General features: G+C 35.7%; 1 long non-coding RNA gene across 1 annotated transcript; it reads left to right on the forward strand.

Moving 5' to 3' along the window:
- The first annotated feature begins 18,090 nt into the window (after nt 1-18,090).
- LOC105720078 (uncharacterized) lies at nt 18,091-85,038 on the forward strand. The gene is made up of 4 exons (XR_001108078.2): nt 18,091-18,196; nt 68,521-68,617; nt 83,440-83,519; nt 84,757-85,038. It is a non-coding gene; the product is annotated as an uncharacterized LOC105720078 (long non-coding RNA).
- Nucleotides 85,039-144,179: the final 59,141 nt, after the last annotated feature.

Consider the following 144,179-nt stretch of genomic DNA (forward strand, 5'->3'; position numbering starts at 1 on the left):
TAAGTTATTCTTGCTACAAAAATAAGGAGACTGAATTTGGTAGAACTAGTTTTAATTATGTTAAATTGAAGCAAAACTTGATTCTGACAATCTGTAATTATGGCTATATTATATCTGCCATAGAAGAATTCTAGGGAAAGAGAATATTCCTAAATACATAACACAGCCATTTTAGTACATATCTCAAGCTCATTTCAAGTAAATTCACTTCATGATAATGCTCATTTTCGTAATTTGAGATACAAATTTTTTTTTCAGAAGCATATACGAAAGTAAAGGTTATGGCTGTCACTATGAAAGGGTTAGGACATTATGCTGTGACAGTTAGTAGGGGAGAGTAAGGGCCTTTCACAGATGATCTCTAAGCAATGTTTTTTGTATTTTTTTCTTCCAACATGCTGTATCCACCCTGTCTTTGCCTGGAGTGACTCAAGCCTGTGTGTGAGTGGAATATTTCGTTATATCTCATCAGGAGATTCAAAATCAGTGTCTATGATTTATTCTTGACAATACCTCTGAGAAAGAGGAGCAGATGCAGTAATTCATTTGTTGCCATTCTGTTCAACAATCAGCTGATAAGTGGCCTTGTCACTCCAACTTCTCTGATTTAATGCATGAATCATAATCATCTCAAGCTTATCAAAACTAACTCTAATAACTATTTTATCCAGCCTCATGAATTTTCTGATTCAAATGAAAAAAAGAAAGAAAACATGAAAGAAGGAAAGAAATAAGGAAAGAAGGAAGGAAGAGAGGAAGGGAAGGAGGGAAGAAAAGAAAGAAAGAAAGTCTTTTGCAAACAGATACCAGAGCAAAAAAATAAATAAACAAAAGGTTAAAATGGAAGAAAAAGATGCCATAGCTTCTTAACTAGGATTCTTCAGGCTACATATCCAATTAAAATGCCTGAAACAATAAGAAACATATCTTATATAACCTAAATCAGTGGTTCTCAGCCAAGATTAGTTTTGTGAAATGTTTTACTAGCCAGAAAACATTTAGCAATGCCTGGAGACATATTTTGTTTGTCACCAAAGTGAAAGAATACTATTAGCATTTAGTGGGTAGAGCCCAGAGATCCCAATAAGCATGCTATATTCCTACAGTGCACAGATCAGCATTCTACAACAAAATATTATCTGTTCTAACATAGTGACAAGTGTGAAAAACATTTACTTAAAACTAGGGAAGCTCTAGCATTGGTAAATTCAGTGTCTGCATGACATCATCAAAGGCCTGATTTCCTTCCATTTTTCTGCCCTCCTGTCTTTCTTCTCAGGCTGGCTAGTCTCATAATGTCAAGATAGTAACACTTCATGATGCCAGGTGTTATTTCCAGATTGTTGTATCTCAGAGCGAGAATACAGAAGCATTTTTGTTGACTTGTACTATCCAAACTTCCATCACAATATTGGTTTAAGCTCATTATGATTCATCTTTTAGGTTTGAAACAGGTTCAGATTTCTCTGAAAAAAAAAAATGGCCATCTGATAGTTGAATAAAGTCACATGGATTTTTTTCTTTTTTCTTTTTACAAGGGAAAAAAGAGGTCAATCATTGTTGGATGGGTATTCATGGATAGGTAAGTTTGAAAAGTAGGAAGAGAGTTCAGTCATCTTCCCAGGGTGTTCTTCTTTGTCAGTAGAAAGTTTATCCTTTTGGTGGCCATGTTTATGTCTTTGGATACATGTATATTCAACTACTTTGCTCATTTTTAAATTATTTGCTTTTTGCTCTTGCACTGTAGGAATTTCTTATATATTTTGTAGATTAACTATCAGATTAATGGTTTATAAATAATTATTCCCCATTCTGTAGGTTATATTTAACTCTGTTGTTTTCTTTGCTGAGACGAAGCTTTTTGATTTGATGTAGTCCCACTTACCTGTTTTTCCTTTTGTCAACTGTGTTTTTGGTGCCATATCAAGAAATAATCGCCCAGGCCAAGGCCAATAAAATTTTCTCCTATGTCTTTTTAAAAATATATATATATATTTTTATTGTGTTTTAGATTTTGGGGTAGATATGAAGAACATGCAAGATTGTTGCATAGGTACATACATGGCAATGTGGTTTGCTGCCTTCCTCCGCATCACCTATATCTGACATTTCTCCCCATGTTATCTCTCCCCAACTCCCCACGCCCCACTGTCCCTCCCCACTTCACCCCCCAGTTCCCCCCCACAGACCCCAGTGTGTGATGCTCCCCTCTCTGTGTCCATGTGTTCTCATTGTTCAACACCTACCTATGAGTAAGAACATGCAGTGTTTGATTTTCTGTTCTTGTGTCAATTTGCTGAGACAGATAAAAGTTTGCAGTTTTAGGTTTTACATTTGAGGCTTTAATCCACTTTGAGTTGACTTTTGTGTATGATGTAATAGGGGTTTGTTTTTACTTTTGCATATAAATATCTAGTTTTCCCAACAATATTTATTGAAGGGACTATCCTCTACCCATTGTGCATTCTTGCTACTCTTGTAAAACAAAAATTAGTGGACTGTATGTGCAGGCTTACTTCTGGGATCTCTATTCTGTTTCATTCTAAATATCTGTCTTCCTGCCAGTTCCACACTTTGTAAATTACTTTAGTTTTGTAATACATTTTGAAATCCAGAAGTGCGATGCCTCCAGCTTTGTTCTTTCTCAAGATTGCTTGTGATTCCAGATAAAGTTTAAGACTTTTTAAATTTCTGTAAAAATACCATTGGGATTTGATGGGGGGATAGTATTAAATCTGTAGATCACATTGGGTTGTATGGACATTTTAGTAATATTAATTATTATAATCCTTGAACACAGATTATCTTTTCATATATTGACATCTTCTTTAATTTTTTCATCAATGTTTTATAGTTTTCATTGTATAAGTATTTCACTTCCTTGGTTAAGTTTATTCCTAAGAATTTTATTCTTTTTAATGCTATTATAAAATGGCATTTTAAAATGCTATTGTAATGGTATCAGGATAGTGTTGGCCTCATAAAATGAATTTCAAAGTATTTGCTCCTCTTCATTTGTAGGGAACCAGCCAACACATCACTCGTGGGTACCCCGAGTTCTGTGGTGACAAAGGAATGAGAAAAAGACAGGTTAAGAATTCATATGGTGGGACCAGGGAGCCATCACTTGTACTGGAGGCAGTGACGGCCCAGAGCTCTGATTTCCCATGGTATACATTGGTTACAATCACTTTGATCTATAGGGTAGGGGTGGAGTGATGGTGGGGAGAGTGATAACAGTGGCAGTTTGGGAGTTTCACAAAACGAGAACATATGATTATCTTTAGCCTATTAACTATGTGCAGCTGGCAGAACCCGGGCCTTACAAGGAGCCTACAAGTCTGGTTATGTCTTAGTGCTATCAAGGGGTTTTACATCCTTGAGCACAATGTTTATGGTAACAGAGCAGAGGTCACCCTGCACCAGAACACGGGGCATGGGGATGTTTGCCTCCCCAGAGGCCTCCTGTAGTTTGCTGTGGTTTGTTGTTCCCAGTTTATATGTTACTCATAACCATTTATGTAGGCACTCTGTAAGTCCTTTCTCCTTTGCTGCTTCCCCCAACATTCATTTTGGGAAGGACTGGCACTAATTTTTCTTTAAATGTTTGGTAGAATTCACCAGTGAATTATTTACCAGTGAAGTCTTCTAGTCCTGGGCTTTTCTTTGTTGGGACGTTTTTGATTACTAATTCAATCTCCATACTAGTTATAGGTCTGCTTAGGTTTTCTATTTCTTCATTATTCAGTGTCAGTGGATTGTATACGAATCTATTCATTTCTTCTAAACTAGCCAATTTATTGGTGTATAATTGTTTATAATACTTTCATATGATCCTTTGTATTTCTGTGATATCAGTTTTAATGTCTGCACTTTCATTTCCAATTTATTTGAGTCTCCTCTATTTTTCTTAATAACTATATGATATGGTTTGGGCTCTGTGTGCCCATCCAAATTTCATCTCAAATTCTAATCCTTACATGTTGAGATAGGAAACTGGTGGGAGGTGATTTGATAATGGGGGAGGTTTACTCCATGCTATTCTTGTAATAGCAAATGAGTTCTCACAAAATCTAATGGCTTAAAAGTGTAGTAATTCCTCCTCTCTCTTTCTCTCCCACCACCATGTAAAACATGTCTTTCTTCCCCATATTTGCCATGATTGTAAGTTTCCTGAGGCCTCCTCAGCCATGTAGAATTGTGAGTCAATTAAGTCTCTTTTCTTCATAAATTACCTAGTCTCAGGCAGTTCTTTGTAGAGTGTGAAAATGGACTACTATACTATAGATAAAAAATTGTCAGTTTATCTTTAAAAAATGCACACTTTAATTAATCTTTTCTATTGTTTCTCTAGTCTCTGTTTCATTAATTTCTGCTTTAATCTTTATTATTTTATTGCTTCTGCTAACTTTGGGCTTTGTTTGTTCTTTTTTTCCCGTAGGCTCTGGAGGTATAAAGGTACATTTACACTTTGAGATCTTTCTGCTCTTTTTACCCCCTAATTTACCAAACTTGTTACTTTCTGCTTTTTAATGTAGGAATTCATCATCATACATGTGCCTCTTAAAACTGCTTTGCTGCATTCCGTAACTTTTAGCATGTTCTATTTTAATTTCCTCAAGACATTTTTTGACTTTTTTTCATTTCTTTATTGTCTCCTTGGTTGTTCAGGAATGTATTAAATCTCAGTAATCTTCGTTGCCATCAAGATTCTTAACTGTATGTCTGTCATTTTAGCCATTTCATTCCGGTTAAGAACCATTGCTGGAGAGGTAGTGCAGTCATTTGAAGGTAAGAAGACACTCTGGATTTTAGAATTGCCAGAGTTTTGCACTGGCTCTTTCCCCTCTGTGTGCTAATGATCTTGTAACTGTGGTGAAATTTGAGTACAGTCACTTGGTTTCATTTCTGGATGTTTTCAGAGGGCTTTTGCAGGGTCTTTATTTATGGCTGAATTCTTGCCTTGGTTTCACAGGGGATTATATTAACAAAGTACTTTTGGTGTTACAGCTTGAGCGATGATCCAGTAGATGGCACTTAAGCATAACAGCTGGTAGATAGGGTATTATTTTGTGTGGCTCCTCTGTATTTCCTCATTTTTGCAGCCATACCCCTTCTCAGTGCTCTGAGACTGTGGACTCCTCTCTCACTCAAGTGCTGGCCACAGATCTCAGCTTGGCACTCCCAGGCTATGCGCCGCCATAGCCTTGGGGTAAGCTAATGCGTTTCGTTTCCTCTCCGGTTTGGGTGCAGCAGAGGTAAGGACCTTGGCATTGGCAATGGCAGAAGGCCTGTCACTTGTCTCTGGGAGTTTCACCCCAGAGAAACACAGAGCTTCTGCCACTTAGAATGATAAGCTGGTGATGGGGCAGCTGTGCTGTGGGCTCAAACTGCAGGTCTTACCTCATGAATAGCTTGGGGTCAGGGACATATGATATGGTTCAAACATATCCCCATATGTTGGAAACCTAATTGCTTATGTAACAGTATCAAGAAGTAAGGCCTTTAAGAGGTTATTGGGTGATGAGGGTTAAGTCCTCATGAATGGATTAACACCATTATCTTGGAGTCAGTTAGTTCACCTGGGAGTGAATTAGTTCACCTGGAATTTAGTTCTCACGAGAGCAGGTTGTTATAAAAGTAAGCTTGGCTTGTTACATATTGTACACTCTCACTTCTCTTTTAACTTTTCTGCCATATTATGATATAGTACAAAAGCCTTTGCCAGAAGCTGCCATCATGTCCTTTTTCTAGCCTCCAGAACTATAAGCCAAATAAAATTATTTTCTTTATAAATTACCCAGTCTCAGGTATTCTGTTATAGCAACAGAAATGGACAAAGACAACATAAAGCGCATATTTAAAGTTTACAACTTGATAAGTTTTGACATATGTTTACATCTATAGATAAATAAAACCAAATAACATGTACTGTTTTCAACTCGGCATAATTATTTCTTTGTAGAGAATATGTCTACAAATAGAGATGTCTGAAATCCCCCTTTTTTTTGAGATTGAGTTTCACTCTGTCACCTCAGTTGAAGTGCAGTGGTGCAATCTCGGCTCACTGCAACCTCCACCTTCAGGGTTCAAGAGATTCTTCTGCTTCAGCCTCCCAAGTATCTGGGATTACAGGCATGTGCTACCATGGCTGGCTAATTTTTGTATTTTTAGTAGAGACAGGGGTTTCACCATGTTGGCCAGACTGGTCTCAAACTTCTGACTTCAGGTGATCTGCCCACCTCTATGCACCTGGCCTGAAATTCTTGCTTTCCAATATGAATGTTTTAAATTTCTTTTTGTTTTCTTGCTACCTGACTAGAGACTCTACTGCAATGTAAAACAAAAGCTATAAGAGCAGATTTCCTTCCCTAATTCATGATATTAATGGGAAAGCATTCTGTTTTTCACTATTTAAAAAGATATTAATGTAGGTTTTTCAAACACGTTCAGGTGGAGGGAAATTGCTTCTGTTCTTATTTGGTGGAAGTTTTTTTTTTTTTTTTAAATCAGGAATGGATTTTGAATTTCAACAAATACTTTTCTATATCTGTTGATATGAACATTCTTTTTCTTCAGCTGGTTTGATAGTGTGCTAAATCACATTGATTCATGTTTGAATATCAAAACAAGCTTTTATTCCTGGGCTAAATCCAACTTGATCATCATGTGTTGTCCATTTTACACAGTGTTGAATTTAATTTACTAAGAACTGGCTAGTAATTTTTCCAAGTATGTTCATAAGGGATATTGGTCTGTAATCGTATTTTTGTAGTATTTTTATCTGACTTTGACAAAACTCATAAAATGAGTGGTAAGTATTATCTTCTTTTCAATTTTCTATAAGAAATGAAGCATTTTTGTATAACTATTACTTTTCTACTTTTTAAAATGCTTGATAGACCAGTGAAGCCATAAACTCCAGGCTTGAAGTTTTTTTTTTATGGGAAGGTTTATAACTGAAAATTCAATTTCTTCATAAGAATAAGGGCTATTCTGGTTATCTATGTCTTCTTGAGTGAGCTTTGATAATGTGGATCTTTCAAGGAACTTGCCCATGTTATTTAAGTTGTAAAATTTAGTGTTGCAAAAATGTTTATTAAATTTAGTGTAAAAAGTAATTAAAGTTAAATAAAATGTAAAATTCTCAATCACACTAGAAGATATTAAAGATACTCTTCTATAAATACCTATGGCTCTTTGCTCCTATATTGGACAGCACAGATAAAGAATATTATCATTATTGTAGAAAAGTTCTATTGGCAGCTCAGGAGATAACTATTAACAGTTAATATAAGTTGCATGTATGATAAAACCCCTTCTTGTATGTTATTTATTAATTAGGGTTTAAGATTGGGAATAAGTCAGCTCAAGCTAAGAAGTAGATTTGTCCCCCAAATCAATTCAGTTGTAAGAAGGTTTTCATTTTTAATTATACTTTTAATCTAGAAGGTAGAAATTAGATCCATATACTTATTTGCAAAGATTTAATTCCCTTTTAGTGTAGAGTTTATCTAAGCAGACAGTACTTCCTGCATTCAGTAGGGCAAGTTGCTAATGAAGCTGGCCTCTCCTACTTGACTTGGTGAAGCCTGGGAAAGAGGGAAGCATATTTAAAACAAAAACAATAGACATAGAACTTCTAATCACTAAGTTCTACACTTTGAGAAAACATATGACTCTCTGTGAGTATTTCGTATCTCCGTGAAGTCTTTTTCACAGAGAATTTTTGTGACTTATTGCTGAAAAAGATAGTTTGGTATGTATTTATACTGAAATATGGATATGCTTTAGCTGTCCTGAAACCTGCAAATCAGAATTTCCACGGTAAAACCATCACTTGTTATAGGAATTGATATTTTAATGGGTTAGGGAAATTCAGAAGGCTGCTCTGAGAAGAATTTCCTCTTATTTTGCTTGCATTTCTAAATGATTTGTTTCAAGTGGTTGGTCCTGTTGATGAGTATGTGTTCTAATTTTTCACACCAAAGCAGAGATAATCAATTAAATGTAACACCTTGACCTAAAGAGTTGGTGTTTTTTCAGGACTGGTCTGTGGGAATGGAAAAAAAATCTTTACAATTTAGGATTGGTGAGAACCTTTACTTTCCTTACCTGGAAGAGTAATGAGACGCTCTTTTTCTATTCATTTAATTAACATTGCTTGATAGCTTTTCTTTTTCCATCCATATTTTCATACACAGGAGGTTTGCGACTGACTGACTGTTTATATATTTTCCATGGTGTTGGGTAATTCAGAGCTTATTTGGGACAAAATAGATTTGGGTTTGAATGTCCTTTGCTATGTTACTCAGTGGATCTGACCCTCGATTTCTGAACTCCAAAATTGGTGATTAAACCAACCTTATAAGAAGATAGTAAAAGCGAAGTAATTAAGTGCCTGTAACTTACTGTCACACAAATTTGTATCCATAAGTTAGATCTGCCAATTTCTTAGCAAGTTGATCTTGTAAGCATATAAATCTGAAGTGTCCTGATTTGTAAATAAGCACACACATACATACATATGTGTGCACACACACGTTATATATAATCATATTCCTATGTAGACTAAATGTAATAGCATTTGTAAAGTACTTAGTACAGTGCCTGGTTTAAAAAATAAAATCTATCCTTGTTTTTATCAGTAGCTGATTGCTAAGTAGATAACATACTGTAACTAAAATTTAGTAGATGCTTGTCAAATTTTACTTCCCTTCCATTCTCATCTAACCAATTACTTTTAATTCAGGTTTGCTTTATTAAAACCAAATACATTTAACTCTTTATATATTTTTCTTTTAATATTCATCTTTTGCTTCTTTCCTTTCTTTTTCTAGTCAGGTTAGACTAATTACTCACAGAAAAATCTACAGATCTTATTTTAGGGATATCTAAATTTTCAATTTTAGACCTTGTCTATGTGAAAAAATTCCAGCAATTTTTATCTATACAGAACTATATGTTGCAGAAATTGTTTAAAAAAGCAGCGCCTAAGCAAGTCACATATGGAACATAGGAGATTGAAGGAGAAATACTATTGAACTATTACTTATAGAGTATAGTAACAAAAGTGTTGTAGTTTAGTTTGCAATGTTTGACACAAAAGATATTTTCACTTAGGATTTCTGTCCAGTCAACAAGCGACATTTAGGGACGTCAAACTGCCTTCTTTTGATCAAATATTACAGAATATTTATAGAAATGGGGAATACAGATCAGATGGTCAGGTTAAAGAGGGAGTTGCAGGCCAGTGAGGTGGCTCAGGCCTGTAATCTCAGCACTTTGGGAGACCAAGGCAGGCAGATCACGAGGTCAGGAGTTTGAGACCAGCCTGACCAACATGGTGAAACCCCGTCTCTACTAAAAACACAAAAAATTAGCTGGATGGGGTAGTGCATGCCTGTAATCCCAGCTACTCCGGAGGCCGAGGCAGGAGAATTGCTTGAACCCGGGAGGCGGAGCTTGCGGTGAGCCGGGATCATGCCATGCATTCCAGCCTGGGCAACAAGAGAGATACTCCATCTCAAAAAACAAACAAACAAAAAAACGATTTTCTTTATAAATTACCCAGTCTCGGGTGTTTCTTTACAGCAATGAGAGAACATACTAATATACCTGATCTTCTATGATCTAAGAGCAAGGAGAGCTGGTATTAAAGTGTTAAAGCCTGGCCAGGCCTCAGAAACTTTTGCTAGTGTAGCTGACAGACAATATCCTAGATAATTGCATAGCTCTTGCTGCTCTCAATCTGTTTTTGCATCCAAAGGTCTATGATAGTGCACCTGATATTTGAAGCTTTTATCGTTCCAGTTTGCCTTTACAAACTTTCTAAAATGGTAATGTAGATTGGGAAATTCTGGCTTGAACAGCCATCCATTATTACACCAGATGTATTGTGGCTGCTGCCGGTAGTGATTCCTGAGCTGTTCTATTAAGGCAACATATTACTCCGCAAAGTTTATGATAGAAGTCTTGCTGAAACAAGCAAATACCTTCTATTATGCTAATGTTCTATTTATATAACAAATAGCTGGCCTCTGGCTCTGCTTTGTCCTCTTACATGTGTCTGGGCTGTTGGGTTTGCATGCTGGTGAGTATTTTTAGGCTTTTTTAAGCAGCAAGAACACCAGTCAATGCAGGATCATCCTGACAACCCATTTTAGATCTCAACACCTGATACTTTCTCTGAGTGCTTCATAAAAGCAGCGTTTATAATTTCCATCTCTAATACAGTCATAAAAATCTGACGTATCTTTTCAGAAGAGAGCTTTGCTATAAAGAGAGAAAATTGAAGTAAATTAAGTCAGGGAGCTTTTTGAGCTGTCAAGTAAGATGTTGTATACCATCATGACATTTCAACCCACAACTTGGTGCTAAATCTTATCAATTGAGCTGATGAGCTGTGTCTGCATAAAAGTAAGAATACTAAGCTAGTCAAATACCTTTCTAAGAAGCTTGCCTTATCACAGTCTATTCTTCCAAGCACCTAATCAAGGGCATTTATTCCCCATGGTTGCAGTAAAAGTGGAAGTATCAATAAAGACCAATTGTTTATTAGAATTTGCTCGGTGTTGAGTAGAGAAACTTGCAGAAATCTTAAACTTCATCCATTCAGATATTCATAAAAGCTTCAGATGCATTCATAATTGGAAGCTCATTGCAATTAAACACCAATAGGTTCTTTCTTTGCATGATTGCAGAAAGAAGGATTAACAGAAATGGATAAATGAAAAAGATTATAGTGCATAAACTTATTCTTAACGTACTTGCTCTGCTGTGTTAGTGACTAGCAGCTTTGTTTTGTCTCCAAATGCCCTTTCCAACTGTATTCACGAGGGGAAATATTTCCATGCATTTGGATTAAAACGTAGAAATTTCCTCTGCCTTTTCTCCTCACCCTGAGATAATAGACGTATAACTTATTACAGTCTCAAATCTAGCTTTAATTTAGAGATTAGATTAGATGGCCAAGCCTAAGATGTTAATTACACATTTCAATCTTGATTCAAAGGTAAGTGTCATCCCTCCTGCCTATACCCCCAAAGTAAAGAGTGAAGTTGTCTGTAGGAATGGAGATACAGTCAGATTTTTCTCCTTTATTCCATTCACTTCTTTTGTCTTTCATACCAGAGTGGGAAAAGACAGTGTGGGGGCCATAGGCTCCTGGTCCCCTAAAGATTTGCTAAAATTCACTAACATGATTTATAGAATAAAAGGCATACAAACTTATTTGACATAGATGCACTGGAGCCTTTAGAATGAAGATCCAGTTTCCCAATTAGTTGCAAAACTTAATGTACCATTCTGAGGTTATGGAACAAATGAGGGCTTAGATTCTGGCTAGCAAAGGTGGCCTTGTTATGTAGTGAAGCCTGTTTTAGAGAGAATAGATGGTAAATGTTTCTTTTCAGACTTCTAAAGGTGTCAGACTCTCAATCTCTTCTGGATCTGGGGAAAGGTGTAGAAAGGGAGGGGGCATGGCTGTATTAGTAGGAATTATCTACAGATGGAAATTTTGCCCACTTAATACAGCTTTGCAAGGCCACTTCTTTCAGGATGGCTAAAGGCAGCCATTTCAAAAATATGTCAAAGAAATATATTTGGGGGTAAAGTTTTTTAAATTTCCTTCAATAGGAAGAGGAGGTAAGAGGATAAAGCAGTTTAAAATCATATGATGTCTTTGTGTAAAAGATTATATCTGTGATGATGAATCCTAAGTTTGTGTAACTGGCTTGGATTTCTCCCTTAATCTCCAGACTCATATTTCCAACTGCCTACTCAGCATGCTCATGTGGATTTCTAATACTCATCTGAAATTTAAGATGTCCAAAGCTCAACCAATACTTTTTCCCTAAAACTTCTTCCACCTCAAGTCTACCCAATCTCAGGGAATCATCTTCCCGATTGTTGAGTCTTTGGAGTCATCCTTGATTCTCTTTATTTTTGATATATCCAATTTTTCAGGAAGTATTGTGGATGCTACTTTCAATATACATCCAGAATTTACAACTTCTACTGTTACTAGTGGATTCCAAGCCACTACCATCTCTCATCTATATTATTTTCGTCTACCCATTCTCTTTGTCTCTACCCTTGTCCCTTTGTGCTTAATTAGAAGCTAGTGTAATCCTAGCTTAAAGCCCTCAAATGACTCTTTGTTTTACTGATAGCAAAAGCCATAATTGTTAGACTGAACTATAAGGCCCAACACAATCTGGTCCCCGCAATCTCTCTGATTTCATCTATGACCAGATTTCCTTGCTGTATTAGCACAGCCACACTGGCCTTTTCCTTGTTCCTTAAGCGTGCCAGGAATATTTCCATCATTTTGGTGTTTGTACTGGCTGTTTCTTCTACCTGAGTGCTTACCTTCACAGCTTACTTCATTACCTCCTTCTAATCTTTGCTCAAATTGTTAACTTCTTTTATTAATGATGCCTACCCTGTCTACCCTGGCATTCCTCATTCTCCTTAGTCTGATCTTTGTTTTTATATTTGTCTCTAGCATTAGAATAAAAGTTCTACAGAGGCGACAATTTGTGTCTGTACTACATACTAATGCGTCTTCAGCACCTAAAATATTATTTAATGTTGTCTAGAAACTAAATAAAAATTTATGGATTGAATTGGGTGATGTACATTTTTGGATTATTGGAAGCTTCCTGACACTAGAGGCTTTTCTTCTACAGTTCCTTTGACCTGGCCGGATGCATTCACTCTTAACTCCTAACATTCCCAGTAATCTATTACAACTCTAACTTCTGCTGCTGTGAACCCTCAAACCTCTGTACAGTTCTATTCATTAGGATGAAGATGACCTAAATAGGCCCACATCTAGTCCATGAAAAACATTTCAGTCCTTATCCCACCCCAACCTGCAGGTCAAACCAACCCTCTCCTACTTATATGGGCTGATTAACATTCTTAGGTGTGACTCAAGACTGCTTAGTCTGGGTTTTCCAGAGAGACATATAGAAAAGGATGGTGGCTCTTACCTCTGCAGTCCCTCTAGTAATGTGGTATTGCTTTTAGTTTACTATTTTCCTTGCTAGACACAGGTCTAGTGGCTTCCACTTAGCCTTTCCTACCACAATAGCTCTCAAAATACAGATCAGAAACCAATGTGAGGATTCTTCCCTGCTTTCTGAGCATGTTTGTATCAATTCTGTTTATTAAAACTGGGAAAATAACCACAGGATAGTTTTGGGGACTGTATTAATTAGGGTCCTCCAGAGAAACAGAACATGTAGGATATTTGTTTATTTGTTCACACATTTATTTTAAGAATCGACTTGTGATTGTGGAGACTTAGAAAGTATAAAATAAGATAAAGGAGGCTAGCAGTTTGAGGCTCAAAAAAGAGTTTTAGTGTGAGTCCAAAGGCACCATGCTGGTGAACCAGGACAAGCTGATGTAGATAAAGTCCAAAGGAAGTCTACTGGCAGAATTACCTCTTGCTTAGAGAAGTCTACCTTTAGTTCTGTTTAGGCATTCAATAGATTGGATGAGGCTCACTCAAATTATGGAGGGCAATCTGCTTTACTCAATGTCTATCTATTCAAATGGAAATCTCATCCACAAACATCCTCACAGACATGTAGAGAATAATGTTTGACCAAATATCTGAGCACTGTGGCCCAGTCAAGCTGATGCATAAGTACACCATGACAGACCCATTGGGCCTACCAAGATGGACCTGAGCTAAAAACTCCACTGAATACTTGAACTCTATAAGCCTCTACTCCAGCTGATAGATCACAATGTCATTTTGAGCCTCATGGCAATAGTGTCAATGTAGAGAGAGGCCCAATAATCCCTGGAAAGTCTGGTTATTTCCTTTCTCCCAAAGCTTATTTGTTCTAATAAAAAACTGTAGGTCTCTTTGTGGAAGACTGGGAGAAAAATTAATGGTATACATTTTTGGCAGCAGGGTTCTTCCTCCAGGGAACCTGATTTTCCATTCTTTCAAGAGATTCTGTATCTGTCAACGGGCTGAAGTCTGGAAATTATTCAAATTGGTTTTTATAATACAAGTTAGACTTTCTGTTCACTTGACCTGCAACTTTTCCACTTATAGAGATCAAATAAGAATTTAATAGATTGCCCACATATTAACACTATGATCAAATAACCAATGCCACAGGTCCCAGTGAGTCAGATATTCTGATTACTGCTTTGATTCTGCTGTTCTTTATGGTAGCCATGTCCATTTTGCCATTGGTAATTAAATGCTCCCATCTGGCCCCTGACATCTTGAGATCCAATTATCCCTACTGCATTTAGGTTTTCCAATTTGGAAAACTCATTCTTAAGATTTTGTTCCTTTAGAACTACTCTGGGTACCAAAATCTGTATTAGTCAGAGTTCTCCAGAGAAATAGAACCATTGAGAGAGAAAGAGGTTGTTTTTAAGAAATTGGCTCACAAGATTATGGAGGCTAGTAAGTCTTAGCAAGTCTGAAATTTGTAGGACAGGGCAAGCCAGAAGTCTGGAAATTCAGGTAAAAGTTGATTTTGTAGTATTCAGTCTGAAGACTAGAAACTCAGAAAATAACTCTATGTTGCAATCTGGAAATGGAATTCCTTTCCCTGGAAACTTCAGTCTTTGTACTAGGCCTTTAACTGATTGGATGATGCCCACCCATATTATACAAAGTAATCTGATTCACTCAAAGTCTACTGATTTAAATGCTAATCACATGGATATGATTTGGCTGTGTCCCCACTCGAATCTCATCTTGAATTCCCACATATTGTGGGAGAGACCCAGTGAGAGGTAATTGAATCATGGGGGCAGATCTTTCCCATGCTATTCTCCTGATATAAGTCTTACAAGATCTTGTGGTTTTACAAAGGGGAGTTTCCCTGAAAAAACTATCTTCTCTTATCTGCCAGTATGTAAGATGTACCTTTCACCTTCTGCCATAATTGTGAGTCCTCCCCAGTCACGTGAAACTGTAAGTCCATTAAACCTCTTTCTTTTGTAAATTGCCCTGTCCTGGGTATGTGTTTATCAACAAAGTGAAATGGACTAATATTCACATCTAAAAAATACCTTCAGAACAATATCTAGACTGGTGTCTAATCAAACAACTAGGCATCATAAGCTAGCTAAGTTGAACAAATAAAATTAACCTTTACTTGGATCTAACCATCTAGGACTGCAAGGAACATATTTCTCGTTCTTTTCAGGAGGCTTGAGGCAAAGTTTGGGGATTGGGAACTCACAGCATGTAACAGCCTTTTTCAAAAATTTGTCTCCTCAAATCCTTTCTTTGACTTTCTGACATGGTTTTCTTTAGTCAGTTTATTGATGTATAATTTACATATGTTATCAGTTTTGACAAATATAGTTGACTCTTTAACAGCACAAGTTTGAACTGCATGGGTCCGCTTATACAAGGGTTTTCTTCCACTTCTGTTACCCCTGAGATGGAAGAGCAACTCCTCCTCTTCCTCCTGCTCTTTGTGAAGGTGCTAAGGAGGAAGACCTTTCTGAGGATAGTAAGTAGTAAATATATTTTCCCTTTCTTATGATTCTCTTAGTAACATTTTCTTTTCTCTAGCTTACTTTACTGTAAAAATAGAGTATCCAATACATATAAAATTCAAATAATAAAATTCAGTATTAACCAGCTGTTTATTTTATTAGTAAGACTTCCAATCAATAGTAATTTATTAGTAGCTAAGATTTGGGGTAGTCAAAAGTCATCTTTAGATTTTTGACTCCAAGGGGGTCGGTGCCCCTAATACCTGCCTTGTTGAGGGATTAACTGTATGTACAGTAATGAAACCACATCTTTGTGATCATGCATAAATTGTTTAAATTGCGTTTTAAAATATTTTTTTCTCATCTTAAGAGGAGCAAAATAAAATCTAAATTTCTTATAGAGTTTGTTTTAAAAAATCAATTATAGAAATCCCTAGTATAAGATCTGGCACATGTTAGAAGTTCGATTAATGTTGGTTCCCCACCTGTTCTCTTGCTGACAGCAAAGGCTAGGTTTCGTACATTTTTACATGCCTCAGCAACTAATATGGGGCAGGGCACATAGAAGATGCTGACTAAATGTTTTTGGAGTGAACAAATGTCAAGTGCTAGAAATATAGAGAAGAGAAACAATTAATTATAAATTCATTAAGATAATTACATATCCTTTCTTTCACCTCTGTAATTACCAAGCAAGTTTCTCATATTAATTTGGTTCCCAAGAAAACTTCCCTATTAGAAAGAGGACATACTATCCACTTTACCTGAGAATTTTGGTCCATGAGGCAATAATGTTTCTCATTATAAATCAAGAAATTAGCTTTCAAGTTACTAATCAATCTCTAGTGAGTTTTATTAGCATCAATTAGTCCCCTAGAATCAAATCAACCTTGAATAAATTAACAGGAGAGATCTTTTGACATTGAGAAGATGAGGATCAGGTTCTTAGCCCATGGAGGCTTCGCAAGGTACCACATAAGCTACCAACAGCCTTCTTACTTGGAAATTGGTAAGTCTGAGTTTAGCATATTGTGTACAGAAGTATCAGGGCTGGGCCTTCCATTATCCTTTCCCTTTGCTTAAGTACTGCTTATATTTCTGAGGAAAAAATGCTAATAGAATTCAATCTAAGCTCCAAAAGATATAGAGTCAGGGATCTGCCCCAAGCTGGTTCCCTTAATTGTTGACTGTGTTATCTTCCACTAACCCCTCTCCGTTCACATCAATCACAACAGGCTTCTTATTACCCCTTCTCGCCTCTCCTTTTCTCAGCCCTGAAATGACTTCTTTTCATCCTTACATACACAAATAAGTAGTGAAATGATTTCCAAAGCCTGGCTCAGGTATGCTTCATCCCTAGAGTCTACCTTGATGAGGTTGTTTGCTCCTACTCTGTTTTCTTTATTCTATCAAGTCTTTGGACTTTGCATCAGAATACATAAGACACATTACATTATATTTAGGTAACTTATAAATTCAGGCAGGAGACTTTATAATGCAAAGACAGAAACATGATTGTGGTATTCAGCACCCTAGATGGGTTCTGGTGACTGCTGCTTTCTATTTATCCCTTTGCATAGTTCCATTCCACACTGAATAGGGCTGATTCTGTATAATCAAGAGAGTAAGGCAGAAGTAATAGTGTGTAACTTCCGATGTTAGTTGGTCAGGTTTTAGAAAGTACTGCAGCCTTAGCCTTGGGCTCTTGGATAGCACACCCTGGGGGAAGTCAGTCACCACGCCATGAAGACACTCAAGGAATCCTATGGAAAGGCCCATGAGAAAAGAAACTGAGACCCTTTGCCAACAGCCAACACTAACTTCGCAGCCATGAGTGAGCCACCTTTGAAAAGATTCTCCATTTCAGTTGAGCCATTGAATGAATGCAGACTGAACCAAAATCTAAGGGCAACATTATAAGAGACTCAGCCAGAACATCCCATCTGAGCCACATTTGTATTCCTGCTCATTGGAAACTGAGGGATAATAAGAGATTTTTGTTGTTTTCAGCCATTAACTGTTGAAGCCATTCATTAGGAATGGCAAATAGCTAATATACATATTCAAATTGGCTTAAGGAAAAAAGTATCTATTGCTTATGTAGCAGAAAATCCAAAGGCATGGCTTTAGGCATGGATGGATTCAAGTGCAAAAAATTTTTGTCAGAAATCTGTTTCATCTCATATCTTGGCTTTCTTTTCTCCTTCAGTGGTTTCTTTTGCAGACAGATTCTTCTTATGAGGAAACTAGATGAACTGAAGAAGCTCCAGCTGTAAATGTTAACATGTTAGCTATATTACTCAGGGTTCTCCATAGGGATAGAACTAATAGGATATATGTATATATGAAAGAGATTTTATTAAGGGGAATTGGTTCACATGATCACAACGCAAAGCCCCATGATAGGCTGTCTGCAAGCTGAGGAAGCAATAAAGCCAGTATTGGCTCAGTCTGAGTCAAAAGTCTTCAGTCTGGCCAAAGGTTGAGAATCCCTGGCAAACCCCACTGGCATAAGTTCAAGAGTTCAAAGACTGAAAAACCTGGAGTTCTTCAATGAAAGCTGCTGGCAGGAGGAACAGAAAGCATCCAGCATGAGAGGAAAATGAAAGCTGGAAGACTCAGCAAGCCAGCCTTCCCCACTTTCTTCTGCCTGTTTGTTCTCGTGTGCTGACACCCTATCGGATGGTGCCTACCCACATTGAGGGTGGGTCTTCCTCTCCCAGTCCACTGACTCACATGGCAATCTCCTTTGGCACTACCCTCACAGACACACTCAGAAATATACTTTACCAGCTATTTAGGCATGGAAACCTTCAATCCAATCAAGTTGACACCTAATAATAATCATCACTTCAGCAATAAAGAGAAAAAAAATATCTCTTTCCCAATAGTTTAAGCAAACATTGAGGACTGAGTCTTGTTGACCTGCCTTGGGTTGTATGCAAGTATTTGAGGCCAGTGGTTAGACTGGTAGAGATTAGTACTAAGTCATTTAACCATCCTTGGGACAAGAGGTAGGGTAGACTTTTACCACAGAACTGTCTTACAGGAAGAAGATGGTATTCAAAAAAATAATTGAAGGGCTATGTCCCTAGAGTGGGTGCTGAATTGGAAGAATTACAGGCTTCAATTACAGACAATTATAAACTGGAATAATATTCCCAAAGCCCTACTTTGATCATGTTACTCAGAATATGAAGACTGTATTAGTCTGTTTTCACACTGCTGATAAAGACATATCTGAGACTGGGCAAATTACAAAAGGAAGAGGTTCAATGAACTTACAGTTTCAGGTAGCTGGGGATGCCTCACAATCATGGCCTCAGACTCTCAACTAGCTGGGATTACAGGTGTGTGCCACCATGCCCAGCTAATTTTTGCATTTTTAGTAGAGACAAGGTTTCACCACATTTGCTGGGCTGGTCTCGAACTCTTGACTTAAAGTGACCTGCCTGCCTTGGCCTCCCAAAGTGCTGGGATTACAGGCATGCCAGTGTGCTTTTATTTGGATGTTTGCACTGTGTCTACACACTCAGTTTAAATTAAATCTCACAACAGAGATGATGTTTAATATAACTAATTTTTAAAAAAAGTTTGAACTTAATTTTAACTTTAAAGTTTACTTTTAAACTTTAATTTTAATTTTAAAAAGTTAAAGTTTAAAAAACTTTAACATTTCTTTAAATTGATCATCAAAACTTCAAAAGAAATTTACCACCATTAGACATCATTTATAAAAAGACAATAAAGTCATATTTTACAGACCTGCCATGGTTTAGGATACTTTTAGGTTATTCCCTCAGCTACCACAATAGAACCAAATGTTGCCTCTTTTATGTATCCAAACCCCAGTGCACCGAGGAACAAATTTGATTCCTGAATGCACTCTACTTGTAGTCCTTCTCTACTGACATTAAATATAACTATTTGGTCACAAATATATCAAGATTGAATAAAAATTTAGTGCTACTGTTTCCCGGGATTTATTCTGAATTCCTTCTATTCTCTCTTAAATCTCCATACCCAGGAAGAATTGTTGGGCTGATGGGAGGAGGGCTAGAGCAGCAATCAGCAGACATTACCATTTATCTATATAGTATCACAAACAAATAAATACCAGATGTGGCTTTTGCCCGTCTTCTACTTTTTCCCCTCTATTTCGTCATAAATATCAATTATGTAACAGGTTTGGCTGGCAGTAAACACTGAAATAAGAAAAATTTAGAACATACTAAAACCCCTTTTTATTACTTAGATACTTAGAGATGTAAAAATGAACATATGTTTTGTAGGAACACTAAGTTTTTCCAGTGTATAGTGTGTCTTTTATTATACTGACCCTTTAAAAATGAAATTCCAGAATGCTCCTTTTACTTTTTTAATTTTGATAATTCATTTCTGTAATAGTTTAATGGAGAGCTTCTCCAAGGAAATGGTGGGGTGGTACATGTGTAAGTTGTTCACATCAAAATGGAGTCATTAATGTTAAAACAAAACAAAACAAAAAACCTTGACAAATAGAGCCAGAGACGGCTTTGAAGAAAGGGTTCTCATGCTCGTATTTTTGAGAAAAACTACCGCAAAAGATTCTGCAAAAACCACAACTGTACACAAAGGCCATTTCAATTTTACACAAAAAATACTTCTGCAAGGACATCTGCATAGCAACTGTCTGTCCAGACTCAGACTGGCGTGACCCTTGTTATTGATCTTTGTAGCCAATGATAATTGTTTTAAAATAATTGTGTAATCTTGATTTCTTTTTTCTTTAAAAGGATCTTTCTTTACTTCCCTGAATACATACATTGTTTACTATGGCATGTGTATTTCCATTGCAATGCTCTATTCCCTAAATATCTTTTTCTTTTAGAGAGCCTTTCTCTGTTTGTTATTTAGGTTGATGTATATGGTTACAGAAGTAGACATGGAAAAGATCACCATTGAAAGAAACTAGCGATTCTTAGAACTGGTATGCAATAATCACTTGAGCCCTTTGAGCTCTCTGTTACCATGATTCACCTTTTCTGCCCTGGTGAGTCTTCTGAGAGGCTGAACCACTCTCTTTTTGGTAGTAGCTCTTTTCTTTACTTGGAATCTGGACCTGATAAAGCCATTTTAGTAAAGGACCATATGCCCCTCCTGGAGTGATAAAAGTGTTTCCGTCTTTTTTGGCAAGACCTTTCTCATGTAAAGACACGTCTTTCTGGATTGAGTGCTCTTATTTCTACAAAATCTACTTTCCATTCATGAAGCATGTCTTTTCTGGTGAGTCCACTTTTTGGCTGTAGGTTTAGTTCAATTTTTTTTTTCAATCTACCTGCCTGGGTTAAGATTTCTGTGAATACTTGATTTCTTTTGATTTGGTTTGAGCTTTTTTGTTGCTTGTTTCTAAAAATCTTCTGATTGCAGCAAAGGTTAAGAAGAAAAGAGAATAATTTTGTATGAGAAAAAAGCCTGGGTGGGAAATTTTTGTCCTAAAGTAAATGACTGGTTATTTAAGAAAGAAAAAGTGCAGGACAGAGCAGAAAGTCCAAGAATATCATAAATAATGTGAGTTTTGATAAAGTTTGTGAAGGAGGTATTTATAAAAATAATTTTGTGTGTGATAAAATTAGTTAAAAGAAAATTATAATAATTTTAAAGAAGAGCCAATATTAAAAATCATACAAAACTAAAAAGTTTGGTTCCCTATGTAGGAAAAACAAAGTATTGATTTATGCTTAGAATAGTTGCAAGTGGTTTTGAGTTTTGATTTCAAAATATGCTTCTTTAACAGCCATTTTCTGTGTTTGTTTTTGAGAGGGAGTCTCTCTCTGTTGCCCAGCCTGGGGTGCAGTGGCATGATCTCAGCTTACTGCAACCTCCACCTCCTGGGTTGAAGCAATTCCCCTGCTTCAGCCTCCAGAGTAGCTGGGATTACAGGCACATGCCACCATGCCCAGCCAATTTTTGTATTTTTTAGTAGAGACAGGGTTTTGCCATGTAGGCCAGGCTGGTCTCCAATGCTTGACCGCAGGTAATCCACCCACCCCTGCCTCCCAAAGTGCTAGGATTACAGGCATGAGCAACCACACCCAGCCAACAGCCATCTTCTAAACTACGGTCAGTTTCTAATTCTGCCACATTTCTTGCTGAGACATATTTTTTTCTACTTTCAGATTTGAAATGCTGTTTTTTAAAATTTAGAATGGTAATTTCATTTCTCCATGTAAAATTTTTTTTTTGAAACTTCACATATTTATATCAGAATTCAACCTTGCCTATACTTCTGCATGAGATCTGGAGGTCATGCATGCATCATCTTTGCCTTAGGCTCTCCTTTCTTCCCTTATAAAGATATATCCGTTTGCTAGGCTAGGCTGACCACTCTTTCTTTTAACATTTTTGTCATGTCCTTTAATTTTTTTCTCGTTTTAACTCTGATTTTGTTGCCTGACCCTGACATATTTTTCTCAAAGACTTAGAAAAGCAAAGTTTTTCTCAGTATATCTGGATTCTGCCCTCTTGGCTTTTCCTGATGTGCCTAAATTGTTCCATATAACCAGGAAACTTCCCATATTGTTAGTAAAAACCACGTATTCCCCTGCTTAACATACCAGTTTTCTTGTTTACATTCCTCTGTAATATAGTGTACTCATAATCCTGAACAAATTCTTTCTATGTCTGATTAAATTTAATTACTCTTCCATCAGGATTGATTTCCAGGTTATCTAAATCAGCTTCCCATAAGGAGAAACAATCGTGCTGCCGAACATTTTTCTTTACCTTTTTGGCAACTAACCTAAAAAACGAAGATTTTATATTCTGTTAAGATAATTTCCTGTGTTGTCTTTTTTTTTTTCCTCCTTAGAGATAGGGTCACATTCTGGTTCCCAGCTGGAGTGCAGTGGTGCAACCATATTCACTGCAGCCTCAAAATCTTCAACTCAAGAGATTCTCCCACCTCAACTTCCTGAGTAGCTGGGACTACAGACGTGTGCCACTATACTTGGCTAAATTTTAACAAAAAACGTTTTTAGAGACAGGGTCTTACTATGTTACCCAGGCTGGTCTCAAACTCTTGGCCTTAAGCAATCCTCCTGTCTTGGTCTCCCAGAGTGCTGTGATTATAGGCATGAGCCACCCACTGCACCTAGCCCTGTGTTGTCTTTATTAGGGTTTTTTTCATTACTTAGGAAAATAGAGTTTTTAAAAGAGGCTAAGGATTTTATATTTATTTGATTTTCTGTATTGCTTTTGAAGATCTCTGATTATCATTCTGGTTAAATGAATAACTATTATGTTACAGGGACCTTTAATTCTGTTTTCATCAAGTGTTTTGAACTTTTTGACATCTTTGGTAGGCTTCCCCAAGATCAAAATTCCAAGTTAAGGCTTTTTTGACACCTAAAATTAACTTTGAAATTTTCCAGTTGGGCCTCTATAGAGCCTCAAAGAATGTATCTCTCATCTTGTAGATATTTTAGATGAAAAGGCTTATTTGGCAAATTGTATGAGAAGCATTGTCAAATGATGTGATACTAGATCTTCTTTCAGTTATATTTATTGGTATATTCTTTGCATAACTATTTAAAAACTATATAAATTTATAAAAAATTTGATGTTATGTCATAGCTTTGGTTTTCTGAAATACTTTCTAAAGTTTTATTTGAATGAATATGTTATGAATCTAAGTATTCTAAAGCATATATAAAATTTATAAAAGTGTGATGGTATGAATTTGATGCTGTCAGTCATGATTCTGGTTGATATTTTAAAATGCTGCATATAATAAAAATAACTACATTTTCTTGTCAACTTTCAATTTTCTTTTTTTTTTAATTATACTTCAAGTTCTGGGGTACATGTGATCGTGCAGGATTGTTACATAGGTATACACACGCCACGGTGGTTTGCTGCACCCATTCCCCCCATCATCTACATTAGGTATTTCTCCTAATGTTATCCCTCCCCCATCCCCCTACCCCCTGCTATCCCTCCCTAGCTCCCGCACCCCCAACAGGCCCTGGTATGTGATGTTCCCCTTCCTGTGTCAATGTGTTCTCATTGTTTCATCAGATTTTTAACCATGGCTATTTTGTTTTTGTCATACATAGTTATTGTTTTAAGTTATTCTCTAATAATATATATAATCAGCTGCAGCTCAAAGTTGCTTTTTAAGAAAAAGAGAAGTACTCTGGAACACAGACTTCTGACAACTTTAAGATCAGTAGACTAAACAAAAATTTCCAGAACTCCAAAAATGAAATGTGTGAGTTTATAAAAGTGCTCATCAAGATCAAGCAAAACAAAAATTTAGTTATGTAATTGATAAAGCTAATTAAATTAAGTAATTGATAAAGCTAAGGTTTTTATAATTTTTATGTAAACCAATGATTGGTTATTCACTTAGATGCTTTCCAGATTAAAAAAATGTTCTCTCTTAAGTTTGACAACACTTAAGCTTTACAACATACTTTACAACACTTTGGTAAAGTATATTTTTGTGAAAAAATGTAGAAGTATTTGCTTTTTCTCTGTATTAGTCAGAGTTCTCTTGAGAGAAAGGACTAAGAGAATGGGTGTATATATGAGAGGGAGATTATTTATTTATTTATTTATTCATTCATTTATTTTTGAGACAGATTCTTGCTCTGTAACTCAGGCTGCAGTGTAGTGGTGTGACCTTGGTTCACTGCAATGTCTGTTCCTGGGTTCAAGTGATTCTCCTGGCTCAGCCTCCCAAGTAGCTGGGACTACAGGCTCATGCCACCACAGCTGGCTAATTTTTGTGGGTTTGGTAGAGATGGTGTTTCTCCATATTGGACAGGCTGGTCTCAAACTTCTGACCTTGTGATCCACTTGCCTTAGCCTCCCAAAGTGCTGGAATTACAGACTTGAGCCACCACGCCCAGTCGAGAGTGATTTTTAAGGAGTACTGACTCACATGATCACAAGGTGAAGTCCCACAATAGACTGTCTGCAAGCTGAGGAGCAAGGAAGCCAGTCTGAGTCCCCAAACCTCGATTCTCCCTGCTTGATTCCTCCAAAAATTGAAAAATATTCATAATATTTTTAGTGATAATTAGGTTATTTGCATAAGTTCAACAAAAATCTGTTCTGTCTTTATAGCAGGATAGAATTGAAAACAGTGGTTACATTACCAAGTCTTTGACTGAAGTATTGTATTTGAGAATAAAACAACTGGCTCAAACAGTTCCTAGCATCACAGTGAATGATCAGAAATTGTCACTTCCTGGCAGGCCTGGAAAATTAAATAATATAAGTAAAATCTAAAATCCACCTAGGTTTGGCTTCTTTCCCTCAAGAGGTATTAAAATCTGAGACTCCTATGTGATGAATGTAGAGTGAAAATACTATTTTGAAGAAAACAAATGAACCATTACATGCTTGTTATTAGATTGTAGCCTTATTCACAGTTTTCAAGTTCTTCTTATTTACCTGTAGACTAGACTAGATCCTGAATTCTCCTGATTTCATCCAATATTTTGCTACAACTCTCCAGCTAGTAACAAAAAACTGCTCTGATCCTAAAGCTCTATAAGTCAAAACTAGATAAATTTTAAATAACATTCCTTGTGCCTGATGTGTGATCACCACAAGATCATCAAACTGCATATCATGACTAGAGATATTCAAACTGCAAACCAGGAGAGGTTGATGTCTTCATGCTGTAGACAGCTATTCCCAAGATATAGGAACAAATCTTCATATCATAATGAGACTATTACCTACCTTAATGCTACTCTAACCTCCATTATTTACATGGTAAGATAATGGCATAATTAAAGTTCCACAATCAGTAGCTTATGCTGGTAACTAAACAGAACCTAAATATATTTTGTATCCACTGGTTAAATAAGAAAATGTCTGCTCTTGCTAATATTACAAGCTATACTTGGATATATTCCTCTGAAAAACTGAGAATCATATACACTAAATAAGAGGACAGATCATATGCTTACTCTAGGTCTTATCTAATTCCCTGTGGTCATTTGATTTATTCAATTGGTTATTTTTAAGTTTATGGCTCAAAGTCATTATGCAAACTTGAATTATCATATTACTATTTATTTTTCTTCCTAAACTTTGTATCTGTTACTTATTAAATTTTTATGGAAATACTAACTTGTTGGAGTTTGACCTGCAGACCCTGACCCAGTGACAGATGAACAAATTCACTCAAACACAAATCTCCAGTGAAAGAGTGGGCTGGGGGTCTGCGGTCACTCACAGACACTCCTGAGAGAGATAGCAGTCATGGCCTGACCAGTTGGCTCTCTAGGCATTTATTCAGTATAGATTTAATAATAGAGGCTCTAAGTCAACACACTTATGGATAATGATTAAAGGCCAGGTTCTGAGGCCTAAAAGCAAACACCATTTGCATGTGATAAATCTGGTCACCCTCCTCCCGAGAGAGTCATCTGACTTGTGAAAGATTAAAGCTTAGCTTTAGGACCACATTAGTAAACAAGTTACTCATATAAAGTCCCCCACATTCCCTAGTTATTTGCTTTTCTTTATCAACTAAAGGTAAAGGGGATTAGGCTGCCTCCAGCCAAAACATCTATGGAAACTACGCAAACTTCTCGGCCTTTCAAGATTTGTAACTATATTCTATAATTTTACAATCTTTCCAACCATCCTGACTGAACCCCCACACTAACTTCTAACAAAATAATGTTGGCCCAGCACTTTAAGACAACAAAAGACTAAAGAGCAGACAAAATTGAACATAGTGATGAACTCCATGTAGACATAGCTTGAGAGCCACTCCTTTCAAACCTCCTTCATTGCTCAAATGTGGCTAAAGGGTTGACACTGGATCCTAGTCTCCAATCAATCCCTTTCAATATGAGATGAGACCAGCCCCTGGGACAAGTCCATCCTGTTACTAACGAACATCAAAAACTGGCCTATGGTAGATGATTCTTTGTTAAGGTGAAGAGGAAATACCCTAGGCACAAACTGATGAAATGCAGGAGGTGTGGAGGCCACAGCAGATGTGGAGTAAGTGCTGACTGCCTGCAACACACTTCACTGTTTAACACAAATCTTAAGCTTAGTGATTCATAAATTTAAATGCAAATATTGAATAAATGGTTTTAAAAGTTTTTTTTTGGTTATTATACCCTAAAACTTATTTTAAACATTTTGATAGTGAGTATGGTTCTTTGTCTACCCACTCACTCTAGTGCTTAAGAAATGTAATCTTTGCTTTCTATAATTCAATATAATTTTGTTTCAAGACCTCATTCTCTTAAAGACAGTGACAAAAAAAACCCCAATTAAAACAAATTTAGTTTAAAGATCTCATTTGGCTTTATTCACAATTCTAGAATTGGGCAACACTTCATTCTAAAAAATAGAATGTTCAGAGAAGTTGAGCAGAAGGGATGGCTTTGTAGACAGAGAAGGGCTGAAGAAGGCAGAGGCAGAAAATGAAAAGCTCATTAGTCATTTCCAAGCTGTTTTTCTTTAAAATCTGGTCTGTTGGGGCCTAGTGTTTAATCCAAAACAATAGCCTCCTATAATTCTTACTTAACAAGAGGAACACTCATTTCAATCTATTTAAGGTTCTGCCTCTTTTCCCCAGGATGGTGGCTAAATTCCTTAACCTATGTTGCAGGCCACAGTGATGTCTGGTTCCTGATTGTCATCAGACTATGCAGGCATCTTCTGTGACATCAGTTACCTGTGCCAGTCCTGGGTCATTAAATCCTGCAGTTTGCTGCTGCACTATCTCCTTTGCTCCAGGTCTGGCTCTCTCTGCCACCTCAAAACTTCTGCTGGGCGCATAGAAAATCATTGGCTGCACTCCCTGCCTACTCTGAAGCTATGAAAAACTGGGGGCTGGGTGGATCAAGGAGTTTTATCAAGCATGTTTCGAATAGTCACTTCTACTCTGTTTCTGAGGGCCTCTTCTTAGGAATCTCACCCACTTCCCAGCTCTCTTCAGTTCTCTCTGATGTTCTTCTACCTAGTCATTTACAGCTCAGAAGCTACAAACTGAATTAAGCATTCTTCTGGGTCACCTCATCACTGCAGCAGTAAAGACAAGATGCACAGTTGCTCTAATAGGAGAAGTTGTTAGGGAAGGAAAAATATCTTGAAAAAACATTGATTAATAATTCAAAATATTACTCTGCCTCACTTGTACAGGAAGGCAATTTTTGTATGGCCATCACTTATATAAGAATGCAATTAATGAAATAGCCTTTTATAAAACTTAATCAAAGCTGGCCATAGGTGTTGAAATGGAAAGATAATCATTCCTAAAGGAATGAGAGGGTCAGTACTTTATCCTATGTCTCTGATGTGTCTCCTGAGAGTTTGTCCTCAATGTTTTTTTAAAGACAATTAAACTTTTGTGAGTGACTCAGACACAATTTAAATATGGCCAATGTCTCATGTTCTCAGATAGTTTTGTTTAAATAACGTTCTGTATCTAAAACAAGCACCAAAAGCAAATTGATTTGTATTTGTTTTGCACTAGTGTAATATGGTCCTAGAGATTATGATCATGAAATATTTTACTATATACTGTACTAGGTACCGTTTTAACCCCAAACCACAGTAGTCAAATTTAAACTCCTGAAACTAAAAGAAGAACATATTGGCTTACATATCTGGAAATTTAGGTTCAGCTTGATTCTACATAGCAAGATTCAGTGACACAAATTATAATATTAAAGCTTTATTTGTGGTCTGTTTGTTTCTTTTGTCTTTATCTTTTAGCATTTCTACCTTCTGCACGTGGGTCCCATTCTCAATAAGACTTTCTATGACAGGAAAAAACATCCAAGCTTATATACCTGTAGCTTGTGATTCAGAAAAAGGACTCTTTTTTTGTTCTTTTTTACTCTCCAAATATCAAATATCAGGAAAGGCCTGGACTTCTTTGGGACATGTATACATTCTTGGCTCAATCACTCCAACAAGGAGATAGAATACACTGATTGGCTTTCCTGAATCACATGATCACAAGCTATGATGGAAAGAGGGGTCACTATAACTGACAGCTCCATCAGGACAAGAAGAACATACATTCCTGATAGGAAAAGTAGTGTGCTGCTATCCGAAGGATGAAGAAAGGCTATAAAAATAAAACAAATATGCAGTATAAATGGGAGAGTAGAGGGTAGACTGAAGCACTCTGTGTATGTTTCTTTCCAAATCTGGATTTGGGGCTGTGGCCACATTTATGATGCTCTAAGCACTAAGACTGTGTTCCTATAATGCCCAAAGCATCTTGTGGGAAAAGACAATGACTGCTTCTATAGCTCCTAAGTAGATTTATAACTACTAATAATAACTACTAATTTTTAACTACTAAGTAGATTTTTAACTATTACCAAGATTCACCTTATTTTTAAAGAAATTATGCATTTTTGCATTAAGACATATTTTATTTTCTTCCCTCCCATCTCTTACACCTTCTTATGTTACCATAAAAAAGAGCTTTTGTGACTAAATTCACACAGTTGTTTCAACAGCCTACTTAGCCAGATAAAGTGGTGAGAAATATCAGCTTGGGTAGAATTCGATTCTTTGTGTAAAAATTTATTTCTAAGTTTCTTTAGAAGTAATGCCATTCTAGGTATAAAAAAAACAAATAACAAACCCCCTACCCTTCCCCAAATAAACAAAAAAAAACAGTTCGGTTCTGGAGCTGAACTGCAGAACCCTTCATAATACATCACATTTGAGTCTCAGAATCAGGTTCTTTTCCTCACTTTGTTTCTCTGGCATGACAGATGCTTCTGCCAAAGTCAGAATTATTGGTGATATGAAGAATGAGCTAAGTCACATTTACTGTAGCTGTGGATAAAGCATCTTCAAATCGGGCAGAAAATGTCAATATCATTGACCTCAAGGAAGATATGTGGTTTTTGCACAGTGTAGAATTTGGGGGCTCCCCAGCAAAACAACACAACAGCAACAGAGAAGATTTTTCTCATGACCAGAATGTAAAGTGTTGTCACGGATCCAGATTTAGAGAGGAATGTAACAGTTCTGAGCCTGTGCAGGAAAAAAGAACTAGACATGAGGCCAAAACTCTGAAATCGTAGCCCTTTTTCTTTCACTGCATTCCTGAGTGTTCTTGCCTACCCACTGTACTTCTTTCTGCATCACTTCCTATTTATTTGATATAAAAATGATGATAGTAGTTCTCATAGAATATATGAGAATATACATTGTTGCTCTTTTTATTTATGGCTGTAAGATTCTCATTAATACTATCATCATCTAACATTTCTTATGTGATATGTGTACATTTCCAAAGACTTTCACTTCAGTTATGTCACTTGATCTTTACAACATCCCAGCCAGGAGCCAGGAGAGTATTTGTATTCCAACTTTTAGAAGAAACTGAGATCTACAGAAGTGAGGTGACTTCTTTGTAAATCCTTGAGTAACATGAAACAATCCAGGACTTAAAATACCTGCCTCTGTACTCTTGACACGGCTTGTTCCTTTCTTTCCCTAAAGTTCATAGTTACTCTTTCTCTATCTTCTTTTGCTAGTAAATCCTTTTTTTAAAAAATCATATAGTACAGATTTTATTTCTTCTGTGGCTTTTGTTTTTCTTTGTATAAAAGGGATATAATATTTAATGAACATTTAATATATGATGAAATTGGTGCAAAGTACATTATTTCCATTACCTCATTTATTCTGGCTACAACCTTATATTTCAGGAATTATTCTTATTCCCATCTTACAGATGAGGTAATTGAACCCTTAAGAGTTTAAGAAGAGTATATGCTTAAAGACATATACTGAGAGTCTGAGCTTTTAAACACTTTGAGATACAGTCTCCATGATCTATAATGGCTTTTTAAAGAGAAAAAATGGATGTGGCAGAAATGCTCCAGGAGAGTATTAGTTTCTTCCCTATGCCAGTTTTTTTCTGTATTTTCAAAATGAACAGGAACAAGATATATATGCTGGTTTAAAAACTAGATAACTGAGCAAAATTTATCAAGTAACAATTTTCAAACTTTGGACAATAAGTAGCACAGGACTTTGGCCCCTGACAGAAGAAAAGCAAACAGGATTAAATTTTAAATTGCACCCTTATTCTGCCTAGAGGTAGTTTTCAAGTCATAGATACAGAAACAAGAGAACCCAATGAGTACCTGGTAGTCTCAATAAAGTGAGAAGACTGAGATAATATTTGGGGAGACTAAACTGGTCAGTATTTATTTTCAAGTTTTAAGTCAAGAGAAGAGACAATTGCCTATAAAGATGAAGAACTACAAAGATCTACAAAGAAATTCCCTTGTGTATTTGGTAGTAATTTTCACCTGCATATTTAGCACCATGCAAGGCTGGAGAAGGAACCTCTGGGAATAAGTAGGCTGAGTAATTTCAAGAAGTCATGGCTAGGAATATTTTGTGTAGCCACCAATAAGAGTAGGAAGATCCCATGAATAAGGCCATCAATTAGAGTACTCAGAAGTATATTGCCTTTATATCAGGAATAAATAAATTTCATATACTACTCTGGACCTACCCAATGAAACTTAAAAACAAATCTCAAAAACAAAAATCCAACTAATTCCAAGCAACTTAGCAATGTGCTAGAACAAACTTCAACACTATTCAAAAACATACAAGAAAATCCAGCACATACAACATTCACAATGTCTGGCATTCAATCAAAATTACCAGGCTTTGGCTGGGTACAGTGGCTCATACCTGTAATCCCAGCACATTGAGACACTGAAGTAGGAAGATTACTTGAGACCAAGAGTTCAAGACCAGCCTAGGCAACAAAGCAAAACCATGTCTCTACAGAAAATTTAAAATTTAGCCAGATGTGGTATTGTGTGCTTATAGTCCTAGCTACTCAGGAGGCAAAGGTGGCAGGATCATTTGAGCCCAGAAGTTTGAGGCTGCAGTGAGCTATAATTGCACTCCAGCCTGGGTAAGACAGAGTAAGACCTTGTCTCAAAAAATAAATTATCAGGCCTCCAAAAAAACATGCAATAGAACCCACAATGGGGAGAAAAATTAATCAATAGAAATAGACCCAGAAATGACAAGGAGAATGAAATTAGCAAACCAGGACATTAAAACAGCTATGACAAATGTTTCCAATGTTTAAGAAGGTAGAAGAAAATATGACTATGATGTCATGAATGAAGATTATTAAAAAGACTTAAATTGAACTTCTAGAGATTAGAATTATAACAGCTGAAATAAAAAATATATTGGCTGGAAGGGATTGCAGGTTATACATCGTGAAGAAAAGATCAGAGAATCTGGGGACACAGCAGTAGAAACACGGAAAGAAAAAAAACCCTGAAAAATAAATATCACTGACTTGTAAGCTAGTATAAAATTATTTAACATACATATAATTGGAATATATTTTAAAATATGTGAAGAGAGAAGAAAATTTGAATATTTTATTTTAGCTAGGAAATTTCCAAGTGTGATGATGAAAAATATAAACCCACCTATCGACGAGGATGAGTGATTCCTAAGTTGATTATGTAAATAAAACTACACCAAGTCACCCGTAATCATAACTTGCTAAAAACCAATGATAAGAAGAAAATCTTAAAAGCAGGTAGAGAAAAATAACACATTATATACAAAGGAACAAATATAGGAGTCACAAGCAGAAGACATTGTAGGGCAACATCTTTAGTGTGCTGAAAGAAAAGAACTGCCAACTTAGAATTCTGTACCTGGTAAAATAATCATTTTTAAAAAACAGTGAAATAAAGCCCTTATCAGACAAATAGAAGCTGAGGAAATTTCTTACCAGCATACTTGCACTTTTAAAAGTTTGAAGGAAGTTCTTTGGACAAAGGAAAACAGTGCTAGATGCATATTTGGATCGACGGAAAGAAAATGCACAGGAAATGGTCAGTAGGTGGAAAAGAATAAAACAGTTTTTCTTATTTGGTCTCCTTAAAAATTGTTGGCTATTTTAAACAAAACTTATAACATATGAGGTTTATAACTGAAAAATGAAATCTATGATAATACCACTAAGGAGGTGAGGAAGAAAATGGAGGTATATCATTGTAAGGTTCTTATTCTGTGTTCAAAGTGCTCTAATATTATTTGAAGATAGAAGTAATAAGTCTAAGACGTGTATTGTACACTTTTCAATTATTCAGAGCAATGACTGAAAACACAGGCATGATAAAAGCCAATAAAAGAGATAAAATGAAATCATTAAAAATACTAGTCTTTTAAAAAGACATGAAAAGAGTGAAAAGATTATTCTAATAATCTAGGAGAGAGATGATCATCTATTGGGTTGTGGTGATTGTATCAGATATTGTGAGATGCAATAGAGTTTGAGATATATTCCAAAGTAGAGTCAATGAAACTTGTTAATGGAGTTGATGTAGGGTGTGAGACTAAAAGGAGTGAGTCAAGACCGTCTCTCAAGCCTTTTGGACAAAGCCATGGGTAAAAAGAGTTGCCATTTACTAATATGAGGAAAAGCGGAAGGACAGGTTTATATGGTAAAATTGTGAACTGAAATTTGAAAATTTTAGCTTGAGATGTCTATTGAAGTAGAAACGTAGAATAGGCAGCTGGACACTCAAATCTGTCATTTAGGGGAGAGGATGGTGCTGGGGATGCACATTTGGAAATCATTCATTTATAGATATTAAGCTGAAATGTTTTGTTTGGCAGAAGCTTGTATTTTCCCTTCATATACTAAAGCCACTGAACAGTTTTAAGCTGGGAAATGATATAGTCATATTTGGATTTTGAAAAAAAACTGCTATGGTAGTCTTCAGAATGATATTTTTGGGACAGAAAATGTAGAAATGCCACTTAAGAAACTTATGCCAGTAGATAAATGGGATGAGGGATTACAAAAAGGTAGTGACAATATAGTTAATGAGGATGGGGTAAATTTGAGATATAATTAGGAGGTATAATTGGCCATGTTTGATGATACATTAGATTTGTGTCACGTTGGGGGGAGGAAAACCTAGGATTTCTGTCTTAAGCAACTGGGTGGCTGGTCACTGAGTTGGGAGATACACAGGGCAATCATATAATTTATATTCAAGTTGGGACACTTTTAAGACTAAAAGAGCAACCTAGGACGTATGAATGGTTTAGGGATATTGAAGAAGAAACAGCATCAGTTTTGCTGGTGGGTTGGGAGTGAACATGGTATCTTCAGTTATCAATACACAAAGTTTGAAGGACTTTGTAATCTGTCCTATGTGAGACCGTCAAGTATGTATGGCTAATATACCATTGAATAAACAGTTCTGGACTCAGAAGAGTGGTTTGGACTTCAGTTATTGGAGAGAAAGCAGTTGAAGCCATAGAGGTAGATATATTAGACAACAAAACATTTATATAAGGAGTCAAGCAATGGACTGAGAATTACTTCTTAAATGATCTTGTTATTTTTCATTTGTTTTGGTTTTCTGGGGACAGGAATATGTGGTGGATGGTTTGTGCATATAGATAATAGCCCAAATGAGGAAAATTTAATACAATATTTTACAAGAGGCTGGGGGCAATATAACTGAACTAGCTTGGGACAAAGGACATTTTTTATGGAGTTTGAACATAATTTAGCGGAAGCTTGCCCGAGATAGAGTGACCTTTCCGTGTGATAGTGAGAGGTAATACTTACGTGGTGTTTACTATGTAATAGGCACTGTTCTAGGTGCTTTATGTACATTAACTGATTTGATTATTACAACTGCCTTATAGTTATTGTGTTTTTCATCCTTATCTTCTAGATGAGAAAAATGAGTCAGTCAGTTTATTAATTTGACTATAGTTACAAAACTAGTAAGTGAGGTGCTGGAATTGAAATTAGATGATCTGACTTCTGAGTTCAAGCCCTTAACATGACTGTCTACTCTAATACTGCAGGTTCTTTAACGTATTGATCCAGAGTCCAGTTTTCTCTCATTTGTTTTTCTTTTCTTTCTAACTCTGGTTTTATACAGCCCAGTCTGTCTTGTCAGTAGAGGAATGATTTATTCCCTGACCATTTTGTATCTCACCTGACTTTCCTGTTCACTCAGAATGAAAGCAGGGGAAAAGAACACAAGTATGCAATGATTCATCTTTATTCCTTACCTCTCAGCTCTAACAACCAGACTGCATTTGCTGACTTAACTCCAGGAGAAGCAATTCTTATCCTTAGTGCAGATTTCATTCCTGGCTTGGTCAGCAGCTTCGTGGAGCCAGCTGGACTCCTGCTGCCCAAGACTTATCCATGGCAGTCACAGATCTTTGTTTCTACGAAGAGAATGTCCAAGGCTTAAGTCATAATTAGGAAGGACATTGTCCCTGAACCTGAGGTTTCTAAGCAACAGATAAAAAACCAATTAAATGTATTGGCTGCATGTCCTGTTGTCCAGCTACATGCATGGTGCTTGTTACAGAGGCTCTTGGCTACTTCTCTGCATGTCCATCTGCTAAAATGGCAAAATGCCCTCTTGGTCTATATTTGAATTTTCGTCCATAGCCATGGTTGCCAGGCCACAACAGATGCCTGAAGATCAACAACGGTCTGAGATCTTTTCTAGATACGTCTCTTCTGGCAGCCACAGACCTTGTAGGACATGATGCACACCTGTTGAATATCATCTGCCAAACAACATGACTGTTTGGGAATGGGATCAGTGGTGGAAAGCAGCTGCCATGATGACAGGCTATGCCACATGTTAAACTTGGTGTCAAAATCCCGAAAACATTTTATAAAAGAATAGGTCTGTGCTAGAAGACATGAGGAAAGTTTAGGATTGCAAAGAGTGCCAAGGGATTTTGAAACCTCAGACAAACAAGATCATGGAATAGTGGGTATCTCTGTGAAGCGTTCTCAACATGAGCAACTTGCTGGAAGCAAAATATAATAAAGTGGAGAGAAGTATGTGTAATGAACTCACTGACTTTTATAATAGAAAAGGAAAGTAGACGATCCAAAATTTCAGCTTTGTGTCTCAAACCTATAAGAAATGTTTTCCCACAGGCTTAGATCTGGGCATTTGAAGCTCAGACAAGTGGACTCATGTACATTGTTTGTAAACTTCCTTTTTATATGATAAGCTATAGAGGGAATTTAAATGACGTGCAGAGAATATAGCATATTGGGATACTTTTATTCTCATAGACCAAGAATAGGATAAGGAAGAAAAAAAGGGATGAGAGTTTAAAACTAAAAATTTGATAATTTGGTAATAATTTTGATAACAGCAAGACAAATATTTATCAAGAACACTTTAGTTAGACACATTTAAAGGGTGTAATTTGGGGAGATATTGTAGCATTGCATTGATTTGGGACATTTAATATTTTTGTCTTTCCTAAAAAGAAGAGAAAAATATATCAACAGTTTTTTTAATCAAGATTTTTGAGCATCAACCACGTGCTGGATATTATATATACACATCCACATTTACTCCTCACACCAACTCTGTGAGATATCTTTACCTCCATTAATAATACATTATTATTAATGTAGTACAGCTGTTATTAATTCTAATGACCTAATGCCATTTTGTGATGTCGTTTAACATTTTTGACCCTTAGGAACTTATAATCTAAGTCTAGAAATCAAGAGACTTATTTGGTATATGTGGAGTGTCAGGCAGATTTAGAGCATATTTACTTTACAGTTCTGTTCTAGAAAAGATAAACATTTTGTAGGTTTCTGAGTAAAAGAGTTTTAAATTTTATATAATTAAATGCAGGTTGAACTGTAGACTTAATATTGACAGGTATTGCTTCTACCTTGCTTTCTGCTATAGCCCTAGTGCCTAGCACAGGAACCAGACATGATTTGCTAAATAAATAAATAAACAAATGGTGGCGATCAGAGCAATACTGGCAATCCACCTACACACCTATTTATTTATTTAGAGATGGAGTCTCTAGGCTGGAGTGCAGTGGAGCAATCTGGGCTCTCTGCAACATCCACCTTCCAGTTTCAAATGATTCTCCTGCCTCAGCCTGCCTAGTAGCTGGGATTACAGGCAGGCACCATCATGTCTGGCTAATTTTTGTATTTTTTAGTAGAGAGATGGGGTTTCACCATGTTGGCAAGGCTGGTCTCAAACTCCTGACCTTGTGATCCACCCTCCCCAGCTTCCCAAAGTGCTGAGATTATAGGTGTGAGTCACCATGGCTGGCCTATACACCAATTTATTTGTTGTAAATTCTACACACACACACACACACACACACACACACACACTTTGCCCCTGGAAAAGATGCCAAGGATAAAGAGACTCATTAGGAAGCTGAGATAGAAACAGTCCAGATCAGAGAACAATATGATCTGTGGCAGTAGGGATGGAGAACAAAAACTCATGGGATTACATCTTCTGAAGACTTGAAAATATTTGTTTGCCCAGGAAGTGTGTGCTGTAAGTACAGATGCGAGAGAGAAGGGACAGTATAGGGTGATTCCAAGGCATTCAGTAGATTTTCAGGGAGACAGGATAAAGCCTTGACAATATCATGAAATATCTTGAAATGTTTTGAAAAATGAATACTAAGGTCATAACTACGTCTCAGGTCTGGAAAGCTCAGACAACCATCAAGGGTACGGATGATTGCCAGTACCACTTGGCCTTCTTATTGTCTCAGTTAAAGACGGTGGCTTCCTAAATAGACTAACAGATTATGACTAGGGGCTTTTCAGGTTTTTAAATGCTAAGATTGATGCAAAACCAAATTAAATGATAAATGCCAGAAGAAATCTTGTTTCTGCAGACTGGTGACATTTATTTCCTGCACTCTTTGGTATTGCATTAAAGTTCTTATTAATTTTTGTTTTCATTACTGACTTTTAAATGATAACATTCCAGATGACATTTTACAATAAGAAAGGTTTTTTGCCATATGCAAGTATAACTAATTACCCAGCGTATTTCACGTTATCTAAATAGTACCTTCCTGGTTATATATATTTTCTCAGTATTTAATAAAGCTGTTTGAATGAAATAGCTTTATTTCTTAACAAGACTTTTAATTGAGCTGCGATAGATGTGTCCTTTCAGGTATTTTATTTCATTTATTCATATTGCTTTGTAACCTCCACATTAACAGTCACCAAGAGCCTAAAGACTTGACTCCTTTGCTACAAGTATTAGGGTATAAAAATAGAAAAGAAAATAATTGCAAGTACTCTTTCTCATTAGAAAGAAAACTGTTCCCCTGTGATTAAACTGGCTGGAGATGACAGATTCTAAGATCTTCCTTATCTCTGTGCCTGGACTAATCTAAGTGTCCCACTACTGTGCTAAGTTCATTCTGTCTTCTGTGTCTTTTTCATGGCACTCTCTATATCTGACTTCTTAGAAATTCATGAGCACTGAGTTTCATTCCTAGAGCCATTATGAAACTTTCCATGCTCATTACAAACCATGAGATATTATTTGTTGATTCATCATTTATCAAGCCAGTGAACAATATTTACCATTCAGTATACTAAGGATAGGAATAGAAGTTTGGAAATGTGTTATGGAAATACAGCAGAGGTTCATCTTCTTTCTTCTGGTTACCATTTTTACCATTTTTGTTATATCTTTCTCATCACATCTCTTCAGCTGAACTTAACTTTTATAAAACTCTGTTTTCATGACAGAAAACGTGTAGTACTCTCCATCCCTCACTCTTACTATTCCTGCTATACTTTTTCTGTCATGGTTAATTAATGTTGAAGTAAGGTTAATTATTGGTTAAGAATTGCAGTTACTGAAGGATAGTTAGTAAAGTTTGAATTAAAAAAAATGAATCTGCTACTCTGGCTAGGATTTAGGGACTAAGGCACTGGATGACTTTGGTCACTTTTTTTTTCTTAAGAAAACGTATGAAATTTGATTCTTATTAAAAACAAAAAAAGAAACCACTAAGCATCCATGCGTGCATGCGCGCGTGCGCGTGCACACACACACACACACACACACACACACATATTGAGTAACAAAGATGGTTGGGGCCTTATAAAATGAAGGAACATAAATTCCATACAAATTTCCAGACATCTCTTCCTAGCATATTAGCTAAATTTTGATGCTTCACTTCTCCATTTCCCTTAAATAAAAAGGGGATCAATGCAGCCCATTTTGACATACAACAAGGGCATAAAACACAGGACCAGAATGATCATGCTAGAAACTTTCAGACAATGTTTGTTTTGCATGCTCACTTTCTTCAATAAGATCACCTTCTTTTCCAAAACTAAATTAGCCACTGATAAAATAATGCTAGCATAAATGGGAACATTTGTAGTAATGGTGCCGCTATTCTGCATTTTTTTGAGGTGCAGAATCAAGAACCTTATTCTGAGGCCACATGTGGTTATTTTGCCAAAAGTTTTGTTTAAGGAAGGTGTGAAGATCTGGGTTGCAAAGGGCCATAAGAAAATCATTCTCATTGATGGTCAGAGGTGTACTGATGTGAAAAGTCCTTTTAGGAATGTGGTTTGTAACAAGTCAGCTGTAGTGCACTGATGTCAATCAAACCCTTCTGTATTGAGCCAGCCATGAAATTTAAATGATGCATAAAATTTGCTTTAGAAGCAACAGAGAATACATATTATTACTTTGACATATAGCAGATGGAATGTTAAGTGGAAGGCTTTGCAAGATTTTATATAGGTGAGTACCTCTTGCTGTGAATAAAGCAAAAAGGGTAGCATAAGATGGAAATGGCTCATTTATAGAAACATGAAACATCTCCGTTAAGCGAAGGAAATAGCATCATGAAATGTTCTACCCAGTAATGACGGACTACTAAAAGCAGACCAAGAAAATAGTGGGTGGAATATCCTAAATAAATGTAATCTGTAAGTTAGGGATGAAAATTCTAGAATTTAAAGTGTGCCCAAGAATAGAAAAGATCACTATGTTAATAATCACTATATTAATATTCATGAGGAGTTTTTGGGAGTGAAAACACTAACTTAGGGCAGGAAAATATGAAAATATAAGACTTAAGGTAATGGGTTACATTTCTTTGAGGCATCTTATCATTACCACATCCCATGGCCACCAGCGCTTTTGGCACTGAGTAATTCTGATAGTAAGAAAGCCAGATTAGACAGGGTATGGCAAGTTCATTAATTTATCAAAGAAAAATCCATTGAGTCACTAAATATAAGGACATAAGACTAGTGCCCTTTGGACAATAAACACTAGAGTGGCAAATAAACACTATAGTGCTCTGTTATAAATAATACATTAAGGATTAACTCCAAGACTATGGAATAACACAGGAAGGTGCTTAACAATACTGATGGCACAGTAGATGTCTGGGAAGGCTCCTAGAGGAGAGGAATTTAAAAGGAAACCAAGTATAAGAAATTGTAAGAGAAAAATTAAAGGTTTGAGTTCAGTGTTGAAGTGTCTTACTGAGGAATAAAGTATTTCAGACAGGAGAAGTTCGTTTAGCATCTTTCCAGAATATATAATCATTAAAGATGGTCACCTTGCTGTATAATAGATACCTTGAACTTATTCCTACTATCTAATTTTGTATCTGTTTACCAACATCTCTTCAATCCTCAGTAATGGAATTGCCAGATCATATGGCAGTTCTATTTGTAGTTTTTTGAGTAAATTCCAACTGTTTTCCATAATGGATGTATTAATATTACCATCAACAGTGTGCAAGGGTTCCTTTTTCTTTTGTCTTTTTGATGATAGCTATGCTAACAGGAGTGAGGTGATATCTTTTTATGGTTCTAATTTGCATTTCTCTGATGATTAGCAATTTTAAACATTTTTAAATATACCCTTTAGCCATATGTATGTCCTTTTTTGAGAAATGTTTATTCAGGTTGTTTGTCCATTTTTAAATTGGATATAAATTTCTTACTATTGAGTTGCTTCAGTTCCTTGTATTTTGTGCATATTAACACATTATCAGATGTATAGTTTGCAAATATTTTCTTTCATCCTTTAGGTTTTCTTTTTACTCTGCTGATTGTTGCATTTTCTATGCAGAAGTTTTTAAATTTGATGTGATTCCCTGTTTCTATTTTTGCCTTTGTTGTCTGTACTTTTGAGGTCATATCCAAAAAATCATTGCTCTGATCAATGTTATAAAATATTTCCCTTATGTTTTCTCCTAGTTTCATAATATCAGGTTTTATATTTATGTTTTTAATTTATTTTGAGTTCACTTTTGAATATGGTGTGAGATAAGAGTCTAATTTCATTTTTCTGGATTTAGATATTTAGTTTTCCCAACACAATTAAAGAGACTATCTTGTCTTCATTGTGTTTTCTTGACACCTTTGTCAAAAATTAGTTGGCTATAAAAATAAAGAATCAACAGAATAACTGGACAACTTTTAGAATAGCAGAAAATGTTTGCAAACTATGCATTCAACAAAGGACTAATATTCTTTGTCAAATTTACAAGCAACTCAAAAAGAAAAAAAAAACAATAAAAAGTCAAAAAAGGACATGAAGAGATTATTCTCAAAAGAAGACAAGTGGCCAGGCAAACACATGAGAAAATGTTTAACATCACTAGTCATCAGAGAAATCAAATCAAAACCATAATAAATAACATCTTACACCAGTCAAAATAGCTGTTATTAAAACGTCAAAAATAACAATTGTTCATGCAGATGCAGAGAAAAAGGAATGCTTATACACTGTTGGTGGGAATGTGAATTACTATAACATCTATGGAAAACAGTATGGAAATTTCCCAAAGAACTAAAGATATAGCTACCATTTAACCTAAAAATCTCACTACTGGGTATCTACCAAAAGGAAAAGAAATCATTATATAAAAAAGTCACCTGCCCTCATATGTTTATCATAGCATTAGTCACAGTAGCAAAGCCATGAAATTAAACTAAATGCCCATCAACACATGACTGATAAAGAAAATGTGAGATATATATATATATATATATATATATATATATATATATATATAAAATGAAATACTACACAGCCATAAAAAGAATGAAATACTTTTGCAGCAACATGGATGGGCTGGAGACCATTGTGCAAAATAAACAGGAAGAGAAAATCAAATATTACATATTGTCATTAACAAGTGGAAGCTAAACAATGGATACACATGAATATAAAAATTGAAATGATAGACACCGGAGAATCCAATGGGGGAACGTATGGAGGGTGAGGGTTGAACAATTACCTACTGGGTACAATGTTCATTATTTGGGTAATAGGTACACTAGAAACCTAAACTTCACTAGTATGCAATATATCCAGTAACAAACCTGCACATGTAACCCCTGAATCTGTAATAACAATTTATAAAGAGAATAAGTTGGCTGTAAATGTGTTTTTTTTCTGGGTTCCTTGTAGTGTTCCATTGTTTTTATGCCAGTACCATGTTCTTTGTATTATCATATCTTTGTAATTTATTTTGAAGCCAGGTACTGCTATTCCTTCAGCTTTATTCTTTTTGCTCGATATTGCTCTGGCTATTCTGGGTCCTTTGTGGTTCCACAAAAATTTTTAAATTGCTTTGCAATTCCTGGAAAGAATATATCTGATATTTTAATAGAAATTGCATTAAATCTGTAAATCTCTTTGGATATTCTGGACATTTTAACAATACTAATTTTTCCAATCTGTAAACATAGAATATCTTTCCATTTACTTGTGACTTCTTTAATTTCTTGTATTAGTATTTTATAGTTTTCAATGTAGGGATCTTTCACTTCCTTGGTTAACTTTATTCCTAAGAATATTATCTTTTAAGAAATCTTTTCTAAATGTTATTGTGTTCTTAATTTCTTTCTCAGATAGTTCACTGTTCATTTATATGAACACTCCTAATTTTTTAAATTGATACTGTCTCCTGCAGCTTTATGGAATTTATTAGTTCTAATAGGTTTTTAGTATAGTGTTTTTGGTTTTCTATATATAAGATCATGACATCTGCAAACAGGGACAATTTCATTTCTTTTCATTCCAATGTGAATGCCCTACATTTCATTTTCTTGTCTAATTACTCTGACTAGGACTTTCAGTGCTATGTTGAATAGAGGTGGTAAGAGTGGGCATCCTTGTCTTGTTCTGAATATCAGAAGAACACTATTCAGTTTTCTGACATTTAGTATGATGGTAGCTGTGGGTTTGTCATCCATGGTCTTTATTGTGTTGAGGTACATAACAAAGTTTTGTTAAATTTGTTAGCACTTGTTTGTGGTCTAATATCTGATTTATCCTAGAGAACATTCCATGGACCATTGAGAAAAATGTACATTCTGAAGCTGTTGAACAGAATGTTCTGTATGTATCTGTTATATCCATTTTGTCTAGACTGTAGTTTGAGTCCATTGTTTCCTTATTAATTTTCTGTCTAATGAAAGGTAGGTGTCCACCAATGTCTATTGCTGAAAGTGAGATGTTGAAGTTCCCTACTCTTACTGTATTGAAGCCTGTCTCTTCCTTCAGATCATTATTTGCTTTACATATTTAGGTGTTGGTTGGACATATATTTAGGTTTGTTATATTTTCCTGCTCTATTAACCCCTTAACATTATATACTGACCTTCTTTATTTTTAATTTTTTGACTTAAAGTCCATTTATATGATGTAAGCACAGCTACTCTTTCTCTCTTTTGATTTCCATTTGCACAGAATATCTCGTTTTGTCCCTCCACGTTCAGTTTATGCGTGTTCTTACCTTGAAGTGAGTCTCTCGTAGGCCACTTACAGTTGGTTCTTATTTTATTATTAATTTAGTCAATCTTTGTCTTTTGATTGGAGAAATTAATCCATTTATATTAAAAATAACTTGATAGATAAGGAATTACTACTATCATTTTGTTAATTATTTTCTAGTTGGTTTAGATTCTTTTTTCTTTTCTTTGTGTCTGGCTTTCTTCGTGGTAATGTTATTTTCTTTGGTGTTATATTTTCATTCTTTGTTTTTATGTTTTGTGTATCTACTATAGATTTTCCCTTCGTGGTTATTATGAAGTTTACAGAAAACATCTATATACTATATTTAGTATAAAGATTTAAAGACAAAACTATTAAAAATAACAACAGTTACAGTAACTTATTAAGGGATATTTAATATAAAAAGATGTAGACTGTGACATCAAAAATTCAAAATGTTAATTATTTTCTAGTTGATTTAGATTCTTTTTTCTTTTCTTTGTGTCTATTATTTTCTTTGGTAATGAAACTCTATTATATATTATCTGCTTCTTTTCTCCTGCTGCCTTCAGAATCTTGTCTTTGTCTTTGGTTTTGACAGTTTGATTATAATATGTCATGGGATAGTCTGATTTGAATTAAATCTGATTGGAGACCTCTGACCTTCCTGTACCTAGATATTGGCATCTTTCTACATTTGTAATGTTTTCTGCAATGATTTCTTTATATATACTCTCTATCTCTTTATTTTCCCTCTTGAATTCAAGTGCCTGAAAATTTTGCTTTTTTGATGTTGCTTCATACCTCTTGTAAGCTTTCTTTATTTCATTATGTATTATTCAGGGTTCTCCATAGGGACAGAACTAATAGGATAGATGTATATATAAAGGGGAATTTATTAAGGAGTATTGACTCACACGATCACCAGGTAAAGTCCCATAATAGGTCATCTGTAAGCTGAGGAGCAAGGAAGCCAGTCCCAGTCCCAAATTCTCAAAAGTAGGGAAGTCAACAGTGCAGCCTTCAGTTTGTGGCGAAGTCAACAGTACAGCCTTCAGTTTGTGGCCAAAGGCCCAAGAGCCCCTGGCCGATCATTGGTGTAAGTCCAAGAGTCCAAAAGCTGAGTAACTTGAAGTCTGATGTTTGAGGGCAGGAAGCATCCAACACAGGAGAAAGATGAAGGCCAGGAGACCCAGCAAGTCTCTTCATTCCACTTTCTTCTGCCTGCTTTATTCTAGCCAGGCTGGCAGCTGATTACAGGTTGCCCACCCTAATTGAGGGTGGGTCTGCCTCTCCCAGTTCACTGACTCAAATGTTAATCCCCTTTGACAACACCCTCACAGACACATCTAGGAACAATACTTTGCATCCTTCAATCTAATCAAGTTGACAATATTAACTATCAAACTTTACATTCTATTTTCTTTTTTCTCCTCAGGCTATATTTTAAAAAATAACTTGCCTTCAAGTTCACAGATTATTTTTTCTTCCTCATCAATTCTGCAGTTGATACTGCTTCTTGCACTTTCCCTTTAATTATTACATTTTTTATCTCCAGGATTTCTGTTTGTTTGGTTTTTAAAATCATATCAATATCAGCTTTAAATTTCTCATTTGGTTCACATTATTTTCTTCATTTCATTGAATTGTTTCTCTGTATTTTCTTAACGTTTGCTGAGCTCCCTTAAAACGATTATTTTGAATTTTTAGTTAGGCCACTTATATATCTCCATTTTGTTAGGATCAGTTACTGCCATTTTATTTTGCTTGTTTGTTCATGTCATATTTTTCTGATTATTTTTTATACTTCTGGCCATGTGTAATATACATATTTGAGGAAATAGATACTCATTCTAGTTTTCACAAATGGGTTTGTCTAGGAATATGTTTTTTTAAAACAGCAACCCTATCCAATGATTCAGAGGCTGTATAACGCATTTCTTAAGCCAAGGGCTGCTGCAACTGACATGGTGCTAAGCTGCAATCTTATAGCTCCTGAGGCTGGCATGAAGCTGTGGCATGCCCAAAGTTTTTAAGTCCAAGGTCACTTAGGCCTGCTTGCCACTGAACGTTTTCTGGAGCCCAAGGTCACTGCAGTCAGTTGGCAGTAACGCAGATGCTAACCAAGTTTACCTCAAAGGTCCTATGGGTTCCTGTCTAGTTTTGGGGCACATCTCAAGGCTCAGTCTACAGGTACGAGCTTAGAATCAAGGCTTGTGGAGGTCTGTGCAGTGCTGGGTTTAACTGTGGCAGCCTTGGTGTTAGAGTCTAAAGCAAAATTTGGCATTCAGTTCCATTTCACTCCTTCAGTCAGATAGTATTTCATTTAATTGTGCTTAGCACAATACCTGGCTCTTGATAAACTTTCAGTATATTTAGTTATCACTATCAGAAATAGTAAGAACAAATATAATATTACTTTATTGCATTATTGATATTATTGATTTTTATTTGAGAATAAGTTTAGCCTGACAGGAGTAGGGATTATTTCCCAAGTCAGTTCATTTCATGGGTCTGTGAAAGCTAACTAATTAATGACATATGCAATCATTAAGATGCTAGTTATAACAACAAGATGCCACCTGGTGTAACAATTTGAACATAGTTTTTAAACATATAATCTGATACCATTATTTGAAACCAAAAATTTATGTGAACAAAAGGCAGAATAATGATACTATTATCATTGTGTTATGGTGATTTTTGTATTCTTTCTCAATGTCTAAATTTTTCTGAGATTGTTTGCAATTGAGCTATAATTCTGATTCTGTTGCTTAATAATTCTAATAACTTAGGAAGTTATTTATTATTTTCTAACCCTGAATTTAAATATTTAAAAACTTAAATAATAATAGCAATTTTCTCATAAAATTGTTTTGAGTAGTAGATAATGAAATGCCCATTAAAACTTAATGTAACCATTGATGCATAGTTTATGCTCAAGATATGTTGTTTTAATAATAAAGCTTCAGTAATAGAGGAGAATAGTTTTGAAGTAAAATAACATATTAACATTTTAAATAATATACAATTAAATAAATTTATTTGATTGGTTTAGTTTTAAACTTATAAACTCATTCATTCAATAAGTATTTACTATCCATTATTTTCTAGCATCATTCGAGATATTGGAAATTTTAAAAAGAGGCAAAAATTTTGTCCTCATGAATATTAGATTCCTATTAAATTGATTTTGATGTACAAAAGTATAATAAAATAAAAATAATTAAACATAACTCTTGCAAAACCAAGCATCAGTGAACATGTGCAGCTGTGGGAAGTATATTGGGGTATGAGGATTTTTCCTTGTTCTCCTTGGGAATGTTACGATTTAGGTGTCAGCTTCAGTAAGTCATGAGTGGGTGATATATGGTATACTGTCTGAAAAGTGCTAAAAACGTGTCTGGGATGCTGACATATTTCAACTGGCTAGAAGTCCTTTAACAATACTTAACTTTCATGAATGAAATAGTTTCTCGGTAATTCAAAATCTTCATGACTCTCCTTCTAAAATTTTGTTTAAGCAAGGTATTATTACTATCAGGAGTAGGAGAAAAAAGACATAATCAATAAACAAGAACAAAGAATAATGAATCAAAGGCAGCACAAAAGGGTGAGAGGAGCTCAAATGAAAAGGAGCATGACAGCTGCCGAGCCTAAAAAGGGAAGGGCAAAGATTTACATTTATGAGGTTTTCTAAAAACCCATCAGACAAACTAATTAAAACTACAAATTTTAATTGGAGTTAATTGGATTGGGTAGTTTAATAAAAGGAGTGGGAAAAAAAAAGCCTGTCACTCTTTTTCCTCCTATCAAGCATACTAATGGATGATGAAGCAGAGGCAGTTAATCAAGGCAAAACATTCATTCCCTCATTGAATCCTAGAATGTTGGGGCCAGAGGGTTTTTTAGATCAAACATCTAACATCATCATTTGATGGATGAGGATGTTAAGAACAAGGACTGAAAAGCTTTGTGCCCAAGGTCACCCACAGCGGCAATTGAGGGGAAAGAGTTGTCTTCACTTTCCTTAATAAGCACTTTTCCAAGCACACTCTGTTATAGCTAAAGGCTCATGTCATCCAAGGAATAAATAGAAGAGATTTTCAGGTCATGGATATTTAGAAACCAGGTAATTAGGTATACTGGGAAATAACCGTTTTGATCAAGGAATCCATACAATTAAAATAGCAGTTTGAGTGTTCCTTATAGATCTTGTGAATGAGAAACAGAGAGAAAAGAAATGAAGAAAAGATCAATGAAGCTGCTTTTGATTGCAAAAGCTAATGTGAGGTCCAGCTTGCTTAGAACACTAAGTTAATCTCAAGTTCTTCCTGCTCTCCATGAAGGACATTTTGTGCTGAATTGTATAATGACTGTTTAACAAAGCTCTTTTACCTCTCTCTTTTAGTTTAAACAATAAATAATTATTTTGACAAAGACATTAATGGAGTTCAATGGAGGAAAGAAAAGTCTTTTTATTAAATAACATTGAAACTACTAGATGTCCCTTGGGGAAAAAAATGAACTTTGACATCTACTCACATCATATACAAAAATTTATTTAAGACAGATCATAGATATAAATGGGAGACTGGGAGGAAAACATAGGAGGATGTCTTTGTGACCTTAGCATAGGTGAAGATATTAAGCAAAGTCAAAAGACAAAATTACAACAAATTTAGTTTAAAGATATTATTGGATTTTATTTGTAATTCTAGCACTGAGTAATGACTCATTCTAAAAAGTAGAATACAGAATGAGTGTTTCAATGAGCCGAGCAGGAGAGATTGGTTTTATGGGTAGAAAAGAGCTTAAGCAAGCAGAAACAGAACAAAAAGTAGATTGGTCATTTTAAACTTATTTTCCTTGTAAAGGTTAAAGTAGAGAGATCTTCCTTATTATGATGGCTAACACTGATCTGTTTGGAGATTTGGCTATTATCTCTAACGCTGGATTTCTTGTAAGGTCAGATAAATTAGATTTGGCTTGGTGGTATGGTACTTTAGCATGAGTAACTCCATGTTGGTTTATTTGGTCTGTTGGATCTAGTGCAGGGGCTCAGTCTGAACTAATAACCTGCTATAAATTTTATTTAACAGCATCAAAACAAAAGAAGAAATGATAGCTTGAACATTATCAAATTAAACCTACTGCTCATCAAAAAGTGCCATTAAGTAAGAGAAAAGGAAAACTATAGACTGGGTAAAGATATTTATAATTTAATTCACAATACCTGCATTTGACAAGTGACTCATAGACTGAAAATACATAGAACTCTTACACATCAACAAGGAAGAAATATCACCTCCATACTCCACAGCAGACTTAAACAGATACTTCAAAAAGAGGGTATTCAAATGAATAATAAGGATATGAAAAAACTGCTGAATAATATTACTCAGAAGAGAAGTGTAAATTATAACTGCTCTTCCATCATATGGCTAAAAATTAAAATGAAACACACAAAAAGAAAAACTAATGATATTGAATATAAGTAAAAGTGTAGAGCAACAAACTTGTATTTATTGCTCTTAAAAGTAAAGTAAGTCCAACATTTGAAAAACTGTCACAAAGTTTCTAATAAACTAAATATGTACCTTTCCTATGATCCTGTCATTCTATTCTTAGGTAAAAAAGTTCATATGTTCACTAAAAGATTTGTATAAAATGTTTATAATAGCTTTAATTGTAATAGCCTTAAAATGAAAACAACCTAAATGTTTATAAACAAGAGAATGGATAAACAGTGATATATTCCTACAGTGAAATACTACATAGTAATACAAAAGGAAAAAAGAAAACACAATATGGATAAATAATAAAAACATTATTTAAACAAAATAAGTCAAACACAAAAGAGTATTTAGCTATATATTTTTAAAATTTTAGTTTAAAGAATAGGAAAAATTATTTATGGAGAAATTAGAACAGTGACTCCCTCTGACTGGCTCAAAAGGGGGTCTTATTGACTTTGATGGGCAAAAAGGAAGTTTCTGAGAGATAGACTAGGTAATGATCATATGGTGCATACATAGACACAAATTCATAGAACAGTATACAGAGCAGCACAGGGAGCAAATTTTGTAATAGACTATACATAAATTACACCTACATTTAAAAATAATTAAAAAAAAGAACAAATCGGGTTGAAAATTTGAAACGTTGTAGTCTTTTGCCCTCTCTCCTCACTCCAGCAGCAGGCTGGAGACTGCCTGAGATAACTGAGTACCTTGAGGGAGGAGTGGTTTCCATCTCTGCAGCTCTGGTTGAGCATATTGACCTGCCAGCTCTGAGTCTGGGTGGTCCAGACAGGGGAGGAATTCCCCACAGCACAGCATAGCTGTTGTGACAGATTGTGGCCAGACTGCTTCTTTAAGTGGGACCCTGATCCATCCTTCCTCACTAGGCATGTCCTCCATGTGGGAATTTCAGCAACTCCAGCTCAGGTTTAAAGGACAGAAGTCTGATCTCTCCCTGAGACAGAGCCACCAGGGTGAGGGTGGTCACCATACCTGCAGATCAGCTGGCAGTCTTTCTAGCCTACTGGCTCTCAAAAGTCTGGACAAATTGGATGAGGGGGGTTCTGCCAGTGCAGCACATTCACTCTGACAAGGGGCAGCCAGACTGCTTCTTTAAGTGGTTCCCTGATCCTGTTTCTCCTCACTGGGTGAGACCTCCCAATAGAGATCTCCAGACACCTCCTACAGGAGCATTTGGACTGGCATCAGTGTACCCTTGGAATGGAGCTCCCAAGCAAGGAGCAGTCTGCCATACTTGCTGTTTTACAGCCTTCGCTGGTGAGACCTCCAGATGTGATAAGGTCTGAGGCAACTAGAGTCTGGAATGGACCGCTAGCAAAGTGTAGCAGCCCTATGGAAGAGGGGCCTCACTGTTAAAAGAAAAACAAACAGAAAGTAACAACAACCTCAACAAAAAAGAACCCATAAAAACCCCATTCAAAGGTCAGAAACCTTAATAACTGAAGGTAGATAAGCCCACAGAGATGAGAAATAATCTCGCTGACAACTCAAAAAGCCACAGTGCCTCTTCTCCAAATGATCACAACACCTCCCTAGCAAGGGCACAGAACTGGGTGGAGGCTGAGATGGATGAATTGACAGAAGTAGGCTTCAGGATGTGAGTAATAGCAAAATTCACTAAGCTAAAGGAACATGTTATAACACAATGCAAAGAAGCTAAGAATAAAAGATTACAGAATCACCAGTTTAGAAAGGAGTATAAATGGCCTGCTGGAGCTGAAAAACACAAAAGGAAAACTTCACAATGCAATCATGAGTATCAATAGCCAAACAGATCAAGTGAAGGAAAGAATTTCAGAGCTTAAGGACTTTCTTTCTAAAATAAGACAGGGAAACAAGATTAGAGAAAAAAGAATGAAAGAAACAAACAAAACCTTCCAGAAGTATGAGATTATATAAAAAGACTGAATGTATGACTGATTGGGTTACCTTAAAGAAGCAGGGAGAATGGAACCATGCTGAAAAACATACTTCAGGTTATCATCCAGAAGCACTTCCCCAATCTAGCAAGACAGATCAACATTCGAATTCAGGAAATCCAGAGAACCCAGTAACATACTCCATGAGAAGATCAACCCCAAGACACACGATCATCAGATTATCCAACATTGAAATGCAAGAACAAATATTAAGGGCAGTCAGAGAGAAAGGCCATGTCACTTGCAAAGGGAAGCCCATCAGACTAATAGGAGATCTCTCAGTGGAAACCCTATGAACCAGAAAATATTGGCAGCCAATATTCAACATTCTTGAAGAAAAGAATTTCCAACCCAGAATTTAATATCTGGCCAAATTAAGCTTCATAAGCAAAGGAAAAATAAAATCCTTTCTAGAAAAGCAAATGCAGAAGGAATTTGTCACCACCAGGCCTCCCTTTCAAGAGCTCCTGAAGGAAGCACTAATTATGGAAAAGAAAACTATTACTAGATTTTACAAAAACACACTGAAGTATTTAGACCAGTGACACTATCAAGTGACTACATAAACAATTCTGCAAAATAGCCAGGAGCATCACGATTATAGGATCAAATTCACACATAACAATATTAATCTGACAGACTATCAATGAACAAAAAACAAAAACTACAAAAAAGGAGATTACATAATTGTAAAGGGTGCAACTCATCAAGAAGAGTTAACTCTTCTAAATATATTTGCACCCAATACAGGAACACACAGATTCATGATGCAAGTTATTAAATATTTACAAAAAGACTTTGACTCCCACAGTAATAGTGTCAGACTTTAATACCCCACTGACAATATTAGACATATCATCAAGATAGAAAATTAAGAAAGATATTCAGAACCTGAAATCAGCCCTGGATCAAGTGGACCTGATAGATATCTACAAAATTCTCCACCAAAAACAGCAGAGTATAACCTTTCTCATCACCACATGGCACTTACTCTAAGATTGATCACATAATTGGAAGTAAAACACTCCTCAGCAAATGCAAAAAAAAAAAAAGAAAAAAAAACAGTCTCTCAGATCACAGTGCAATCAAAGTAGAACTGAAGATTAGGAAATACACCTAAAACCACACAGCTATGTGGAAAATGAACAACCTTCTCCTGAATGACTCCTGGGTAAATAATGAAATTAAGGCAGAAATCAGTAAGTTATTTGAAACTAATGAGAGCAAAGGGACAATGTACCGGAATCTCTGAGATGCAGCTAAAGCAGTGTTAAGAGGAAAATTTATAGCACTAAATGTCCACATCCAAAAGCTAGAAAGATCTCAAATGGACAATCTGACATCACAACTAAAAGTATTAGAGAAACAAGAGCAAACAAAACTCAAAGCTAGCAGAAGATACAAAATACCCATATCAGAGTAGAACTGAAGCAGATAGTGACACAAAAAATCCTTCAAAATATCAACAAATCTAGGAGCTGGATTTTTGAAATAATTTATAAAGTAGATTGACCACTAGCCAGTCTAATAAAGAAGAAAAGAGAGAAGACTCAAACACATACAATCAGAAATGATGAGGGGGATATCACCACTGACCCCACAAAAATATAAGCAATCATCAGAAAATTCTATAAACACCACGAATGCAAATAAACTAGAAAGTTTAGAAAAAATGGTTAAATGCCTAGACACATACACTTTCCCAAGATTGAACCAAAAAGAAGTTGAATCCCTGAATAGACCAATAACAAGTTCTGAAATCGAGGCAATAATAAATAGCCTCCCAACCAAAAACCCCAGACAGATTTATAGCTGAATTCTACCAGAGGTACAAAGTGGAGCTGAAACCATTCCTACTAAAACTATTCCAAACAGTTGAAAAGGAGAGACTTCTCTTAACGCATTTTATGAGGTCAGCATCATTTTCATACCAAAGCCTGGTGGAGATTCAACAAAAAAGGAACTTCAGGCCAATATCCCTGATGAACATCCACGCAAAAATGCTTAATAAAATACTAGCAAACTGAATCCAGCAGCCCGTCAAAAAGCTTATCCCTGAGGTCAAGGTGGCTTCATCCCCAGGATGCAAGGTTGGTTCAACATACACAATTTAGTAAATGTAATTCATCACATAAATAGAACTAAAGACAAAAACACATGATTATCTCAGTCGATGCAGAAAAGGCCTTCCATAAAATTCAACATCCCTTCATGTTAAAACTCTCAATAAATTAGATAATGATGGAACATACCTCAAAGTACTAAGAGCCATATATAATAAACTCATAAACAATATCATACTGAATGGTTAAATGCTGGAAGCATTCTCCTTGAAAACTGGCACAAGGCAAAGATGCACTCTCTCCCCACTCCTATTCAACATAGTATTTGAAGTTCTGGCCAGGGCAATCAGGCAAGGAAAAGAAATAAAGAATATTCAAATAAAAAGAGAAAAAGTCAAATTATCTTTGTTTGCAGATAACATAACCCTATATCTAGAAAACCCCATCGTCTCAGCCCAAAAGCTTCTTGAGGTAATAAGCAACTTCAAGAAATTCTCAGGATACAAAATCAATGTGCAAAAATTGGTATCATTCCTATACACCAACAACAGGCATGCAGAGATATAAATCATGAATGAACTCCCATTCACAATTGCTACAAAGAAAATAAAATACCTAGGAATATAGCTAACGAGGGAAGTGAAGAACCTCTTCAACTAGAACTTTAAACCACTGCTCATGGAAATCAGAGAAGACAAATGGAAAAATATTTTACACTGATGATAGGAAGAATCAATATTATGAAAGTGGCCATACTGCCCAAAGAAATTTATATATTCAATGCTATTCCCATTAAGCCACCATTGACATTCTTCACAGAACTAGAAGAAAAAAAAACTAGCATCACACTACCTGATTTCAAACTATGCTATAAGGCTACAGTAACCAAAAGAGCAAGATACCATTACAGAAACAGACACATAGACCAATGGAACACAATAGATAACTCAGAAATAAGCCTGCACATCTACAATGATCTGATCGTCAACAAACCTGACAAGAACAAGCAAAGGGGAACAGATTCCCTATATAATAAATGGCACTGGGAGAACTGGCTAGCCATATGCAGAAAATTGAAACTGGACACCTTCCTTACACTTTATATAAAAAATAATTCAAGATAGATTAAAGACTTAAATGTAAAACCAAAAACTATGAAAACACTAGAAGAAAATCTAGGCAATACCTTTCAGGACATAGGCATAAACAGAATTCCATGACTTAAACACCAAAAACAATTGCAATAAAAGCAAAAGTTGACAAGTGAGACTTAATTAAACTAAATGACTTCTGCACAGCAAAATAACCTATCTTTGGAGTGAACAGACAACCTACAGAATGGGAGAAAATTTTTGTAATCTATCCATCTGACAAAGGTCTAATATCCAATCTACAAGGAACTTAATCAGATTAAAAAAAAAATCAAAACACCAAACTACCCCATTAAAAAATAGGTAAAGGACATGAACAGACATTTCTTAAAAGAAGATATTTATGTAGGCAATAAACATATGAGAAAAAGCTCAACATCACTAATCATTAGAGAAATGCAATTCAAACCTGCAATGAGTTATCATCTCTTGACAGTCAGAATGGCAATTATTAAAAAGTCAAGAAACAACAGATGCTGGCAAGGCTGCAGAGACACAAGAATGCTTTTTCACTCTTGGTGAGAGTATAAACTCCAGAATCTGTGTCTCTTGTCTCACACTAACCCCATTCTGTGGCCACTCGTGGCAAACTCTGCTACCTTATAGATTCTGAGATGTATTGCCAGATGTATTGTTCCACTACTGAGCTCCCTTGTTTTGGGTTTTGTAGAAAAAAAACTCATATCCTTCTCAAATTATGACATTTAATGTTTTCACTCAAACTAAAATTGAATCCTAATTATTGAGCTCTGTACTGCCCTGTTAAAAAGTTTTTCTTCCCTTCAATGATATAAGAAAGGCATTATTTAAACAAGACAGCAAAAGAATTTTCAACATTACCTATCATTTTAAATCTAAACTTTACTTTGTCTTGCTCTTGAAACTTTCAGTATCTCACTTTACTGCTACTTCTTCTATTTCATGCTTTACTTTTGTATTTAGGGCTCAGTATTATTTTTCTGGATGTAACTAAGGCTTCCTCTTAAAATTAGTTTATTTTCTTATTAGAAACCTCATAAATTGACTCCTCTCTGTGGGTAACATATTCATACAATTTGCTTCCACCTCACAGACCCAATACTTCCTAAGCAAATACAACATGATTCAAAATTAATAGTTCTAATTCAGAGACTGTGTATAATTTTACTTTAGCACAGGAATATTAAAATTCAAATAGTGCCCTGGCCCAAAGTAGCTTCAACTCAGTTTTATCTGCCTGTGTCTAATGGCCTGAGGAAAAATGTGCTTATAAAAAACAAGGTGGGAGTTGAGACTTTGGTCTTGTCTACATCCACATAAAGAAAATTAATGAAACAATAAACTTTTAGGAGTGATGACCTGGCTGACTACAGATAGAATTCAGTCTTCTCAAAGACTGAGTGATGATATTATTAAACAACATCTGGCAGACACTTAAAAATCTGCACCCTTTTTTAGGTTCTCATTAACTATGGAGGAAAAACAATCTTTGCTTTCATAAATTTATCAGAAACAACTACCCCGACGGACTTCAGTGGCCTATATGGCAGGGTGGTTGACAATTGCACAGGAAAGACTTGCATCTGCACAGTTTTGGAAGTGTCTAGGCACTTGCCCAAAGAAGACATACAAATTGTCCATATGAAGGAGTTGGAGCCTCATCTCCACCATTTCTCTGCTTCTAGAATATGAGCAGCTAAATTCTTAATGATATAATTTTCTCTTTCTGCCATGTACTAACTGTGTCTCTGTTGCTTACTCTTTGTCACATAATAATTGTTCAATGTTGGAAAAGAGTTGCAATCTCTTCGACACTATGTTTTTTTATCTTTTTACCATAATTTATTTTTTAAATAACAACATGAAATTTACCATCTTAACCATTTTTAAATATATAGTCAATAGTGTTAAGTATTTTCTCATTGTTGTATACATCCAAGGAAATGAATTAGATCAGGTTTTATCAAACTTTTTTGACATTTAGAGCTGGATAATTCTTTGTTATTGGGAGCCATTGCTTATTGAGGTACGCTTAGCAGCATCCCCAGCCTCTACCCAGTAAATGACGGTAGCAACCCCTTTCCCAGTTGTGACAACCAAAAATGTCTCTAGGCTTTGACAAATATCACTGGGGCAAAATCAGCTCTGGTTTTGAACCGCTGAACTGAAATATCTCCAAATTGTTTTCTACTCTGTGTACTCTGTCATATGCTGTTTACTGGAGTGATATTTTTGCTTTTTCAATAGATAAAAACAACTTCTAGAAATATAGATAAGGAGGATAAGACAGTGATGAGGGGAATGGTGACCTGAGATTATAATAATAATTTGTGTTTTTTTGGGAAATCTAGATTTGAATATTTGGTTCTATTTCACATAAATTTCATTTTTAAAATTTTCAAAGTAATACTTTGTTTAAAATATTAAACTATTCTAAAGAAAACAATCAATCTTATCTAAACAACCAAGGAAAGTTACACCAACATGCTGGCATATTTCTTTGTCATTTTCTTTTTTGTTAAAGGATAACCTATGTTTTTCAATACAGAAGCTACAATCATATTTAGTGTACTTTTGAATTTGTTGGTAAACCTACTTGAGATTATGGCTTTTGTAGGAGGCTTCTTTTCACGGCCTTAAAGTATTACTGCCATTGAAGAGGATAACAATCATGAGATTGTTTATTTGAAGCTTAATTTTTGTGTCATTGCAAAAGGAATTCTAAACACATTCATTTTTTTGCAGGTTGAACACTGTGTTGACGTTAATCTGGTTTGATATTCACTGATATCAGCACTATTCTGGTGATTTGGATATTATATGTTTGAGTCCCATAGGAATGTCTTCCAGGCTATTTTTATTCTAGCAATTTCTCTCTTATGGTTTCTTATTTTGATTTAAGTTCTGTTTCTCTAAATTGAGTGGCATATTCTTAGCTCCTGCATATTTAGAATGTCTTTCTTCTGTTTTTAATATTTAAGAGATAAGTTTGTTAACTCTACCCTCTAAATAGCACCTCATTTTACTTCTCAAATTCTCTATAAATTATTCCATTGTTTTCTGACGCTAAGTATCTTAAGTTGTCGGGGTCTGAGGCTAGCATGGTTCTTATTTGTAGATGAACTTTTTCACCTATAAATAAGAATTTCAAATAGGTATTTGAAATTTTTTTTTCATCTAATTCAGATATGTTGTTGGTATATGTCCAGATAGGCATTGTAGTTTATTAATTTTTCTATCAATATATTGAGTGGTATATACTTGGAGTATTTTGTTGTTATTTTGTTTTTAAAGTGAGGAAAAATCTCTACAGTTGTGAAGAGAATTTTGGACTTTCTCTTTTGCTTCAGCTTTTTGGATTTCTTCCTCAGAAACATTGTTTTAATTACTTTGCCCATAGGACAGAGGTAGGAGAAAAAGGCGGAATAAGGGTGATCATATACACCAATTTCCTTAGGTCAAGCATAGTTTATGCCAGTTGTCCCAAGGTTACTATAAATTAAAGTTGTTTCTTTTTTTTTTTTTTTGAGACAGAGTTTCGCTCTTGTTACCCAGGCTGGAGTGCAATGGCGCGATCTTGGCTCACCGCAATCTCCGCCTCCTGGGTTCAGGCAATTCTCCTGCCTCAGCCTCCTGAGTAGCTGGGATTATAGGCACGCGCCACCGTACCCAGCTAATTTTTTTGTATTTTTAGTAGAGACCGGGGTTTCACCATGGTGACCAGGATGGTCTCGATCTCTTGACCTCGTGATCCACCCGCCTCGGCCTCCCAAAGTGCTGGGATAACAGGCATGAGCCACTGCGCCCGGCCTCCCGGGCACTTTTATTCTGGTTCACTCTTCCCTTTATAGTAGGACAAAGCCCTTTAACTGTTGAGATGCAGCACATGGAATGTTTGAAAATGAAACATGGTATAAAGGTATAGCAGACAAATAGCAGCTAAATGAAATTTGGTAAAGGTGTAATATTAGGCAGAAAAAGAAATTCAGGCACAAAAAATGCCAAAGCATCAAAGAAAATTATTACATACTGAATATAATCAAGAATAGCTAAAGTTCCAGAGTATATATGCAGTTAATAATATAGTCTTAAAACATACAAAGTAAAATCTAGGTAACAATGGGGAAATTGATAAAATAACAATTGTAGATAAAAGATTTTAATAACCCCTCTCAGAAAATAATAAATCAAGGTAAAAAATAATGAAAAAGCAGGACAATATAAAAGATGCCTACAATAGTTTACACCAACAAAAACAGAGTACACTTTCTCTTTATCACACATGCTCCAGTCACTAACATTTCTCTGGAAACAGAATCTAAGATGGAGAATCATAGGCAGAATATACTTGGGATGTGGTTTTAGGAGATATACCTGTAAATACGTGAAAATACTAGTTTTAGGCAGAGAGGGAACCTGACTCACAAAAACGTTTCTAGTGAAGCTCAACCAATCCTAATGAGGGCTCTTCCAAGATTTTCCAAACTGCGAGACAGGGACTTTGCATATCGCTGTCTGTAGTCACTGGCTACAGACTGAACCAGGGAAGGGAGAGATCCCTGAAAGACGCATTCCTTGCATCTGAGGGTTATTTCCTGTGGGGGACACGCTGGGAACAATCAGCAACCAATGCTTCTAGAAGTTGGAATATAGGCAAGTTATCCCTGAAGAAACTATCTATAAAGATTGCCACAGTATCCACTGCCACTAGTTAACAAAAGAAACTTCAATACATTACAGCAAAATAGTACAAACTACATTCTCTGGTAATAATGCATTAAAATTAGAAATCAGTAATTAAAGAATAGCTTAAAATCCCATATGCCTTGAAACTTTAAAAAAATTCTATGGAAGTATCACTTGGTTAAACAGAAAATCATAAAGGTGAAATGATAACTAGTTAAAACTGAATGACAATAAAAACACCACGTGAAAATTTGTAGCATGAATCTAAAGCAGTACTCAATGAAAATTTAAATTTTGACTGTTTGTGAAGAAACAGCAGTCACTGAAAACAAATAAGCAAAGAGTTTGACAAAAGAAGCTATAAAAATAAAGATAGAAGAAACACAAAGAATAAAAGAAGAAATTGTAAATTTGGTGGCACTAGTTAATTGAATAGGGAATAAAATATACATAAAATTAATAAAACCAAAACATGGTTCTCTGAAAATCTAACAACATTGAGAAATCTCTGGTAAAAGACTGAAGTGAATAAAAAGGAGGAGGAGAAGGAGAAAAAATGGAAATTGTTTCAGAAAAAAACAAAAAGACAAAGGAGGAAATAATTTCATCTATAATAAGAGATTAATCACTATAAAATATTCATTTTATAGTATTTAAAGTATTCATTACTACATTTAAAAGGTGAAATAGATAAGTAAAAATAAAATGTAATAATTGACACAAGAAATAGAATAAGAACAATGGAAATAAGACTATATTTTCTCAGAAATTTTTAATGTCAAGATATTATAAGGGAATTAATATTTCTTTAATACAAGTTATTCTGGAAAGTAAAAAAGTAATAAAGGAGAAAATTACCCAGCTGTTTTTGTTGTTTTTTGAGGCAGGGTCTTGCTCTGTTGCCCAGGCTGGAGTGCAATAGAATGACTATGGCTCTGCGTGTGGGGCTCAACCATTCCTCCCACTTGAGCCTCCTGAGTAGCTGGGACTACAGGCATGCACCACCATGCCAGCTAATTTTTAAATTTTTTTTTTGAGATGAGGTTTAGTCAGGTTGGCCAGAATGGTGTTGAACTTCTGTGCTCCAGAATTCTGCCTGCCTTGGCCTGCCAAAGTGCTGGGATTACTTGTATGAGTTACCAAGCCCAGGCCAACCAAGCCCGGTCCAACCCAGTTCTTTTTATGAGGCTGGTATAGTCTTGATGGTAAAAGGAAATAAGGAAAATGTGAGGAAAAAAAGAGCAAATTTACTCATAAAAATCATATGCAAATATCTTAAGCAAAATATTACAAGTTCAAACCAACATAAAATACACATACTTATCAAATAAGTATATAAAGATGACTCAGTTTTAGAAAAATCTTTCAAGCTCAGAACATGAAAAATGAAATTATAAAGTCAATAGAATAAATAATAGGATATCATCTGTGAGAAATATTGGTAAGAAAGATTGCTTAAACACAATTTGAAAAATACTAGCCATGAGGAGAGAAACAATGATCGATTTTATTATAATTATCCACATTAAAATGCCTGAAGAGAAAAATTCAAATCACCAACTCCATAGATTCAGAAAAAGCATTTGAAAAAGGCCTACACTTACTTGTGGTGAAAAAGAACTCTCAGAAAATGAAAGCTAGAATTTAAATTGGTAAAGACTCAGAATAAAGCCTACATCAACATTTTCCTTAACTTGATACACATTCCCTTTGAAGCTGGCATTAAGGCTGTGATTCTCTGTCAATTCTACTGTTCATCAAAGTGCAGAGAGATCTGACATGAGCATAATATACAATTGTGCAAGAAAAATAGACAAGATAACCAGAAATGTTATTATTTGCAGATGAGGTAATTTTCCTACAAAACTCAATAGAATCAATAATAGTCTGTAAGAACCAATAATAGAGTTTGAAAAGTTGTTGACTACAAGGTCAACATACCCAAAATTTAGTGACATTTCTGAAAATCAATAATAATGAAATAAAATAGAAAAAGATATCAATTACTAATTAATAAAAAATTAAGAATTGCCCCAACTAAAGACACATAGGATCATTAGAGCAGAAAATAATTTAAACTCTATTGCAGGACACAAAAGAACATCTGAACAATATATTTATGGAAGGGATAATTTTACATGTAAAGATGTTAACAATCAACCAGTTGCCTTTAAATTCCATTTCTATCTTAAAAAGAATTTTTGAGTAATTCAAAAATAACTAGAAAAATAAATATCCCCAAATATATCAGGTAATTTTGAAAATAAGAGGAAAAAGAGAATACATTTTCTACAAGATTTTAAAACATATTACAAAATCATCATAATTAATAAAACAAGATCTTAATAAAGAAACAGACAAAGAATTCAGAGGGCAGAATAGAGAACCCACAGAAACAGATTTATGCAGATATAGGGATATGATATCTAATAGGAATGACAGCATAATTTGATGGGGAATCAATGAATTATATAATGGTCTTAGAAACATTTAGTTACCATGTAGAAAACTAACATTTAGTAACTAACATGTAGATACTATGTAGAAAAACATAGAGTCCATATAGACCATATGGAAAAAATAGAGTCCATATACACCATACAGTCTATATAGAAAAAAAATCCATAGAGTCTACATTACTAAAATCCCAAATGTGAAGAGTAAAACTATAAACCCAATGGAATATTCAGAAACTATTTGTAAAAAACCCAGGAGAATTTTTCTAAACACATCTACAAAAGCACTAGCTATGAGAAGAAAAAAATAACTACCTTAAACTAGTGAATTTATATTCAGGAAAAGACACTATGATCAAATTTAATGAATGGGTGACATACTAAAAGAAGATACTTGGAAATTTAAGAGACAAATAATTAATAACTAGAATTAACTCCAGTGAGTTAGAAGATCAATACAGAAAATCCAATAGAAAAATGGATACAGAGGACACAAAAGGCCAACTCACATAAGGGGATACTAAATGTTTAATATATGCATGCAGGAATGTGCAACCTCATTAAAAATTACAGGACTGCAAATTAATGTGAAGCCACTTCATACTGATTAGTTTGAGACAAAGAAAGATGGTTATGGCAAAGGCTGTATGGAATGTCAGGGAAGGTAAAGCTCATTTCTTGTAAGCAAGTGACCGTATGTGTAGCCATTCTGGAGAGCTTCCAGGAAATTGTTAATGAAATTAATGTGCATATGTACAGTGACCCAGCAATTACATTTCTGGGTGTATACATCCCAGAGAATTTGTTGATTTCTAAAGTACAAATAGATGAGATTCTTTATTGTTGGTTACAGCAAATAATTTAATGAGGCTTTGATTCTAGTACTAAAGGAATAGAAAATGTGATAGATTTTGTTACTTTCCATCAATACTTGCTTCCCCACCAAGAGGCAGAATTGTACATCTCTGTCCCCTGGAAGTCAGGCTTGGCCATGTGATCAGCTTTAGCCAATGAAGTGAAAACACAAATGGCATGTTTCACATTCTAGCGGAAGCATAAAGAATAGGTGTACTAATTTCCTAGGACTGTCATAACAAAGTACTATACAGTGAGCGGCTTAAGCATAATTTATTTCCCACAGTTCTGGAGGCTAAAAGTCCAATATTAAGGTAAAGGCATGTTTGATTTCTCCTGAGGCCTTTCTCATTGGCTTGCAGATGGCCACCATTTCTCTGTGTCCTCACAGCCTTGGTGTCCCTTTGTGTGTCTAAATTTCCTCTTATAAGGATTCCAGTCAGATCGGATTAGTGCGGAACTTAAAGACCTCATATTAACTTAAGTCTCTTTAAAGGCCATGTCTCCAAATACAGCCTAATTCTGATGTCTTGGGGTTAGGGATTCAATATGTACATTTTAGGGCCAAATAATTCAGCCCACATTAGTAGGGTTGCTAGAGTTAACAAATAAAAATACTAGACACCTAGTTAAATTTGAATTTCAGATAAACAATGAGCAACTTTTATAAGGAGAATTTTTCTAAACATATGTACAAAAGTACTAGGTATGAGAAGAAACTTGTAATTACATGTGATGAAATTTGTAATACTTGAGATATACTTATGCTGAAAATGTATTCATCATTTATCACAAATTTAAATGTAACTGAATGTTCTGTATTTTATCTCACTGACAATATTGTTAAAGATCCAGTTTGTATTTTATTACATTTATTTTTTTCCTTTCTTGCCATGATGACTAGTCATTTTTATAGAGTTTAGCCCTTCATTCTTGGTCCCAGAATGAAGACATCCAGCCCAACTGGTAAATAAATCTCTTCTGTTGTAAGCAAATTAGATTTGGAGATCATCAATTACTGCAGCACAACCTAGCCAATCCTAAATATTGCATAGATTATACCATGAATATGATTTTTCAATAATATAAAATCTAAACCATGTGTCAATAGCTTCAAGGTTTGAAAGGGGTAGGGGAAAAACTGTTGTTAGAATCTGGAAAGATGGTGATCCATGTTAACCACGGGCAACAATTTGGTGTAATTTTTGAATGAAATAATTGGTAAAGTATGTAATAAGCTTGTAGCTTTTGGAAAAGAGATTAACAACAACAAAAAAATTGTTACAGTGGTTGGTTGGTTAATATTGTTTTATTTAATAAGTTAGTACAATAAATATTTGTACTTGGCAAAGAATTTTCAGGTTTCACAGAGGAATAAAAGTGAACTCTGCTAGTCCGAATTCTCCCAATAGTTTATCTTGTTATCCAAGGATTAAACTGAAAGTAATTTATTTGGGATGAAAGGGAACACAAGTAGGGAGTGGGAGGAATGAGAAAGGAAAGTATTCAAGCCAGCTACCTCTGTTGGCACCATGCCATGATCCCACTTGGAAGCATTCAAAAATGTTGTAGAAGACACGTTTCAGAGTCATCCGCTGCCATGAATTTAGGCAGAACATGCTTCTAGAACTTTGGAGAAATGTATCCGGCAAAGAAATTCTGGTACTATTCATTGAGACAGCCAGTGCTGATGTGGCAATGCAAAAAAAGTTATCCTGTAATGTCTGCTGTAAGAATAAAGTCCAGAATTTCAGAAACCCTCAGGTGTGGAAGACAGTAACAGGTTCTCATTCTCAATTGGTAAAAAATAAAGCCAAAGAGTTATTTGAGTGACTTGAAAGCTTAAAAATCAAATTCCTATTAAGGATAAAAATGACAGTGTTGTCCTTATATCCATTGTTAAAACCACAGAATTGATTATGTTTGTACCCAGTACATTTTTTTGGTTGGAAAAATGTATTTTAGCAAAAAATTCTACGGTTGTGGCTTTTCCACTGAAGTTTCATAGGCTCAAGGTGGTAGTAACTGAGAAAGGGATGTTTTTGAAAGAGTTGTACTGGCTGAAACACTATAAACCTGGGTATAAATCACCTGTGATATTTGACAAAACATGGACCCAGTTCCTCTGGAAAGCAGACTGAGAGAGCTGCTCAGCTCCTTAGGAAGAAATATTCTTAAATGCTCCCTTGAGATGTGGCCAAAGACGATCATGGAAGAGAAAAATAACTCAAGTGGAGCCAAAATTCATGAGTGTAATTGATTATGGAACTAATCTTATAGAGTAGAATCTTGGCCTGGAAAAGAATGTCCCTCACCCTGAGGACAGGGGATTTTGAAGATTCTGCCCAGCAAAGTTTGGGAATTGCTACAGAAAAATGTAGTAGGGTATCCTCCCAGACCCTTGGAGACATTCTCTCATTCTTCCCTTGTCTGAAGAAGCTTATCTCTGTCCTGTCATTGTGTTTTGAGAGTGTATAAGGTCCCAAACATTTCATTCATATGAGAATTTTAAGAGGATTTCTAGAAGTGATAAAGAGACCCAACACCAGTCACTGATTCTGGATGTGTGCTTGGAGAAGAGAATGATTAGGACTTTGGGGCTTGTCTCCCTTAAAGGATTACTAAATTAGTGCTACATGTCAAAGGGAGAGGAAGTAAAATATTTGGTAGTTGAAAGGGTGGATGTGGAAGGTAGAACAACAGTTTACCAATATTTGTTTACCCTTTCTAGAAAGGATTTTTTTGTTGTTATTGTCGTTTTTTTGAGACAAGGTCTCGCTCTGTTACCTGGACTGGAGTACTGTGGCATGATCTCAGCTCAGTGCAACCTCTGCCTCTAGAGTTCAAGCAATCCTCTCACACTAGCCTCTTCAGTAGCTGGGACTACAGGTGTGCACCACCATGCCAGGCTAATTTTAGTATTTTTAGTAGAGACTGGGTTTTGCCATGTGGCCCAGGCTGGTCTGGAACTCCTGGGCTCAAGTGATTTGCCAACCTTGGCCACCCCAAATGCTGGGATTACAGGCTTGAGCTATCCTGCCAGGCCCCAAGGAAGAATTCTAATTTCTCACTCCCATAAGAATAGGTTTTTCCACAATGCTTACTTTAGCCAATGGAATGTGACAACTGCCATCTCTATCAGAGGCTGCTAGGAAGGATGACCTTTGAGGGACATATAGCATGTTAAAACATAAATGTTTGTGGTTGTAAGCAACTGAGATAGAGATATTTGCTACCACAGCATAATCTAACCTACCCTAACTAAGTAAAACATGATGTATGCCTTATATATGACAAAAAATCAATTTAATTCAGATATATATAAGTTGAAGGTAAATGAATAAAACTGTATGAGTTGGATACAAGTATGAAACTATAAGATATATAGAAATTATAATTTATTTAAATCTAAAACTATGTATAACAACATAGTTTATTTTTTTGTGGAAGACATTCATTAAATACAATAATGTGGCTGTGAAAAATGTAACTGGCTATTTTTCATAAGAAGAAATTGGTGACAAAGCAGAACATGCAAAAATGCAAATACTGAAATTAAAAACTCAGCATAAAGCTTAAATAGCAAATTAGACAATTTCCTCATCTATAATATAATAAACAGCTTATGCTTTTTGTGATGATTAAATGAATTAATATATAGATAGGGCTTCAAAGAGTTCCTGATACCAAGAAAGCTTTTTAAAAATATTTGCTCTTTATTATTATTTGAAAAGAGACTTTCTGAACTTGAAGGCAGAACAAAAAATATTTGCCCATTTTGTAGCAGGAAAAAGTAAATAATATGTAAGTTAGATTAAGAGACATGAAGAATGGCATAAAAAACATCAACATATACCTCCAGCAGTTCCAGAAACAGAATGTAGACAAGGCAATATTTGAAGAGATAATAGTTGAGAGATTAAAAAGAGATAAATATCCGTAATTTGAAAATTATACCAAATTTTAGGAGGATAAAAGGAAATCCAACTTAGGCACATCATAGTGAGATTTCAGAAACCAAAAGCAATGAAAATATAATGTCTTTAAAAATTGAGAAAGGAAAGGCTGATTACTAAGAAACAAAATTTTACTTTCTTCAGTGAAACTGATGCCATATATTAATGTAAAAGTACCCAACTAGAATGTAATGCCCAGCTAAGCTTCTTATTTAAGAGTAATGGTGAACTAAAGATATATTTAGAAAAATACTGAAATAATTTTTTCTATCCTCAGACCACAGCTGATAAAGACCAAGAATTCCCAGGCCTATTGGTTTTAATGTTTCCTTGTTTTCCTCCAAATTCCCTACAGGATAGTTTATTACTATATTTGTTTATCATTTAGATCAGGTATTGCCAACTCCCGGGCCATGGACCAGTATTAGTCCCTGGCCTGTTAGGAACCTGGCCGCACAGCAGGAGGTGAGTGGCAGGTGAACCTTGTTGCCTGAACTCCGCTTCCTGTCAGATCAGCCCTGCAGAGCATGAGATTCTCAAAGGAAAGGAACCCTATTGTGAACTGCACGTGGAAAGATCAAGATTGCATGCTCCTTACGAGATTCTACCTAATACCTGATGATCTCAGGTGGCACAGTTTCATCCTGAAACCGTCCCCTCAACACCTGTCCTTGGAAAAAAATTATGTTCCATGAAACCTGTCCCTGATGCTAAAAAGGTTGGGGATCACTGATCTAGATTAAAGAAAGAAGAAACCTAGGAAGGTGATTTTGTTAGTTATCATTTAAGAACAATAAAATAGGGAAAAGAGAAACTTACATGGACTTGGTCAACATGAACATGTTTTGTTCCTCACCATTTCTCAATTACTTGCCTACATTTCCAACCTAGTCCTTTCACTTCCCCTCTTGCTTACTTGGTTCAATTACATGGCCTTCTAGCTGTTCCTGGAACTTACCAAACTTGAATCCATCTTAGACACTTTCTCTTTTCCTGAAATGCTCCTCCTACTGTCTTGCAAAGTCAATCTATATTTATTTCAGATCTCCTTGCCATTCCTGGAAATTGAGTATGATACCTTTCAGCTTACCTCCTCAGAGAAGTAGTCCTTGTTCACCCTCACTGGAATAGCCACCCAATATTCTTTCAGTGACATGACTTATCTTTCCATTAAATCTCCACATCCCCACAACAGTCAGTACCTTGTCTATTTGTTCACCACTATGTCTGTAAAATGTACAAAAGCACTGGACACATAGTAAGTATTCAACAGTTACTTACTGAGTATATGAATTAATGAATATGTTAGCAAATTGCAATACAAATCTGGGACTAATATAACTTGATTTCTAAAATGCAAATAACTTCACCTTCATTACCTTAGATTTTATGACAAATCTTAGGAAAAGGGACAAACAGAATAAAATAAAGGAAGGTCACCTTAGTCAGCAGTGATTAATTAACACCATTTTGCTGAAGAGGAAGCTAAGAGTTAAAGTGCTTAATGAATAAGTAAGGTCATAAACTGGTAAGAATGAAACTTGTAGTAGGCAAAATAATATCCCCCACCAAACATGTTCATATCTGTTTCCTAGAACCCATGAATACTACCCCCAGACATAGCAAAAGGGACTTTGCAGGTGTGATTAAAATTAAGAACCTTGATAGGCAGAGATAATCCTGCATGATCTGTGTGGGCACAATCTAATTACATGAGTTCTTAAAAGCACCTTTCACAGCTGTGGGAAGGGTCACAGAGTGTGTGACTGTGATAGAATTGTCAAAGAGATGTAAAATTACTGACTTTGAGGATGCAGAAATGGGGCCCACAAGACAAGGAATGGGTCAGACTCTGTGAGACCTGTGTTATAGCTATAATGTACGGAATTGTAATATTAAAAAAATTGTATTGTATTCTGGAAGTTCTCGTCAGTGTAATAAAGCAATAAAAAGGATTCAGAATAGAAAGGAAGAAAGAAAATTAACCCTTTCCTAGATGACATGCTTGCCTACTTAGGAAATCCCAATGAATCTACACAAACATTCCTAGAACTAATAAATGAGTTTAGCAAGGTAACAGGATACGAGGTCAAAACACAGAAGTTCATCATGTTTTCATGTACTAACAAGAAACAGTTGAAACCCAAACTTTAAAACACATTTATAGCAGCTTCCCGAAACCAAATACTTATGTATAAATGCTTATATATAAATTTGATGAAACATATAAAAAATTGTATTCTTTTAAGCATTTATATTTGTGTTAATTTGTTATAGCAGCAGTAGGAAACTAAACCAGGGCTGAAACTAGAACCCACATCAGCTGACTCTTTCTGTCTGTTATCCTACTCATCATCTTTAGTAATTCCAAATTACCCTGAACTCAATGGCAAACAGATTAAGTACTCACTGAACAGTGCTGTGACAGAAAAATGTCTCCTAAATTAGAGAGATTGTAGTATACAAATGTTGTGACAGATTTCTTAAGCTGCCAGTTTTTTTTTAATTTCAAAAAGAGATAATGACATCATGAAACAAGGCTATATAGAGCATCTAAGGAGGAGATATAAAGCTTAGCAGTGTGTTTTGAATAGGTTTTATTTGAACTCATTTATCATTCTCATTATATTACTCTTAATGAGAAAATAGCTCCATTCTAGTTATAATCTGTATCATTGTAATATAATATACAACATTGTTCTGAAGAGCAATGCAATGAAGCCAAATGGCACTTTTTCTTTCTTTGCATCTTTTTGTTAGTTTGTTTCAAACTTTTGCTTGAATTTTCATGCAGTCTCTAGAAGATGGGCTAGACCAGTAAGGAAGAGGAATAAAGAGAGCAAAATGAAAGACAGAAGAGCCAAAGAGGTCAAAGAAATGCTGAACCAAAAGTATGTACTAATATGGAATAATATATAGTTGTTTTGCCTAAGATTGGATGGGGTGAACCCTGTTTGTTGATTACCGTATTTCTGAAACAAAGCAATTAATCTAGTTTGACAGAATAGTTTTACAAGTGAATATATTAATGTAAAAAAACTTTAAAAATACACAAATCACATCAATTCAGTTATAAATATTGTTTAATTGAACATTTAATAAATGTATAACTATTAGTCAATAAAATATTTAAATTCCTGAAATCAGATCAGATCTATTACAAAAATTGTGAGATGTATAATCACATTAAAATTATAGCTAACTTTTTTTTGTTTTTTTTTTTTTTTTTGGAGACGGAGTTTCGCTCTTGTTACCCAGGCTGGAGTGCAATGGCGCGATCTCGGCTTACCGCAACCTCTGCCTCCTGGGTTCAGGCCATTCTCCTGTCTCAGCCTCCTGAGTAGCTGGGATTACAGGCACGCGCCACCATGCCAGCTAATTTTTTGTATTTTTAGTAGAGACGGGGTTTCACCATGTTGACCAGGATGGTCTCGATCTCTTGACCTCGTGATCCACCCGCCTCGGCCTCCCAAAGTGCTGGGATTACAGGCGTGAGCCACCGCGCCCGGCTTATAGCTAACTTTTGTGTACTGAAAGCAAGAACACAAGTTTTTTTGGTATAATTTGCATTTTTGAATATACATGCATACCACCATCTCTGTACCCATGATGGTAATGTTTATGTTGAAAATTACGTTTTAAGTTAAGATTTAAAAATACTTCAGCTTAAACAATGCAGTTTGTGTTTACACAAGTCAATTCTCATCTACATCTTAGTGGATCTTAGTTAAGATTTGAAAAACTCACTGAAGATGTAGTACCTCTAGGGACACTGTTGTAATCCACACTCAAGTATGATGACATTAGTCCACAACAATGGCATTGTCAAGATCTAAACACGAAGATGTATTAATAAGTGTAATGAAAGTTAGAAACATCTTTTCATTGGCGGGATAAATGATGATGAAAATGAACAATTATAGAATGGCAGGTTTGGGCAAGCTAAATGAATCTGTATAATTATACTAACATCAGATTTAAATATTTCCAACTTTTGATAAAGCAGAGGATACATTGTGTTTCATTTATTTACTCAACAAATGAGAGTATCCTTTTACAAATTACTTACTCTGAGTTGGGCACTACGTCGGGCTCTGATATTAGAGAGATGAATAAACCATAATCATTGTACTTATGGAACTCATTGTCCAATAAAAGAAACATTTAGGGAAAAATAACACAGAACACCCTGCCTTAATTTTATCAGTGGGTTCCTCCAAAATCAAATCATGTGAAAAATATGGTCACATTATTGAAAGATTACTGAAGGCAAGTCTGCATAAAGCTAGACTTCTTTATATTCCAGGATCCCACCTATATTTTTCCATCAAAGTTGCAATTTGATGCTTTCTATTGGTGCTTGTCTGTTCTAGCTTGAATAAGGATGGAGACAGTAGTGGTGTTTTGGTTTTCCTGGGGAAAGTTAATGATTCAGGAAGGTCTCTGTTACCTGAGTGAGGAACCCATTCTATTCACAAATTAGATGTGCTTCAAATCAAGGAGCACAAGGGGTTCATTGTCTACCCTTTGCAAGGCATCCCATAATGGGACTGCCTACAGCATCTCTCCCCTAAATCCTGCCCTTTCCCCCAGGTCAAGATGAAGTGTTAGCTTGTCTCCTGCTCCCCTATAAAAGTAAAGAGCAAGTGAAGGAGTTAATTACCAACCAAGCAATATCCAATTTCTTATTACTGTGGGGTTTCATTGTAATTAAATGTAGCATGAGTACTGCAATAGTAATAAATACACAGGTACACGAGAGCACAATTCCAAAGAGGAGTGACTCCCTAAATCTGTCTGAAGGAGTGGAAATTTATAGAAAGGGGGGTGTATTTGAACTTGGATTTGATACATGAGTAGGTGTACAATAACCAGAAGATGGGAAATGCAGAAAGAATAGCTTGTTACAAACTGAAGGAACATTATACAAAAGCTAAGATGTGGTTGGAGCACAGATTTCCAAGGGGAGAAATATTTTTATTTGGGTGTTTTGAAAGAGAAGGAATAGTTAAAGCAGTAGAGGAAGGTTAAAGCTAAATTGTTTTGAAGGATGGTAAATATTGACATTATTATCCATGGAGAGCAAAATATCATTCTGTGCAGTTTGGAGTGGAAACTTCCAATTATGGGGATAAGGTTGAGAACACGGATTTCAGCGCAAAGACAGTAAGAATGTGGATTAAGCTGAATGTACTACATATTAAGTAGGGTTGTCAGATACAGAAAAATCAAGCAGCAAAAACAAAACAGAACACTCAGTTAAATCTGAACTTCAGGTAAATAATAAAAATCTTTTTAGTATAGCTATGTCCCATGCAACATTAGGGATACACTTATACTAAAAAATTATTTGTTGTTTACCTGATATTCAATTTTATTAGGGTGTCTTGTATTTTATCTAGTAAGCCTAACATTGAGAGAAAGAAGAAAAGATTTATAAAATTGGTATTTGGTCTGACTTTATTTCTAAATGTAAATCCTTTCCTAAACTCTAGAAATGTGTGCAATTCAAATTAAATTGCATTGAAACATTCTGTACTATTTGAATGTAGTTAATTCTGATATTGCTTAAACTACGTCCCTTCCTTTAAAAACTTCAGAGGGTTTTTTATTTATTGAAATGCATTCTTCCCATTCTTCCTTAAAGTTTTCTTTCTTTCCATCTTTGTGTAATTGAAAACATAGTAGAATTTACAAAGCCCTTAAGGCCATAAAAGTACAGAGTTTCTGTGGGCCGAATTCATTTTCACTTTGAGCATTTTTTTGCAGTGTATATGCTCACACTGCCATGACTACCTCAGAGTTCAGAAATTTTTTTTTCTGTTTGTATGTTTGTAGTCATATGCTGCTTAACAACTTCATCTTCATAGAATTGTCATTATTTAACTTGTCTTGCAGCTCTTTGGAAAAACTCAGTTCCCAATGCTTATTTTTATTTGATCTAGCTCAAGCCTCACTTAGTGATAAAAACCGTATCTCTAGTGTTTTATTGGAAACAATCATTTTCTCTTAGTTAATATTATAGCTGCCTAAGGTAGCAATATGACTTCAGGGAAAACAAGAGGTTGACCAAACAATTTAAAAAGAAAATTTGGGAAATAAGATTTCTACAGGTGTTTGAAAAGTTGAGAAATATTTTTAAGGACCTGGAAGGGAGCACGCATGTGCAGCCTTGGGGGTATTCCCAGGAAAGATCTAATAAGGCCTTGGCCTTTAACCTTTGGCTCCTACTGAATCTTTGTGCAAGCAGAATATGAAGGCTAAAATAGAGTCATAGCCTGGGTGCAGTGGCTTATGCCTGTAATCCCAGCATTTTGGGAGGCCAAGGAAGGCAGGAGGATCACCTAAGATCAGGAGTTTGAGACTAGCCTGGCCAACATGGTAAAACCCTGTCTCTACTAAAAATACAAAAATTAGAGAGACATAGTGGCACATCCCTGTAATCCCAGCTACTAGGGAGGCTGAGGCAGGAGAACGGCTTGAATCTGAGAGGTGGAGGTTGCAGTGAGCTGAGATTGCACCACTGCACTCCAGCCTGGTTGACAGAACAAGACTCTTTCTAAAAAAATAACCAAAACAAAAAACAAATGGAGTCATAAACTGCTGTAAAATCGAAGGCATGCTCCAACACACACAAAGAGAGCCTTTACAAAAAGGAGGAGACTGACTACTTCAAGGTGTTTAAGCAGATCTCTGCTTAATTATTCCCCGACTTCTAAGTTTAAATGAGCAGAATCATTAGTGGTCCCATACAACAAATTATACAGAAAAATTATTAGATAAATGAAGAGCAACAGGAGGAGACAACCAAAACAATATAATCCAGAAGGGAGAAGATGTCTTATTTCCAGAATTTATATATCTATATTATTTAAAATGTTAATAGAAACAGTCTGTAAAATAGCATAAATTGGGGAATTCCAGACAAGGGCTTTAAATCAACTATTATAAGTATGTTCAAAGAACTCAAGTAGACAAGTTTTTCAATAAATAAGGGAAAGTCTTAGAATAATGTTTTATCAAATAGAGAATAAAAATAAAGGGATAAAAATTATAGAAAAGAACCAAATATAAATTCTGCAGTTAAAAATTATGACAACTAAAATTAAAAAATTCACTAGAGGGGTTCAACAAAAGATTTGACCTCTCAGAAGAGTCAACAAACTTGAAGATAGGTCAGTTGAGAATATCCAATTTCAGTGGCAGAAGGAATAAAACAAACAAACAAAAAATAAACACAGTCTCTGAGCTTTATGGGAAACCATAACCATGTCAGTATATCCATAATTGGAGTTATAGGAGGCGAGTACAAAGAGAAAGAAAAACTATTTGAAGAATTAGTGGCTGAAAATTTCCAAATTTTTATTAAAAATCTTATTCTAAACAATCATATAACAAATCGGCACATGTACCACTGAACTTAAAATAAGGGTTAAAAAAATCAAGAAGTTTCACATTTAAGTAGAGTAAATTCAGAAGGATCCTACCTAGAATCATAATGCAAATTATTGAGAGACAAAGACAAAAGAGAATTTTGAAAACAATAAGAGAAAAATAACTATCAAATATAAGAAATCATCAGTAAGATTAACTGTTGACTTTTAATTTAAAAAAAAACATGGAGGCTAGGAAGCAGTGGTATGATATACACAAAGTGCTGAAAAAGAAGAGACTATTAACCAAGAATTTTACATCTGATAAAACCATCCTTCAAAACGGAAAGATAAATTAAGACATTCCCATATAAACAAAACTTGAGAGAATTTATTGCTAACAGACCTGCCCTATAAGAAATATTAAAGGAATTCTTCATAGTGAAATAAGAGAATACTATACAAAAACTTAAGACCATGTGAGGAAATAAAGAGCACTGGTGAAGAAAATGTAAATAAGGAAACTGGTTCCAGAGGGATTAAAATGACACGGCTTTTATTATATTGATTTTTCAAAAAATTAGACCATATTTCAAAAACTCCTGAACAAGAAAAATATGACAGAAAACACTCATTTTTAAGATGTGATCCTAAGAAACAAAATGAAAATATATTGTTATTGGATTTTATTGCTTGTATTTGTCTATAGACAAGCAACAATTGCATTTTTTCAGTAATTTTTTTCTCTATTACAATTGGCCATAATGTACATTGTTTAGAAAAATGACTTTTTCTCATAAGAATATATCCCCTAAAGATTACAGCAAAGAAATAATTGGCTTTCTAATAAACAAAATGCCTTTATTAAGGGTCATCTTTTGTTCATATTTTATCAACACAAATATTTCCCTTTTAGATGAAATATTTCATTGTTCAACTGAAGAATCTGAGCTTCTAGTAAAAAGAAGTCTTCCTAGGCATTTGATAAATCAATATTTTTCAAATTAGAAATAACTCCAAATATACTGAAATCTTGACTATGTTGTTTATGAGAGTAGACTAAGATATTGAGACCTTAATATAGTTTTAAAAATGACTCCTATTGGGTCTATTTCTCCAATGAGTTACAGTTTTTTTGATTAAGTAGAGGAAATCAAATGGATTTTAATTGTCTTCAATTTGAAGTATTATTGAAGACAGATTTTATCATACTTTTAAAAATGTATAGGCAGGTTATCAAGTCCTAAGAAGGATTTATTACTTTTCATTATTGTTTTATAGAAAATGGATATATAACCTAAGTATACAAGTGGTCATTTAGTATGAACAAATACAACACTGTTGATTATTTATCATTTAGAATTACAGTTATGTAGGAAGAAGAGTGTTAAAATAGTCATGTTATATTTTTATCTCTGTTATCTAAATGTGAAATTACCAGTAGATCATTAAATGTCTCATCTTGTAAAATTATTCTAAACAAATAAAAAACTTTCTTACAAATAAAATAAAAACATTTCAAGGCATGTTTTTAGATAATCTGGAAACTTTTTCAATGAAAAAATATGGATAATTAAAGGTTATTCTAAAATGATATTTTCAGTAAGTCAATTTGTGAAACCCAACAAATCAATCCACTGCCACTTTGAAAATAAAAAACAGATATAGTGAAAATATTCAGGGATAATTGTAGAGTGTAAATAAGTGTCGTATCTAAAAATAATACTATTCAAGAAAGTTCTTATTATTTTTTTTTGCATTCATTAAAAAACAAAAGCAAATGAGAACTAATTAGTGTCATAAATAAGATTAGAATAGCTTTAACAACAGCTCAGTTTATTTCTTCAGAAACTCAAATAAGAAAAAGAAATTGTTTTAAGAAGCAGAACATTGTATTTAAGGGTCACATTGTATGCATAAACTGCAATCAAGAATCCCAATATCTTAAAACACCAAAGTGTAAAGGGACTATATAGATCAGCAGTCACTTATGATAAATCTATGTATTTATTATAAGACAAAACAAACCCAGAGAGGGTAAATAACTTTGTATTTAAAAAGAAAGTTCAAAGGATAACTCAGACTAGAATACAATTTGTTTATCTCAGTATATGGCTCATGGAAAATTCTAGTAAATTGTAGTGTTTCTCTTCTTTCAGATCTCAAGATACTGATTGGTTTTCTTCTTGGATGATCAGTGATATTTTCTCTGCAACTATTATGATGATCTTTTTCTTCTATGACATAGAGTCTGTGTTATTAATTTGCATAATATACAATATTATAGAATGATCTGGCAGCCTCAGGAGAGGTTCGTAAGGGATTTTTAGGGAAAAAATCCTGGGAAATATTTAATTTAATTTTTATGTTTCCCAATACTTTTTACCTTCAAAGATTGAAGGAACATCAGCCCACAAAGAAGAGAGAAAAACAAAAAAACAACACAACAACAACAACAACAAAGCACAAGAACTCTGACAACTCAAATAGTCAATGTGCCCTCTATCCTCCAACCTACTTCACCACTTCTATAGCAAGGATTCTCAACTGGGCTGAGATAGCTAAAATGACAGAAATAGAATTCAGAATATGGATAGCCTGAAGATCATAGTGATGCAGGAGTATGTTGAAGCCCAATGCAAAGAAGCTAAGAATCACAATTGATATTGTTTGGCTCTCTGTCCCCACATCTTGAATTATGATCCCGTAATTCCCATGTGTTGTGGGAAGGACCCAGTGGGAGATAATTGAATCATGGGGGCCATTTCCCCCATACTTTTCTTGTGGTAGTGAATAAGTCTCATGATATCTGATGATCTTATCAGGAGTTTCTGCTTTTGAATTTTCTTTATTCTCTCTTTGCCTGCTGCCATCCATATAAGATATGACTTGCCATGATTATAAGGCTTCCCCAGCCATGTGGAACTCTAAGTCCATTAAACGCTTTTTCCTGCATAAGTTACTCAGTCTTGGGTATGTCTTTATCAGCAGTGTGAAAATGGACTAATACAACAATAAAACATTACAGGACCTGACAGACAAAATAGCCCACATAGAAAATAATGTGACTGTCCTGATAGAGCTGAAAAACACACTACAAGAATTTTATAATGCAATTGCTTGTATTAATAGAAGAATAGACTAAGTTGAGGAAAGAATCCTGAAGTCTGAAGACTGACTTTTTAAAATAAGACAGTTAGACAAGAATAGAGAAAAAAGAACAAAAATAATGAAAAAAACCTGTAAGAAATATGGGATACTGAAAAGAGACAGAAGCTACTCACTGATGTTCCTGGAAGAGATGGGATAATGGAAGCAACTTGGAAAGCATATGTTAGGATATCATGCACGAGAACATCCCAAACATAGCTAGAGAGGTCAATATTCAAAGTCAGGAAATGAAGAGAACCTTAGTAAGATATTTCACAAGAAGGCCATCCCGAATACACATAGCCTTCAGATTCTAGAGGACAAAATGAAAGAAAATATGTTAAAATATATATACTTTCCCATTTTAGATCCCTACAAAGGGAAACCCAACAGACTAACAGCAGAACTCTTAGCAGAAACCCTACAGGCCAGAAGAGATTGAGGGACAATATTCACCATTCTTAAAGAAAAGAAATTCAAACTCTGAATTTCATATTTGGCCAAACTAAGCTTCATAAGCAAAGGAAAAATACAATCATTTTCAGACAAGCAAATACTAAAGGAATTTGTTACTATCAGACCTGCCTTACAAGGGCTCCTGAAAGAAGCACTAAATATGAAAAGGAAAGACTATTACTGGCCATTACAGAAACATACTTAAGTACAAAGACCAGTGACACTATAAAGCAATGATGCAAGTAAATCTGCCTAATAATCAGCTAACACCACAATTGCAGGATCAAAGTCATATATATCAACACTAACATTGAATGTAAATGGGCCAAATGCCTGAATTATTAAAAAAGGCACAGAATGGCAACCTGGTTAAAGAACCAAGACCCAATGATATGCTGTCTTCAAGAGACCCATATCACATACAATGATATCCATAGGTTCAAAATAAAGGGATGGAGAAAAATCCATCAAGCAAGTGAATAACAGAATAAATCAGGGTTCATAACCCTAATTTCATACAAAACAAAACTGACTTTAAACCAACAAAGATAAAAAAAGAAAAAAAAGGCATTGTATAATGTAAAGGATTCAATTTAACAAGAAAATCTAACTATTCTAAATATATAGGCACCTAACACAGGAGCACTCAGATTTATAAAGCAAGTTCTTAGAGACATTCAGAAAGACTTAGACTCCCACAGAATAATAGTGGAAAACATCAACTTCTCACAGACAGTATTAAATACATCACAAAGGCAGAAAATTAACAAAGATATTCAGGACCTGAACTCAGCACTGGATCAAATGGACATGGTAGACATCTACAGAACTCTCCACCCAAAACAACAGAATATACATTCTTGGCATTGCCACATGATACACATACTAAAATTGACCATACAGTCAGACAAAAAAAATCCTCAACAAATGCAAAAGAACTGATATTATACCAACTACTCTTTTGGACAACAGTGTGATAAAATTAGAACTCAAGACTAAGAAAATATCTCAAAACCATACGATTACATGAAAATTAAACAATATGCTCCCAAATGATGTTTGGGTAAATAATGATAAAATTAAGGCAGAAATCAAGAAGTTCTTTGAAACTAATGAAAATAAAGATACCAGAATATCTGGAACAAAGCTAAGGCAGTGTTAAGAGGGAAATTTACAGTACTAAATGCTCATATAGAAAAGTTAAGAACATCTCAATTTAAAAAGCTAACATCACAATAAAGAACTAGAGAAGCAAGAGCAAACCAACCTCAAAATTAGCAGAAGATGAGAAGTAACCAAAATTAGATCTGAATTGGAGGAGACTAAGACACCAAAAAAACATTCAAATGGTCAACAAATCCAGGAGTTGGTTTACTGAAAAAATTAATAAGACAGACTGCTAGCTTGACCAATAAAGAAAAGAGAGTAGATCCAAATATACACAATTAGAAATGACAAAGGAGATATTATCACTGACCACACAGAAAAACAAATAACCATCATAGAATATTACGAACACTGGTATGCACACAAACTAGAAAACCTTGAAGAAAATAACAAATTCCTGGACACATACACCTTCCCAAGATGGAGCAAGGAAAAAATGGAAGCCCTGAACAGACCAATAACAAGCTCTGAAATGGAAATCAGTAATAAATATCCTACCAATAAAAACAAAAGCCCAGGATTAGAAAGATTCATAGTCTAATTCTACCAGATGTGCAGAGAGGAGTTGAAACAGTTTCTACTGAAAATATTCAAAAAAAATATTAAGGAGGAGGGATTCTTCCCTAACTTATATGAATCCAACATCATCCTGATACCAAAATTTTGCAGAGACACAACAAAAAAGAAGAACTTTGGCCAATATCCTCATGAATATCGAAGGAAAAATTCTCAACAAAATTCTGGCAAACTGAATCCAGCAGCACATCGAAAACCTTATCCACTACAATCAAGCAGGCTTTATCCCTGGGATGCAAGTTGGTTCAACATATGCAAAACAATAAATGTGATTCATGACATAAACAGAACTAAAGACAAAAGCACATGATTATCTCAATAGATGCAGAAAAGGCTTTTGATAAAATTCAATGTCCTTTCAAGTTAAAAACTCAATAAACTAAGTATAGAAGGAACATACCTCAAAATAGTCATCTATGACAAATCCACAGCTGACATCCTACTCCATGGGCAAAAGCTGGGAGTATTTGCTTTGAAAACTGGTGCAGGGAAAGGATGCCTCTTTCTCACCACTCCTATTCAACATAGTATTGGAAGTCTTGACCAGAGCAATCAGACAAGAGAAAGAAATAAAGGAACCAAAATAGGAAGAGAGAAGATCAAACTCTCCTTGTTTGCAGATGACATGATTCTATATCAAGAAAAACTCATAGTCTTGGCCCAAAACCTCCATAAGCTGATAAGCAAATCCAGTAAAGTCTCAGACTACAATGTCAACATATAAAAATTACTAGCCTTCCTTTACACCAGCAATAGTCAAGCAGAGACCCAAATCAGGAACGCAAGCTCGTTCACAATCACCACAAAAAGAATAAAATACTTAGGAATACAGCTAACCAGGTAGTTGAAAGATCCCTAGTCTGAGAACTACAAAATGCTGGTAAAAGAAATCAAAGATAACACAAATAAATGGGAAAACATTCCATGCTAATGGATAAGAAAAATGACTATCATTAAAATGGCCATACTACCGTTTGAAAGAGGTTCAGTTTCAATCTTCTGCCTATGGCTAGCTAGTTATACCATCACCACTTATTGAATAGGGAGCCCTTTCCCAATTGCTTGTCTTTGTCAGCTTTGTCAAAGATGAAATAATTGTAGGTACCCTTACAACCACTAGAGATCAATGCTATTCCTATCAAACTATTAATGACATTCCTCATAGAACTAGAAAAACTGTCTTAAAATTAATATGGAATGAAAAAAGAGCCCAAATAGCCAAGACAATCCTAAGCAAAAAGAACAAAGCTGGAGGCATCATGCTATCCAACTTCAAACTATACTACAAGGCTACAGTAGGCTGGGCACCATGGCTTATGCCTGTAATACCAACACTTTGGGAGGTCAAGGTGGGTAGATCATTTGAGGTCAGGAGTTTGAAACGAGACGAGCCAACATAGCGAAACCCTGTCTCTACTAAAAAAAAATGCAAAAATTAGCCAGGTGTGGTGATGTGTTCCTATAGTCTCAGCTACTCAGTAGACTGAGGCAGAATTGCTTGAACCTGGGCAGAGGTTGCAGTGAGCCAAGATCGTGCCACTATACTCCAATCTGGGTGACAGAGAGACGGTCCCAAAAAAATAAAAAAAAGATGAGAGTAGTCAAAACATCATGGTACTGGTACAATAACAGACACATATGCCAATGGAACAGAATAGAGAATCCAGGAATAAGGGTACCTACAACCATTTCATCTTTGACAAAGCTGACAAAAACAAGCGATTGGGAAAGGGCTCCCTATTCAATAAGTGGTGATGGTATAACTGGCTAGCCATAGGCAGAAGATTGAAACTGAACCTCTTTCTTATACTATATTAAAAAATCAGATCAAGATGAATCAAAGATTTAATGTAAAATTCAAAACTGTTATACAAAAACCTTAGAAGACAACCTCCTTGGCAATACTAGGAAACAGGAATGGGCAAATATTTTGTGATTAAAAATATTCTCATCAATGGAAAAAATTGACAAATGGAACCTCATTAAACTAAAGAGTTTTACACTGCAAAAAAAAAAACAAAACTATCAACAGAGTAAACACACAACTTATAGAATGAGAGAAAGGTTTTGAAAACTATTCTTGGCTGGGCTTGGCAGCTCATGCCTATAATCCTAGAACTTTGTGAGGCCAAGGTGGGCAGATCACCTGAGGTTGGGAGTTTGAGACAAGCCTGACCAACATGAAGAAACCCTGTCTCTACTAAAAATACAAAATTAACCGGGTGTGGTGGTGCATGCCTGTAATCCCAGCTACTCGGGAGGCTGAGACAGGAGAATCACTTGAACCTGGAAGGCAGAGGTTGCAGTAAGCTGAGATCGCAGCATAGCACTCCAGCCTGGATAACAAGAGCAAAACTCCATCAAAAAAAAAAAAAAAAGAAAAGAAAGGAAAACTATTCCTCTGGTAAAGGTCTAATACCCAGCATCTATAAGGCACCTAAACAAATTTACAAGAAAACAAACAACCAAACCCATTAAAATGTGGGCAAAGGATGAGAACAGACACTTTCTGAAAGAAGACATACTGCCAAGAAACATGAAAAAAAGTTCAACATCACTAATCATTAGAGAACTGCAAATCAAAACCATAGTGAGGTATCATCTCAGAACAGTGAGAATGGCTACTATTAAAAATTCAAAAACTAACATTCTGGTGAAGTTGTGGAGAAAAAGGAATTCTTATACACTGTTGGTGGCAGTCTAAATTAGTTCAACCTCTGTGAAAAGCAGCATGGTGATTCCTCAAAGAGCTACAAAACACAACTACCATTCAACACAGCAATCACATAACTGGATGTATACTCAAAGGAATATAGATCATTCTATCATAAAGGCATGTGTATGTGCATGTTCATTGCAGCGCTGTTCACAATAGCAAAGACATGAAATCAACCCAAATGTCCATCAATGGTAGACTGGATAAAGAAAATGTGGCACGTATACACCATGAAATACTAGGCAGCCACACACAAAAAAATGAGATCATGTTTTTTGCAGGAATATACATGGAGCTGGAGGCCATTATCCTTACCAAACTAACGCACAAGAACAGAAAACCAAATTTCACATGTTCTTACTTATAAGTGGAATTGAAGTGATGAGAACAAATAGACACATAGATGGAAATGATAGACACTGGGGTTTGTCTGAGGGTGGAGGGTGGGGGGAGGAAGAAGATTAGGAAACATAACTAATGAATACCAGGTTTAATACCCTAGTGATAGAATAATCTGTACAACAAACCCTCATATCACGAGTCCATGTACTTAAAAGTTTTAAAATGTTGTTTTTCACAGCAATGTGTTATTTATGTTCATATTTAATGGATTTATTGTTATTTAAATATTTTAATAAAATATCTCAATTGAAATTTCTAATATAATAAACATCCACAATTATGAAGAACATAAATAAAATTTCTTTACAGTCCTCAATAAATTTTAAGAGTATAAAGGAGTTTTAAGAATAGAAAAGTTGAGAATTGCAGTACATTAGCATATATTCTTATGAGCATGGAAGGTGTGTATTATTCAATCTGGTGTATGAGAATCTCACTTAAAGCCCACTCCAAACCATTAGCTTTGATATGTTTGTTTGTTTGCCAAGAAAAGAGTGAAGTTGAAATAGTTTAACAGAAATTGAGAGCCTATTTTAATCATCCATGTGATTAAATTTGAATCACTGTATAATAACTCATCTGGAGCATAGAAATGATCCTCAATTTTATTATTATTTTTTGAATACACTTGTGAACAAGTCTCAGGTGTTTGGAAGCTAGAACAGCAGAAAAGCTACCACAATGCACTAAACATGAAAATTTTCTTAATTAAGATGTTAGGATTTGGTGTGGACCAAACTCTAGCAGAACTGCCACAAAATTTCCGGTGAAATAGTGATGACAAACATTTAAGGTAACTATATACTAGTTGACTTCCATTTTAATCCATACAAAAGGAATCTACTACATACGATGCCAATTTTCTTATGATTTTCTAGGTCTAATTCACTCTTTAACATATATATGTGTATACCAAATATATTTATATATACACATATATACCATATGTATATATGTTGCCGTGTATATGTATATATGGTAAATAGTGAGTTGCATATATATGTGTGTGTATATACGTGTGTGTGTGTGTGTGTGGTATTTTAGGTGGGTGTACAAATACATACAACATATATTTTAGGTATATATAAATATTAATATATATACACACACCTAAAACAACATAAGAATCAATTTAGTGTTTTTTTATAAATAGTTGTCATTATCACCTGTTTTATTTGGAAACACAGCAAAAAACTATATTTTGCTGTTTATCCTACAGCATGCCTGATAGAGCCTGAAGAATTAACATATTGTCTAGGATGACTACAAACTGCAAAGAACAACCCAGAAACTGGACTCCAGTAGTTCAAGCACATTGGATAGTGTGGTAAAGGGTTTAGCTCATTTTGTAATTCTCAATTACTAGACTGTAAGAGGATCTAGAAAAACTGTTTCTTAAGTTAATGCATCAACATCTCCTAGTAAAAATTAAAAATAAATTACATTGTGATGGAATAAAGTTTCCCTTACAGCTTAGTGCATGGGCTTAGGTTTTCACATTATGTTAACAAAATTTTGCAAAATGTGGACTGACCCAGGTCCAGGGAGACCTCATTTGTTTTTATCTCAGATTAAGATGGCTTCATTTTCTTACTGTGAGTACCACATATGTCAGGTAAGTCCCAGGAGGTACAGGTTCCAACTTCTGCTGAGGATGCTGCCAGAGGAGCAAGGCACCTGTGCCAGCAGGCAAAGCCTTCAGGCAGGGCTTTCTCTGTGAGTCCTAGTCAGCTGTTCATCACTTTTCTCTGGAACCACTCCACCTTCCCTATGTTCTTATATGTTCTGACTACTTTGAGATAATTCTAGTCTATGAAATGCTCTCAGTTACTTTTTCTTAAATTAATTGCTTAAATTTTTTTTCTTCTGCCAGTTTTGAGATGTCCTTTGGAAACCTGAAATGTGCTTCTAAACATTCTGGAAAAAAAAAATCTAAGAACCATTCGTAAGACAGTAAGTAGGTTACAATTATGCTTTGTGTGCAGTTTTCTTACAACAGTATGCAGTACATTAGGAGTGGAGCTAATATGGATTAGGCAACGATTATCAGCGCAGATCTTGTTAAGTAGCTATTGGGATTGTGACACTGCAGCTTGGGCTGTTTTACTTCAGAAGATGTATATATAGAGTTCCAAACAAAAGTACATTTTAGGACTACATCTAAATTGAAGGAAGTTCCTACACCACCCCTCTTAATCAATTCGCAGATCTTCTAATGTAGCAACAGTGGTTTGATTGCACATTGGAAAATTGGAAGAAGAATGTACTCAGGTTTTTCCTTTGCCTAGGTAGTCTGGTCTTAGATTCTTCCTCAAAGTGATGCCACTTATCATTGTATTCTCCTGCACAAGGTAAGGAATCCAAGTATGGGCAAGTGGGCAGGGCACGATTGAGTTTCTCAGGTACAATGAGCCAGGCTGCCACTACTGTTGATGCCATCGATGCCTCAGGCCCACAGTAGTGTTTTGAATGAATGAAAACATAGAAAGAAAATCAAGCTACATGAGATTAATATAATAATTTGTGGTCTTTACATAGTTTCTTTCAAGTGTTTACAATATGTGTCAACATGAATGAAAGCTGATTCCCAGATCTCGTGGCAGAAAAGAAATATTTTGTCCTGAAACCACATATATTTTGGCTTATTTTTTTCTACCTCCAGGAATTTAGCAGTTTCAGGCCTATTCATGGCAAATTATCCCATAAGTAATCCCTAAAGATATGTATGAGAAAAAAATTTTCTAAGGATTCTGAGATGTGACATATCAGGCTTATATGATTAATCTTTAATTATTTAAATGTGAAAAACTGAGAAGTTTATAAGAAACCACATGCATTCTTTTCACACTATTTTGAATCTGCGACAAAGGTCGCAGTCTTCTTTTCCCATAATATCACTTAATATTATGGGAAAGATAGATGCCATTAGTCTTAAGGGAGATGTGGTAATTATGGATTTAAGATTTTTCAGGGATTGTGTGCAGCGCTAAATTTCATAATGTACAAAAAAAATCAAGATCAGTCAAGAGAACCTCTAATACATTTCAATCTCTGACACTCCCAGAGGTAGACTGAAAACCATGTCCACAATATTGTGCACCTCTTACCATCAAGGAGTGCTGTCTACCTCCCTATCTCTAGAATCTGTACTGGACTTCTGAGTTGCTTTGACCAATAACATGCAACCTAGGTGATGTAGCCTCTAAGCTTTGACCTCCTGAACAATGCCCTGAAGTTGCCAATGCTGGAAAATCAGCCAAGAACAAAAATCCACGTAGGAGGAGAAGTGCAGCCATTCTAGCCGTACCTGTGAAGTCCATTCCCAAGCTGACCTCCTCAGTTGAATGCAACACATACGTGAGCTCAGGTGAGCACAAGAATTACCCAATCAATCCACAGAATTGTGAAATGTAATAACTCATTGTTGCTTTAGGTTTTGGTTTATAATATTACACAGCTAAAAGATACTAATACCTAAAAGTGGGATATAATAGTTAATGGATACACTCTGATAGATCTATCTTTTGATGGAATAATTACATTATTTGAATAAGTATATTAAAATGTTCATTGCCAAGGGATACTGAAACCTTATATGTTTCAAAACATTATGGACATTTTGCTATGTTCATTCTCATATTTTTTCCTTGGAACACTAATCTATAAAACAATTCTTATTTTCTTCATTTCTTGTATGTTTGAGTTTTTCTTCTAGCTTTTGTGTAAATTTTCAAATAAATTTTATTTTCTTTTCTGTGCCAGCTTATCATATGTGCCCATATTGCCTTTCAAAGTTTTCTATGGTTTCTTAAAAGCAAGGATGATTTCTGATGTGCCTCAGCCCCCAATATTCTCTCCATCCTTCACGAGTTTAATGTTTAGAATCAAATGAGCCATTTAGATAAAAATCTCTGTTCTTACTTTTTTGCCCTCAGGCTCATTAGCTTGTATTTCTTTTCACTGAATCTAGTCATTGCTTTCATCAAGTCAAGTTACTGAAACAGTTTAAAATTTTTTCCTTTTTCTTATGCTCACTATTCTAACTTCATTTTCACTGACCCTCTGCTTGAGTCTCATTGCCAGACATAATTACATTTCTACTTTAGGATGGTTGAGTTTAAAGTACCTGGCTCTGGAATCAGAACCAGCCCCTACTCCTTACTAGCTGTGGGAACTTGGTTAAACAATTAACCTTCTAACTTTATAACAGAATATTAATATTAATTATAGAAACCAAAAATAACAATCATTAAGCACTGGCCATGTGTTTGGTACTTCTGTATATAAATCCATCAGATTTTCTAGTAATGCTGTGAATTGAGTACTATTACCACCATTCTCATTATATAAATGAGGATCATAGGATCAGAAACATAGATTTACTTATATTATAGTCGTTGGAAGTACTGTGGAAACTAGTTTCCAGTGTCCCATGTAGCACATGGAGATCATTAATTATATTTGCTTAAACCAGTCAAAAACCATGATAGTGAACTTTGAAATTAAGCAGTATTATTCAGTGGTTACAGAACAAGTTGCCCCTGGAACAAAGAAACTAGAGAATGGAATGTCTAATGCATACATCTGGCCACAGTTATCCAAGGATTTCCTAGCATATTCTTCCAGGTCTGAGTCTGGTAGGTAGGGTGACATGAAGCTACCTTTATTGCAAGGATATACTTGCTTTTGAAGTATAAACAGTAGGAAGAAACCCTTACCATGCAACTCACCTTCTTCTTTTTCCAGAAAAATATTTGTGAACTCTTGGCCGCTGCAAGTCATTATTTTCAAGAAGGCATAGTTTATAGTCAAGATATGTCTCATTAGAGGATATAGCATGAAGCCAGACAATTAGTAGAAGACCCTTAATACATACTTGTTAAAGAACAAATAAATTCTAGACCAGTGGTCAGACAATTTGAATTTTCATTCTGCTTTGTTTCTCTACTAAAGATATAACTTAGGAAAGGTTTTGGATTTATTTCAAATCAAGGGGAAGAATAATCCCTGTCCTATCCTAATAATAGGCATGGCATGAAGGTTAAATGAAATAATGGATGGGGACATATTTGTGAAATTTTAAAATGTCTATTATTAATCAGAATACACTCTAATCTACACTCTGCTTTTTAGCTTGCATCATTACCATGACAAGTGCCATTGATCTTTGCCTGCATTGCTTCCCTTATTTTTCTTTTCTGTGGAATATTCTCATTCTATAATCCTGATTCTATATGATACCATATCTCTGCTAAATGTCTTACAAAATACGGTGTGTTCTGCTGGTTATACTCTTGCAGTTAAAAAAAAAATCATAAAATATAATAACGTCTTGATTTTTTGTCATATTTAAAACATCATTAAGGTAGTTGAAATTAAGGCAGAGTTAGTGTTACTAAGATTCTAATCAATTCTATGCCCTTGGAAGCCTGTAGCTTTCTTCACAGTTTTACTAATACCTGGGGATTTCTAACTCTAGTTCTAGTTCCAGCCTCTGTGTCTTTGTATTGCTTGTTTTCTGTTCCTGGCATCAACTGAACCCATGTAAAATGTCTTTGAATTTTCCAAAATAATTTCCTCACACAAAAGCATTAGTGAACAATGTAGAATTTATTTTATATTTTGTAGGGAAATGAGGATGGGTTCAGTTTTAGCACACAACTTAAAAATCCCTTTTTAAACAATTCTATGAACTTTCTTTGCTGCTGCTCCTAAGTTCTATTTCTCTACACTTTCCCCAATATTCCTATAACTTTCTGATTCCTGTTGTCTTTCACTTCTGTATCCACTGCCTCTCACCCTTTGGAATCTCATATTCTTCTTCCATTATGTAGAACAATTTTACCTGTCTCTCTCTCTTTCTTTTTTTGAAGCAATCTGTGGAAGATCTTATGTTTCTCATCAACCCATTCTCATGATCAAAGATGGAGTTTTCTCTCAGAGAAAAATTCTTGTGAATGATTTTTTTTTTTTAATCTCATGCCTGGTTTAGTTCATTTGGAGTCTAGTGAGCTGTGTCTGCTTTCCCACAGGAACTGAAGAAAAGATTGAATATGAAGAGTCACAGATCAGAAAAATAGGTTTATTTATTATACTGTCTAAAATTTATTGACACTATTTTGCCAAGTATCATTCTCAGGACTTTATATTAAATAACTCATTTAGCACTTCCAATAGCCCAGTGGGTTAAGAAGTATTATTGCCATTTTTAAAGATTAAAAAACTGAGGCATTTGGGGTTAAGTAGCTTGCATACAGTCACAGAGTTAGTAAATGGCAGAGCCATCATTCAAACCCAGGCTGTGTAGCTCCAGAGTCAAAGGTCATAATGATTATGCTGCATTACATCTCATACCCTACGAAAATATACCATTGTTCTATCTGTTGTGTTGGTATTTCTCCCATCAATCTGTGGTTGACGGGACACCACTATAATAACATATCATTTGAGTAGCAACAGTGCCATCAGCAGTTCTTCTGAAACAATGAGGTTTTCTCTTATAGGCCACTGAGTCTTATTAAGATCTTTACTGATCTTTATTGATCATAGAGATCTTGGCACTTAAGGCTACATATCACTGCTCTTTGATCTAATGTACCCATATAGACAAATATACTACTGTCTAAAAAGTGGGTAACATTGCTGTAGAGTCATATATAGTCCTGTATCACTTAATGACAGGGATACTTTCCAACAGAAGTGTTATTAGGTGACTTCATCCTTGTATGAATATCATAAAGTATATTTACACAAATCTAGACGGTCTAATCTACTACACATCTAGGCTATAGGCTACATGAAATGTGAGACCTAGGACATTATTATTTAGTACTGTAGACTTTATAAACTCTGTACACTGAGGCTACATTTATAAAAAAAATTCATTCTTCAATGATAAATTGACCTTCACTTAGTATAACATTTTTATCTTATAAACTTTTTAATTTTAAAAAACTTTTTGAATCTTTTATAATAACACTTAACTTAAAACACAAACATATTTTACAGGTGTATCAAGATACTTTTTAAATTGCTTTTTCTATGAGCTTTATTTCAAAACTTTATTTATTTTTTTTTATTTTTTAAACTTCTTTGTTAAAATGATGATATAAACACACACATTAGCCTAGGCCTACATAGGGTCAGGATCATTAATCCATCACTAGTTGACAGGAATTTTTCAGTTCCATTATATTCTTATAGTCATATATGAGGTCCCTCATTGACTGAAACATGTTACATGGCACATGACTGCATTGGAAAAAGTGTTACTTATTAGGAGCACAATGAATTTCTTATTTTATTTGTTAATTGACTCATTTGGACAATGAGTACAGATTATAAAGTAATTTTAGTTCTAGACACACAAGAGTTAAAATTCTGGCTTCCCCATTTATCAGTTCAACTCTCTGAGTCTCAGTTTCACATATATAAAATCAGAAAAATACCATTTTTTAAGGCAATAGTGAGGATAAAGAAAAATAATAGATGTAAGATAATTAATAGTGTTTGGCATAAAATAATTACCATGTATTGGGTCCTGACTATGTGACGGCTACTCTGCTCAACATTTCACATACATGTTTCATCCCATACATAAGAAATCTCATGAAATTGAAGCTCTTACTCTTCTTCATGCAAATTTTTAATTGTTGGGTATTTTGTTATTAGCATTTATTTTTCCTTTCAAGAGACCTTGAAATCTCAGGCATACTGAATTTGGATGTGATTAATTTATTACAGCTACACTCTTCAGAATAATTTTCACATTACTAATCTAATGAAATGCAATCTAAAATATGAATGCAGAGAAAATGACAGTACAATGATATCAAAGAATACCAGACTTGAGAATAGAGTGGAAGAATGTTACTCTTGAACTTCTAACCACTGACAGTTCTTCTCTCTGAAACCTTTATTGTCTTTCTGATATTCTATGCTGAAGGTATACACATAAACTTCCCTGTTTCTGCTTTAGTTTGCACAAAATTCTATTATCTCTTGGAAAAAAAGAGATAAGGAAGAAATAGCAAAATTATATTTCCCACTAGGTGGCAAAAAGGCACTACATTGATTTCAGCCTCTTTCTGTGCAACATAAAAATTGGAGAGAAAAACTATGTCAGGTGTAAGCTGCCTTGGAATGAATATATATATATATAAATGTCTATAATATGTATATATACATATATATGTACTTATTTCTTTAGATTTTTGCCTTTGGGAGAGAAATTGACTTATAATGATGATAAACAAAAAGTATGAGGATAGAATTATTGAGGTAAGTCAGATTAAGGAATTTTGAAACATGTAAATGTTTAAATTTATCTTCAGGGAAGACAGAGTAGGAAATTCCAAATTGGTACTTTTAGTGAATTTGTTGGCTGCCTCTCAGTTTGCCACAGTGTCTCCCAAGACTCCTGTTATTTAATTCACCAGCTGAACATGATTCTGAAAGCAAGGGCACATGATGGTATCTCTTGATTTCTGAACATGATTCATCATTGTTTAAAAAATGTTTGAACATTTACAAAATATTTCAAGTTTCTTATTTAAAAAATCACTTACATCTTGGCTGTGGGCCATGACAAGAACTAGTGCCCATGTAAAGCTTTCCTAAACCACTCTTCTCTTACTAGGGTGGAATGACTGTAAAAGGAAAAAGGGAAATCCTTGCAGTCTTTATGAAGAAGTCTGGGGTTGGGGGGTAGATTTGTTTATTCCCATTACTGAAAATGTGAATGAAGGATAGAGTAGGGTAGAGTATAGAGTACAGAGTCTTCTCCAATCTCCTGTTCTACAATTAGGTGGCAAATTAATTGGGCAATATAATTGAATGTCGTAATGGTTTAGTTTGGATTCACTTGAGAAGTTAAGTTGACACAATCTCTCTACCTTCAGTTTTCTCATCTGTTAAATGGAAGTAGTAATAGAACTCTCTTCAAAATGATGCTGTGAGGATTAAATGAGGTGATGATGATGAAGATGATGACAAGGATATTGTCAGTTAACAATTCCTAAAGTTAACAACTTCCAAGTGCTTTCTTTGTGCCAGACAATGGGTGAAGGGATGATTTTAATTCATTCATGAGATGAATATACATTCTTCTGGGTTTAGGCCAGCGAATTATCTTCTAACCTAGCCCCTTATTTTCTCTACCATCTATTTATCATGCTCCCATACAAAATAAAACATAATTAAATGATGCAAAACAATACATATCAAAGAAAAAAACAAAGAAAGAGAAGATGTGAGGTCATTTCAGGTACAATTAGCATCACCTAGACATCCTTAATTGTATTTGAATCCCTTTGGGAAGTTGTGACTTGTCTTGAGGTATCAGCCTCCACTATATAGAGATTTTTGTTTTGTTTATTTGTTTGTTTTAGCTTCAGGGTTTGTATTGTCACCAAGGCTGCAGGGCAGTGGCACAATTATAGCTCACTGAAGCCTCAAACTCTTGGGCTCATGTGACCCTCTCATCTCACTCAGCCTCCTGAGTAGCTGAGACTACAGGTGGCACCACCATGCTCAGCTCAGAGATCTTTAAGATTCATTCCTGGTTCACTATTCTATGACTAAGATCCAAGCATGGAATCAATTTTAGTAAAATCCATTCTGAAAACTGCATCTGCAACTCACCTCCTTTGGCTCTAACCTCAAGTATCACCTGTAATGACTGTCCTATTTAAATTTGGTAACCTTCCCTTTGTATTTCCTATTTCCTCACTCTAATTTATTTTTTTCATGACACATTTAACTTACTATATAGTTTATTTGTTGTATTTATTGTCTATCTTCTTCAGCTAAATTAATAGAAAAATATAAGATTCTCAAGGACAGGGGTTTTGTTTGTCCTGTTCACGTCTGTCTTCCTAGATCTTAGAAATGTAAATCTGTTAAATTTTACTGACTAAATGAATCAATCAAATGAATGAATAGCTGAGGTGCGAGGGGGACAAAAGGCAATGAATGGATCATGGTCCTCACGTTCTATTGATATTATAAGTGCAACTGTGTCTATATAGTTGACCCATTTATTTACTTACTTGATATTTACTGGCCCTTGCATTGTGCTATATGTTAGGTATAACAAAAACATATATTCTAGTATTATAGACCCTAAACAAATAATAAATGAGTTAACGAATAACATTTGAGGATAATCAGTGAATTTTATATAGGTGTTAGGGTCTGCAACCTGTTTGGATGATGGTGGGCATCTGGGAGTGTTGTCTTGAAATATGACAGTCATATTCTTGTAATGCACATTTTATGTTATTTGACTTGACTTTATGTGTGCTGATAGAGATTATAGGCAACCATAAATCTTGTTCTTTAAGCCATTACATTTGATACCTTGATGATAAGTTGTATAAAGAAAATAATCAAGATAATATAGTCAGTGTAACGGGGTAGGGCTAGGGTATACTGTTTTAGAAAAGCCTCTCTGAAACAGTAATTAAGTTAAAGCCAGAAGAATGAGAATTAGTCACTCTAGCAGGAAGATAAAAGTGAGTTCCAGGCAGAAGGACAGAACAAGCAAGAGCTCATCCATGAGAAAGTGCACCAGGAATATAATGTGACCAGTATGGAATGAATGAAGAGGTGGTATGTGGTAAGGTTTTAGGGATACAGGAGCAAATCGTGGAGGTTCTAATAGACTCTCTGTTTATTCCATGTATGAATGGGACGACATTATCTGGATTTAGGACAGGGAATAGTATAATTTGGTCTGTATTACACAACAATTTCTCTGGCTACTGTGAGAAAAAACATTTGGTGAGGAGCAAGAGAAGGAATGGCAGGTCATATAGGAAGCTCTTGCAGTAATCCAGGTGGGCAGTGTTAGAGGCTAAGACTTGGGTGGTGGCAGTAGACAGGAAAGAAGTATTGATTGGGAATTTACATGAAAGGTGAAAATGAGAAGATTTGCTACTGGATTTATTGTGGGGATGAGGAAAAGAAAAGACTCAAAGATGATTCCTCAGTTTTTAGCCTAACAAACTATATGGAAATTGAAGATATTAACTGAGATGCAGTTATTATCTTGGGAAGAAGTGTGCAAACACCCAAAAGGTCTGACACCAATTTAGTGGAACATATCGGAGACAGCCCCAAACTATGTTACTGGCAGCAAATCTGTATGGGTTTGGAGCAACCTCAATTCCTGCCTCCTCAGAAGAAAAACTTCCACAGAAAGGTATAAAGCAGAAAACGAGACCAAGGCAGATTTTAGAACAGAAGTGAAAGTTTATTAAAAAGCTTTAAAGCAGAAACGAAAGCAAGTAAAAGTGCACTTGGAAGAGGGCCTAGCAGGCAGCTTGAGAGACCCAAGGCACCGTTTGACCTTTTGACTTGGGGTTTTATACGTTGGCATGTTTCTGGGATCTTGCTTCCCTTCTCCCCTGATTCCTCCCTTGGGGTGAGCTGTCTGCATGCACGGTGGCCCACCAGCATTTGGGAGGTGTGCATGCACAATGTGTTTACTGGAGTTGTACGCATGCTCACTTGAGGCATTCTTCCCTTACCAATCATATGTCCCTATACATATAGTAGGTAATATGCCAGTTAAACTCTGCCATTTTGCCTCTTCATCTGTATTCTTGAGTCCACTTGCTCAACTCCTGAGATTTTATTGGGAAGCTGCTAGTCACCAGTTTCAGGTTTTTATCTATTGGGAGACTCCTTTTCCTTAGTGCTGACTGCGACCAATTATTATTTTAGATAGATAGTTTCATAACCACCTGACCATCACCTGATGATTGCCTGGCATCCCTGGTGGTGGTGGAAGACTTTCCTACCCTGCTCATATTTGACTAGCTACCTACTGCAACACCTATATCAGTTATTCAGAGAATGGTAGCTACTAATCTTTTTATGTTAGGTGTGGGGTGCAGAATAAATGAGATGACTCTGATATTCTGGACTAGGAGAGCATTAACGAAGTGGTGGGAATAGAAGCCAGATTGGTGTTCCTATCTCTGAGAAACCTTACACTTTTCCCTAGATCAGAATGAAATAAATACTTCCACTAAGCATTTGCATCATGTCCATATGATGGCACATGTCACACTGAACTTAATTGATTCAGTCACTTCACTACTCATCTGCCTAGATGATCAGCCTTTCATGGGGGATTAAGATACTTTAGCATTCCATCATAAATCCATAGTACTTGGCACACAGTAGTTGCTTAAAGATGAATGAATAATTGTGTGGCTGACATGAATCTAAAGTCACAAGTAATATGCTTGTCAGAGCTTTTTTTGAGACAATGTTTGGTCTTAATTCTCTGATTATTAAACATATACATAAATAGATAATAAAATGTAATATGCTTCTCAAAGCTTTCTTTAAGACAATATTTGGTCTTAATTCTCAGATCATTAAGCCTGGAACCTTATCTGAAAGGGAATGTATTATATATAAGGTCTTAGTTGAGAAATTGGTAAACCTTTTTGAAAATCCAGATAGTATGGTGCTGAAGTGGTCTTATAACTAACTTGTGTAATACATGATCTTAAGTTTCAGAATATTATGTAGTTACAAGATCCTTCAAGTTTAAGCTGAACCGTATTCTCCAGGAATCTTCTCTTATACCTGGCAATGGCTCTGAGCTGCTTCTCTTTGTTTTTGTCTGTAATGCTGCACTATGACCATGGGACTTGCATATGACTTCCTTGTGGCACCTCAAATACTTGCCAAGTGGGATTAGAGAGAAGATTGAAGCTAGAGATTCTGAGGACAGGTTAGCTGTTAAATGTTTTCACTCGTGCTTTTTTTTTTTTTTTTTACCCAGTTTACTATTATCTATTATTAAGTGAATTCTTTTCTGGAAAAATTCTACCAAACACAATAACAGTAAATAAACTTGCATTATCTCAGTTAAATTATCATTGTAAAAAGATAGTCGAATGTAGCCCCACCTGGGCTTCTGTCTTACACAGAATATCTTTGTGCCTTACTGTTATTATTTGCAAATCAGAGATATGTGACATTCCTGTATCTTCTAGGGTGTGATGCCTCAAACTCTAATATGCATAGATACCTCCTGGGATTTTGTTAAAAATGTAGATTCTAATTCAGTCACTCTGGGGACCCACCTGAGATTCTGCATTTTTAACAAGCTTCCAGCTGATGCTGATGTAGGTGCTCTACAGATTACCCTTTGAGTAGCCAGGCTTTACAGTTATAGGGTAAAGGACTTTCAGATTGAGGTTTACACAGAGAGTTTACACAGACCTCTAATTAATGATGGTAGCCTAATAGTTTATCCCATGGTTGTATCATAACTTTGTTAATAATTTCCATATTGTTGGAAATATGCCTATTCTTTGGCTTTTATAAATATTAGTCTAATAAGTTTTTCTGTACATGAACATCTGTCTAAGATTCTGGTTATTTTTTACTTATTTTTGGATGTATTACTAAAAGTATAGTTGGCTTTTCCAAGGTATGCATTTTGGTATGCATTTTAGGATATATTACCAGATCAGCAAGAAGTTTCAAATAAACTCTCTGATGAAGTTATTCTGTATAATTTAATCTTTGTAGCTTTGCCAGCCTACAGACCCATGTGACATTCTGACATTTATAATAATGGCTTGAGTAATATTTTTCCAGCTATCTGATCATGTCCCATCTCTTTTATGCTAGTTAAATATTTTAAATGTTGAGTTCGTAAAAAATCTTAGCTGTTGCTGAGGAAAGAATTTATAAATGCATTCCTGGTGCAGAATACGTATACAGTATATAGCACACAGATAATATATGGAACTTCAAATCAGACAAAATGATTTTATATCTTAAGATGTGCACCCAATTTCATCGGATGATGAAACATTATACAGAACAGCTGGAAGTTGACAGGAATGACTTAGAATGACTTGGATTCTCTAGATTCAAATACATACAGGAAAAATATAAAGAAGAAAAACTCTTAATTACATCTTAACACATACAATAATAATAGCGCAGAGGTCCACTGTGTTCAGAATTTATTTGGATAGCATAGTATTTATTTGGCCCCCCACTCCAACATCATTTGCTTTATCTTGTTTCCATTCCTTCTTGACATCTAACATCAAGATCACTTCTGCTCTAGCTTATCCAAGAGCAACAAATGGGACATCAAATCAAATGTTATTTTAAAAGTTATAATGCCTGGACAAGGCCATGTGGTGGCAAGAACTTGTCTGGAGTCAGCACACCTAGGTTGCCGTAATATAGATTATTAGAAAGTTAATACAATGATCAAGTGAATGTAAATGAAAATATTTTATAACCTGAAATGTTACCCACAGTAGTAAATACTATTATTTATTATCTTGAGATACAGCAGGGACAGATAAGCTATGTAAGGCAAGTGCTTTACTTATATCTTTGTTCCTATCAAATGTCCATATTGTTCTTCCTGCGAGGAAGCACCCACTCTTTTATTTCTCTCTACTTCAAAACCCAAGAAAAATTTCATTTTCTCTAAAAAAGGTATCATCAGTCTTTTCAGTCCTTGGTAATTATCTTTTATCCGAATTTATACAGCATGGTTTTCTGTCTTATCTTTTCTTCTTTGTCACACATGCACTTTTAGATTATGTTTCTGTTATGGGCTGAACTATCTTCCTTCAAAATTCATAAGAACGTTGGAATCCTAAAACCAAGTAACTCAGAGTGTAGCTGTATTTGAAGATAGAGCCTTTAAAGAGATGATCAAGTAAAAATGAGGTTTTTGGAGTGGGCCGTGATGCAATGTGACTGATGTTCCTACAAGAGATGGAGATTTGGACACATGAAGAGACATCACAGATGCATGCTCACAAAGAAAAGACCATGTGAGGACACAGGATACAGGTGGCCATCTGTAAGCAAAAGACAGAAGCCTCTGAAGAAACCAAACCCTAAGCCTCCAAGCAATAGAAAATAAATTATAATAATAAAATTTCAGAAATAGATTGTAATTACCTTGAAGCGACTCCCAACATCTTACACTCTTGTATACATTGGGGACCGAGTTCCTATTGCATGTTGAATAAAAGTTTTGATCATAATGCAATTTTGTGACTGGATGAAGAATGAAGCCCTTAATTCCGATAAATATTTTTATTAGAATAGCTGATAAATATATTTCATACTTATGTCTTTCTTGATCCAGGTATTTTGAAAAAAGTCCTACCCCTCAGTCACCTAGAGGATTTAGGGAATAAGAAGATTCTCAGACAATTTTATATGGATTGCCTAGTTTGACCTTGTTAACAACTTTCTGAGATGGGCTACACAGGAATTGAATGTACCATTTTACAGAATCTAAGGAATCTAAGACTCAGTGACTTATTGAAGTAAGATGGCTAAGAAATGACTTGGAAACTGACTCAGGTCTTTTTATTCTAATTCTAGTCTTGATTACCATCCCTATCCTTCCCTTGTCTGGGGCAATTGCATTTTTGGAAAGCTATCCTATCACTACTATAAATTGGATGACTTAGATTTTAGAAGTAGTTCTGCTCCATACACTTAGCCTCATTCATTAAATTCAATTTTGTTAATAACCTACTATTTATAGTGTACCAGGCAAAAAATACTTAATATTGAACCTCTGGATTCTTCTCCATTAAATGGAAAATAATATTTGATTTGCATACCTCACAGAAAGGTTTGGAAGATAAGCATAATAAATAAATATGTTCAACTCAGAAGAGGTGATTCATTTCCATAGTCAAGACCTTTCTGATTATATAAACATTAGTTGTCCTATCAGAGCTCAGAGCACATTGCAGAGCCCAAAGTCTCCAAATGTGATATGTTTCATTTTGTGCAAATTAACCAAGGGAGAGGGTGACAAGTGTGTTGGAACCTAGACGTCTGGGCAAAAATAAGGACTGTATTTGAATGGTAATTGCAGAAGATGTAGGGCCAAGAAGAGAGAATTTATTTTTCTCTAGATTCTTCATATCTCCTTTGATCTTTGGGGCTCCAAGCTGGTCATTTGCTGAGATAATAGGGCCCAAATAAGAAATAATACGAATTAGCAATGGCAAATTAATGTATAGCACATTCCCTCAAGTGTGTAAGGATGATTCACTTGCTATGAGGAGAAAAGAGTAGTACTTGTCTATGTTTTTATATCTCAAAATTTTAAATGGTTGCTTTTCTTTTATAGTATATGTGATAGATGACTACTACATATAAAGCAAGTGAACAAATATTTACATGTTAGGAGATGCATGTGCAAAATGTAGTTATTGTTAAGAGTTTGCAGGCCTCGAAACTTAGAATCCATTATCATAATGGAGAAAGCATTTGGCTAGGAGCATGGGTTTTCTATCTCTTATTTTCTAGGTTCACCACTTATTACCTGGGTTATCATCTAAGTTGCTTAGTCTTTTTGACTCACTCTTCCCAATAAAAATTAGTGTAATATTTGTAATGCCTGTGTCATAAGATTAGAATTAAATAAAATAATTTTATTTTCTACCTAACAGTAGTAAACACTCCATGTTCGTCCCTTCTGTTGTATTTTATATGTGATAATTAATGGAAAGCAGGTTATAAATTCTAAAGCATCATATCCATGGTAGCCTTTGCATTTTATTCCAAGTGCTTAGCTCACGTACACACAGATACAAACTTAGTATTTCCTTAGAAGGTCCATTCCCTATGTCACATTTTATAGGAATAATATTGACTTCTCTGATATATGAGTAAACTGGCACAAGACAAGGATGCCCTCTCTCACCACTCCTATTCAACATAGTATTGGAATTTCTGGCCAGGGTAATCAGGCAAGAAAAAGAAATAAGGAATATTCACTTAGAAAAAGAGGAAGTTAAATTGTCTCTATTTGCAGACGACATGATTGTATATTTAGAAGACTCCACTGTCTCAGCCCAAAATCTCCTTAAGCTGATAAGCAATTTCAGTAAAGTCTCAGGATACAATATTAATGTGCAAAAATCACAAGCATTCCTATACACTAATAACAGACTAACAGAGAGCTAAATCATAAGTGAACTCCCATTCACAATTGCTACAAAGAGAATAAAATATCTAAGAATACAATTAACAAGGAATGTGAAGTACCTCTTCAAGAGAACTACAAACCACTGCTTAAGGAAATAAGAGAGGATACAAACAGATGGAAAAAGATTCCATGTTCATGGTTAGGAAGAATCAATATTGTGAAAATGGTCATACTGCTCAAAGTAATTTATAGATTCAATGCTATCCCCATCAAGCTAAAATTGACTTTCTTCACAGAATTGGCAAAAACCACCTTAAACGTCATATGGAACCAAAAAAGAGCCCACATAGCCAAGACAATCCTAAGCAAAAACAAAACAAAACAAAACAAAACAACAACAACAAAAAAAACCGAAACAGAGATATAGACCAATGGAACAGAACAGAGGCCTCAGAAATAATGCCACACATCTACAACCATCTGATCTTTGACAAACCTGACAAAAATAGGCAATAGAGAAAGGATTCCCTATTTAATAAATGGTGTTGGGAAAACAGGGTAGCCATATGCAGAAAGCTGAAACTGGATGCCTTCCTCACACTTTACAAAAAATTAACTCCAGATGGATTAAAAATTTAAACATAAGACCTAATACCATAAAAATTCTAGAAGAAAACCTAGGCAATACCATTCAGAACACAGGCATGGGCAAGGACTTCATGGCTAAAACACAAAAAGCAATGGCAACAAAAGCCAAAATAGACAAATGGTATCTAATTAAACTAAAGAACTTCTGCACAGCAAAAGAAACTATCACTGTAGTAAACTGGCAACCAACAGAATGGGAAAAAATTTTTGCAGTCTACCCATCTGAAAAAGGGTTAATATCCAGAATCTACAAAGAACTTCAACAAATTTACAAGAAAAAAACAAACAACCTCATCAAAAAGTGGATGAAGGATATAAACAGACACTTCTCAAAAGAAGACATTTATGCAGCCAACAAACATGAAAAAAAGCTCATCACCACTGGTCATTAGAGAAATGCAAATCAAAACCACATTGAGATACCATCTCACACCAGTTAGAATGGCAATCATTAAAAAATCTAGAGACAACAGATGCTGGAGAGGATGTGGAGAAATAGGAATGCTTTTACGTTGTTGGTGGGAGTGTAAATTAGCTCAACCATTGTGGAAGACAATGTGGTGATTCCTCAAAAATCTAAAAATAGAAATATCATTTGACCCAGCAATCCCATTACTGGGTATATACCCAAAGGATTATAATCATTCTATTATAAAGACACATGCACACGTATGTTTATTGCAGCACCATTCACAATATCAAAGACTTGGAACTAACCCAAATGCCTATCAATGATAGATTGGATAAAGAAAATGTGGCACATATACACCATGGAAAACTATGCAGCCATAAAAAGGATGAGTTCATGACCTTTGCCAGGATATGAATAAAGCTGGAAATCATCATTCTTAGCAAACTGACACAAGAACAGAAAACCAAACACCACGTTTTCACTCCAAAGAGGGTGTTGAACAATGAGAACACATGGACACAGGGAGGGGCACATCACACACTGGGGCCTGTCAGGGGGTGTGGGGCTAGGGGAGGGATAGCAGGGGGTGGGGGAATAGTGGAGGCATAGCATTAGGAGAGATACCTAATGTAGATGATGGAGTGGTGGATGCAGCAAACCACCATGGCACGTGTATATCTATGTAACAAACCTGCATGTTCTGCACATGTATCCCCAGAACTTAAAGTATAATTAAAAAATAAAAAAGAAATCCTGCTGTTGAGAATGGGTAAGTGATACCCATCTGATATCTATCTGCTAACAGTGGGACTATCCTGAGTAAGTGACTAGGGAAGCTGTAGAAAAATGTCCAAATAGTCGACAAAAATAGGAAGGTCTTGAGTAACACAGCAGGATCCACATTATGATGCCATGAGAGGCAGGCACTGTAAGAGAAGGTTAAGGTAACAAGCAGGAGGGTAATTTGGGCCAGGCCCTGGTCCAAGGATCTTGACCACAGCGACTGACACTTATGAGCTTCTTGTATCATGACATGTGACACACCAGCTGCACTTTATGAGCAGGGCAGACAATGAACAACCCCAGATTGTGTCATACAGTCTGCTAGAAACAAAACCTTCCAAAAGAGGTCACTATTAAGCTGTGATTTGGTATGACAGCATTTCTCAGATCCTTTCTGAGAAGTTTTGAGGAGAGGCTAGGTGAGAGGCAAAAGGGTTGGGAGGGCTTCACATAGGCTTCACCAGAGACCCCAAAGGTAGAAAAAGGTGTGTGAATGAGAGAGTTCAGAAGGCAAAGAAAACCTGTATCTATTTACAGTTTTTCTTAAATCAAGTTATTGTATTTAAAGCAATGCTGAAGAGCATGCCTGGTGCTGTGGAGTGGTTACAAAAAGATCTGTATTTAAATTCCTTTTATCCATTATCAGATGCAGGATCTTTCCTGATAGGAATAACAAAATCAAGCCCATATACTTCATAGGATATTCAAAATATTCAAATGAGATTAAAGATGAGATTATTCAATTCAGTAAATAGTTCAAGTTGTACAGAAATATAAAAGGATTACTATTACATCTACTAGCAACTCAAATTGTTCATTTGTTCAACTAATACCCACTGAGTGAACAGTGAATAAGATAATTCCCATCCCAAAGAAGATAATTATATGATGATCATTATATGTAAACATCCTCCAAATTTTTTCTCATCTACACAGATACAAATCTCTTTCATAATAACATTTTAAATTCAAATTTTTTAATGCATGGAAGAATTTCAGTAACCATTAATGACTTGTGTTATACATTTTAATTTTTGTTTTAGCTAGAACAAATCTTAACAAAATTATACCAGAGAAATGCACACTTAGTACTTATTTTATGACATCATAGGTAACTGATCAAACACTGGAAGCTGCCAACATTATTAACCTGAACCCCTGGTAAGCACGAGGGAAAGTGCAAAGGCAACTGTAAAAATTGAAAACTAGCACTTTGATTCAAAGGCAACTTCTGAGAACAACTGGAGTCTCAAATCAAGGACAATCTTGGACTATGTATTTGAACAAATGATACCCCCACGAGCAACAATTTTGAAAATCAATCTCAGAAGAGACTGCAATGTGATATATGGAAATCAACTTTAGTTCTGTCTCATCCTTGGATTGCAGAACCAAGGGAGGCACGGAAAGTGAGCCATCCTCTTTACCAGCTTGTCAGATCTCACTGTATTTATTCATCCAGGCTTTTGCTATTTTAAGCTGTGAAAGGCAAGAGCCACCCAGGCTGGTCTTTAGTTCCTAGATTGAGCAGACACTTCTGACAAGGAGAAAAATCTCACTGTTCACTTGAAGCAGTGCCCATTATAGCCTCATTTTTTTTTTCCTGAGAGTTTCTCTCACTAGAGCATTGCTACTCTTGTTCTATGACCTACAGAAACTGAGGAGGTGATGGGGCAGTCACCTTGTCACTTTCAAATGCTGACCCATTCACCCAGGGTAAATGAGGTAAAATGTAAAGTATAAACACTTCTATGCCAACTTCCCCTGTGAATTAAAGCCACACTTTGGTCAAGAGGTTAGGTTAAGTTCATCATGATGGAAGCACTTCTTGTGCTGTTATTATATTCTAGAATGATCAGGAGGCGACATCATAATGTGAATAGTGCACGGACTTTGATATCAGATGCATTTCAGGTTTTGAGTCTCTTCTACTCTCTCTTCTCAATGCATCTGCTTAACAACCTTATGATCTTTGTGAAGATACATACCCTTTCTAAAACTCTGATTTTTTCATCTGCAAAGTGGAAATAATAATGACTACCCTGTGGATATGTTAAGTATGGGAAGTATCTTGCGAATAGATTACTGTCACCCACTACCACAATCCATCTTTCACACTTCAATGAGAGGTCTTTTTCAAGTCTAGCAAATGGTCCCTCCCTGTTCTCAAGGTTAAGCACAAACGCATCATTGAGGCTGACAAGGCGTCCCCATGGTTTGAGCAATGCTTGCTTCTCCAATCTTACCAAGCACACCTCTCCTCAACACTGTTATCCAGCTATTTTTAATTAGATCCTCTAATGTACTTTGTCTTTAGGTGTTTTCAGGTCTAAACGCATGCCTGTCTCAATTTCTTCTTTATTCAATTAGATTTGTAATCTTCCTTCTGGCTTTATCAATTTTTCTCATAATTTTTTTTTGACTATTCCAAAAGTCTGAGTTAGGTGATCCTCCCACAGATCTTCCCTTATTATACCACTGACTGCACTGATCAGAACTGCTTGTAAACTTGCCTGTTTTTACCTAATTACCTATGTTACAAGTTCCCTTAAGTCAGACATGGTAGCAATTAGTATCATCTATTAAATATTCCAATTGTTCTGCCAAGTGTGCCAAAGGATTGAACTTCCTTTCAACTTGGAAGACAGTTGTGGCTGTATTTCTTGCTTTGGGCCATTATCCGTGAACAGATATGATACAGCCATTCTGGGTAGAAGCTTCAGTAGCTGGTTCCCTTGTCCAGTTCTTTGTCTTGCTCTAATGATCTTGGCAATGTAGCTTGACATGGAGTCTCATTCAGTTTAGGCCCCTGCGTGACTACATGAAGTAGAATTCCCTGATGTCCCGCACTGGAACTGTAGTATGTGTTTGAAATGCATTTTCTGTGTTAAGCTACAGAGATTTGGGGTTGCATAATGTAGTTATCTTGGTTACTGCAACGGACACCATATTTACCTTCCTCATCATCACATTTCCAAGTCCTAGTAGTCTGAAAAAATAGTATGCATTCAATAAGTATTTACTGCAAAAGGAATAGCATTTGACACATAATAGCTGCTGACTTCATCTCTTTTTCCTTTACCTTCTCCTCCTCCTTCAAGCTCCTCCTCCAAGCTACTTTCCTAGATTCTGTGGACTTATCCAATTAAGTCTTCCAAGTAAATCTTCCACTAGAATCAGAATATTACCCCTTAATGTCTCAGAAAGGCATAGTGCTCATTCCTGGCTCTGTACCTTTCCTCATGCAACAGACTGGTTCCATGCTACCCCAGATAATGAGGCAAGTTATAGGGAAATCAGAAGCATTTTCTCACAATATTCATCTTATGAACAGTGTCCAATAGTAAACTAAAAGCTACAGAGGGTAGTTTTTTTTAATTGTTGAACATGTACAAGCAAGAGGTTTTATGGCTATGTGTGTAACAGTAGCATGGGGAAAATCATTGCATTAGAGACAATTCAGACTGTGACCAAGAAGACCTATGCCAACTAAAAGACTCAGTAAGTCTATTTTTTTTTCTCATCTCTTATCCTTTAAACCCTTCTTGTTTATTCCACTTATCCTTAGAGTCTCAATCTAAATTTGAACTCTTGCATAGAGTCTTTAAAAATCACTTTAGTCCTCATGGAATCTCTATCTTAAATTTCTGAAACCCCAGGCTCATAATTTCATATTTAATCATCTACCATTCCATATGTCTTACTGTTTCACCCATAGGCTGATCTTCTTCAGACTGTAAGTCTCTTCCCAGAAGGGCCATGTTGTATACTTCTATTGTATTCTCTGGTAGGCAGGAGTCCTAGTCCTGACTAGCTTCGCAGCCTGATTAGCTGGGGAAGATCTATATATTTGTAGGGGTTCTTTAGGGAAATCCTACAGGGAAGTCCCTGGGAAGGACTGCAGAGAGAGTAAAGGCTAGGCTTAGAGTCAGGTTGGGAAGCTAGTATCCAATAATAAATTGTGCTTAAGACTATAGACTGAGAATCAGCCTGTCTTTGGTTTTGTTACACTCTGTATGATAGTTGTCAAGTTTCTTAAGCTCTTGAATTAATTTGATAATTAATTTCAATAACACTGGATTTCTGTGTTTTCAAAATGCATCTCAATCTCTGGCTCAGCCATTGCCAAAAGCATAGGGGAATGCTGTGCCGACTCCCTAAGATTATTTTAATCAATTATGTAATAGTTTCCTGGTAGATGAACAGTTTCCTCCAGACACCACTGCTGTGTGTCATACAAGCATGCACTGCATGTGCTTGACTGTAACATCTGCAGATCTAATACAGCAGTTAATTATTTAAGGACTCGTTCTGCCTTTCCATTCGTATGGTGTATGGCAACCTCAAAGCCACATGTACTTGTTCTGCACACATAGAAGACTTGCACTGTGGGAGCCAGAACTGGGCTCAATGGCACAGGTCCAAGGAAAAGATCAGTTCTCAACACTACAAACTAGGGCTTCTTTGTGAAAACTTCCACTATATATCAGGTAATATTCCTTACCACGACTGTTTCCACCTTAATTATATCAGGCCATCTCTTTTCAAGGGGTTATACTCTGCTGCGAATATTAATAGGGCATATTTTCTGCTGCTTTCATATAAATTATATGTAAAGAATAGCTCATTAGCTGGTTAGTAATGACCTGTCTATGGGAAGAATTAAAAACATGATAAACAAAGCACCCATAATGAAGAAAAAGTTACTGCTCAGGAAGGCTGTCTGAACAGAATGGAAATTAGGAGGAAAAATCTAAGCTAGGCCTACTCTAGAAAATATGTTTTCAAAGACATTGCCAGCTTTTCAGCACACCCAGCTTAATTACTGGATTTGCATTCCAGAGTACATTTACTATTGTGGTATGTTAGAAAATTATGTACAGTAAAATCTCAAGCAGAATATTTAATTCTCCACTGCATTTTAGAGAGGCAAAGTCAGAATCATATCATAAGACACAACTAACAAGAATTGCATTTTGAAAAACAGTAGACATGGTTGAAGCTCATTCATATCTTCTTCAATGTATTAGAATCCATGCCCGTAATCAATCAATAAACATTTAGTGAGTGCCCATTGTGTGCTACTCACTATGCTAAGCACCAAACTATTGCATGAATAAAACACTGTTGCTTCCTCAAGCAGTTCAGGGTAGGAAAAGCAGCCAGCAAACCATCTGAATGCTGATGGGAGCCAAGAAGGGGTGAGATAAACTCTCAGGTTCTGTAAGACCATTGCCTCTCTTAAGAAAGAAACACAGCTCCTCCATTTGGGGAATTTTTTTTCTAACAATTTTGTGCACTGTTTAGTTGTTTAAAAAATGCATTTGTTACCCTGGGTCAGGGAAAACCTTTTGTCCCAAATGGATAACTTTTATGTTAGCCTGTGTAGCTTGGGCACAAGATATTTGAGTAATGTGAAAGATGCTTCCAGGGAGTATTTACTTGAAATATAGTTTTTTCCCGTTTTAAAAACCAGAGGTGTTTATAAAAGCAGTCTCACCATAGCAGGCAAAGTGAGTCCCCATAAATATCTCACAGGACAATAACCCTTTTTTGCAGGTCTTAAGTTTATGATTTTCTACAATAGCTAATAGGAACTTTGTTTATAAGTTCTGTTGTAGTCAAGGAAAAACCCATAGCCTAGATGGCTGAACTTTGAACAATTGCAGTTTAAGAGACTAAGAATGCTATAGAGGTAAATCAGACCTGATATTCAAACTCACCAGCTAGAATTGAGGTATGGGAAGAGGGATAGCACAAAGCAGAAGCAAGAAGCAAAGATGATCTAGATTGATACCTGAACACCTACATCTACTTCACAACTCCTGGTTATACCCTATAATAATAGAGAGATTGATAGTTAAAACCATATCACTCTAGAATAATTTTAGTAAAACAATACCACATTATTTCCATAAAAGATAATCTTTTGTTGAAGATTCCTTGTGTGTATAAATATGTACTTTATGAATAAGGCAGGAATATCTTCAGATCTAATATCCTGGATAATTAACATGCCATGGCTACAGCTGTGCTGTACCAAGTATCTTTGAACTTAAACTTAAGGATTAGTCAATGGCTTGAGTTTACTTCTTGATGTGTAGTTAGTCCTTTTTGTTTCCAGTAGAAGACCAAGTGAAGAAACCACTCAGGTGTTTTTAAGGCAAACTACCTGAGTCCAGGTGTAACCAATATATCTTTTTAGTTAGAAACCATGCCCAAACTGGGTAGACCAGATACACTACTCTTCCTGACATGTGTGAGGTGTTGAATAAGGTAACAATTATTACCTCCACATTATAGATTATGAAACCAAATTCTTGAGTGGTTAAGACACTAGTCCAGTGTTTAAAATCTAAGAAGGTGTATTCACATCTTAGGAACAAATAGATCTTAGAAAGGTGAAATGACTTGCCTAAGGGTATTAAACCTAATAAATAGAGGAGGGAGTGCTTTAATTAAGATCCTTCCACATGCTGACCAGTGCTCCTTTTTCTGTTCTTCAAGAGTGATGAGATTGATTAGGGTATTGTTATTTAACTTTTGCTAAATTGCTTAGTTTCTTTTACAAAACTCTGTTGAAACATTTTAGAGAATCTTGATTTTGAAGTATTAGCCATACACACTAGTATAGTACTCTACTGGGGCTTGATATGTGCAGTTTTGGCTTCCAGTGAATATTCATGATTGCATTGTGAAGAGTTCGAAATCTCTGGAAGTTAAGAACTGATAAAGAAATTGCTGACACACCACCAGCAGCCGTGGGAGCCAAGTCAGTCAGATTACCACACAGATACACCGTAGATGTCAGCTTGGCTGCATTTTATAGAGATGTAAAGTCAGCAAGAGACTATTTTGGCACTTTCTTAATTTACATCTTACAAAGTAATTATCATAATATTAATCTTTTAGCACTACGAAGTCTCTTTGACAGTTTTATTTTTCCTCTAGGATAGGTCTCAGAAAATTCCCTTTTGTACATTGGTGGGAAATATACATTGAGTATTTTGGTGGAAGTGAAAACACTTGCAATTAAATAAAGAAAAAGTAAAAAGGATTAATGATCTGAGAACATTTTTTTTTCACTCCCCCCACCCTCTTCCCTTAACAGTAGCATCTCTGCCATCAAAACAGTGCCTGTGTTCGTGGTAGGTACTTAAGACCTTCTGATATGTAGAGAAATATTATTCTGAAGCAAAGGAACAGAAATCCTGGGGAGGGAAGGCATCCAGTTATTAGAAATGAATGATAAAATATTTTTGTATGTATGTTTATTTATAATTCTGCTGTACTCTTAGTATGCTGTTGGCACATTAATGATTGAACCTTGTTGTCTGGTGACTACTGAGGATATAATGAGGAATGGTTGGGGGGAGATTTTTATAACATACTTTAAGGCCATGAGGCTCACTATTAAAACAATGAAGCAAATCATGCAGACAAATAAGAACATTTAGCAATTCTCTACCTTCTGCCTATGGGAATTCAACACTTACCTAAAAGCAGAATGGCTTGAATGCCCTGACATTGGCATATATACTGTCTTTTAATAAGCTCCTTCTATTAAGCTGGTTTAATTTTTTTTGGACTATCTTTTCTTATTCTCTGTTTTCTTTTTAATTAGTTAAATGTAAATGAGATGTCAATCTTGTTTCAGAAATCCAAGATGGTTGGGAAGTATCCACAGGTGTTGTTTCTGTTTTCCATGGGCATTAAAAAGAAGGCATGATTTCAGAAAAGTTACATTTAAGAATGATCTCTATGGCTATTTCATGAGGAAATGAGGTTTTGAGGTGATAAATATTGAAATTCTAGAAGAAGCTTGAGGTGTCACATTTCTTCCATATAGAGGTCTTACTTCACAACATTAATAAAATGCCCCAAATGAATCTGAACTGTGTTTGTATTTTCTAGATAGTCTCACATGCAGTGACTGTTAAAGGAAGAGACCTGGAATGTAACAGAGATTATTCTGTGTCTTTGTTTTGTGTTGCTCTACCAGAATACCACAGACTGGGTAAACTCTAAAGAATAGAAATTTATTTCTCACAGATCTGGAGGCTGGAAACCAAGAACTCTCTGGTTCCAAGATGGCTCTTGTTGCTGTCTCCTCTAGACAGAAGGAACATTTTGTCCTCATATGGCAGAAGAGAGAAAGAGAGGAAGCCCACAAGCCCTTTTTATAATGTCATTGATACATTCATGAGGACAGAGCTCTCATGACCTAATCACCTCCTAAAATGTGACACCTTTCAACACTGTTGCATTGGGGATTAAGTTTCCAAAACATAAATTTTGAAAGGGAAAAAAGCATTCAAACCATAGCAGTCCAGTTTTTATGGATGCTACAATTTACTGTGTGTCAACTATGTGCCAGGGAGCCTGCTAGGCACTTTATTCATTACTCCTAATCTTTAAAATAATTCTGTAAGGTAGGTGTTAATATTTGTTTTATTTTTCTACTTCCAGGATGATAAACTGATGCTCAGAGAGGTTAAGTTATGTACCTAGGTATAAATTATATAACCAAGTTATCAATTATATAACCAAGTTATCAATTATATAACCAAGGTGATATGGTCTGGCTTTGTGTGCCCACCCAAATCTCATTTCAAATTGTAATTCTAAGGGTTGGGGGAGGGGCCTGGTGAGAGGTGATTGAATCATGGGGGTGGACTCCCCACTTGCTGTTCTTGTGATAGAGTTCTCATGACATCTGGTTGTTCGTAAGTATGTAGCACCTCTCTCTCTCTTCTCTCTACTCTTTCTCTCTCTCTCTCTCTCTCTCCCTCTCTCTCTCTCTCCTGCCAGCCATGTGACTATGTGCTTACTTCCCCTTCACCTTCTCTTATGATTGTAAGTTTCCTGAGAGCTTCCAGAAGCTGAAGCCCATATAGCCCACCAAACCATGAGCCAATTAAACCTCTTTTCTTTTGAATTACCCAGTCTCAGGTATGTCTTTATAGCAGTATAAGAAGGGACTAATACACAAAACATATAACTACTGGTAAATGTTGAAACCAAAATTTGATCCCACATCTGTCTGATTCCAAAGTTATGTGTATTGTAGCATAATGCTCTTATGTAATTAGAGGATTGTATGTGTATTGTAATAGAAGGTTTCACTTGGTATGAGTAGTCCAAAGAGAAACCTAAAGAATAATTTATAAAATCCATCTAATCTATTTATATATCTATTGAGAGGCCAATTAGAAGCTTGTTACAGATAGTTACTTTTCCTGAGTACTAAACCAGTCTTTAATGGCCATGAAGGGAGAATGACTTTGGCATTGTCATAAGTGACTTGCTTCTGAATACCATAAGGATCATCATTCCTTCAGTGGAGACGCCTGGAGACTGTGATAGGACGAGATCAGTAACAGGCTTGTGCCACCTGAGCTGGCCTGCCAGGCTTCTCTTGAAAACAAAGAGAGTCTCATTTATGCCTGGGAGCCAGAATCTAACCTAGAATAAATCAGTCTCACTGTCTCATTTATCAGCCTGATGGTTTTAATTGTTAAATCGGAAGTTTAATTTGCCATGCTTGGATAACAATCCAATTCCAGAAAAGCATATGCATCAAGTTATCAATGAGGGGCAGGTATAGAAAGTTAATTGTAAATAATTCCTGACTCCTGATGTAAATTTCTATATAATTTTTATATAAAAAAATTCTAACTTTGCTTATTTTCCCTCATTATTTGAAGTCTTAGAGGTCTAGGGGAATAATGATTTTTATCAAATTACTTCTTAAAATTACTTCTTCATTTTTTATCTTCTACTAATATTTATGTAGACCAGATAAAGATAAATATACACAAACTTTTCTTTTCTTGAGATGGAGTCTTGCTCTGCCATCTTGGCTGGAGTGCAATGGCACGATCTCCCTCACTGCAACCTCTGCCTCCCTGGTTTAAGTGATTCTCCTGCCTCAGCCTCCCAAGTAGCTGGGATTACAGGCGTGTGCCACCATACCTGTCTAATTTTTTTGTATTTTTAGTATAGATGAGGTTTCACCATGTTGGCCAGACTGGTCTTGAACTCCTGATGTAAGGTGATGTGCCTGCCTCAGCCTCTCAAAATGGTGGAATTACAGGTGTGAGCTGCCATGCCTGGCCAACACAGACATTTTTATTTGCTATTTTAGTTTTCTGATGACTGAGCTAGTGAAAACCACTTAGGGTTATAATTTTGTCTTCAATTTTCACAGTAACAATGCTAGGTATTAATATTATTTCACTTTACAGATGAGAAAACTGATACTCAAAAATGATCAGAATGTAGCATTTCTACATTTGAAATTAGCAAATTCTATTAGTATATAGAACCATATTGGGCTTTGAAACCCTGTCCTAAGTGGATGAAGAGAGAAATTTCAAATTTTTCAAGTTACAAATACAATAACATCTTGGAAGTGACTCCTAATTCATTCTGTTTATTGTTAAAATGAAGGCAATGAAAACCCAGAGCTATTAAGTGACTTAGTCAAGGTCACATACACAAAAATGTGTTGTCTGGCTCAAACTAGGAATTTAGACTCTCAACCCTCAATTCAATTATCTTTTTATCAGATCACACTGCCACTCAAGTCACCAAAACTCATCCATAATGTCTACAGAGAGATACTGTTTCTAAGAATGTCTGAAACTTCAGATGGTAATTGATGGAGTTTAGAGTATATAAGTTAAAAAGGTGAAAACTTTGGTTCAAATTCTGACTGAGCAACTAACTAGTTGTATAATTTTGGGCAAGTGGCAATTTCTCAGAACTTCATTTTCTCTTAATCTTTAAAGTGAGCATGCCTACCTAATATTGTTGTCGTAATAGACAAATTGTATAATATTTGGAAAATACTCAACCTAGACCCAGGTACCTTGTCTGTGCTCCATGAATGTTCATTTTTGTTATCACATTCTACAGTTCCATCAGAAATTTCAGAGGTTTAAATTTCAATGGCAAATGTCTCATTTTATCAAAGGAAGCCATAGACAGTGTAGTGAACAACAAAAAATGTCCATACTAGAGGAATAAAGCCAGCTTAACTGTATTGACAAATCTCCTATGATAAAGTTTATATCTATGCACATGTATATAAGTAGATACTAAAAAAGTATGAAGTGCCATAGAGTGCTATTCAAAATATTTTGCCAAACTCTTCTGTTCTCTATCCAAATTAAAAACCCAAGATGTATCAAAAATTATGTCCATTTCTATCCACTGTATAAACAATTAGTCTCCATGTTCAATTATAATTCCTAAATATCTTTTGAATTTGTGCCCTTGTTTCCATTTCTTGGGCAACTGCCTTGGTTTCAGGCCTCCCTGACTCTCACTTTACTACCCCAAAATCCTAATCACCACATACCTACTTTAGTCCTCTCTTCCTGTGGTCCACCCTCCCCACTGCTGCCAAGACGGTCTAATATAAAAATCTAACCTTGTCATTTCCCTACCCCAGATTCATCAGTGATTCCTCATTGCCCAAAAGATTATCCAAAATCTTACACAAGGCATGCAGAGAATCTTCACGAACCATTTTCTTTGTGCATATCCAGTTTCATTGCTCCTCACTCTTCAGTCATACTTTTTTATCTAGCCCAGTGTTCAGCATGTGGTAGGTATTTGAAAAATGATGGCTGAATAAATAGATGAATAAGTAAATGAATAATGAATGAACAAATCAAAGTCCTACACATTTTTATTCCTCTGGTCTCCTTTTGAGCAAGTAGTTTCCTTGTGACCTGGTAGAAATCAATGCAACACACAATCAATATTTTCAGGCATCCTTCAGCAAAGTTGTATTTCTTCCTTCCAGTGCTATATGATTTCTAGACTCTTCACATTTTTCCAGTGCTGTGAGCTCTAGCACTATGAAATAGCTATCCCATTTATTTAATTTATTATGACGATGTTCCCATATAATTAAATAATATTCTATAACTTTTATTTAATAGCTACATAGTATTCAATCTTGTGAATATATTATAGATCATTTATCTAATTTTCTATTGTCAGAATTTTAGGTCACTTCCATTTATTTACATTAGAAAACATGCTTATGTGGTATGCATGTTTCTTCAGGAAAAAAGAATTAGAGTGAACAAAATATGTTGGGTTTTAAGATTTTGTGTATATTTTGCCAAATGCCCTCAAGAATGGTTTTACCAAATTATACTACTGATAGCAACAGGAGGCAGAGTAATTCTAGACAGACACGAGTGGGTCTCTGGCGAAATTCCGCCCCAAGCCCAAAATCCTGAGATGGTGGCCCAAAGTGAGAACTTATATCCCTGTTTTCCCACTGGCATGCTGCCTTTTCCCAAACCATCCATGGCCCTGCCCACCCCATCCTGTGCCTTGTAAAGACCCCAGGCTCAGCCAGCAGAGGGGAGAAGCAGGTGGATATCAAAGACTATGGCGGGACATCAGAGAGAAGTGGCTTCACTTCAGAGGGACAGCTTGATGACACAACTTTGGAGAAGAATTTGGCTGGAGACAGCAAGACTTCATGGGAAGATTCCCTACCTGCCCCATTCCCTTTTCAACTCCTCTCCCTGCTGAAAGCCACTTAAATCGAAAATAAAATCCCCGGCATTTCCCAGTTTTCAATTTGTTGATGCGACCTCATTGTTCCTGGATGGTGGATATGAATGTGGGTACAAAAGGCTGTCACACTGGCCCTTTGTCCTTGCTGAAGGAAGGCGGTCACCCCAAGTGAAAAGGCAGAGGACTCACTGAGCTGTTAACACTTAAACCATCCACAGACTGCCAGGCTAAAGGAGCACTGTAACACACCTTCTGGGGCTTCGTGAGTCACAGGCACCTCACCTGAATGCTGCAGTTGGGCCTGCACATAGTACTCCCCTCCCAGGCCAAAAAGTGCTCATTCCAGTTCCTACACCTACTCACCTGTAGGCTTCCGCCTACAAGGGAAAGAATGTAGGGGGTCCAAGTGAGCGGAATTTGATCCTGCTAGTGCCAGAGTGGCCAGCCTATTCTAGCACTCCTGCACTCCAGTTCCTGCCTCCTTCACTTGTGTACTCTTTCCTGCAAGGAGTGTAGAGCAGTGGGCTGAGTAAATGAGGCACCCCTGCTGAGAGTTCCATGAAGGGGTAAGGGAACTATCCTGCTTCACTAATACTAGCAAGTTAAGAGAGTACCCGCAAAATATTTTTTAATAAAGGAATATTAAGTAACATAAGAACTACTAGGCAGGCATTTTTATTTAATTCTTTTTTTGAGATGGAGTCTCACTAGGCAGGTATTTTTTGGTTTTATAATAGGCCTACTCATTGGTTCATCTGATACCTAGTAAATCTGTGCTTGAGCTTCAGTGCTTTTTCAATATCTTCTCCTGGTCTCTCTCTTTTTGTCATTCTTTTCCCCCTATAATGGCTTTTTCTTCTCTTTCCCAGGATTAATAAATCCTCCCCAAAAATGTGTTTCTCTTGCTAAAAAATATATTTACATAATTAGTGCCTATTTGCTATTTTGGGTATATTCATCTCTCAATCGATATTTAGTGCCCTGTAATCATTGGGTTATATACAAAGAGGAAACCACAGTATGAATCAATATCTTCTTCCAAATAAAGTTTCTTTTAATTGTTAACTATTATTTGTTAGGATCTCTCAAATAATTCTGATTTGTAAGCAAGTTTCAGAAATCTAAGCCATTAAAGAAAGCATTTTCCCTTCAAAAATCATGCCTCGCTCTTAAAATTTTGCAAAATAGACATTTCAAAACTAATAGATACAAATGACACTTCATTTACTCTTTTCTTATGAGACCAATGCTGTGAGACCTTTGGTTTAAGATAGAATAATATTTAATTAATCATGTAACATATTAATTCTGCTAAGTTGTTATTTGTCCAATGGTCTTAATTTTTTTCATTAAAATTGACATGGTGCTTGCAATTGTGTTAGTGAGTTATAGATGTAGAAGGACCACAGGACTTGTGAGTGTGAAACTTCTTGGTCTGTTGCTCAGCCTCTTCCTTGTGAGAACAAATGACTCAGTTTGTTTATGTTCTCATTCTCATTTTTCCAGCAGCCACCATCACTCTGAACTGTCTCTACAATAGCTAGACTTAAATCCTTTCAAGTCGAGCTATAGGAAGATGTGGGGTACCCAAATTCTTCTCCTTCAATAAGTTTTCTCACTCAGGTATACAAACAGCGGTAGTAAAAATAACAAAAAAAGTTGGAGTTACAAAGCTTTCAGAAATCTTACCAAAGTCTGATAATGCGGGGACTGCAGTTTCCACTCCCTTTCTTCAGTGCAATCCTAGACTTCAAAAGCCTCTTGTCTCTTTGTCAACACTGTCTTAACGCATACCTTGGCTTCTGTCTTTCACCTACTGGGACTTGGTGAGTCCTGTAAGATCTCACTAAACTTCCACTTTAAGTGACCATATAATCCCGTGATTCCCTGAGATATACAATTGCTTGGGATCCCCTGCATTTATACATCCCTATAACATCATTAAAAAAGGATCCCTAATTTGGTTCATTCTATCTGCCTGGTTATGCATAGGAGTCACCTATTTGGGTACATGCTAGGGTGCCTTTAAAGTGAATTACAGAGGAAAGAAATTTTTCATTAGAAGATAAATAGTATCACTTAGACCAACAAGATCTTCACAAAAGATTCTGAAGGGGGAAAATTGTCAGTACTTAACAATGAAAGACAAGACCTTTTAATTCTAGACTCTTTGTGGTAGGGAGCGAATGATAATAAATCCCATTACTATGAATGTCAGTCTAAAGGTTGATAAGAACGCTTACTATAGTAAGCAGTGCAAATGCCCACTTTGAAGACAGCCTATCTCTTTTGTCCTCAGCCTTTAATAACTCCAGCTCTGACCAAAGTTGGCCAACTCTTAGAATCATAAAAAGCACAGCTGTCTACTAACAAGAAGATGGAATATTCATGAAAACTAAAGATTTAGAATGCTCCCACTTGTAATACATTTTCCTTGTCTAAGATGAAACAAATATGAAATAGGTATGTTGAAGAGATAGCTGTACTTCTATATTCATTGTACCATATTTACAATAACCAAGGTATGGAAACAATGTAAGTTAACCTCAACAGATTAATGTATAAAGAAATACTATTTAGCCTTGAAAAGGAGATGCTGAACAACTGAATGAACCTGGAGGACATTATGCTAAGTCAAATAGGCCAAACACAGAAAAAGAATACTGCATGACATCATTTATATGGGTAATCTTTTACAAAAGACAAATACATAGAGTAGAATGTTGGTTACCAAAGCAGGAAGGAGGAAGCAAGGAGAAATAGATTAAAAAGTATAAATTGTACCATGTAGAATATATAAATCTGAGATCTAATGCACAGGATGAAGACTATAGTTAATAATATTGTTTTGTGCACTGAAAATTTGCTAAGACAGTAGATTTCAGATGCTTTTTAATACACACACACACACGATAACTATGGAAGGTAATGAAAGGTTAATTTGCTTAGCTGTAGCAATTATTTCACTATGTACATGCATATCAAAACAGCATGTTGTATACCTTAAATATATATATTTTTAAAAAGAAAGTAAAAATGTGGTACTTTTCTATTTGCTGGTTCTAATCATAGTGCATTAAAAGGAGGAGGAGGAAGAAAAGGAGAAAACTTTTGGTCAGAATTTGAGAAATGCTAAGATTGCTTGTGTTTCTATTAGTAAAGAAGATGTTATGGTCATTTTTTTGTTTTTTGGCACATTGAATGTCTAAAAGGTAACAATCAGAGGTAAATGGTATGGTGGTAGCTTGCATTACAAAACACATTGATGCATTTCTCAGTTCTAAGGCTCTGGATCAGCAAGAGTATTTGGCTCTAGCTTCATTTAGTTCATTATTTTATCCCTTATGGGCAATAATAATTTTTCCTCTTGTTTTTTCCACAATGACTATTTCAGGAAGTGATGGGTCCTATTTTTAAATAGCTGAGAACAGAAAGAGATCACTTCTGTGTGTCCCTATGATCATCCCTCAGTGCCATCCAGGAGGGTCTCTCTACTAGGAGGAACCTGAAAAATCCAGCAGTGTAATTATTCATCCTAAGAGTTCAGCAATTCAAAGGAAGCAATTCAAGGGATACAACCTGACATTCAGCAATTCAAGGGATACAACCTGACATTCAGCAGCAGCCTGAAGCCAGCCATAAAAATGGGCATATTTGGCATTAAATTAACAATAAAAAAATAATTTGATGCTTTTAGATGGGACATGCACATTTCCATTTGACAGAGGATTCACTTCTTTCTATCATTTTGGCTTCATGTGTTGCAGCTATTTTAGGTACCTGCCAAACAATCCCTTAGACAATTCAAGTTTGATCAGGCCCAACTCCGTCCACCTAGTTATCTCTCTCTTTCTCTCTCACTTGCTCTCTCTCTTGTTCCCTCTCTTTCTCTCTCTGTGCTCATTTGTTTATTTTGTTTCTTTTCTTTGTGTTTGTCTCAGCTTACCCTTATTTCTCCTCTTTCTTTCTTCCACCTCTCTTAATCTCAGCCTGAATTCTAAGCAGTTACTTTCCTATCTAGAATGACTGCCATCCCAAAGGTAGACTGGGATACTGAGACAAACAGGGAAATTTAGGAAGAAAGAAAATTTAGGAAGAAAGAAAGAAAATGTACATGTCATGCTCTGCATTTGCTGATTATGAATCTGGTCTTTGCAAAATAATTGTAAAAAACCTTACTCTTATTTTTTGAAATAATAAACATTATGTTACTGGTTCTTCCTTTTCCTTTTTCCTTATCACTAGGAAGCTCAAGGTTAAATTCTATGCTTATTGTAGAAGGTGTCATTAACCTCATTTTCTAGGATAATTGTTTGCCTCCTCAATGGTACAGCTCCTCTTACTTAAAAATTATCATTGTTAATCACCTTATGTCTATGGTATAAATTAAGATGGCTGCATATTTGGGATGACTCTTTTCCACTGAGAAGTAGTGTCTGATTCCTCTCCTTTGAGTCAAGGATGCCTTAGTGATCTGTCTGACAACTAGAATGTGATGGATAGACATGGAGGGTTCTGGGACTTCAGAGGTTCATGCATTAGAAGTTTCCCAGCTTCTGCTTAGGCCTCTTGGATCACGAGGGACAACTAGCTGCCATGGTAAACCCAACTATCCTAAGATGGCATACTGTGAGGAAGCTGCCTGGGAAGAGTCTATGAAAGTCCTGAGCCGGCCCAGCTGTCCCAGTCATTCCAGCACAGCTAGAGACATAAATGAAGGGCCACTTCAGGCATTCCATCCCTAGCAGGGGTGGCATGGAGAAGACTCAAACAACCTTAGGTTCTAGACATCAGAAATTTACAGTTGTTCAAATTACCCCACTAAATTGTGGAGCAAGGGCAAACCGTCCTGCTGTTTCATTCCCCAAGTCCTGACACATAGAATTGTGAGCAGAATAAAGTGGTTGTTATTTTATACCATTAAGTTTTGGGTTAGTTTGATACATAGTATTAGATAATGGGAATTTTGATTATATATGGCTTTTATTGCAAGCCACTTTAAATCCTTTTCAGAATTAGACATTTCAGAAGTAATTAAATAAACCTTCTTTACTGATAATAAAGAAGAAGGAAATTCTTCAGCTGCTGAACATTGTACTTTAAGTTTATATTTTTCCTTCCCTTTAAATTTTACATCATTCTCTTAATTTTAGATTGGAAAGACAATTATTTGTACAAACTCCCCAAAGGTGTAGGTATTAAAGAAAGTTAATACCTAAAAGGTCATGTGGGTTGTTAGAATTATGCAAGAGCACAAACTGCAGTCTTTTCTGTGTCTCTTAAGTGTTGTGCACCTGACATTGTGTCTAACAACCCTTTGTCATTGTATTTGCTGTAAACCATGCCAAACTCATTGGGTAGCACTGTCTATAGGTCAATGACAATATCTAAGTCCCCACAAAGCAGTTTTTCATTCTTAAAAATGTCCTGAATGTGGACAGTTCTTTTCAGTTGGACAGTTATGGTTTCGCAACTGGAATATTACAATTGGGAAGTTTATGCAAGTAGCTTTTCTAACACATACAAAAATGAATAAGATAAGCTTATTCAGACAAACTGAACTGCATCTCTTGACCATTATGCTGATAGAATATTTCAGTAAATCACAGTCTTTACACTGTCCTTGTGTCTTTTGCAATCTCAGCTGCTGCAACTGTATAATGCATATTGATTTCTGCTAGAAATTCAATGGCAAGAAAAGCTGTTTAATCATTTTACTCCTGACTAGTTAATAAAGAATCTGTCTCATTTAATAAGTTTATTTTAGATAAGGCCACCATTATTGCCATGATCCTAAATCCCTTTCTATTTCATGTATGGGGGAGGGTAATAAAGGAAGTTTCGGATGAGATAATGCGATTGTTATCTTTCCTCTGCTTTCCTTGATCATCTCGTCTCTATGATTTGCAAGGCTGTCCCACCATCCACCAGTGAAAGCCACTTAATCATTTTCTAGATAAATTGTAAATACACAATGCTTTTTTATGCCTTAGAAGTCACTGTTAAGTAAAAGAAATTCTGATAGTCCCATTCCTAACCAAAGCCTATGCTGCAATTATAGAAGGCAAGCACCCTATTGCTGTAATTTTCCATCCAATCACATCTCATTATCATTTCATTTTGCTAAAACCACATGACATAAAAATCACTAATAAGCTAGTGCATTTTGTAGGGTATTGGCTGAAAATTAAATCAGATACAACCACATTAATGTTCTACAATAGGAGCTTGCTAATAGGATTATAAGCAGCCAAAAAGGTTACAAAGAAATAGTCTGTGAAAGTCACCCCCAATATTAAAGAGGATCAATTCGCCAGGCATATTTGAGGACAGAGGATACTGTGCAGTGACCAAGGGCTTGTGAAGGTAAGAGGCAGGGGGGGACAGGATTTATTTTGGTTAGGGAGGCACTGTGGACTTCCAAATAAGGATTTCAGAAAAGGACTTCTTAACTTCTGTAAATACAAAGTAAATTACTTTACCATCCTCAAAACTTTTCTTGGCTCCCCACTGACTGATTTTTGGGCTATCTAAAAATAGGTTAAACCTGTTTCATATGTCTTCACCTGAGGATTAATACAAACTTGGCCTGTGGTGAGACCAAGTACAGAGGTCTTTCCCATATGGCTAGTGATCTCTTAGGATCTCAAAGTTGGAATGGACTTTTGCAGGAAGTAAGATCCCTGGATGTTATTTTAAGTGAGAGCTGGCATTTACCCCCCAGCTAAGAGCATATATTCCTATCTACTTTGTTCAGTCTCTGAGCTGACATTCCAAAGTCAAGATCTGCTTTTACTTAAGCCATAGAAAAATGGAGAACTAGTGGACCAACATTGCGTATAGTATCTCTTCCTCTAGAAACCTCTGGCCAGTAAGGGTATGTGGGGTAAGGAGCATGCCCTGGCACATATTGGGCAGCTTTCTACAGGGTAGATTATACTGATGCTATACATTTTAATGCTGGGACTTGAACTCTGAGAATAAAAGGATCAGATTTGACTGTGAAAATCTGGTCATATGAGGTGGTTGTATTGATAAATCAGTTTTGAGCTCCTTGACTTTCAAGGGGAGTCAGTTACAGTGATCTGGGATAAGATATATATAAAAACTGAAAATATAATGGAGAAATCCATCAATAATCTTTCATCACAATTATCCAGCTTCATTACATCCACCAATACTTGTGGTTTGGGATCCAGACTCAGTCACTTGCTGGAAGACCTTTGACAAGTTTATTTAACCCTTGTAATCCTCAGTTCTGTTGTATATACTATGGGAATAACAGAAATGGTTTATCTCATAGAGCATTATGAAGCTTAAATGAGATGAAGCACATAAATGAAACACATGGCATGATGGCAAGGGCTTTCCAGTCCTTTTAATCTATGAGATGAATTAGTTATCACCTTAAGAAAGAAAGAAAAGAAGAGTTCCTAAGAAGTATCAGCTGGGAGCTGGCCTGACAGGAACAGTTCAGCGGCAGCCTTCTTCTGCTGATCACTAACAGGTAGGATAAAGAAAGACATAGGTCCTGCCCTTGGGAGTTCGCATTCTAGCAGGAGAGTCAGACACATAAGCAGTTGCCTTACACAATCATTCCTAGCTGCCTAAAACAGTAATCCTAGAGAACACTAGTTAATCCTGGTCTGATCTCAGGTCCTAGTGGATAGAGAATAAAAAAGAAAGACAGGGTGAAGAAACTTGGAGTGACATAGAGTCTTTCTAGATTTTTCTCCAGGTCCAGATAGCTCAGCCAGAATGAGATAATACCTTTCAGGGCTCAGTAACCATTCTAGTCTTAATACTTCTGTCATGTAAGGGATATAAGAGTCTTTTTTTAAAAAAAATATGCTTTTGGTTGAGTGTTAATAACTACCACATACTAGGCTAAGTTATTTATAAATATTATTTCAATTGTGTCACAAATATTCTATTGTTTGCTATTTTATTTTTATGAAGAAACTGAGACTTAGAAATGTTAAGTAACTTCCTAAAGTAGACATTATATAGATAGAACAGAACTCTGATTTTTACATCTGTGACCTTATCCACCCTGTATTCAATCTGCTTTTCCTACGGCTGCAGTTACAGAAAGTCTTAACATCAAAGCCTAGCTGATATAAACAGGCTAGCTGTTTGTAATGCTCAAATACTACCAAACTGGATTTCTCATAGCTTAATTTCTCACAGAAATGATCATTTGATGGTATTGAGTGGCAATACCATCTCATACGCTGAGTGCAGCGTATGAGACCTAATAATGTTCCACTCTTGTTAACACTGTACAGCCGTGTGCATGTGCCTGATTGGAAACACCAATGTTGAGATTTTGGTGCTGTCTTCTGGGAAGTAAATTTGTGCGCCAATTGAACCTGGGAGATGACGTGTTTTCTGGGAAATGTCAAAATGCATTTCATATTTATGGTTTAGATGAGAAGCCATCAGAAGTCCCATAAACACATTTTGTGTTTCTCAGGTATTTACAGGTTGGTAGGTTGGACACAGTGGAAAACTGCCAAATCCTCAGGAAGTTGCAATGGAGACCAATGAAAAGGAAAAACAGGTTACGTAGGAGCTGGTGTATCAGCTAGAGACAGCGCAATGTGAGCATTCATCCTTCATTATTCAGTGCTCCTGCTGATTTTCTTCCAGGGTCAGAGAAGAGTCTGTGCTCAACAAGTGAGGGCTCACAAATTGGCCAATGGCATTGCAAGAATGCGTTCTCTCCTTTAGGGACTGTGCCAGGGATGAATATTTAATGATGGGGGTTTTCATTAGAAAATTGATGATTTTCTTATGGTGAAAGGACTCTGATTGCAGCCTCCTCTCCACAGCAGTGGAAGGAGGCATAAGAATTGGAGAGTAGGAAGAAAACATGAGTTTTTCACACTGCCCCTGTTATTGTTGAAGTGTACATTGTTGAATATTCTTAACAGACTACCGGAGATGATTTGCACAGACTGATACCACTTTGATAATATTTACACATAAATGAAGAAACCATGCCAGGTACTGGGTTGGAGAAAGGGGCAGGGGCAAGGACAAAAATACACAGAGATGGGTAAGAGAGGAGTTTCAGTCCTCAGATTTCACTCTCTACCAGAGGGGAAAAAACAGATACCTAAACTGATTGTAATGGACAGCTGAGTATATTGACAGGGGAGGATTCAGATACAGTCATTCAATTGCTACCAAGCACATTCATGTTCCCTCCTTTAATCTGCACAATGGTCCTGTGAGGAAGAGATTATGATCAGACCTATTTTACTAGAGAGGAAAGTAAGACTTAGGAAAGCCTGCTCGCTAATCAGTGGCTGAGTAGAACTTCAGAATCAGGCCCCTTTCAAAAAAGAACGCATCTCAGGTGCCTCCAGGCTAGGATATTGTACAGGTAACTCAGGAAGTAGACCTGGAATTTAAAGAATGATGAGATCCTTTTTGTTGAGCAAAGGAAGCCTTTTGAAGGAGAAGGTATTTGAGGCTTGGGCTTTGAATCATAAATATAATTTTGAAAAATGAAAATGAAAGAGTATATGGGGAGAGATAGTGAAGTAAAGGGTTATCTGACAAAGGGAAGAGGTAAATAGCCAATTTAACCTTCAATGTTAAATATTATATAATATTATATAATATTAAGATTTTAGTATTTCCTAGTGGTGTTTTTGGTTAATTTCTGTTGTGAATCCCAGATTTTCCAGATACCCTCTAGTTTTAGGCCTCTTGATGGTAAGGATTATGATTTAAGTCATGTTCTTTCCCCTGTGTTTTATACAGAGTGAGTTCACTGTGATTAATTTGACAATTCTCTCAAATTTTAAAGCTGGGGAGGACCACAGAAATAGCCTGATCCAAACGTCTGATTTTACAAACAGAGGCACTAAGATGAGAAAGGCTAAATGACTTGCTCAAAACTAGAGGAGTTTTCCAGCTTTTGTACCAGTAAAACTATGATGATGATGATGACAATAAGGATGAAAAAGGATGATTAGGAGGAGGAGGAGAAAATGCACTTGTTGAATTTCATCCTCTTTTCACAGGACAACTAGTTTGAGATAGTTTTCCTGAGAATGGTCACAGATGCACCCTGATCCATCCATCTGATCACTTAAGAAAGTCTCTGTTATAATAAAGAAGGTGGTCTGTAGGGAAAAGAGTGCTACTTCTCACTATGGAAGAAAAGAAGCAAATTAGTTTCTTCAGGAAATGAAAAGATGGCTTAAGCTGCCTTGAAATATGAATTATATGTCATCATAACACTCATAGAAGTTTGACCTCAGAAGTTCTCAATTGAACTCTCCAGGCCTCAAACATCAAATTGTTTCGTCCTTGAAAACTACTCATCCACTGTCCATTATTGGGGTTCAGAAAATGATACCCTGGAATACGGCATTGTGACATGCTGAACTGAAGAAGCATCAAGGTCTCTGTGAACTCTCCCCCAACCATCTCCCTCAAAGAAGTTGAAGGTCCTTTATCTGCTTAAGATCCAAACCCATCAGGGAGAAAAATTGTTTTTTTCCTTTGTCTCCCTGTAAGACCAAGAATGTAACCACACCTAAACAAGTCTTTTCACAAGATAATGTGGTTAATCTTTGTTCCCTGATGCATTCATTCTCTCTAGTAATCCCCTCAATAGAATTGCTTTTTTACTCTGTCCCATGACCTGTTTTGTCCAGATGATTATGAGCTTCTGAATCCTCTTGGGGAGTGAGTAGTCACTCTGATTCTCTCCATGTGTATGTTAAATATATTTGGATGCTCTTTCTCCAATTAAGCTGCCTTTTGTGCGTTGACGGTTCAGTGAAGCTTCAGCGGCCCAAGGGGAAAGTTTTCTCTCCACCACTACGCCATCATGATACTGCACTTTTCCAGTTCACTTATTTCTCTGACTCTTTCATCTGTCTCTTCTATTCCTTTTTTGTGGAAGACTACACATAGATTTGAATTTCTGTGCTACAAATTACTAGCTGTGTAATCTTAAGAAATATAATTAACCTCTTGGAGACTGCATTTTCTTATCAGTAAAGTGATAATGACACATAATCAGGGAAACTGTGAGAAGTGTCTAACATAGTGCAAAGCTTATTATATGCTGCACAAGAAAAACTGTAGACAAATTAAATAAGATAGAGTATATATGAACAAAGATATACATATATATACACTATATATATATACACACACATATGTATATACACACATATATAGGTACACACACATATATGTATGTATATATAGTCATCCAGTAATTTCCTTAATGTATATATTTATATGTGTGTATATATAAATATATGTGTTTGTGTATATGTATATGTATATGTATAGGTATTGGGTAGTACTCAGAACCAGAAGAAGTTCAGAGTGCTCTGTGCTCTCCTCTATAGCATGGGCAGTGAGCTTTAAAAGATGGAATATGGAAGCAAAGAAGAGAAAGTACTTGGCTGGCTACAACTAGACTTTGCCTTATTTGGTTATTATCTGATCTGGTGGAAAGTCCCTAGTTAGAGGTTAGTTTGCAGTTTATGAATTATTAAGTTTTGTTTTACCATTTACATTATTGGATTTTGGTTTGCTTATCTCGAAGTTCTGATTACAGAAACAACCTCTGGCTAATGGTCTCCTTTTCATTAGCTTTAATAGCTGTCAGGAAATTTGTCTTCCTAGATATATTCTGTACAGTTGACATATCTAGAGGCAATTCTTTTTATTGCTTAGCTCACCTAACCCTATACACACATAGCTCAATTTTTTTCTTTTTTTTTTTTTATTTTTGAGACAGAGTCTTGCCCTGTCACCAAGCTGGAGTGCAGTGGCTCATTGTAACCTCAACTTCCCAGGCCCAAGAGACCCTCTCACCCTGGCCTCCAAGTAGTTAGGATCACAGATGTGTGCCACCACACCCAGCTAATTTTTAAATTTTTTTCGTAGAGATGGGGTCTTGCTATGTTTTCCTGGCTGGTCTCAAATGACTGGGCTCAATCAATCCTTCTGCCTCAGCCTCCCAAAGTGCTGGGATTACAGGCATGAGCCACCATGCCAGCCAACTTTTAAATTTCTTTCACACCTCTTTTCTCACATGAATGTCACATTAAGTTGTCAAACCAAGCAGGACAGATATATAATTCCTAAGTGATAAGTGATCATGACAAAGTTAAAAGGCTTTTGTAAAAGATCATCACAAATGAAACCAAAAGCAGTAACTGGAATCTGAGTCCCTTGATTTCTGATGTTAGGTATTTTCTTCCACACTGTGCCAACTTTCTCTCAGATGCTTCCAGAAGACTTTTCCCTTATTCAAGTACATGAAAAACTTTACTCTAACAGATTTACGAGTTTGATTTTGTTACATACCCTGCCTGGTGTAGTTCAAGCTTACTGATTTCTTTTCTGACAAAACATTTGGAATCATATGAGTTTGAGTAAATAGCCTGGGTTAGTAGATATTTAATATATTCTGCATGCATCATCCTGCCTCTTGCTTATGCTTTTGTTAATCCTGATTTGCTACAGTGTCAAGCTCCTTGGTTTTACAAACATGTCTCTTCATATAGGGTATCTGGTGAGAATAACCCAAGTATGGTTTCCACATTTCCCATTGAATGTATTTGTTCTCCTGGACTCACAACAGATTTTTTCAGCTATGGTTGTATTTTTCAACATCAAAGTGCTGTCATCTAGTAATTTCCTTAACCAAATTATAGGCCCTAAAATGCTAAAAGAAATAGTTAAGAATGGTCCTTGGGATGTGTTTCCATTCCTGTTTTACTGCTCTTGTAAAAATACAACATGTATAGTAGGGGAAGGACTTTCTGCTAGAAATAGTAAATGAGTCAGTAGATCTAGAGGATTCTGACTCTAAGAGCTTAAATCAATCATCCTTCAGAGACTTAGCTGTTTTTCTAAAGTGAAGATCTGAATAACTGTTCTAATAACCTTGGATGGTTTGTGTCAGTTCCAGAGACAGTAAAGAATGAGAATGTTTTGTAAACACAAAATTACTTCACAGTATCTTCACAACTAGAAAAATCCTGAAGCCAGTTTCTTGAATCAGATAGTTTAGATTTGAATTCTGACTGGATAGTTTACGAGGTGTACAATTTTGGGCAAGTTGACTAGTGTCTCTATGTTATCCCCCCCTCCAATTTATTTATTTCTTAAATATTAGAAATATAGTAAGAGTAATTATAAGGTTATTTTAAGAATCAAATTAGTTAATACATAGAGAGTACTTGGAGAGATGAAAGGCCTATAGTAAGTGCTCAATAAACACAGCATCCAAATCGCATGGTCACTTTTATAAGGAGCCAATATGTGCCCAGAGTAGAAAAAAATTGACATAAAAATCTTCAATTGTTAAGTGATTTAAGATTTATATAAACTGCACCCAGATAAGATGATGTCTGCTGAAGTTTAGGAACTCTGGCCTGTAGGTTTTCTAACACTTTCTATCTAGACCCACAGCATTCATAGGTGAAAATACTGAGGTGGAAGCAAATAAAAAATAGTCATAGGGAATATGAGGAAGCTCCCCTGTAACAACTGCTTAGACATTTGCTTGTGGACAGTTAATTCTTGTCATCAAATCTTTAGTACCATGGTGCAATTAAAAATCTTAAAGCTTACACAGAAAAAGCTTAGACTGACCTATATAACAGGTTGGCATACTTTCAATTAAACATAGTAGATTATTCTATCATTTACATTTTTCTAAAGTGGTATGTAATAAGTACAATTATTTGTAATTGAAAGTAAAATATTTAAGAAACCATGAAGGTTAGAAACAAAAGAGAACTTAATTATCATTTCGAGACTGGGTGGCCATTTGCCTAAATATCAAATCAAGTTAGAGCAAGAGCTTAGCTCTTCTTGAGTGCATGCCAAGTGACAATTTTTGCTAGACATGCTTGTCTGATATTAGTAAACTTTAATTCTGGTTTTAATTCTGAATATAGAGATTTAACCTATCTAAACTTTATCTTTCAAATTCTTTACTTGTGAAATGGGAACATTGTTTTTGCATTAATTCTAAACTGTAAAATTGGCATTCAGAAAAATATATACACCATCTTTATAGCTGGCCCAAATATATCCTACTGTCCTTAATTGACCACCATATATATATATATTTTTTTTTTGGTTCATAATATACATACACACAGAGAGCTCAATATTATGCCATGAGTGGATCTCAAAGCTTCTTTGAAAGATAAATCCTATTTATTTCTATAAATTCTCTCCTCTTCATCTCATGAGATATACTGGACTGTTTTCAAGGCCCCAGGAAAACTTCTTCACCCTCATTGCTAGATAATGACTCATTACTATATAATGACTCAAGTCAGATAATGTGATTCCTTATGTTCTTTTTGCTTAAGATATCTTTGGCTATTCTGGGATATTCTTTTTTCTATTATTGTGTAGAATGTCATTGGTATTTTGATACGAATGGCATTGAATATGTGGATTGCTTTGGATACTATGTATATTTTAATAATATTGATTCTTCCAATCCATCAACATGGAATATCTTTCCATTCCTTGGTGTTCTCTTCAATTTCCTTTATGAGTGTTTTATAGCTTTTATTGTAGAGATCTTTTATTTCTTTGATTAATTTCTGGATATTTAATTTTATTTGAGGCTATTATAAATGGGATTAACTTTAAAATTTTTTTCAGATTTCTCACTGTTAGCATGTAGAAATGCTACTGATTATTGTATATTGATTTTGTATTCTGCAACTTTACTGAATTTGTTTATCAGCTCTAATAGATTTTTGTGGAGTTTTTAGGTTTCTCCAAATATAACATTATATCATCTGCAAACAAGGATAATTTGACTTCTTTTCCAAATTGGATGTCCTTTATTTATTTTTTTCTTGTCCTATTGCTCCAGCTAAGATTTCCAGTAGTATCTTTAATAAAAGTTATGAAAGTGAGCATCCTGTCATATTTCAGATCTTAGAGGAAAGACTTTCAGTTCTTTCCTGTTCATTATGATAATAGCTTTGGATCTGTTATACATGGCTTTTATTATGTTAAATTATGTTGATTTTATCCCATATTTTGAGTTTTTTATTTTTTAATCATGAAGGGATGTTGAATTTTATAAAATGCTTTCAGCATCAATTGAAATTATTTTTTTTCTTTTTGTTGATATGAGGTATCACATTGATTGATTTGCATATGTGAACCACACTTTCATCCCAGGAATAAATCCCACTTGGTCATAGTGAATGATCTTTTTGTTGCATTATTGAATTCAGATGAACAGTATTTTATTAAGAAATTTTCAATTAATATTCATCACATATATTGGTTTATAGTTTCTTTCTTTGATGTGTCTTTGTGTGGTTTTGGTACCAGTGTAATACTGGCCTTGCAGAATGAGTTTGGATGTTTTTTTGGAATAGTTTTAGTAGAATTAATATTTTTTGTTCTTTTTTTATTGTATTTTAGGTTTTGGGGTACATGTGAAGAACATGCAAGATTGTTGCATATTTTTGGAACAGTTTTAGTAGAATTAATTTTTTTGTTCTTTTTTTTATTGTATTTTAGGTTTTGGGGTACATGTGAAGAACATGCAAGATTGTTGCATAGGTACACACGTGGCAGTGTGATTTGCTGCTTTCCTCCCCTTCACCTATATCTGGCATTTCTCCCCATGATATCTCTCCCCCACTCCCCACGCCCCACTGTCCCCTCCCCTATTTCCCCCCAACAGACCCCAGTGTGTAGTGCTCCCCTCCCTGTGTCCATGTGTTCTCATTGTTCAACACCCGCCTATAAGTGAGAACATGCGGTGTTTGATTTTCTGTTCTTGTGTCAGTTTGCTGAGAATGATGGTTTCCAGGTTCATCCATGTCCCTACAAAGGACACAAAGGATTATAAATCGTTCTACTATAAGGACACATGCACACGAATGTTCATTGCAGCACAGTTTACAATAGCAAAGACCTGGAACCAAACTAAATGCCCATCGATGATAGAATGGACAGGGAAAATGTGGCACATATACACCATGGAATATTTTTTATTCTTTAAATGTTTGGTAGAATTCAGCAGTGAAGCCGTCAGGTCCCAGACTTTTCTTTACTATGAGACTTGTTATTATGGCTTAGATCTTATTACTTGTTATTGGTCTGCATAGGTTTTGAATTTCTTCATGGTTCAATCTTGGTAGGTGTTACATGTTTGGGAATTTGTCCATTTCTTCTAGGTTTTTCTATTTATTGACATGTAGTTGCTCACAATAGCCATTAAACATCCTTTGAATTTTTGCAATATCAGTTGTAGTATTTCCTTTTTTATCTCTGATTGTATTTAATCTTCTTTCTTTTTTTCTTTATTTTCTGGCTACAAATGTGTTAATTTTTGTTAACTTTTTAAAAACGAAATTTTTGTTTCATTGATATTTCATATAACTTTCTTCAGTTTGATTTTATTTATTTATACTCTCATCTTTATTATTTCTTTTCTTCTACTTATTTTGGGTTTATTTGCTTTTGTATTTGTAGTTCTTTAAGTTTCATCATTAGGTTTTTATTCAAAGTTTTTCTTCTTTTTTAATGTAAACCTTTATTGCTATAAACTTTCCTCTTAGTACTCCTTTTGCTGTATCCTATAGGTCTTGATATATTGTGCTTCCATTATAATTTGTTTCAATAAACTTTTCAGTTTCCTTCTTTATATATTCATTGATCCACTGGTCATTCAGGAGCATGTTAATTTCCATGTATTTGTATAGTTTCCAAAACTCTTCTTATTGATTTATAGTTTTATTCCATTATAGTCAGAGAAGGTGCTTAATGTAATTTCCATTTAAAAAAATGTTTGAGACTTATTTTGTGGCTTAATATATAGTCTATTCTTCAGAATGATCTATGTTCTGAGGAAAAAAATGTGTATTCTGCAACTGTTAGATGAATGTTCTGTAAATATCTTTTAGGTCAATTTGTTATATAGTGTAGATTATGTCCACTTTTTCTTTGTTGATTTTCTGTGTGGAAGATCTTTTCAATGTTGAAAGTTGTGTGTTGAGGTCTCAAGATATCATTTTATTGAGGCCCATCTCTCTCTTTAGTGCTAATAATATTTCCTTTATATAAAAATATTTCCTTGGTCCTCCAATGTTATGTACCTATAAATTTAAAATGATTATATCCTCTTGCTGCATTGACCCCTTTATTATTATATACTGACTTTCTTTGTCTCTTCTTATAGGTTTTGTCTAATATAAAAGTATACTACTCCTGTTCTTTTTGATTTTTATTGGATGGAATATCATTTTCCATCACTTTATTTTCCAACTATATATAATTGTCTTCCTTGTAGGCAACAGATCACTGGGTCTTTTTATTTTATTTTATTTTTTATCCATTCAGCCACTTCATGTCTTTTGAATGGAGCGTGCAGTCAATTTACATTTAATGATATTACTGGTAAGTAAGGATTTATTCCTTCTATTGTGTTATCTTTTTTGTTGTTGTTGTTTTGTGGTCTTCTATTTCTTCCTTCGTATCTTCCTTTTGTGAAGTTGATTTTGTCTGGTGACATAATTAAATTTATTACTTTTTGTGTGTGTATCTGTTATATGGCTTTTGCTTTAAGTTTACCATGAAGCTTGCAAATAGTATATTCTATATTCTAACACATTATTTGCAGCTAATAACAAATTAACACTGTTTGCAATATAAACAAACACACAAGGAAAAAGAAAACAAGTAAAGATTCTATGCCTGAATTTTGTCTCTCTGTTTTCTAACTTTTTTCTCTATTTATACCTAATTGTACTATTTCTGAAAAGTTGTTGTACTTATTACATTTGATTAGTTCATTAAGCCTTTCTACTTAAGAGTAGTTTATACATCAGAGTTAAAGTATTACAATTTTCTGTGTTCTTTCGTGAACTTACTATTACCAGTGAGTTTAGCACCTTCGGGTGATTTCTTATTGTTCCTTGCTGTACTTTTCTTTCTGATTGAACCACTCCCTTTAGCATTTCTTCTGAGACAGGTCTGATATTGATGAAATCCCTCAACCTTTGTTTTTCTGGGAAAGTCTTCATTTCTTCTTCATATTTGAAGAATATTTTCACTGGATGTGCTATTCCAGGGTAAGAGTTTTTATTTCTTCATCACTTTAAATATGTCATGCAACTCTCTACTGGCCTTTAAGATTCCCACTAAGGAGTCTGCTGCCAGACATATTGAAGCTTAGCTGTATTTTATTTGTTTCCTTCCTTTTGCTGCTTTTAGGATCCTTTCTTTATCACTGACCTTTGGGAGTTTGATTTTTAAATGTCTTGAGGTAGTCTTATTTGTGTTAAATTTTCTTGGTATTCTGTAATTTTCTTGTACTTGGATATTGATATCTTTCTCTAGGTTTGGATGTTCTCTGTTATTAACTCTTTGAATAAACTTTCTATATCTATCTCCTTCTGTATTTCCTCTTTATGTTCAAAATCTTTTAGATTTGCCTTTTTGAAGCTATTTTCTAGATCCTGTAGGTGTGTTTCATTGTTTTTTATTCTTATTCTTTTGTCTTCTTTGACTGTGTATTTTCATGTAGTCTGTCTTCAAGTTCATTAATTCTTTCTTTGCTTTATTAATTCTGCTATTAAAAGTCTCTGATGCAAAAATTTTTTCCCATTCTGCTGGTTGCCAGTTCACTCTAATGATTGTTTCTTTTGCTGTGCAGAAGCTCTTAAGTTTAATTAGATCCCATTTATCTATTTTGGCTTCTGTTGCCATTGCTTTAGGTGTTTTAGTCATGAAGTCCTTGCCTGTGCCTATGTTCTGAATGGTGTTGCCTAGGTTTTCTTCTAGGGTTTTTATGGTGTTAGTTCTTATGTTTAAATCTTTAATCCATCTGGAGTTAATGTTTGTATAAGCTGTAAGGAAGGGATCCAGTTCCAGTTTCCTGCATATGGCTACCCAGTTTTCCCAACACCATCTATTAAACAAGGAATCCTTTCCCCATTGCTTGTTTTTGTCAGATTTGTCAAAGATCAGATGGTTGTACATGTGTGACATTGCTTCTGAGGCCTCTGTTCTGTTCCATTGGTCTATATCTCTGTTTTGATACCAGAAAAAATATTTGCAATCTCCCCATCTGGCAAAGGGCTGATATCCAGAATCTACAAAGAACTAAAGCAGATTTACAAGAAAAAAACAAACCCATTCAAAAGTGGACAGAGGATGTAAACAGACATTTTTCAAAAGAAGACATACATGCAGCCAACAAACATATGAAAAAATGCTCATCATCATTGGTCATTAGAGAAATGCAAATCAAAACCACATTGAGATACCATCTCACACCAGTCAGAATGGTGATCATTAAAAAATCTGGAGACAACAGATGTTGAAGAGGATGTGGAGAAAAAGGAACACTTTTACACTGTTGGTGGGAGTGTAAATTAGTTCAACCATTATGGAAGACAGTGTGGCAATTCCTAAGATCTAGAAATAGAAATTCCATTTGACCCAGAAATCCCATTACTGGGTATATACCCAAAGGATTATAAATCATTCTATTATAAAGACACATGCACACGTATGTTTGTTGCAGCACTGTTTACGACAGCAAAGACTTGGAACCAACACAAATGCTCATCAATGATAGACTGGACAAAGAAAATGTGGCACATATACACCATGGAATACTATGCATCCATAAAAAACGATGAGTTCGTCTCCTTTGTAGAGACATGGATGAACCTGGAAACCACCATTCTCAACAAACTGACACAAGAATAGAAAACCAAATACCGCATATTTTCACTCATAGCTGGGTGATAAACAATGAGAACACTTGGGCACAGGGAAGGGAACAACACTCACAGGGCTAGATGGGGTGCTGGAGGGGAGGGGAGGGGAGGGACAGCAGCAGGGAGGGGAGGATTGGGAGGGATAACCCTGGGAGGAATGCCTGATATAGGTGATGGGTGGTGGGGGATGGAGATAGCAAACCACCATGGCATGTATGTACCTATGCAACAATCCTGCAGGATGCAGGATGTACACATGTACCCCAGAGCCCAAAGTACAATTAAAAAAAGTCTCTGATGCATTCTTCAATATTCCAAATGCACTTTTCAGCTCCAGAATTTCTGCTTAATTCTTTTTAATTATTTTAATCTCTTTGTTAAATTTGTCTCATATAATTCTGAATTCCTTATTTGGTTACCTTAATTTCTTTGTTTTCCTCAAAACCATTATTTTGAATTTTCTGTGTGAAAGGTCACATATCTCTGGTTTCCCTGGATTGGTCTCTGGTGTCTTATTTAGTGCATTTGATGAGGTCACATTTTCTGGATGGTCTTGATACTTATAGATGTCCTTTGGTGTCTGGACCTTGAGGAGTTAGTTATTTATTGTAATCATCCCAATCTGGACTTATATGTACTCATCCTTTTCAGAAAGGCTTTCTAGATACTCAAAAGGACTTAGGTGTTGTGTTCTAAGCTGTATCTATGTTAGGGGAAATGCCCAGCTCAGTAACACTGTGGTTTTTGTAGACTTCTACAGGTATTGCCTTGATGATCTTGAACAAGATCTGGAATAATTCTCTGGATTACTAGGCAGAGACTCTTGTTCTCTTCCCTTACTTTCTCCCAAACAAAGCCTCTCTCTCTGTTCTCAGCCATCCGGACTGGGGTGGAGTGACACAAGCACCCCTATGGCTACCACCACTAGGACTACATTGGGTGACATGTAAATCCAGTGCAAACCTGGATCTTGCCCAATGCTTACTGTAACCACTCCTTGTCTATGACCTATGTTTACTGTAGGCCTTGGGGCTCTATAATCAACAGGCGGCAAAGTTATCCAGGCCTATGTCCTTCCCTTCAGGGTGGCAAGGTCTGCTAGCTTCTGGGCAGGTCCAGAGGCGGCAACTGGAAGCCATAAACTATAGTCAAGAACCTTAGAAGTCCACCTGGTATTCTATTGCACTGCATTTGAGCTGGCATTCAAACCACAAGATGCAGTCCTTCCCACTCTTCCTTTCCCTTTCCAAGGGCAGAGGAGCTTCACCCCATGGCCACCACTTCCACCTGCCACAGGGAGTAATGCCAGACTACTACCAATGTTCTCTTAAGTCCCAGGGGCTCTCCAGTCAGCTTCTAAATGCTGCCTGACCTAGCACTGACCCTTCAGGGCAGTGGGCTCCCCTCTGGCCTGGGGTAGGTCCAGAAATGTCCAAAACCCATGTCTTAAAATCAGGGACCCTAAGAGCCCACTTGATACTCTATGCCCCTAGAGCCAAGCTGTTACCTAAAGTACAAGACAAAGTATCCTTAAATTTTTCCTCCACCTTTCTAACGCAGAAAGAGTTTCACTCCATAGCCACCACATCTGGGAATGTGCTGAATCTCCCTTGTAGCAAGTAAGTTTCAGAGTCTCATCCAAGGCCCTTGGCATAGTACCTGAGTATCACTGCTGGTTTTCAAGGCCCAATGACTTCCCAGTTAGCAGGTGATGAATCCTGACTGTACTGCATCCTTGCCTTCAATCCAACAGGTTCCTTAGTCCCCTTTACATTTCCCTCCACTTTTTTCAATAGGAAGGAATTTCACCTCATAACCACCACATCTGAGAATGTGCTCAGTCTCACTTGAAGCCAGTAAGTCTCAGAGTCTCACCCAAAGCCCTTGATGTAGTACTGGCTATTGCTGCTGGTTATTCATACCAAAGGCTCTTCAATTAGCAGGTAATTAATTCTGCCAAGACTGGGACCTTCCTTTTGAGTCAGCAGGTTCCCTTCTGGCCCAGCATGTTTCTAGAAATGTAGTCTGGGAATTAGGGCCTGGAAAGGGGGCCTCATGACTCTGATCAGTGCTCCATCCTTCTGTGGCCGAGCTGGTATCCAAGATGCAAGACAAAGTCCTTACCACTCTTCCTTCTTTTTTCCTTAGGCAGAGAGAAGGGGATGTTTTTGGAGCCATGAGCTGTGTAGCCTGGGGTTAGGGGAGGTATGATGCCAGCACTCCCTTAGCCACCTTGGCTGGTGTTTCAGTATATCCCACATCCCCCTCATCCACTGACTCTGGGCCCAGTTTAGCACTGGGACTTGCCACAGAATTGCAGTCTTTGTGGCCTAGACTGTCTTTCAAGTTTATGAAAGCCACAAAACACTCTAGCCTTCAGTGGCAAGCCTTGTAAGTTCTGACCACTGGGATGGTTGAATTGCTGGCTAGGATTGGTTTAAATGAACCGGTGGGTGGGTGTCAGCTTAGTTTGGTCCTGTTTTGTTTTCTGTTATAATAGGGTAGCACTGAGTACAATGCCACACATTTGCTGTGCTCCCCCTCTCCCCGGTGCACAGAAACAGTCTCCACACCACGCCACCACTGCTGGGGGATGGAAGAGAGGTGCCATGGGCAACTCAAGACTGTTTTTGTTACTTCTTTAGTGACTCTTTCAGCAATTTGAGGTTAAAATCAGATATTTTGAGTGCTCACACAATGTTTGGTTCTCATGAAGTTGCTTTATATGTGATTGTTAAATTGATGTTCTTGCAGTAGCAAGGGGGATGATTGGTGGAGCTTCTATTCTACCATCTTGCTCCATTCCCACACATCTCACACTTTAAATAAAAAGCTAGAAATAACAAAACTTAGTGAAGACGGCATGTTAAAAGCTCAGATAGGCCAAAAGCTAGGCATCATGTGCCAAAGAGCCAAATTGTAAATGCAAAGTAAAAGTTTTTTCTTTTTAATTAAAAGTGCTACTTGAATGAACAACAAATAAAAGAAAGCTAAACTGTATTATTGTGGACATGGAAAATGTTTTATTGGTCTTAATGAATCAAACCAGTCACAACATTCCCTTAAACCAAAGTCTAACCCGGAACAAGGGGCTAAGCCTCTTGAATTCCATGAAGTTTGAGAGTAGTAAGAAAGCTGCAGAAGAAGAGGTGGAAACTAGCAGACCTTGGTTCAGGAGGTTTAAACAAAGAAACCATTTTCATAAAAGAAAAATGCAAGGTTATGCAGCAAGAGTTGATTTAGAAGCTGCAGCAAGTTATCCAGAAAATCTAGCTAGGATAATTGATGAAGGTGGCTACAGTAAACAACAGATTTCCAATACAGACAAAACAGCCTTATATTATGAGATGATACCATCTAGGACTTTCATAGCTAGAGAGAAGTCAATTGCCTGGTTCCAAGCTTCAAAGGACAGGCTTACTCTCTTGTTAGGGGATAATGCAACTGTCGAGTTTAAACTGAATCAGTATTTACTTAAAAATCCTAGGGCCATTAAGAATTATGCTAAATCTACTCTACCTGTGTTCTATAAATGGAAGAACAAAGTTTGTATGACATCACATCTGTTTACATCATAATTTACTAAATATTTTAAGCCTTCTATTGAGACCTGCTTCTCAGAAGATTCCTTTCAAAATACTACTTTTCATTGACAATGCAGCTTGTCACCCAAGGGCTCTGACGGAGATTTACAAGGAGACAAATGTTATTTTCATGTCTGCTAACACAACATCCATTCTGTATCCCATGGATCAAGGAGTAATCTCCATTTGTAAGTCTTCTTATTTAAGAAATACATTTTGTAAGGCTATAGCTGCCATAGTGATTCACTATAGTTACCATAGTGATCTGGGCAAAGTGAATGAAAACCTTCTGGAAAGAATTTACCATTCTAGATGCCATTAAAAACATTCATGATTCATGGTAGGAGATCAAAATACTAACATTAAAAAGAGTTCGGAAGAAGCTGATTTCAATCCTTGTCAACTGAAAGTTTTTGAGAAGTTCAAGACTTCAGTAGAGAAAGTAACTATAAATGTGGTGAAAACAGGAAGAAAACCAGACTTAGAAGTGAAGTCTGAAGATGTGACTGAACTGCTGCAATCTCATGATAACACTGGAATAGATGAGAAGTTACTTCTAATGAATAAGCAAAGAAAATGGTTTCTGAACTGCTCTTTCTTGGTAAACAGCCTGTGAACACTGTTGAAATGACAACAAAAGGCTTAGAATATTACATAAACTTAGTTGGCAGTGGTAGGGTTTGAGATAATTCACTCCAATTTTGAGAGAAGTTCTACCCTGGGTAAAATGCTACCAAACTTCATCACATGCTACAGAGACACCTTTTCTGAAAGGAGAGTCAATCAAATGTGGTAACCTTCCTTATTATCTTAAGAAATTGCCACAACCATCTCAGCCTTTAGGAGCCACCAACCTGATGAGTCAGCAGCCATCAACACTGAGGCAACAACCTTCACCAGCAAAAAGATTATGATGTCCTTAGGGTTCAGATGTCCATTAGCATTTTTAAGAATAAAATATTTTTAAATTGAAGTATGTACATTTTTAGATACATTGCTATAGTATAGTATCAACATAACTCTTACATGTGCTGTAAAACAAAAACAAATTCTGTGACTCACTTTGTTGCAATATTTGCTTTATTATGGTGGTCTGGAACTAAACCTGTAATATCTCTGAGCTATGACTTCATTTACTTATCTTTCTGCCATATTGGGCCATGAACTCCCTGAGAGCAGACACTGTTTGAGACAACAATGTACCACTAAAGCCTAGCACAGTGTCTGAATCATACTAGGGTCTCAATAGACAAATGTTAGATAAAAATGTGGATGAATATAAGCACATCAGGAAGAGAGGAAAGTTAGTTGTTCCCCATTGGAATTTTAGGGAGTCAGGTTCCATTCGATAATTTTCTAGGAAAAATGATTACTCTCTTTAGTCTTACTGTTCCCCTATTTACTGACACATTCTTTATCCATCAATAGGAATATGACATGAGTTTGTGATGGGATGCAATGGCACATGTGATCTTAATGACTCAGGTTGTAGAATAGAGAAGTAGATTAATCCAAGCAAGGAATATTAATCCAAGTAAGGAAGTAGATTAATCCAAGCAAGGAATGTTCATATCTGAAGATAATTGAGACTTGGGTAAGACTTGTATATATTTTACAACATAAATGTTTCTGATCTGCATGAGCACGTAGCTGTTTTCATGGATTGGGAAGTTGGAGGGAGTGAGGGATGCTCTTTTGGAGTTAAGGCACTCCCACACAGAATTGACAGAGTAAACAAACATATTTTCTGGTTCAACAGGTCTGGGGTTAGGCAGCTCAATTACTATAATGTTGTAACTCTATAGCCTTCATTTTTTCCAACTGTATGATACAGGTAGAAATTATTAGAGAGCAGATTACCTTTGATTACTACCCAGGAAGTTTGGAAAATGGAGCAGTTTCTGGAAATGGTGTGATTTCATGAAAGATTTGGGGATGCTACTTGACTTTTCCTGCTTTTAAAATAGAATTCTACTTTGTCTCCTGAAATTTTTTTCTATAGATTATGAATTTTTGGACTACAAAACCAAACTACACTTAACCACATCACATAAGAACATGAAGTATATCAATTCAATCTTCCTGACAGGAAGGGATATTTTAAGCTTCCATAAGAAGTGATTGTAAAGGTTATTAAATTCTGTAGGTTGAAGTGTATTACCCTACAGGAACCCTTAAAATAAGGGCATTTCATTTCAATTAACTTTTTAAAAAATATGCTTATTCCATATATGCCTTCTGTGAGCCAGAAAACAATGAATTCTTTAATAATCAAGCTTCAGAAGTGGGAGCTGAAATATTTTTACTTATGAGAAATATCTCAGTGAGCTAATGATCGAGGTGGAATTGGAACAAAGGCTTCTGCTTGGCTATTTCTCATCTGCTAGACCATGATACAGTTATCACCACTATAACAGATGATGATAGCCAGTTAGTCTAATAGCACAAAGATTTAAAATGTCTCTCCATATTTAAATCCTCATGATGTCATTTTTCTTTCTAATGTGTCCTAGCAGAAAGTTTTCTTAAAGAGTCAGGTAGGCTTCTATTTAAAAAGTTGCATGTAATAAAGATAAAGTGACAGGGAGGAAACCTGGAGTTAAATTTGGGCTTATTTGTGAATATAGGGCTCCCTACAGCCAAATGTGAATTAAAACTCTATCCAAAGCCCTGCATTTGGAACCCCATCTATGCATGATTCATTCCACAACACTGCTATTGAAATCACTCTCCATTAAGAGCAGTTGGGATTCAGCTATTAAACCTTGTTTGGAAGTTACAAGCCAATCTGGAAAACCAAGAAAGGGAGCATGCAAGCTGCTTCACAGAGAAAATTCCACCGGAGCTCAGAGTTTCTGTTTTAATTGGCGCCATAATTATGGGAACCATAATTATGTGGAGAAAAACAAATCAAGACAAATTTAACTTTTGGATTTTTTTCACTTTGACCCATTGGCTAGCTTACCTAGAAATGAACTCTTGAATCCAAGTAAGTTTTCTTTTTCAGGCTGGAGAGACTTTATTATAAGGTTCCTGGGATGTACTATACCATCAGTTGGCCTCAGGAATTATGTTTTATTAACAAAGAAAGCTAAAATCTCAAAGCTTGTGTGGTAGGAAAGCAGAAAGAGGCTTTGAAGTGCATGTTTTGATAAATGTAGAAATGCCCTCTTCTAGAACATATAGTTTTTATATTTGGTTCATTGGTTCAAGAGCTTCAGTTTACCATCACTAAAGCTTATATATTGAGACAATTTCCCTCCACAATGTAATTTGTCCCGAGTGTGTTGCCTACCTCTTATTCAAAATCTTTTTACTCAGTGTTATGATCCACTGTCATCCCCCTGCTACACTGCACTTCACATCTTATCTTGCTATTTTATTCAAGTGAGCAAATTGCCTCTGTCTCCTCTGATGTCATTTTGTAGTGTCCTATGTACAGTCTACTATTTTTCTTATGTTGAAAGAATCATTTAATCTACTTCTTTCTGCCTTTGGAAACTGTCCAGGAGACCTAACTTGTCACGTCTATAAGCCAATGGGTGAGATGAAGAATCTCAGTGTGTCTGAAATGAAGGGTACTTAGCATTCCCAAATCCTTTTCCTTTTAGGGATGAGGTAACAGGATCCTAGAGGAGGCCATTTGCTTGCTGAATGAGAACAAATGCATTAATTGCAAAGCAAATGTTTGCTCTAAGTTTTCCAATCCTGTATTTTTCTGAGTTTGATTCTGAAACTGCACAATAAGCAAACATTCCATTAAAACTCATTTTCCTTAATTCTGTATTGTCATAATAGATTAAAAACAAGAGGCATTGCTTCTTCCTTTTATCAACAACAAGCAATATGTAATGATAAGGCAATATGATTTTTTAATGAACAAACATATCAGAGCTTATAGGTTATATAAGCCACAAATCTCTAGGTAGATCTCTTAGAAGTCTGTACAATTATTCAAGTGGTGTGGATTTTGTTTAGAACACTGTTTAACATGCAGATGATTCAAGTACTGTGAATATTTTGAACAAAGAAGGTAACTGTTTCTAATGTCTCTGAGGTTCCATCACTAACAGATGGGTTATATTAGGATGAATAGGGGTTCTCCATCTTCTCATGTGAAAAACACACAGCTGGACCAGGGAAGTGGTAAAGGAGAAACTCTTTTTCTTCTTCTGCTCCTATGTGACCTTACCATTAGTAACTTCCAGTAAGGCAAACATAGTTATGTTAGTGAAAGAGCAAGTGAGGTCACTTGCTTGGGACTTCAATATAATTATTATAAATATAGTGACAAATGTAACTGAACACATAAGAGGTGTTTCTGAAATGTATATGTAATATTTTATGTAAAGAATGAGTTAAATAAGAACAACAGTAAGATATATTTTTTTCAAGGTCAGATTTCAAAGTGGAAAATTACTATGTGTTCTTTAGTCTGAATCAGTTCTGACAGCCTAAAAGGCTATACTTTCTAGGAGCTGCTCTTTTGGAACAGATATGAAGGTGGAAGCCTATGAGTTCAAGTCTGGAATGCCTGGAATTGAAACTTCCATGTAAAGAACTGTCATTGAGTGGCCACTTTGTTTAATTTCAAATCTTAAGACTTGGGAAAATGATAGAGAATAAATCTCTGAGGTGAAAGTGTTTGTTTTATAGGAAAAAAAAGCCATTTAAAATGTGTGTGTGTGTGTGTGTATCTATGTATCTCTTTTTCCAAATTGTTTCTATTATTAGTGGACTCCAATGAATATAACTTAATAATTTTGTGGTTGATTAACACACATATAATTTCAAATGTATCTATTTTATGAAGTCTTCCTTTTACATAATGGATAACAAAGATCATTCACTTGTTTAGTAGTGAGGAAGAAAACATTTGTTGATTTTTCAGTTAGACTTAGCATCAGAACATTGAGTAACAGAAAACAAGTAAGCCTTGGATTTGAGGGGCTATCAGCTAGTTCAGAAATAATTTAGTTTAAGCTCTTGATTTCGTAGATGAGGATACTGATACCTGGAAAGATGATATGATTTTCCCAAGGTCACAGAGTTGGCTAATCACACACTGGGATGGGTCTGCATGTTTAGATGTTTTGTAGCAAAATAAGGTGTAGGCATATAGGTGTGGTGTGTAGAGGTAAACATTGGGTATGGGTGTGTATGTGTGCATATATGTGTAATGATTTATCAGTCTGTATCATGTTACATGGTGTAGGGGGGCTTCAAGGTTTTGATGTACTGTGGGAAGATACATACTCGCACACTCGCAAGCATAATTACAAATCTTTTGGTCCACCTTTCTCAGTTTTGGTAATTTTTACATATTATCCAATGCCCTTGTATTCAAAACTAAACAAGATATTTAAAGTCTATGTCTCATAATATCTCTGGGTTTTTTTGGATCATGGCCTCAAATAGGAATCACAATGGAGGGCCAAATGTTTTTCTTTCTTTGGGAAATTGCTGGGAGGGAGAGGGTGCAAAAGAAGGGATCATAAAGTAATCATAAACAAATTTATTTTATTCTAATTATTGTTCACAAAAAGCACCCTGATAAAACAGATTTCATTGAGGTTTGTACCTCAAACTCACATAGACACATAATTTATCTATCATCCCCAAACCTCCTAGGATTTCTAATACATTGTGTATGTTATGGCGGTGTGCTGGTTAATTTTGTGTGTCCGCTTGACTTGGTTAAGGGATACTCAGTTAGCTGGTAAAACATTATTTCTGGGTGTATCTGTGAGAGTCCTTCTAGAAAAAATTAGTTTTTAAATTAGTGGAAAAACTAAAGAAGATCTGCCCTCATCAATGTGAGAGTTACATGCAATCCTTTGAAGCTCTTCTTAGAGTAAAATGATAGGGAAATAAGAAGTTTCTCTCTTCTAGAGCTGGTACAACCATCTTTTTTGCCCTCAGACATCAGAGCTCCAGGTTTTCAGATGTTTGGCTTGTGACTGAGAGTTACATCACTCACTCCTATGGCCTTCAAATTCAGACTGAATTACACTTCCCACTTTCCTGATTTTCCAGCTTGTAGATGGCATATCTTGGAACTTTTGGCCTCCATATTCACATGAGCCAATTCTCACAATAAATCCTCTTTTATATATATCTATATATATCCTGTTAGTACAGGTGGTGGTAGGGGGAATACATCAATAATCCATGACTAGGATTAGCAAAAATAGGAACAGGATGGACACCCAAAACAGAGAGAAAAGGGATTATCACATGGAAAGAAATATGCTTCAAAAGGGGAGGATCCACACTTTACCAGGCTTTCTAGGCCTCTCAATTCCTCCTATGACTCAGACTACAAATTAATAAATTAACTTAAAGATTTTGCAGATAAGAAAACTGTTACCTAGAAAGATTAGTGACTTGCCCAATGTCACTAAACAGGACCATTTTTAAAAGTGGTTCTGGAGCCTTCTCTCACCTTAGGGGTTGCAACACAAGTCCTCATGACCTGACCGGCCTTCCAATATCCTGCATGCGATGTCTATCCTGACAATATCACTATCTCACACTCCGTGTTTTTGTTTCCTCAGTCCAGTTGCTTGTTCGGTTGATGATACAGGAACTATTTCCTGTTGATAGCCGCTCAAAGGCAAAATCATGCTTTAAACAAACAGAAGCACACAAAAACATGGGTTTGGTCTCCTTACTCTTTAGCATATGACTTTATCTTTCCATTAGGTGAACCAAAAAATGCCACAACAGAATCTGAGAAAAGCTGCATAGACTTGGGATTCAAGTGACCTAGGATCTACACCTAGATCTGACTTTCCTGAAACAACCAGTTAATTGCTCTCCATCTCATCAGTTAAATACATTAAATCAAAGGGTTGGTATAAGGATAAAATGACAAAATATATGTAACCTAGTATATGGGAGGGACTCAGTAAAAACATTATCTTTTCTTACCCTTTACTGAATACTTCACAGGTTGTTTTGAGATTGGAATGATATAATTGATGTGAAGACATGTCAAAGAGCTGAAATACATTTTAAAAGAATTAGGAATTGTTTTTATTTCTCTGTTGTGGGAATGTTAAAAAATGCCTTCTCTGAAATGGCATTTAGGAAAAGTCTTGTAGCTGTGAAGTAACTTTAATTCAAAGAATATTTGCCTACCAGATAAATACAGCAAATCACAGTGAGAGACGAGACTGAGTTTTTCTGTTTGGTCTATTGTTTCCAAACGAATATGGTAACGGTTCTGATGAGTTGTCCATATCTACAGTGTGCAGTCCCAGCTATCTTGCCTGTCTTTGAACTTGGGAAACACTTTAATCAAGCCTATGCTTTTTGTGGAAAGGAATTTACCTGTAAATAAACCACTTGGTTTCTAGCTGTTCTGTGGGATTCTGTTTTATATTCTGAATCCATCATGTTTGTCCTGGGCTTCCAGTGATATTTACCTATTTACTTTTCATACTTCGGGGTTGGGCTTAGGACATATAAGCAGTCTTGATGTGCAGCCAGAGTGTTGGATTCTTACTCTCTCTTTTGAATATTTTTGGGTCATTAGGAATTATTACTGCAGGTGACTGGCTTGTAAAACTCACCATGACAATATTTCCTTGCATATTTGCCTTTTGCAATTATACATATTTTTAGCAGAAAAAAAATTCTTAAATAATTCTTGTATATTTTTGTGTGTGTGTGTGTGTGTTTTATAACAATAGCTACATTTCTTTGAGCAATATATATATATACACACATATATATATATTCTTTGTGCTAGAAAACAGCACAGGTTGAACTAAAGGGGTTGTCAAGAGCTGTGAATTTGCTTCTGTCTCTTTCTCTTTATTTAATCCTCAGCATCTCCTGTCTCTCAAATGGGAAATACAGTTCTCTTTGGTTGCAATAAAACTTTGGAGAACACAAAAGTGCAGG

This window comes from Aotus nancymaae, unplaced genomic scaffold (genome assembly GCF_030222135.1).
Source record: "Aotus nancymaae isolate 86718 unplaced genomic scaffold, 86718_ANA_hifiasm-v0.15.2.pri h1tg000059l, whole genome shotgun sequence".
NCBI classification, from domain to species: Eukaryota; Metazoa; Chordata; class Mammalia; order Primates; family Aotidae; genus Aotus; species Aotus nancymaae.